Genomic DNA, 135,286 nt, shown 5'->3' with positions numbered 1-135,286 from the left:
CAGGTTCCGGTGACCCTGTCTCTGCATTAAAAGGTGCTGGGAGAGCTTTTGGCCGTTCTCAACAAAATATATCCGGTATTTACTCTGCTGGTGGGTACCTAAGTGGTCAGACACTGCGGCAAATCCTGTTTCCCAAGGACTGATTGGATTAGAGAGCAGAGGTGCTTGAGGGCTTGCAGATACTGCCAGGAAAGAGCAAAGACTGAAGAAGCTTCTCAGAAACATCCCTGCCCTGCTCTTCTCCCCCAGAGCTGTTTGTTCGTGCCAGTTTGAAATGCAGAAGCATCACCTTTGCAAATACAGTCCATTTATTTATATTATTTGGCTCATCAAACATAAGCCAAAACACAGACAGTGACAAATTGTCTCCTGGCTTTTCTGAACCCCCCCAACAGCCCCACCAGGCTGCACGCCTGACAAATACACCAAATACAAGGTGCAGCCCCCCCGGCGCTCTGCCCGTTTCCCGGCTGCAGCACGGCCACGGGCAAGGGCAGGGCCCGTCCCGGCGGGGCAAACGGGGCGAGCAGCAGGCACAGCCCGCCGGCCCCAGAGCCTCCTTCCGAGAAAGAGAGATCCAGCAGCCGAGCGCGTGAGCAGCCCCCGGGGAAGGATAACGCTGTCTGGCCAGGACACCAGTCCCTGGAGCGGGATAGCCCAGACCAGTTCTCTAAGAATTTGTGGTGCTCTAACACCTCTTTGTGCTGTTAAGCTTTTAATTCATCCAGCTTTGTTACCTTGGATATTTCGTTCTCTAAATCAATGCAGCCCCTAGAATGATAAAAACCTCCATTAATACCACAGGGCTATTGCTTAAAACAACAGCACATGATCTGGTGCTTTTTAGTTTGATTTTGCTGTCGCTTGGGACAGGATTAGAGAGAAATATATCTACTAATTCTTCCAATATCCTTCAGCAAGCACCAGCTCGGACCAAAGAGGACATGGGATGCCAGTGCTAGTAATTGGAAAGAAGCTCTTCACTTGCAGATGGTTGGAGACCCTTGATGGCACCCCAGGCTTTGACATAATTATCGCAGGCACAGAGCAGCTGCCAACCAGCACAGTACTTGAGTGAAAAGGAAGAGAGCTGCTTAATCATACAGCCTCTCCTCCTAAAAGGGGCTTTCATCCTTGTTCAAACCCGTTGCAGGGGTGCTGCCTGAAGCACAAATCAAATATCACGGAAGGGGCTTACATACAATTAGTGGCTCTTCCCACTCAGGCAGAAATTAGCATTTTGCCTTTCAAGGGGTGGGGGCAGTGCCACCTCCTGCCGCAGAGGTGGGACGGAGGCTGCCGGGACCCGGGCCCAGTGCTGCCAGGGCCGCCCGCAGCAGGCGGGTGTCCCCCCCCGCCACCATCCCACCGCCACAGCCGTGCCCGGGACAGGTCCCAGCCCTCCGCCCGCAGCGAGCCCCCGGGCGTCAGAGGGCAAACGGGGGCTCGAGCCCCTCTCGAGCCCCGCGAGACCTCTCTGCGTCTGCTGGAGAAAGCCCTTGGGGAGCAGCTCGGGCCACCTTCCGCAGGGCAGGGGATGGGGACACTGAAGGCCAGAGGGAATCATCATGTCACACTGAGAAACTCGGGTCTTTCTCCAGCGCAGCTGTCTCTAGCTGACGACCCCTGCTCACAGCAGAAGGTGTTGCCAGGCCCGAAGCACATCACTGCACTTTATAATAACAAAGTTCATCCCAGTTACCTTCCTCCTGCAATTTTCCCTGAAATATCCCGGTGCCTGCGCCATCGGTGCCCTGTGCCCGCAGCACGTTTCCCAGCGAAACCCCACCGCCCCGCGCCACCGCCCCACGGCTGCCCCCTTCACCCAGTTCTTGCTCTAATCTCAGCTGCCTTTTAGCCAACAGTTTGTCTCACATTTGACTGCCACGCGTGCGGGTGAGGTCTCCTGCACTCCTCTTCCCTGGCAAGTAACCGCTCGGCTGCCTGCCTCGCCGCGGGGCGGCGCTTGCCGAGGAACCCTTGGTACTTCTCACCCCACTTTCCATGTACTGATAGGTTTTTTGAGCTGTTCGCAACCCAGCTAGCTCAAGTGCTGCAGCATCGCAGTGGCCTCTCCCAGACAAGCCAGAATTTTCCAGCCGGACACCTCTGGCTCTGTGTCAAGCTCCCATTCTCCCGCCAGCGAGCCCCCTTGCCTGCCAGTCATTAAGCTCGGATCCAGCCGTTGAGCTCAGATCCAGCGTTGAGCTCAGAGGAGCTGTCGGCCGCTGTCCCAGCGCCAGGACGGCCGCGGCCAGTGCTGACAGCTCTCTGGGGCTGTTTACACCCCTGCGGGAAGGTTTGGCCTCACCAAACATCCCCATGAGGAGGATGTGACAGTTGGGTCTGAGATGACTTCCCACCCATCCTGCCCCGCAGGAAGGCAGGAGGAGCACGGCCTTTGCTTTCACTGGCAGCGAGTGTAACTGACCCGGGGCCACAGAGAGCCCCGGGCAGGGTGAGGGCTCTGCCCCGCGGCACCGCCCGGCCCTGGCACTCGGCACAGGACTGCGGTTTGTGCCTTGTGTTCGCCTCTAACTCTCTGTTCCCGACCTTGTAACTGTTAACTCTCTAAACCTGACCTTAAGCCTTGCTAAATGAATTTTCCCTCTGTTACCGTAAGGGCTGTGCGATGCCGGGAACGACGCTCAGTCGAGGCAAGCCGGAGGAGCAAAGGGTCTCTGCGGGGCAGGCCACGAGCCACCGCGGCACACCGGCCCCGCGGGACGCGTCCCCTCGCCACTGGCCACTGCAGAAGAGCAGCCACAGGTAAATCAGCAGTGACGATGGCTCGGGCGGGGGAGCGCGAGCAGAGCACTCAGATACCGCGTAGACTTCAGAGAGCATTAAAGTAATTAAGTATTGACTGAGAATGTCCTAGGCGAGCCCGGATGCACATTACATTCTGCTTAACTCAATAATTACCATATATATTATCCCTTTCCGCACTCTATCTTTATTAAGCTAAAAGGTCTGTAATTAGCTACTTGGTTTAAGTGTAAGATTTTAATTAATTCATATTATGAAATATAATTGCTTATTAGAGATAATGTTGCATGTTCTATCACACCAGTATCTCTCCGTAATATTTTAACCAAAATACAATAGTTTGTCACAGTGGGTGAGCAGAGGTTTTATCAATCAGCCACTAGGAAGCAAAACTTCCTCCACAAAGCCAAAAGAAACCAACAAATTGGTAAATGATTTGGTACAACCCCCCCTCTCAGGCCCATTCCCCCTTCCAGAAGCACCGCAGCCGCACAGGGGGTCCCCCCCAGGGGAGGCCCCGACCACACACCGCCGGGGCTCGGGCCGTCACCCCCGCGGGACACGAGCCACCACCTCTCCAAAGAGCCCAGAGCTTGGCCCGGTGGCGCCTGCGGGGACGGGCAGGGCTGGCGGCACTGCGGCCCCGGCACAGAGGAGGGTTTCACGGCATCACCTCCGCGGGAGCCCCGTCCCGCCGCGACCGGGCGAGCTGGGAGCTGTTTGCAGGGAACCATGTTCTTCACCTCCGGAGCCCCGTTGGCGAACCCCGGCTGAGCCGGTGCCTGGCGCGTCCCATCCCCTTCGCTCTCGCGGGCGGCCCCGGAGAGCCTGGTCCGGCGCAGAGGCTGCAGCTCCCGCCCCATCGCCCGCCCCAGCGCGATGGCCTGGCACCTGCAAACGTATTTAGCTGATGATTTAAGCTTTGATTCCATTTAATTTAGATGTTAGAAGAGTTTTATTTTAGGACTTAATGTTAGGTATGAAGGTATGTCAACACAGCACATCAATTCAGCAGCTGTTGCTGGTTTACTGTGAGACGCTGTTTAGGACAGGACAATCTGTCTCGCTATATAACGTCAATTCCGTGGCACTTACACAAATGCAAAATCACTACAACATTAGAAACAAACAACAGCCATATCAGAGACTTAGAGAAATACCTTGCAAGCTGCACAATAAATTATTGACTTTATGGCATTTGGTGCTGAATTAAAATGATAAACTAAAGTTTTTATCTGCCGAAAGCCGTTTCCATGGTGTTGAAGCAGCAGATGGTCTTTCCTGGAGATAAAGGACTTCAAAGATTTGCCAGTGCAGAGGAGAACTGGAGATTTAACATATGTATTGTAAAATTTAAGAGGAGAGCACCTGGCAGCGCAGCCTGGCAGGCTGGCACGCTCTGCCGGCGGTGGGCAGCCCGCCGAGCCCCGGCCGTCCCGAGCAGGGCCGGGACCCCCCCAATGCACAGCCCAGCCCGGGGGGGCCCAAGGGGCTGTACAGACCCGGGTGGCTGTTTACTGGGGGTTCTTTCATCCTTATTCAGGAGGGAAACCCCAACAGTCACAGCCTTCCCTTCATTCACACTAACAGCCTGTTCTGGCCCTGTTTTATGAGTCATTAATTCCTAATAAGTAGAAAACTGCATGATGGGCTTTGGATATGAACAGTTTACTGTATCAGAGACAATCCATGATCTAAATTACCAGCTATACATCAATTTTCAAATGTTGACATTTCTTTAATAATGATAAATGAAGAATTTATGGGTGCTGCTAAAGTTCACATCAAGATTTTGATTTATGAGCACGCCGAGCCCAGGTGGAGCCACCAACCCCAGGCCAGCCCCGTGTCCCGGACTTGGACACCGGTGGGTCCCTCACCTGCCCCCCGTGAGTGCCAGCCGCCCCTCTCCCCCCTGCGCTGCAGGCCCGGGGGTCCCCCCAGACCGCGGCCAGGCACTGCGGCTGGGGCTGAGCTCCAACAGCTCCTGCGTCCTCCGCCAGCCCCCGCCGGCCTCGCCTCCACGCTGCAGACAGCCGGAGCGCAGAGGATTTCCTTCTGCTCCGTGAGGGACGCTCCCCCTTGTCCCGAACGTGCCCGTCTCAGGTGGTGCTTCTCCCCACCCCTCTCCTCCTGAGGGCAGCTGCAGACACCCATTCTCACCGCCCCCGAGGGTCCGGCGGGGACAGACCCTGGCATGGGGCGAGCTGCGACCGCCTGAGCCTCCGCAGGACTGAGGACGCTGACCTGGCGCGGGGCTGCGCCCGGAGCTGCCAGCCTGGAGGGAGAAGGGCCGGAGCCAGGAGACGCTGAGACACCGGCCGCAGGACCGAAAAACGGCTCGGCCACCTGCGGGGCTGGAGACAGACTCATCTTGTAGCAGCACCGTGGCAGTGGTAGGAGCCCCACCGTTAACTTCACACAAACAGCACACGTGAGCAAGCACAGACACGGGCGCAGCCCCGCTCTGTCCGTCCGTCCGTCCGTCCGCCCGCCGGCTCTGCTGGTCTGCTTACGCTGCCCGGTGCTTCGGGACACATCTCCCGGGCAGGGGCTGCTGCTCTCGGGTACACGTGCCAGGGCGGCCTTCTGGGCTGGAAAGCTGCTTTTCATTTGATTTCAATTTACTGTTGGAATTAAGCTGGTGTAAAACAGAAGAATTACCATGTCTGTTTAGAGAGCGTAAAATAGGTACTTGACTGTTTGACCACTCAGATGGTGAGGTCCAGAACAATCTCCACCCAGCTCACGTCCTGCCACAATTAATAAACTGAAAATGATGCTTGTTAGAAGCAAACAGTAAACAATAAATAAGCTCAGTGCCTGTCGCTCCTCTCCTTCGGGCTCAGGCTCTGCCTTTCTCCCGTCTCCTCCTGGAAGAGCCGACCCTGACCCATCCTGCTCCAGTGAATACTACCTACAGAGCTGCGAAAAGGGAATTACCTTGGTCCAGATAACGAGGGCGAGAGCACGATGGCCGTTACCAGCACCCCCACCCCACACCCGGGGGGCACTGGCACACCCGGGTGCCCCGGGGCAGCAGCACCCACTGCTCTGCGGTGACACGGAGGGGACCGTCCTGCTCGGCTGCAGTGGGACTGCCAGAGCGGGGCTGGGGCTGCTGGGGGTCCAAGCGGGGGGCTGATCCCCTTCCCCACCAGTCCCACTGTGCAACGAGAAGCACCGAGCTATCCGTCCCAAGCCAAGGCCATGACAGCTCCCCAGCCAGCCAGAGAAACATTAATTGCAAAGCAAGTAATTAGTGGCTACAAAATATGACCAGTACAATTACACTGAGCGTTTTTTCCTCTGTCTGTCCAGAGTCTTGGCACAGAACAGTTTTATAATTAGATGACAAAACTGACAGGCAGCTCCAGTGAAACCACCCATCCTCGCCTTTTGCAGAGGCTCCCCAAGTGTTCTGCACCAATAATTACTAATCAAGTTATTTCTTTCAGTATTAAAAAGGCGTTCTGCAGGTAATTTGCCCATACAAGCACAGGCCTGGCGCTGGCAAACAGCCCCGTCCCTGCAGAGCCCGGCGTGCCTAGGACAGCTCCAGCTCTGGGCTCACAGACGCTCCCTGAGGTGACACCCCCCAGCTCGGGACCCTCCGGTGCCCCCGCGGGTTCCGGGCTCTGCACGGCCGCTCCCTCCCCCCGAAATCACCACACACGGGGTCCTCCAGCACGTCACGGCGGGAGCCCCCAGCACGGCCGGGACATCACCGTGGGCGAGGGACGGGCCGGGACGCAGAAGCAGAGCGATACCCGAGGAGCCCTGGTCCCTCGAGCCGCCATGGGGCAGGACAAACGGGCACGGAGGCGGCGGCGTGCCCCAGCCACCTCTCCCGGAGGTCCAGGCTCCCCGAACGGGGACGTCAGCTCCTCCGCACCGGTTCATCCCAGATGTGCACAGCTGCTGCTGCTGCTGGTGTGTTCTGGCTCGGTGGCACTGTAATGATGTCACCCATCTGCATTTTCTAAGACTATTTGGAAAAAAAACCCCACGAGTGTAATTTGTCATTATAATACAGACCTGGAGAACAGCTGAACAAACCACTAATATTGAACAAACAAACAAACAAAACCCAATAATGGCTTCTATCGAGCAGATATCCAAAGCTGATGGATGACCTGCAGCAGCACAGGAGAATTATTTGTGAATTGTTATTGATTTCCAAAATCAAAATGTAAATTTTGCCTCACAACTGAAGTATCAGGGCAAGTTTTTGCTTTTAGAAAGTCTTTTCTTTCCCTGTGACTCTTTTTGGGGAAATAACGTTCACTCCAGCCAAGCTGCTGTTATTCCTGTGGACACCAAACAGGCTGGTTACACTGAGGGACCCACAGCTGAGGCCTGGCCTGGGTTCGAGCATCGCGGGGCATCCTCAGAGTCCCCTCGACACGGGGGCCGGGCAGCCGAGAGCGAGCGGGGTGCGACTCCGGAGGGGGCCCTGCGGGCCGGCGCAGCACCGGGGCAAACCCCGGGAGCCACCAGGTGCGAGAGCCGCGCCGGCAGGAGGGTCCCAGGCGCTGCCTGCGTGTCCACACGGAGCATCCCCGCTGCTGGGGGGATGGTGCTGCCCAACCTGTAGCTCCAGAACCTGTATTTTAGACCCAAAGAGGTGCCCACCGAGGTTTCTGAAGGACCAAGCACCCGCCACCCCACCATGGCCTCGGTATGCGGCTCCAGCCCACGTCTGTGACCAACGAGCTCTGCAAGTCCTGCCCCGCCGCCTCCAGACTCGGCCCCGCACTTGGGCAGGAGCTGGGCACGTTGCTGCGAACCCAAACCCGGGGCACTGGCCGCCAGCTGTCCCGTCGCTGACAGAGCATCTGCCACGCTGCAACCAACGCCGCGCGCTCAGCGCTTCTCCCAGCACCCACCACTAACGGCATTGCTCTTACCGCTAGGGACAGAGCGTGCGGCAGAAGGCCAGAGCCCACTCACGGCTGGCAACCCCAAAATGTGAGAAACAGCCTCTCTGGCCGGTGCAGAAGAGCCACTGGTGCCTCTGAGCGATCCCGCCTGGCTCTGCAGACCCAGCAGCCCGGGATGGCGCTGCCCACGCCAGCAACGGCCGCCGGCGCTCGCTCTGCTCTGCCTGCACGGCTCCGCACCCGCCACTCCCTGCATCGCCGGCCCTTCATCACTATCGAACCCGTGACAAACCCATTACAGTGCTAAAGATTGGAATTACTGTGATCCCAGGCAGATGACGCCCAGGAACTGGCCCAGAGAAGCAGAAGTGTTTTGCACAAGGCAGTAATAAATTACTGAAGGTCACCTATGATTTATCACTGCTTTGGCTTCCAGACAGTGACACTGCTTCACCCAGGGAAGCAGCCTCGGGGGTGCCAGAGCATTTGCTCTGGTTGAGCCTCTAACAGCGATATTTTTGCTTATTTTATTGGATTGGAAGCACCCCAGTAAGCACGCTGTCGTCTTGTTTGAGTGATGCCTTTGCCATGCAACGCTGTGAATTTACATCCCATCCACTGTGCACAACTGCTCTGACAACTGGAAAAGCACCGTCTGGGGAGAGGACAAATTCCAAGAACCGCCGGTGGCTCCCAGGCAGGAGAGCTCGGCCCCACCAGCCCCCCCGTGCTCCCCCCGTGCTGCCCAGTGGGTGAGCGAAGGATGCGGCCGCTTCGCCCCGGAGGGAAGGAGAGCTTGGGGTGATCCCGGCGGCTCAGGGACCCCCAGGGCTGGCCTGGCAAGGGGCACGGACACAGGCCCTTCCCCTGGGCACCCCCCTCCCGGGGCTCTGCTTTCTGCTGGAGCAGCCCCAGCCCAGCGCCAAGGCTGGGTGCCGCGATGTTTCAGCAACATTTCAGGGGCTCCAAGACCCCCCCAGCAGAGCCTCCTCCTTGCTGGCTGCCCCGGGACGAGTCCAGCCCCGCTGGACCCGCAGGCAGGGCAGCGCCCAGCCACGCCAACCTTGCACCACTGACCAGCCGCGGTGCTCCCGCTGCCGGCCCGCAGGAGCCCTGTGCAGCCTCCCTGCGCCCGGGGCTCTCCGCTCTCCTCTGGGCTCTGGTTCTGCCTCTCCACGCTGGGACAGCCCAGCGCAGCCAGGGAGAACCCGAGGGCATGGACAAGTGCTACTCGCAGCAAGACCTTGCCAGGCCACGCTTGCAACTTCTCACTTTAGAAGTAGGGAAAAAAATTACCCGCAACTTTTGGAAGTAAATAAATAGTTGGTGAGCTGAGTGGCTTGAATTATTAATGGTCGGTTCAACTGTTCAGACACCTTGGTCGTTACCTAACAAGAATATCTGATGCCAACAAAACTCTTTGCCTAATGTGCTGCCAATATAAAAAAAAAAAAAATAATCCAATGTATATACAAACCCAGCTACCCTCAAGCACGGAAAAATTATCTGAAAAATAAGCTCAGAGACTGGCAAATCCCCCAGCTGCTGCCCTGGTGCAGGCCGGGTCATTATCACCAGGAGCAGGGAACAGGCTGGGACATCCCAGCAGCAGCGGGAGACTCGGGGGACCCAGAGATGCCGATGAAAGCTCACACATCTTGGCTTGCAAGTGCAAGGGCAGGACAAGAGCCCATCAGCCCTGCCCAAGCCCGAGGCTGCGCTGTGCCCCAGCCCAGCAGGGCCGCGGGGGACACCAGACCCGTCCCTCGTGTCAGCCCCGTGGCTCCCTGGACGTGGTCCCAGCAGGGACGAGCTCTGCCGCACTCGTGAACGTGCCAGAAGCGGCTGCAGGTGACAGGCTCTGCCAGAGAGATAAGCCTACGCAGCACTGCACCGTGTTTTCATCTTCCAAGAGCTTCTCTAAGAAATTAACAGCAGCTTCTCCTGGGCACAGCTTCTGTCCCTGCGCGAAGGTCTGAGACGTCAGCCTGGCGCTGCGGAGACTCGCGGCCCGAGCCCGGCTGCGGGCTGGAGCCGCTCTGACCACGAACAGTGAGACAAGGGGGCAGAGAAACCCCCAGGAGAGCGGCCGCCTCTGCCCCGGGCTCTGGGCCGGGCCCTGCCCCTGGGGAGCCCGCGGGCGAGGCCGGGGCGCTGCCGGGCAGACCTGCCTCCGCTCGACGGGGCGCGGGACGTCAGCGGGGTCCGGGGCACCCCAGGGTTTCAAACGCGCAGGTTTTCTCTGAAAGAGCCCTCCGGGCCCTGCACGACACCCCCAGTCCCCACAGCCAGGGGCCGCGTCCCCCGTCCCTCCAGGCCCTCCTGCCCCGGCGCGACGGGGACGGGCGCCCCGACGGCACCAGCAGGGCCCAGCCCGGCCCCTCGCCCGGCTGCGCCTCTAGACACCCCCTTGGTCTCATCAGAGGCTGCTAGATTTAATTCCCTGCACTTTGGTATAAAGTCAGGGTCCCATCCAGAAAGCAATTTGCGTTTCTGGGAGCAGGCAGTCGTAACATTTCCCATTAAAATGTAAATTTGGCTAAGTTTTCTGCCATCTCTTCCTTCCTTAAGGTAAGAAGAATATGAACTTGTATTATTTTTTCCATCAATGTTATCTTCCTCTCAGTTTTGTGCTAAGTAAAAAAGCTGCCTGATATACACCTTCTGCAAATTAAATTTGAATTGAGTCTGACAGCACAACAGGGATCCAGATTACAAAGAGATGTGCTGGTCTAATTGGAATCATTTCTAAGAGGTTATTCGCAGCAGCGTTAACCACGGAAGGCACAAGTGGAGCCACACGTGGTCTCTGCACCGAAGGCTCATCTCTGCCGAGCCGCCCGGTGCTGCAGGAGGGGACCAACCTGCTCCCGACACTGGCAGCACCGCGCTGGCCGCGCCGCCTCTCAGCGACGCGCTGGACGCTGGGTTTAGTTTGACCGAGGATCGCAGCCCTCCTCAGGCAGCGCTGCCGAGCCCCAGGCGCTCCCCCCGCAGCCCCCGGGGCCGGGCAGGCGCCCGCAGCCCCCGTCCCGCTCCATCCCCGCTCCACCACCTCCCTCCCCAGCAAGGGCAGCGATGGGCCGTGCCCCCCACCACGGGCAGAGAGGGGAAGGGACGTCTGGTGACAGGCACGGGATTTCAGCCAGACACGCTCAGAATAATTAAACCAATTGCCCAGCTCACACCACACTGCAGCTTCTAAAAGATGCCTTTTCATGAATAAAACCCCAAATCCCTGCAGACTGACCACTTCTTCTGCCGTCAGACACCTGGAGGCAGGAAAGTGCTCTCTCCACGCCTCAGGAAGCTTGTCAGAGTCTGAAGGGTATTTAAAGGATGCAACTATACACCGAGGAGAAAAACCTGAAAATTATCTTTTGATGGTCAGCTATGCAGCAGCCGAGGGGGACCAGGCTGCCCGTCCCAGGGCTCCCTGCCCAGAACCGCCGCTGGACGTGGCTCGTCAAAGTCATGCTGGAGCAGAGCGGCTGCAGAATTAATATGGGAGCACAGTGAATTAATTACTATCTCCAGATGCATTTCTAGTGGGGATAATTTCAGGTGCAACGGTTTGAATGACATTGTTTCAAAGAAGAGTCTCCCATTCTCCTGACTAATTTGAGGTTAACTAAATTTGTTTCTCACCAGGAGACAGCTCATCAGCTCAGCCCACGGTAGCGACAGCTCCACAAGCTCCCGCGCGTCCCCCAGAAGCAGGAGATGCTTTGGGGGTTGTCCCCAGGCAGCAGCAGAGCCAACTTGTGCCCAACTTTTGGTTCTCTCGCAGAGCCCACGCGGGAGCTCCAGCACCCGGGGCCGCAGCCGGCAGCCCTGGCACTGCCGCTCCCGCACAGGGCCGCTGCCCCACGCATGGCTGATGGCCAGCACAGTCTCCTAGACACAGTTTGCCTCCCCCGAGGGGCTCCGAGAGCTGCCCAGTTCCCAGGTGGGGCGGGGAGAGGGCCGGTCCCTGCGGGGCTGCGGGCTCTCCCCACCTCGGTCCCTCTCTGCGGGCCGGGGACCGCTGCTGCGTTTGATTTTCAGTCCTGCCTGCAGACACTGCGGCCTCACCATGGCCCCGCCGGCCCCAGCGGTCGCCACCCCATAAAAGAGCAGCCCGTGGCGGGGCCGGCCCCGATGGCCACCACGGGCCTGGGGGACACGAGCCACAAGACCCGCAACACGCGGGTGGCCACGTCCCACAGGGGTGGCTCACGACAGGCAGCGAGTTCCTGAAGGCCCAGGAGTTCCCATTTCCCCAGAAATCTCACCAGAAAAGGCTGTGGCTAATGACAGTTTGCGTCACGGAGTAATGAAGTAATTGCACTTGAGAGAGCTGCAGACGGCCCACCGCTCGGAGAGCAGAGCTAATGCAGACCCAGGGGAGAGCGGGCTCGTGAACAAAAATTAAATTCATTGCAAGGAAGGGGCTGACTGGCTTTGCACGTCCTGGAGACCCCCAGGGCCGGGCGTGCTGGGGGGGCCCAGCTCCCGGCACGGCACAGGCAGCACCGGTCCTGGGGACCAGCACGTGGGTCAGGCTGCAGCCGAAACCTCCGTCCCTCAGCAGCAGTCAGGGAATCAGCAGAATCAGCCAGCATTAATTATGCAGAGAATCATTTGCTGGTTAAATTGAAAAAAGAAAAAAAAAAAAAAAGAGAGGACCTAATTTAATCAAAATATAATTAAATGAATAGTTAATTTAACAATTCCACGGTGAAGACCCCTTGACCTCTGGAGCTGTCCTCCTGCAAGCAGGGGCTGCTCGTCGCTCCAGCACTGCGGCTCCGGCAGCGGTGACACCCCCTGGCACCCCCGAGCCCCCTCCCCGGGGACCCACCTGCCGCCATCCCCACGGTGACAGGACCAGAAAGGGCAGATTACAGCCTTTTTAAAAAAGGGAGAAAAAAAGAGAAGAGATGGGCGTACAGAGACAGCATTACCTTTAAGCCCCTGAAAAATTCCAGTCCAAATATTATTTTTTTTTAAAGAACTGGAAAACAGGAAGAAGATGAGCAGCAGCCAGGTGGAATCTACTCAGAGAAGGGAGCTGAGAGCAAATCTGACAAATGTGTCTGAAGTGACTCGGGAGAGGGGATGCTGTCTGGGGAAGAGGACTCTCCAGATGGCCTCAAGGTCCCTTCTGTCTCTACTGTCTTTGCTTCTACAGACTAATTCCTTAAATCAGCACCCTGTGGAAATTTGCCAGGCACCCTGCCAGCTCTGGAGCTGGAAGAAGGGCTGGAGGACAGTGTAAGTGGATGTGCATGCGCAGTGTGTAAAAGGGAAGCGGGTTTTTGTGACAGGCCCCTATAATCTCTGGAGATAGAGGAGCGGTTTAGAGCAGCCTCCTCTTGAGAGAGCGAAGCCCCGGCTCAGAGGCGCGAGGGGTGTGCAAGAGGCAGAACAGCCCCGGCCGAGCCCTGGCTGTCTCACGGATGCCCCTTCCCACGCGTTGTTTCACAGCCCTCTCCTGTAACAGGCGGACTCATTCCTGCAGCAAAAACAAGAGCTGCAGCTCAGCATCCCCCTCTACGTACAGAAACGGCCTAGACGGACAGGATCATCCCTCCTGGCTGTAACCACAGCGAGTGAAAAATCCTCACTCGGAGCTTCAAGCATCTGGCAAGGCGGACTGGGCTCCATCTGGAAGCGTTTCCCCATGCGCTGGACTATCTCCGAGTCAAGGCATTATAAGAAAATAAATCAGAAGGAGATTAACATAAATATTGTTTGAAAGATTTAATCAGCTACAAATTGCAACGTTATGTTTCCAGCTTAATTAGCCCAAGCCTGGTTTTCTTTGCTCTCTTATGGCGAAGTGGAGCGAGGGCACTGAGAAGCAGCATTGCAGATCTCGGTTTGGGGTGTTGGAGGGAAATTCCTGCGTGGCCGGGGCCGGCAGGTGCCCGGCGGCCGGGGGAGGCTGCTCGCAGCAGCACCGGTGCTCCGGCGGTTCCCGCCTCGCTCTGCGCCGAGGGGATGCTCCCGCCTGCAGGCACCTCCCTGCCCACCCACCAGCGCAGCACTCGGCTGCTTCGCCTTCAAGGACACGGGTGGGACGAGGGGCACAGAGGGGGCACCGGTGACCCTCCCCAGGGACAGCACCGCACCCTGCACCCGCACGGGGAAGTTTTGCCACAGATTTCCTGGCAGCCCCACCAAGGACGGGGCCGGCGTCGTCTCTGCTCCTGGCGGAGCGCGTCTGCGCTGTGAAGCCGAATGTGTTCACTCGGACCTGCAGGGCTCGAGGAAGGATGAGGAGTAAATCTGGTGTCGATCACAGAGATGGCCAAAATTCTCTAAAAAATATTAAAGCAATTAAATACATTCTCTGAGGCATGTTCCTGTAACCGGAGTCACCCCTGGGCAGCCCCAATTTACGTCCTGTTTGCTAGAGTACTCCAAACAATGACCAAAAGTCCACAACAAAGGGTGCTCTGGCTCTACCAGCTGTGAAAAGTTCTCAGCACGACCAGCGCTGCCAAGTAACAGCTGCACAAAGTGAAAAGGGTATGAAAAGCCACAGGCTTTTAACCACCAACTGCAGACGCGAGAACGACACTGTGGACACGGGGAAGCACTCGGCAAACATCAGTAGATAAGATCACAGTGAGAAGCGGGATGCCCAACATCAGACAGACCCGGCCACTCGGCCAAGGCTTCCAAACAACCCCCGAGGCCTCAGCAGGGACAAAAGGGTCAGACGCTCGGCAGCTTCACCTCTGATACCCGCACAGACTCAGCCTGCCTGGTCTGCTGTTGCTCATTTGAATCATCGCTCCCTGAGTCTGAACTGACTCTGCTAATGAGGTTCTAAAGATGCGTTTTTATTTGGAGGGCAAGCACTAATTAAAATGCAAACCGTGTATTTCCTGCTCTGAGTGCTCATGCGATGTGATTTCAACAAGGGCTGCAAACACAAGAGTCACCCTGATCCGTACTGCTCCTGTGGATTGGCTTATGGAAGTGTTTATAGTTCCACCTACAAGATCTAAAAAGGCATCTCTGCCCCCTCCAGCAGCAGCTGTTTGCCGGGCCCGGCGATGGGTGGATTTTCACAGATCCCAGACACTCACCACGGCCGTCGGCCCCGCGGCCGCCCGCCCCTGCCCGCCCCACTCCTGGCACCGAGTCTTTGCACGACTCGGCGCAGCGGCAGGGTCCCCATTTTCAAAAGCACCAAAACCACCTGAATCAGCCACAGAGCCTGGGTGTGCTCCGCGCTGGCGCATTCCAGAAGTGCTGACAGAGCTGCCACAAAGGCTGGTCACTGCGGCTGGTGCCGAGTACATCACCCTGACAGCTACGGCGGCCTGCGGGCACCCCGAACCAGAGGAAAGAAGAAATTTATGGTGCCTGCAGTCCCTGCGAGGGAACGAGGGCACGAGCCGTTTCACCCCGGCCTGACGTGTGGCTCATCCCTCCATGCTGGTGGCACAAATAAAGCTGTCACTTGCAGGGACACCGAACACCAGCAGCGTGGAATGAGGCAGCAGCAGAGGCTCCGGCTGAGACACCGACACGTTTCCCCCCGTTGCTGGGTGCAACGGCCGCGCCGAGAGACGGGGCCCGGGCACCCCCGCGCAGACAGAGCCAGCCCCTCCCCAGCAAGGCTGCTCTGCCCCAGGGCTTCGCGTCACCTCGAAGACCACGGCCCCTGCCCAGCCATGGGGAAAGAGCCTTCCTGGGCAGGAGGGCATCGCCTCCGCGCTGCCAAGGCCCCGAGGGAGCCACCGCCCCGCTGCAGCAGAGACCCGGCAGGTCCTGTGCTGGCCCCGGCCCCGCAGAGCCCCGGAGCAGAGCTGCACCCCGTTACGGACGGCGCAGGGTCAGCTCCTCTGAGCAGGGAAATACATCCCCCGAAAAATAGGAAACGTTTGGAAAGTGGATGGCAGGCGGGAGAGTGATGAATGAGCGCTGGAGGAGCCCGGCAAAGGCCGATGAATAGCTGATGAGCTGAGGGGGAAGCTCACCACGCAAACACCGAGGGAGCAGAATGGGAAGGGAAACCGCTCGCTCCGGAGACGCTGCAGGGAGCCCCCGACCAGCCCCCGCGCGCAGACGGCCGGCGTGGGGGCAGCGGGTCCGGCTCCGCGCAGCGAACCGGGGGCTGCGGAGCACGGGGCGCCCGCGCAGGGCCGAGGGACCCCCCGCACCCCGCTCGGTCCCCTCCACCACACCCTCTGCCCAGGGCACCGGCGGGGACCGTCGCGGAGGGGCGAGGGTCCTGCTCAGGCGGACGATGCCTCCGCTTTCCCTCGGCCCCTCTGTCCTGCAGGGTACCTGAGCTGGAGAGAGGAGGTGAGAGCAAAGGCCTGGAGAAGCCTCGCGCAGGCGCTCTGCAGGTGCCTGTAACTCACCCAGCCGGGTGCCTCTGGGTTTTTACAGCAGAAGCTCCACGGATAGGCAATTTCTGTGAAGACATCATTATGGGGTCAGCTCTGTGTGTATTACAGTCCATTAGCAGCGACTGAGACAGCTGCTCAGGAGCAATAAAGATACAGAACCACTCCACGGCACTCAGACACCGGGAAAAACCACCCCGGTGCGGGCGCTGCCAGGACCCGGCCCGGGCAGGAGAGCAGCACCATGCCGAGCCCACGGGCACAGCGGTCGCTTATTAATGCCCCTGAGCCCCTCACACCCCACCAGGCTCCCGCTCGGCCATGCTGGACGCCAAGGCTGGAGGCCCAGCTCAGCCCAGGGAGAACAAACCGTGCGGGCGGAGGCGCCGGGGACGCCTGGAGTCGTTCAGGACAAGCGTCACCCCAGCAGTGCGGCCGTGAGGACTGTCCTGGAACAGTAATTTTTGGGAACCCGTGTTTCTGGGCTTTCTGCACTACAGGGCAATCGAGTTGGGCGGGCACAGGGGTGGGGCTCCAGCAAAAACTGATCCTTGTGACCCCGCTGGAGACGGCACACGGGCAGCGTGGAGACCCAGACCGAGCCGCCCCATTCTGCCCCGTTGGATGTGGCTGTTAGACCTGCAGAGACTCGTACACCACTGCTCACTGCTTCCAAATGACTTTTATTTAGACGGTTCTGCCTTGCCCTCAGCTCCCTCACTTGCCAGTTCATAAATTAAATGTCATCGACAGTTTCTAGAGGTATTGAACTCACGGAGGGAGAACAGTGACAGCAAATTCACTGGTCTGCAGATCTCTGTCCAGTGTCCTTGTCACCAGATGCAGACAGAGAGAGCTCTTCCCACCTCCCCGGAGCACACACCCTCTGCAGCCTGACCTCCCCAAGTAGCCTGGAGGCAGCTATTTGAAAGAAAATGACAGCAGCTACTTGTGGGATGATGGGCTGAACAGAGCAATTTAACACTGTCCACCGAGCAGCAGTGGTATTTAGCCCCACTGCCCCCTCCCTGCAGCTGGTTCTTGGTGGCTCTGGTGTGCTCAGGCACAGGGTCTGCCAGCTGGGAGGTCGCAGACCGCAGTGTCCTTCGTGTAAGCCAATGAAATGACTCTGAGAAAGACTCTGAACGCAGCCCTGCTGGTTCCCGAGCTAGCTGGCTCAGCACAACACTCACTGCACCCACGACTGGCACCGCAAAATTAGATTAAAAAGCATCCTCACCTCCAGCGAGTGAGAGGCAAAGGGGTGAAGGAGGGTCACCACATCCCTGGAGGGGCCAAGCAGGTGTGAGCTGAGGGATCAACACAGCAGCGTCACCCCCAGGCAGGGATTGGGCCTCCAACACCGTCACTGTTCTCGAAGAGATTTGAAAAATAAACAGGGGAAGCAGGAGAGGCTTTTGCTTGCCTTACGCTTTCTGCGCCACTGAAGTACGTCTGCTCGTTTCTGACCCGCCGCACCCCTGCGGAAGGCACAGCTGCATCCGAGTTCTGAGCACACACCCCCAGAGACGGGCGCAGAGCTGGGCGCTGCTCTCCACTCCCGGGGGTGCAGCGCTTGCTCAGATGGGCAGGGAGGGCACTGCAGAGTTCGGCTCCAGATGGCACCGAGGACAAAGATGAGGTTCCCTTTTTCACAAAAAGCTGCTCAGCAGCGGGGGATGCTCCCTGCCGCTCTGGCAGCCACAGAGGGCGACGCGCACAGCAGAGCCGGGACTAGGACCTGGAAGAGCGGCTTGGGCAGGACGCTGGTGCCCGCGGGGAGAGGGGCAGCGGCCGCCCGCGGGCAGGGCTGGGCACCAGCAACACGAGGGGGCTGCCGAGTACGTCCGGGAAACTCGGGCAGCACCGGTTACAGGGATCCGAGGCCAAACCAAGGGAACCGAGCGCAGAGGGTCCGGCTGGGGCACACCCGCCGGATCCGGGCCTGTCCCAAGGCCCCACTCTGCTGCTGCACCCCCAGAACCGGCTGCCAACCCGGCACCCAGCCCACATCTAACCCAGCCAAAAAAACCACAGAAAGCTCCAAAAGGCAAACTTGTAGCTCTCTCCACGGCTCGCTAGCGCTTGCCTGTACGCCTCCCGGCTCCGCACGGGTGGCTGTAGGAGGAAATGCTGCCAGAAGGCCGCGGCGCCACGGGGCAGCAGGAGCTGCAGCCAAGCGCGAGAACGAAGCCCCAGCGCTGCCCGGGCGCCGCGGAAGCCTGTCTCAGACCTGCAGGCAATTTGTTCCCTCGACAGGTTCATCTCATTACCGGGTTTCCATTTAGCAGAGTTTTATCGCCTGTAACATTTGTGCCTAACAGATTCGCCCAATTAAAATGATATTTCCTCTAGCAGCTGCGGAGCCGCGCCGGGCGGTGGCCGAGCGCGGGTCAGCCCTTCGCCCGCCGCTCGCTTCAGGGGCTGCAGGCGGGACCCAGCGCGGGGGGCAGCCCCCGACACCCCGCGGGGCCGCGGCCGGTCCCAGCTGCGGGCCGGGATTGTCCCCACGGGGGGAGCAACCCCCAGCGCCGCCCGCGCCCCAGGACACACCATGACGGGGGACAGGCGGGGAGGGGTCTGCCAGGCCGCAGGTAGCCCAAGGCCTGCACAAGCCCCAGCTGCGGCCTCACGGGAGCAGGGAGCTGCAGGCAGCTGTCGGGCCCAACATTCTGCAGTTGAGCCCTTGGGGGCTCCCCTGGAATCCACGGGGGCGCTGGCAGGGGGCAGAGACGTGTTTTTCGGGCCGCGGGCGTTCCCAGGTCCGACTCTGCGGGCTGGGCTCTGGCTCTGGGTCCGGGCGCTGGGCGCAGGGCTCTGCCCCGCGGCCCGGGGCCATCGCACACCCCTCGCTCCGCCCGCAGCTGCCAGAGCGTTTCTCTGCCCGCCCGCTGCAGCGAGTCAAGATTCCTCCAAACCGTCCACGGCAGGTGAAACTGAGCCACGCAGCTACACACCCTTTGCTTTACCCAACCTCTGCTACACCAAGTTCTGCGCTGGGCCTTGACGCTGGAGCCAAATAACAAAAAATAATTACAGCTGGAACACTAGGGACTATTTACTGCTACTCCTGTGACGTGCTGGAAACCAGGCAAAGGCAATGATCTACACTAAAAGCTCTGGCCGATTGTTTAATGTTCCACGTTTTGAAAATTTAGATCTGAAGTTGCTTTATTCCTTTTAGAACCAAGGAGAAAAAAATACTTGCAATAAAAATGCAACTAAAACCACCATTAATCCGTGCTTTGAAAGGTTCAGCTCTCCACAGCTTCCCCCTTCTCTGTGATTTTAGCCATGCTTGGGCCCTTCTAAGTTATCCACAAAATTAATTTATACTTGTCCGCATCAATAAAATGAGAGGCAGCAGCTCTGGATGTGAAACGAGGTTTTATTTATGACAACTCCGCACACTCTTGCTAAGCACCCAAGTTTGCCAAAAGTGATGGACAACAACGTCTAAAAATAAGCATTTACAACAAAAAATCATACAAGTTGCTTACCAGTTTTTAAAATAATAGCAGCTCCATAAACTTTACTTTTCAACGCAGAATAAACACCAGCAGAAACTTCCACCTATTCCCAATTTGCCTCAGCTCAGCACCGTTCCCAGAACAACATCAAGAGACAGACCACAAGAGCAGCGCACCGAGAGCTCGTTCTGTTCTGTGTTGGGAGGCAGCCAGGTCACTCTGAGCAGCTCTTGGCTGGAGCGGGACCGTCTGAATACTGTTAATTTTCAAAAGTACTTACAGTTTCATCTCAGTAGTAGGTTTTGATTACATTTAGAACAGAGGAAACCCGCCAGAGAGCACCACAGCTCTAACATCGTGAAAGCTCAGAAAAACTCTTTTCCATCTTTGCTTTTCTTTCGGTGCAGACAAAATAAACAAAGACGTGGAATAAGCCTTAAGGGAAGGGTAGATCAGACACCATCTTCACCATCCCATCCCCAGAACAGTCCAACGTTCAGATTACTGTGTTTCAAAGGCCTAATCATGTTAACAAAACAGAGGAGGATCTGGGAATGTTCCAACAGCACAGCGAGGTCAGCATTCACATTTGGGTTGGTTTCTCAGACTACAGCAGACGTGATACTAACAGATGTCCATCAACAGTTGCTCCCTTTTTTTACCTTTTCATCTTGTTTATTAACCCTGACGTAACCAGCAGACCTTATTAAACAAGGCCACGGCCGCCCGTCTCCTGAAGGCGCAGGCACACGGCGCCCAGCTCTGCAGCCTCCCGAGTCCAAGCCCTCACGATGACTCTGGGATCAAACCATACTTCTGCCTCAGGATTTCAACTGTCGATGCCAGTGCACTGCGGGGTGAAACAGAACCGTCAGTAAAAAGGTTTTTAAGGATTAAACTGCACTTTCCGGGAAAGAGCCATCAGCTAGGTGCAGTACTGGATTTTGACAGAAACTAGAGTGTTTCACATAGAACCTTCCAGAAAGGCGTCTCCTGGGCAGGAAACATGGAATGGTCTTTCAGGATTTCTGAGCGTGTTGTTAATTAAGCCAGGCAACATTAACGCGGAGGTTCAACTGCTATGGGAAAAGAAGCAAAGGAAGCTTCACTTCATCGAAAGGGAAAGCTCCGGTTACGCTGGGAGAAGAGCACTCACCAGCCAGGACGAATGATGGAGAACTTCCCCGGCACAGATAAATCAACCACAGTTGACCCCAACCGACACTCTGGGCTCTGGACATCTCCTACGGGGCCTCCATCGATGATTAAGGACAACTGAGGCCACAGGTCTTGGAATTCCTGAAAAAAAAGAGAGATGTGGCTGACGGTGCTGACGATCGTGTTGTAACAGACACTGGAGGTGACACGAGGGAGGTGGGCTCTCCCCCTCCTCTGTCAGGACAGCTCACTTTCTGCCACGGACACGTCTCAGTTTGATTTCTGAGAACAGTTTTTGTCCCAGACACTTGGGAAAGCCACAAGGATTCTCTGGCTGAAGATTTCTCAGCTGCACCACTGGTTATTACGGAGCTTATGGAGACATCTGGGCTGAGGACAGGCTCTGCCTGGTGCCGTGCCCAGCTACGCCCTCGCCAGGGTCACAAGCTTTGCCAAAAGCCATCGCTGCGAGCTGCAGCCAGGGCTGCGCGGAGCAGCACAGACAGGCTCAGCCCAGAGCCGCCCCTCCTGCAGCCGTCTCTGCCCGTCAGATCTGGCACCCGCTCCAAAAGATGCGTATAAGCCTTCACTCGTTACTTTCCAGCTCTGCCCTCCCCACTTTTTACAGTGAAGATCACAGCAAGGCAGCTGCCCCACCCCACATCTCTGCGGCCCGCTTTAACTACAGATCATTGTTTAAGAAAAATAGCAGCGACAGAGAAATCCTTCTTTTATTGCTAGCGCTGGCTCCAACTGTGAGAGCCTTGGGCCCTGACAAACACCACAAGAATGCCACTCAGTGGCAAAACCAGCCTTACCGAGACCGTCAGCGTGCTGGCCCGAGAGCTGATGTTTGCACTTGTTAAAGCCAGAGGCCCAGAGCACGCTCGTGCCACCTCCCTGACAAACGGGTGGTTTGGAATGCGAACACCAACCAGCTGCAGGGAAGGAGAGAGCAGGGTGTCACACGCAGCAACCGCTTCTAACCTTGCATTGCCCAAACCCTCCTGACCCAAAGCTGATACTCTGGAGAATCCATCAACACCTGCTGAGCTCGCAGCCGTACCAGACGTGCCCCCCTGGAGCTGGGCCCTAGCGCTGGCTGTGCTGCGCTCAGTGAGGTCGGAGGGAGCACGACAGCACGGGGACCGGCTTCGGGAAACGGCCCGTCGCTGCTCAGAGTGCTAAACGCAGGCCTGAGGATCAAAGCTGCTACAGCAGAAACACAAAAATAACACACTGCCCCCCAAAACCAGCGCCCTGTAGCAAAGACCTACCGATGTGAAAGGGTTCAGGTCTTTATTTAGTTCTTCTGAACGCTTTAGGACCAGGGTCACGGGTCCGGGAAGCAGGTCCCGCAGCAGCTCGTCGGGCACGTTCACGCGGCAGTACCTGCGCGGCCAGAGGCGGTCACGGGCAGCTCCCCCCGCACCGCGGCAGCTCCCGCGCCTCGGCCCCACGCTCCGCAGCCCGGCAACGCCCAGCAGCCGCCCCCGGGCCCCCGAGTCTCTGCTGGTACCGGCTGTTGGTACCGGACAAGGGCTCGGGAGCCCGGGGGGCTCCGCGGACCGGCAGCGCCTACCTGTAGAGGCGGTCGACGTCCCCGAGGCAGATGGCCAGCGGCTTCCCCCCGTTCCGCCCCTTCAGGCTGTAGATGCTCCGCACGGCGTCGGAGTCCTGGGCCAGGCAGGCCACGCCGTACACCGTGTCCGTCGGCACCGCCACCAGCCCGCCCGCCTGCAGAGCGCCGACGGCCGCCGCCACCGCCTCCCTCCAGCCTGCGCGACACCCGCGGGTCAGCCCCGACCGCCCCGGCACCGCCGCGGGGCCCGCGCCCCCCACCCCGGGGCTCCCGCCCCGCCGGCCCGGCCTCCCCCCGGCCCCCCGCCGAGCCCGCCCGCACCTTGCGGCCGTGGCTGGGCCGCGCCGCCCGGCGGCAGGAGCAGGCGGGCGCTGCAGGCGCGGCCCAGGCCCGGGCCCACCGGCGCCCCCTCCCCGGCCCGCGCCAGCCCCGCCAGCGCCGCGCGCCGCGCGCTCAGCATGCGCGTCACTTCCGGCGGCGGCGGCGCGGTGACGCACTTCCGGGGCGGCGGTTCCCATGGCGACGCGGGGCGGCCGGTACCCGCGCGGGGCCGGGATGGAGGCGGCGGCGGAGCCCCGGGGGCGGCCCACGGTGGGTGCGGGCGGGCCGGGCCGCGGGAGGCGGGGGGGGCCGCGGTGCCGCCGCCGGCCGTGACCGCTGTCTCCGCCGCAGGTGCAGGACGACCTGCGGAGCCTGCGGGGCCGGCTGGAGGCCCGGCAGCGGCACCTGCGCGCCCGCATCGCCGCCTGCGAGCAGCTGGTGGCGGAGATGGCCGCGCTCCGCGCCGCCCTGGGCGCTGGCGGCAGCTCCGGCCCGGGCCCGGCCCCCGCCCCGCCCGGTGCTCTGAGCCGCCAGGCGCCGGGCCCGGCCGGGGGCAGCTCCGGGGGGGACGCGAAGCCCTGAGGAGCCCCGGCGGGTCCGCCCGGGAGCGGCTGCGGGAGCTCGTCTGCGCGGGGACGCGGCCCGAGCCGGAGGGACCAAAGGTTTTTGCTCCGTTACAGGCCCTGAGAAAGTCGCGCCAGGGGAAAACCAGAGACTGATAAGCCAGCGCATGTAGCTCCGTTGTGGCCTTGGACTTTGCTTTCTCTTGTTGCACTGAGACCTTATCTTACTAAATTTACACTTTACAATAAAACCGAGATTTGGCTCCATCCGTGTCTCGTCCCGTCTGCCTACACGGGGATCGGCTGCCTCTGGCTGAGGGAGGTGCAGCCTTCCGAAATGGCGCCCATGTGTCTCCAGTGCTGAAGGGGCTCAGGACGAGTTAAGGACTGAGCCAGTGTCAGGGGCTGGAGCCGCGGGAAGGCTGCGCCTGGGCTGGGGGCAGCAGCCCCCTCTGCGGAGAACCACGCTCCCGGGTCCAGTGATGAGAGAGACGGGACCCGGTCAGGGGCTGGGAAAGGCCCTTCAGCTCCCAGCCTGGGGTTCTTTGCCACATGGAAATGTTTTGCCACGCTGAAAACTTGACTCATTCAGCGTGGGGATTCAGTCTGTGCTTATTATAGCTTTCCCCAAAGTTCCCATTCTCTTTATTGGAAAGCATTTAGCACCTAAACTCTCACTCAGGGATGCTGAAGCCTCCATCCCTACCCCAGGAACCCCCTTCCCCTGCAGCCTCTGATGGCTCACAGGGCCTTGCCGCTGCTCCACATCAAACACAGCTGGTGTTTGCAGGACAGGGGCAACACAGGCATTTCCCACTCTCAGAAATGAAGAATAACGTGCTCTGACTCTGTGAAGAACATCTGCTCCAACTCTCATCCCGACCCGCGGGAGCCTGAAGGGAGGAAGAGGGTGAAGGTCCCCGCTGGCGTCTGCCGGGACTGGGAAACACCTTCACGTCCTGATCCTCAGGGGAACTCCTCACACTCACCTCCCCAGTAATTTAAAATACTCTCAGGAAAGAATATTATAACACAATGTTTAAATAAGCATTTAATTAGGATTCCATTAGTATTAATATTGCTTTCAATTCCAAAAAGTTAATTTCCACTTCTTTGCAGATATTTCAAAGTACAATATTAACTTCATACAAAATGAGCAATTAAGCAAACACCATTATTTCACATTTTACATTCTTCAAAAAATACAAGTTCATATTTACTCTTTTTTGGGTTTTGGAGATGCTCTTCCTTTGGAAGTACTGTACCTGTAACTAACATCTTCACATTGCTCAATGTAAGCACATTTGTTCCCCTGTTTCATAGTTAAATAAACTCCTTTAATACCATACACACATTCTTGAAAAACTGGGGTTCTTTTATTCTGCCATCTCCAAGACCGGCGCCCGGCTCCCCGCGTGCCAGACCCCGCACCCGCCACGGGCAGACCTCCACGCTCCTCCCGGGCGGCGCTGCCGGGGCCGTGGGGGGGCCGGGGGCTGCGCAGCCCCCCCGCCGCCGGCCCCCCCGCACCGCGCCCCAAAGCGAGGGTCAGACAGACGCTCCGGCTCCGTAAGCAAGTGGAAGGACACAAAGCTACACAGCGAGGAATACCAGCTACTGTAACTACGGTACTGCAAAAACATACCCTTGATTTTGCTGAAAAAAGATTGTATGAAAAAAATTTCTTTTAAGAAAAAGTAGAAACTGCATTTATTTGAGAAAGTGTACACTGCATAATGAACCAAATTTTGGCCAGCTTGCACACCACTAAAAGCATGGTGTGGGATTTTTAAACTAGTTCCAAGAACACACACACTTAGACTATGTACACTACTACATAAATATCCAGTTTAATTTGCATTTCTCAGTGCAGACACAGAATCCAACTTCTAGAACATATGATATATATCAAGACAAGATGCAAAAAAGTTAAAAGTTCAGCCCTGTCCATGAGTATCAACTACAGGTAACATTTATAAAAACTTGACGTTGTTTCCAAAATACGTTACGGAAAAAATAGTGTACAATTAAAAACTATGTGATCAGAAATTTGTAGGGTTTATTAAAGACATGCCTTTTTTTTTTTTTGCCTTACAGTCCAAATTGACTCTAGCAGTTCTGCCCAGCCAGCTCAGATCACTAACGCCAAGGACTTGTCACCCACAGGTCTCAAAGGATTTTACAAAGACAAGTGTCACTGTCCTCACGTCACAGGCAGCAAACCGAGGCGGAGAGGCCTCGCAGCCAGCCAGCGGCAGGACAAGGGACGTGACACCAAGATCCTGTCTGCTCTACACCACAGACCCGGCTGCCTCTCATCTCGGTGGCCAGCTGGGCTCCCCCTCGAATCAGGAACAGCTTTTCATCTCCAAGGTCAATCCCACCTTAACTGATCTCCCCCAGCAGTTCCCCGACCACAGGCCAGTCGTTAGTTTGCCCCGAGCCTTATCTCTAACTGGTGCGGGAAGAGCACTGTAAACAGTTCAACAACGTTGCTGCAGTTGCAAAAACAATATCCGGGAGGGCTGCAGAAGCGCCATCCTCCACAAAGTAAGGCAGAGAACGTGACATCAAAAACGACCTCGAAGACACATTCTAAAGGTGCAACATGCCCGTTTCAGAACGGCTTGTCACTTCCGTGGGGCGCGGAGGGCCGGGAGAAGGGACACACACCAGGAACATGGCTGTGTCCAACAGAAGCGACGAGCAGCCCACCAGAAAGCGTGAGAGAAAAGGCTGCGAAAGCACAGTGCTCTCAGTGGAGTATTTGCATAGATCGGACGTTGGCTAATGGTGCATAATTCCTGTGGGGTACGGGCGGGGAAGGGCAGCGCGTCGCTGAGCTCGTTACTACATCTACTCCGTTAGACAGACACAGACAGACCGACCACACGGGACAAGGATCTTTAGCTACAAGTATTGCACCAAGTTAAGTGCTCATCTTTGCACACCCCTGTTAACTTTTACTCAGAGCAAAAATAAACTTTGTGAAAGTATATACAAAAGAAATTGCAGCAATTGGGTTAAAGATAAAATAACCTAAAGTGCATTTTAGATACCAGTATGAGGTTCTGCGAACTAGTCTTTCTGGACACAGTCAGCATTAGAGAAGTGCCCAATTCGTACTTTGTCCTATATAATTCAGTACCAGCATTTCAACAGTGCTGATTTTCCACCTCTCTACCATCTACAAGCATGAAAAGCAACTGCTACAGCCTTCACCTCACGCCAAGTCTGCTTGCGCGGGTCCCTGCATGGCGGCGAGAGCTACCGACGCTGGCCATCGGACCCTTTCTACGTCTTTAAGCTTCTGCACCCATCTAGAAACTGTACGCAACCAAGAAAATCCCCACAAGCCAGAAAACAGCAAACCCTTTAACACAGAACAACCCAGAGCAGCGCAGTTTTGCTCTCTGACTGATGATTAAAGGGGCTCACGAAAGGCAGATTGCGTGTCAGGAGGAGACGCTGTTCTCGGAGGCGCCAGCATGTTAACAGAACGTGCCCCCCCTCTGGGAATCCAGCCTCCAATAGGAACTCTCCCCTTCATTAATCATGTAATCGTCAATATGCTAAATGCTGGGGCAACGAGGGGAAAGGGGCAGAAGATTCTGTGGCATCGAGGTATCTCAGGGCTTTGCTGCACCCGCCGTCTCCTGCCGGCTGCTCGCGGATCCCCTCCCCCCCATGTCATTAACGACCCCCCCAGCAGCACAAGGTTTGATCACACAGCACTGGGGATGATGCAAATGTCCACTGTGAAACGTATCAGATACATGCAGCACGGAACACTCCGGAAAGCAGACCAGCGACTAAACAAAAGCACACACCTGTACGACGCAGCCGGGCGGGACGCAGAGGCCTGATGCACGTACAAGAGGGTAACGGCAAACCCAATGCACCTAAAAGCCAGCGTACACTTGGGACACATTGCTTTTGCTAGAAAACACCAAGAGAAAACAGCAGCTGTGAAGAGAAACAGCAGAGAGGTCAACCTCTGCCCCACCCCAACAGGGCGGGTGCAGCACTGCCCTGCTGCCAGTCACCACACTTCCCACTCAGCTTCCGATTTCAAAGCCTTTGGTAGAGTCTTCTACTCGTTTCTGTCACAAAAGAGTCTCGGAAGATTGCCATCTGGTCCAACCAGAAGCGTGTTTTAGGCGGACTAAGTCATGAGTAGCAAAAGTAGCGCGGAACAACACCTCCCTGAAGGAGGGAAAGGCTCCCACGAGGTTGTAAATCCCCAACTGTCACATCTCAGGCCACATCTGGTACCCTCGTCCCCATCGGGGAAAACCCCACAGCTCCAGGGGAACCTACGTGCTCCGGCTCACACACACACACACATCCACTCACCCTCAAACACCTCGACCGCACGATGCCAGGGGAGAGGCGCGAGGGCCCGGCAGCGGCCCCTGCCCGGGACCCCCCGCAGCCGAGCCCTGCGCCGGGCGCCGAGGGGACTCGGCCCTCAGGACGTTCCCAGCCACCCAGGCCTGGGACTGTTCCTCCCGCGCTCAGAGCAGCTCCTGCTGCCGTGCAGCCAAACCGCGTCACAACGTGAAGCTGTAGGAGAAAAACAAAGGTGGCCCCCACCTCGCTGCCCTCCGGGGATCGCCGTTACGAGAACAAAACCTAAACCGCTTTGCTACCCGCGCTCCGTGGACGCAAACCTTACTGCTGCAGGACCCGCATCACCAGCGCCGCACGGCACCGCGCCAACACACTCCGAGAGGAAACGCAGTCGGCACGTTCCCGGCGTCCCCGAGCTCCTCACCGCAATGCCCGACCCCGTGCTCTGCCCTGCCGGGGCCACACGACGCTCCCCAGGCACCAAGCCCCCCGGCACAGCCTCTCCTCCCCGCGCTCGCCCCGGCGGGACACGGCCCCAACAGCCGCCGCCCTCCAGCCCGTCCCCGCGGCAGCGGCAGCGCGCGAGACCACTCAAGCCAGTGCCTGGGCCATGGCCGCGACTGCAGGGTCGGTAAGGCCACACAGAGCGTCACAGGGGGGCCACAACACCCGCTCAGCCTCCGGCATGCCGGGAGGTCTGGCTGCAGCCTCCATCCCCCCCCGCAGGGGCAGGGAGCAGCTGGGACCGAATGCAAAGAGCAAAAGGTCTCTGTCCGCGAGGAGCTTGCATTCCTAAGTCAGTGCAGAGACACTCCACGTTAATTGGCTTGCAGTCATCATCTTTGCATCTCACTAATGACAACACTGTAAACTGAATAAAGACTATTTAATATTCTTTTCTTTAACACAAAGAGACTGACAGCCAAAGCCAGAAAGATGGATAAAACACTATAAAATTACATCTTTTAAAATAATGCAGCATAAATAAACCATTTAGAATGAGACTGCATTTATTGCAACATTACAGGCTTTTTGGTGGAAGGGGGGGTTTGTGTTTTATTTACCCTGAGTAGGTTAGAATATAGACTTTCAGTTTGATATGAAAAACTACTATGTTGCGTAACATCTTTTAGTCAAGAAATAGCCCCGTGCACAAAAAGCTGGCATTGCAGTAGGTTGGAGGCAGATTCAGGCAGAAATTATATCGCTTAACAGAAAAAAAGGAAGCATTTATGGACATCTGAAGGATTGACTCACTGAATTCAAACTGAATTTATGTTGAATCATTCTGAAAATTGTCCTAGCGTTGTTCTTGACAAAAGATGAGAGGAACCAGCAAAGGCACCATGCTCCTGATTAAACAGTCACGGGGGTTAAGAGGATGACTTGCTTCTGAACAGAGCCGAGTAAATCAAGAGAGCAGCAGGCACCGACCTGACTACACCTGGGACTCACTGCGTCCTTCAAAGAGGCAAAGCAAACACTCCTGAGCCCGCGCGGGCTCTGATTGCGTTTCCGTGTTGTGAAAGAGCGTCTGCCACCACCACGCTTACGTCCTCAGGAAATTAAGTGATCAGATCCATCAGGAGCACAAGGTACTTGTGCTCCACAGAAATAAACTCCCCAAAAGTTTCTGTAGGCTTTAGTAACAGCGTTAGTACAAAGCAAACCCAGGCATCATCTCCCAACTCAGCGATGTGACAATCGCATTCCAGTAAAATCGCAGATAAATCATCTTCTACTATAATGCCATTTTCTACTACAGCAAATTCCTTTCCTGGGCTCCCCTTATAGTGCATGGTTAGTATCAGACATAGAGACAGAAGAAAATTACAGACCCAAGGAGTTGTAACAAAGACCCACTTGCTGCCAGTACCTTAATCCCAAACATAAGTGATGTGCAATTGGAGACAAACTAACCCCCCTTTTTCTTTTTAAAATCTTTTTGCACACGAGTAACCTTAACTTCTGTGTTCACATATGACAAGCAAAAGTGACAGACAGTGCAGCCAAAACAGTTCATATATAACTTAGCTTTTTTTTTTTTTTACCTTTTCTTTTTTTAGATAGATTCTCAAAGGTGGATGTACCTGGGACGTGACTAAGATGACATCTGTGAAGCAGAAATAAGCCACAAAACTTCCAAGGAGGAAGGAAAAATAATTGATCCTTCAGTTTCTGCTTCTAAGGAGAAGGGTTTTACCCTCTAGGTGCAAAGGAAAATCTGGAACATCTTCACTTAGAGAAGCTGCTATTCAAACCAATTTCTTCCTCACCCTGCAGTAGTGCTTCGATTGGAATTATATTGGATGGGGTTTCAGGGCTTTGGAGGGACAAGAAGTCCGATACATCCATGGCACTTAACGTTTCAGTCTGTGAGTCTGAAGGGTTAACTATCTGACTGCTCTGCCCACACGAAGGAGAAGGGGAAGAGGAAGGAAAGGTCTGAGGCTGCAGCTGGGGAGCTGGCTGCTCCAAAGCTTTTGATTCAGGTGAGGAACATTCCTTCTTAACTGTGGCTTTGTCCTTGGCAGAGTCTCGGCAGGCACACTGACACTGGCAGGCCTCCTCCTGCTTTATAATAATGACAGGAACACTGAGACCAATCTGCTGAACAGGGTTTCCTGAAGGTGAAACAAAGACAAAACACAACAGAACTACATAATTTCACAGCAGGGAGACACAAATCATCTTTGTTAAACTAGATCGTAGGGCCCTTGCAGCAGCGATTACATGTTATTTTGTTCAGGCACAATGAGTATCTCTAGCAGATGATAAATAAGGAAAAAGTGGCAGGTACTCTCTGCTGATGAGCAACGTGTTCAGGCTGACCCCAGGCATTAGAAGTCTGATCTAAGTTTTTGACAGAGGACAGTATGTCTCCTCTGTGACCACCACTGTAGCTCTCTCAGCAGCGATCCCGCACAGTGGCGTTCCAACGCCGCCGTCCCTCCACACCGATCTCTGGCAATGCTGACGCAACGTCACGCTGGCAGTTCTACCCCTTGACACCAACACAGGTGTTTTCCTGCTCATTTTCTCCAGCCTGCTTCCCTCTCCCTTCTTGCTTCTCATGCTTCCTCCTTACTCCTCCTATGCAGCTCTACGTGCCTGGCTTCCTTTCTCTTTTAAAATTTAAGTTTTAAACTCACCTGATCTCTCTTGACTCTGATTGATTCATCTTTGCAATGTAACAGTCCTGTGCAAGACACATGTTATGGAACAGAACTTCTACAGTTGCGTATCAGTTTGATGAATCTCTGATTGTGCTTACCAAACACAACTGCTAAAGAACTGATTAAGTTTACTAGTTTACTACCTGTTTCATGTCTTCATTTAAAAGAAGAAAAACCACATTATGTCTCTGCATTTCTTTTATTCTTCTACGTACGTTCCACTGAAATACGATTTTCATGAATACGGGATCTGACTGCGAACCTGATTATCTTACAAGCTGTTAGAGAAACAACTAGAGGACAGATCTCACCACAAACCTACAAGTCTACAGCAGACTGCACTTAAAACTTCAGGAAGGTAAAAAAAAAAAAGAAAGGACTTTCTTCAACAAAACTAGCACTGTAGTAAATAAATCACAAGCAATAAAATCACCACAAATGCTGGTCAGGCTAACAGTACTACAAACAAACAGAGAAAGAGAAAAGCACGTTCAGCATCAGGCTTACCTGTGTTGCCAGCTACTGGTAACGCAGTGGTAAAAAAAACCTTTTCTACTACTTTTGGAACTTGTGGCTTTAAAGAAAAAAAAAAAAAAGAAAAATTGTGAGTGGATTCCAATTAAATTGCTACTGTTCAAATTCTAAACAGCCGCAATCAAAAGCGACAGCTATACACGTACTCCAAAGAGAACACACAGGAAAACTAAAACTAATAAGAAACCTGAAATGTTTAGCTTGGTTCTGGGCCAGGTTCTGGCTGTCCCAAAACTCAGAGTATTATTTCAATAGTCCCAAGGATGGGGAGTAACCGCCCTCGGCACTACGTGCTATTAACACGGCTTGTGGTTTCTGACAACAGAAGGACTGAATTCTCAAAAACCTGCTGTTCTTGCTCGTGCTGCCTGTACCCGCAGCCGTTTACTCGGACCATCTGCAGCCGGGCAAGCCCAAAGGTGGCAACAGGATTCTTAAAGATAAACCCCCCGAAGGCTCAGCTCTCCAGATTTAATGGAGAACCAGAAACATTCTGTTCTCCCAGAAAACCTTTTGTTATCTTCAGGCTAAATTTACAAAACATCTAAACACAAACTTTACAGAGTCTTTTGCGCTTCTGCTTGTCAAAAATAAGAGACTAGAACCCCCGTGTATTCTCAGGCTATGTCCTGGATAAACCAAGCAAATACCTGCTGTGAGAAGTCTGTCACGAGGGAAACAAAGAAAGCAAAAATCTTCTGTGCCCTGGATTTCTTGATCTATTTTCTACTTAGTTCTCTGTTTTAGGGGCTGCGCTGGTGACACGTTTATACACATTAACATGACAAGCATCCTACAATACCGCATCCTGGCTTGTATCTTACAATTACAGGTTTGATCCTCTTCCTGTTCAAAAGCAAGGGCTCTAGGAGGAAGAGATGGCTCGAGCTGTTTCAAAGCTGTGCTGGTGGTACTAACCATTTGTTCGTGGCTTTGCGGAGAACCAGTGGCACCATTTAAGATCCATTGTAGGTTCTGCTCTCCCATGACAATGCTGGACTGCAGAATAGCGGTGCTCTGAGAAGGAGTAATTGTTATGGTTGGGTTACTGGTCAGAACAGGGTTGGCGCCCACAGGCACAGTCTGGACTACAGCTGGCAGGGGCTCAGCGGCACTGGGCGCCGCCGGGGCAGGCGCCCCAGCCACCACGGACAGTCCTTGCACGATGGGCTGCGGCGGTGTCTGAGTGTGCTGCAGGAAGTCGGGGTGACTGGCTGCAAACTGTGTGCTGTGAGGAACAGGCACTTCTGGGGATTGTAAAACAGTTGCAGGATTTCCAAACGCAGCTGGCTGTGAGCTGGCCCCTGCGGAGGAGGGAACAGCAGGCGCTGCTGAGGCTTGTAGTGCTGAGTGCGAGGGCTCGGAGATGCCAAGCTGCAGAACAAGCGGGAGGGACAAGGATGCCGAGTCCCCTGCAGAAGGCGGAGCAGCCGTCACCGAGTCTGCGTCGCCGTTGAAACCTTCAATCAAGGCAGCTGCCAAAGGAAACAAGGAAAAAATATAAATGCATCAGTTCTCACAAGACCCGAACAAACGTTTTCAATGAACTTATCAGCCAGCTGATACATTTTTGCGGTAAAGCGTCACCACTTTCACATCTTCAGACTAGTGCTCAAAAACATTTAACACCAGACAGCGAAATCTGAAAGTAGGTCCCAGTTCAGGACACTGGTAACACCAAAGGCTACACACAGGCTGATCAGCCTCATTAGCCCTCTCTAAGAAGCCTTTTTATCAGGCGGGTTGTGCAGCCACATCAAGAGAGGAAGCGTGACAACAACACTAATGCGGAAAGTCCAAGAGCATCAATGTCAGCGTTGTAGGACAGCGCTGGAGACCCTCGGGCAGCTCCTCGGCACCGGCCAAGGGCTACGCCGCCTCCGAGCACAATGCATCGTGAGACAAAATAATTTTGAGTTAGGTGGGGCAGTAATCTTCAGTCTGAAACGCTGGATTAGGTATGTGGATGCAGAGCAGGAAAACTGTCAGAAAGCTCCTTCTCAAAACAGTGCCGATACGGTCTGTACCTGTCTGCTGAGAGTCGTCCTGACTCACAGTGTGATCTGGGCTCTGAAACATAGACTCGAAGATGCTTGCTGGTGAGATTGTGCTAAGGTCTTGTCCGTGTGTCTGGCAAACAGAAAATAAAGACATCGGATAACGTTACATCTCAGGTCCCCATGAACTTTGCACAAAACTCTGTCAAGCAGCGCGTGAATGTCAGAAATACCTCTCCAATTAACCAGCCGCCCTCGGGAAAGGCAACATATTCCACTTACCTAGTGTAAAATGACATTTAGGTTTAATTACCCACAATCAAATTTACTAACATAATGAGCAAATCCCTACAAAAACAAGTCAGTCCTTCAGAAGTGAAATCTATCCTTCTGCATCCACGTTTTTTCTTGTAATACTCTGTTCGAAACAGACATTAATTTGTTCTTGGCTGTTTGTGAGACTTTTTCTGGAGCAGAAACAAAACGGCTCCACACAGATGATATCCTGGACTATGCACTACTCTCACCCACGCTGCTCTAGGAACAGATTAAAAAGCTCTGTGCTGCTTTCACACGGAGGCACGAAAGAATGACACAGTCCCATCAATTTTCCTCTATGTAAAATTTAAGCTCAGTCAACAGTTATCAATAAGCAGGAACATTATCAGGGTAAAGTCAGATGCAGAGCCTTTAAAACCAGGTTGGATTAAGCACTGCATGCTTTATGAGGAAAATCCGTCTCTTTCACTTGTTTATTCTGCTTTTAGACAGAAATATTTATTTTTTGTTCTAATATTCAAAAAAAGACAGCAATAACATGTCACATTGACAGACTCAGTGGGGTGTGGAAGAAACATACACGTTTTTACCAAGAGAGCCTCCTGCAAACCGCCACCAGACACACAAAAAAGCCGCACCGGGCACATGGACACCAATTCCATCCCAGTCTCCGTTCTGTGGAAGAGTGCATCTCCTCCCCCGCGAAACGGAGCCCTAGGCAGAGCGTGCTGCAGGCCTGAGCAAGCCAAGCAGAAGCCCCCAGCCGCGCACAGCTCATCTGCTGTGTTCTAGTTGGCAGGACAAGCACACTGCCGGAAAAAAAGCAAAACTCGGGTTAGGGGTGAGGCAATTCCAGCACAGTAACTCACTGGGTTAGAGCTCTCCCGCAATTCTGAATCTGTTGATATGAGGCTTAAGTCACTCAGACAAAGGGAGTGGCTTGTATCCTGTAAAGAAGAAAAAGAAATTGAGTCACACGTTAAAAAAAATAGCGTCAGAAATGTTTTAAATGACTTTTTAGTGTCCACACAATCCTGCCCTCACAGAATTTTTTCACCTGTGACTCGAGTCTCAGTTCTCAAATCAATATGACTAAGCAGGGGAGATTCAGTAGCTATCAAGGACTCTTAACATCTTTCCCATTACTTCCAAAAACTTAATAAGCTGGAAATTTAAATTAGCACAGGAACAAATCAGCCTGTAGAAAACAAAAACCTTAAACCTTAACCATTAGTATTTATTTTACTTCACGTGCTTATTACACAGTATTGATTAAAACATAAGAATCTACAAGGAAAGCACGATAATATATTTAACTGCCTATAAACGTGTGTCGATATGACGCATACTTGTTGAAGCAGCATTAGTCCAAGCATTAATTTTAATGTGATTAAACCGAATAGACAAATTTAGATGAGCTTTTCTAAATAAAACTTGGTAACCTGCTAGAAGTTTCAGAAATACTGATCCCACTGTTATTATCAGCATACTGTAACACAGCCTATAAGAGTAAACCCTATGCTGCCCCGCCAAACGCCAGAATTTAAACTGAATTCTCTGCTCAAAAAAAGAGGCACCCGTGGGTTTCTACATGGGAGACAGGGCACCAAGCAGTTACAGATCCCTCTGAAAATCCCAGCCTTAAGTTATGCCTTTAGAACAAGCTACCCACCACATCATTTCTTCCCCAAAGCCTGGTTTTGTCTCCATCTAAGACAGAGGTATCAGGAAGAAGTGCTACCGACCTCAGATACGTTGTTGTTGGGAAGTGCATTATAGGAATGTCCTTTCTCATGACCCTTCATGTGACTCTTGAGACTGTACTGGGTACTAAAAGTCTTCTCACAGCCATTACTGGGACAGAAGAAGGGTTTCTCCCCTACAGGCACCACAAAACACATAGAACAAACTTACAAACATTATATCAGACACGTACTTCTTGAGCGCCTAGGAGAGTAACAGTATTTTATAGAAACAAGACTGTTTAATGCCACTTCACGTGTTCGGCATTCTTGGGAGCCCTGCAGATAAAAGCTTCCATTTTACCCCATGAACCAACGCAACACACAACATTTAATTTTTATGCATCCTTATTGATATATTTGTGAAACATGTTGGGGAAATTCAAGACCTGCCAAGCATAAATGGAATATTGGGGATTGCCCTGATCGCGGTGCAGGACGGATCCCCTCCTCCAGCGCGCCGACCGCACCACAGCTCGGTGCCACCCGCGCATTGTACGTGAGTATTAAAACATATTGGGATTCTGAGAGTTAGTATAAGCTGAGTAAGCTCAGCTGAAGAAAAAACCAAACCTCTGGGACTTACCAGTATGTGTCCTAACGTGGGTTTTAAGGTGGTGGCTTGCAGCAAAAGCCTTTCCACAGCCGTCATGCTCACACCTGAATGAGGCACCACAGAAGAGTCAGCACCAGGCTTCTTCAAGGCGTTAGCTAAAACCCTAGATCATGCTTTGCAATAGTCCCAAGACTGAAGAACAGGCCCAACGCTGATCTGCGTTAGTAACCAGGTATCCCCCGGCAGCTGCTGTGCACACTACACAGACTGTAGCAGGGCTCTGGACAGGACTTGGAAATTCAAGTCTGAAGTCAGCACCTGGGGGGCCTCCTTCATGGAACGAGCACTGCATCACAGCAGAGAAGCAGCAATAGGTTTTAAAAACATGCTGATGGGGGCACACGTGTTTGTGTTTAAAAAAACAGCTTGACTACCGTCTTTGATGAGAGTAGTTTGACCCACTGTTACAGGCAGCTGTAGAACAAACATGCTCAAAGGCTAGCCGCCTTCACTTTGTTTCCCTTGAGAACAGTTTTTCATCCAGGACAGTAACAGCTGCCTTTTGGCACAGGTGGCCCATCACCCAAGTCCCACAGAAATCAAAGCTGCCATCCAGCCCCTTACCGAAATGGCTTTTCTCCTGTGTGTGTTCGAATGTGCTTCCTCAGGTCACTGTGCGTTGTGAAGTATTTACTGCAGCCTTCTGATTCACAGTTAAACGTTTTCCCTGTGTGAAGCCTCTGATGTGCTTTCAACCTAAAAAGCACGCCAAAAAGTCCTTCTTATGACTTGTAGGACAAGACAGCCCCTACCTGAGGCGAGTCATTCATTCCCACGTGCAGGACAGGATCAAAGGCTGAACATATTCTGAATTGAAGATAACTAGCTTATGAAAGTAACTGATATCACTTCCGAAGCCCCCAAGAAATCTGAGAATTCCCTGAGTTTGCGAAGCGTCTTCAATACTACTGTAATACAAATAAGCCAAGTACGTCATCACAGGCTCTGTCATCCTACTCTACACACTTTGGGGGGTTTACACTCATACCTGCACCTGGAAGAAGCACAACAACTGTATTCAGACACAAAGAAAAATTAGATACAGCTTGCAAGACAGCAACAGCCACACCTGCAAGGGCAATAGCTGATCTCCTACCTGTACAGTGTATTGAATGCCTTTTCACAGCCCTGCACGTCACATTCAAACGGCTTTTCCTTAGTGTGCACTCGAACGTGGATTTTGAGGCTGTAGGAGGTAAGGAAGGCCTTGCCACAGCCTTCCTGATTGCAGACAAAAGTGTATTCCCCACGATGTGTCTTTTGGTGAGTGCGCAGGTTTCCGGCAGTGCTGTAAGTGCGCGGACAGCCCTCAAAGGTGCACTGGTATCTCTTAACCTAAGAGACAAAATGCTGCATACTTAGTTTTTAAGCATTTCTGGAATCCCGACAGGGTGGAATGGCAGTTAAACATCAAAGACAATGGAACAGATTTTGCCCAAGGAAAAAAAAAAAGTGCCGTTTAATTATCAGACAGCTTAATATTTCTGCTGCCCTACATGAGGAAGGAGTGGCACACACTGGAAAGCAGGCTGACTTTATAGAAAAATAGTAATCTAATAGTAGAGGGAAAAAAGGAAGAACATAATTTGAAATGTTTCTAGCTAAAAATCTGATAAAGTAGTTGGAAAGTGCACTAAGATGCCACCAAAGCCACCTGCTATTCCCATACGCAGCACCTGCATTTCACTCGGGTGTTTCTAGCAGAGCTACCTCTTTGTGGAGGAGGAAGACAAGGGAAAACATACTTTCACAACCTGACCCTCAGCAGCACTGCCCTGAATTCCCATTAACACCTTGAATGAGAACTACAGCTTTCACCATCTCCTGTGGTCTAACCATTTACTACTTCATTTTACCTCAAAGCAGCCTTCACTGTGCTTTGCTGTTCTCTTCTGTGTTTACTGAAACGGTCAATGCCTGAAGCTGACAATCAAACAAGGTGCTTTACACCGAAAGGCAGGCGTCAGAGGTCGCTCAGCCAGCTACCCAGATCACCAGGAGCCATTTCACATTGAACTGGGTTCGGTAACCTTCCCGCAACAGGCAGAAAGAGACCACGTAGAAGCTTCCAGTGTGCAAGCTGTAACGCTTAATTAAATCTCATTCTCTCTTGTGAAGTAGAAGGAATAAGCCATCTGATATGCTTGAATAAATTTATCTTCAACATTAATTATCAGACTGATGGCTTCCGTTTGACTGTTGCAGCTGAGAAACCTTAACATCTAAAAGTGGTTACAGAGCCCAAGAGAGGACCTGACAGCTGACCAGCATGAAGCAAGAGATGTTGATCTGGAAATGTTTAGAAAGGCAAAGCAAACTCACAACAGAGGAGCAGGAACTTGCAGATCTAGTCTCCTAACAACTAGTCAGGAAGATAATATAACAGGACATAAGCCAGTAATTTTCCTCTTTTCCAAGGCACAAAGCACCTATCCCTCAGTACATACTATTATGGCTTAGAAAAGGCTGCAGACTGTCTTCAAAAAAACCAGATACTGATTGTGGGTTGATACCAGGAGAACCTGATCAGCCTATACATAACTGATGTGTAACACTTATGGGCTTCTACCCAACTCATGACCCAACAACTGTTCTTTTTTTCTTTATATACAGCCATCAAAAAAGAGCGATTGATAATCACGGGCCTTCACTACCACAGCTTGGAAGCTGAGAACAGAACAACATGGGATGCCTTTGCCTATTGTCAGGCAAGTACAAAATCACTTTATTTGAAGTCATGCTCCTCTCAGAACCACGGGAATCAAGGCAGATGTGTTAAGTAGGAGTAACAGCAAAACCACATTGTTCTTGGTATGCCTAAATAAGAACTGAGTATTTTTTTTAATCCTTCCATAAAATCAGTAATTTGATTAATGGTTTATGTAGTATCCCAGAAATGAAAGAAACAGGCTCTCAGCAAAACCACTAGGAGAGCTGTAGATGGCTTTCTGAAACACAGTTTTGTCCAAAAACTTGTCCCCCGTTCACGTACTACAACAGCACAAGTATAAGGACAGTCGCAGGGATCTGGAACACTTTATTTATTATGCTGGCAGCTGTTGGCACTGTTGAAGGCCGTATCAGCGCTACGCGGTCCAAAGGATGACACACACCTTCAGGTTCTCCTTCTCAGAGCCCAAGTAACTGCCCTTAGCGGTGCCACCTCGAGCCCCGCGTGCTCGGCGCCTCCCCAAAGAAGAGGCCCGCAGACCTTGCGGCGTGTGCCACACAACAGAGGCACCCCGAGGGTACCTCGCCACGGGCTTTCGCTCCTCTCTCTACACAGGCTTAAGGCCTCTGGAACAGGCACTAAGAACGAGGGCCTAGAGCATGAAGGCAGGCACCCCAGGGGACCCGACCCAGCGCCAGGCTCCACCCGCCCAGAAGGGTGGCCTGGGGAGTGGATCTCCCTTAACCCAACCCAGCAGCCGCTCATACAGTGCCCTGGCATGAACTCCTGCCCCTGTAATTCGAGTTCTAGATGGCTCTCCAGAAGAAATAGTCTCAGTTACTCCCAGCCTAATTTTAGGGGACAATTGCCAGCAGGACCCCTTTCAGGGAGCTTCATCAAATCTGAGTCGAAGGAGCTGAGCACAGACCCAATCTCTAGTCTCTTGATGCCACAACAGGCTGGCACTGACCCTCACCTTCCTGTGACAAAACCCTGGAGAATATTAAAGCAGGTTCCACATACAAGAGATCCTTACACAGAGCACAGAACTATCACAACAATAAAGCCAGACTATAAAATAACTAGCAGTAGTTTTCTTTTTGGCTAGTGCTGAATTCAGTCTCTGCCTCTCACATATCATTGATGTTAACAGCACATTGCTAAATGGAGGTGAGTTTTCCAAGCTATTTATTATTAACACTCATCTTACTACTCCATTAATTCGGGGAGAAACTTTACTCTCAAATGCAGACTTCAACAGACAGTTACACACCCAGGAACCAGTTCTCCATGCTTTTCCAATTTCACACGACATGCGAGAAGCAACATTATCCCATAGAATTGTAACTACCATGAAAAACATTTAGCTATTGCCAAGCACAGTAGGGGAAGAAAGAATAGCAGAAAGAAGTGGCAGAGGGTGGAGAAAGAGCAAGTATAAAAAAGCATTTTATCCCAGTAAGACTGAGAGAAAATACCCTTACTAAGGGGGCTTATTAAAAGTTCAGTAGCCTTACTGCCAAAACCCAAAATATTTTCCTTTTTTCAAAATATCTTGCCCTGTTGAAGGGCCACTTCTTCCAACCCTCACACCTTCTCATCTAACAAGGAGGACTGTGGATTTGTTTGTGGCTTTTTTTGTTGTTTTTATAAAAAGGATGGGGAAGAGGACCTACTCTACAGTTCACTGTAACATGTTTAAATAATGTTTTTTAAAAAGCTGGTTAAAAGATATTAATTCAATTTCTTTTGATACTATATTTTATTTAAAATACACTTTCTCTTTATTTCTATAGACACTAGCTACCTAGGCTGCCTTAACACAATGAATTCATATGAAAACATGTAGGAAAATGTCATGTTTGGACTCATGACTTGACAGCCTACCATGAAATTCACAATACGAGCAAATTCTAAATCCTTCTCCTCCTGTGATCCCAGGTTTACTGTCAGGCATTTAACTTACTACACATTTGCTGGTCAGGAAATACACATGTGCTAAAGCAACGCAAGCAGTACCCTACACCAAAACCAGCTGTTAACCTTTGTGTCGGATTCTCCCCTGATTTTGGACAAGGCAGCAAGAAGAGGAGAGATGAAAAACATCAAGAGTTTACATTGAACAAAGTATCTGGAGGATACGACCGACAGCAACAGGAGGAGTGGAGGAGCTCAGCGGAAGGTTGGCGAGGAGGCACCCGGGTGCCAGAGCACGCGTCATCCCCTCACTGCGGCTCGGTGGAACGTCTGCGCTTGGGTAACACCGGCCTGCCAGGGACTCGCAGAACATCCTGGAGAGTCACGCCCTGCTGGGGGAAGGGTCAAAGCGCGGTGCAAAACCACGCCTGCGAAAATCCCCACAGATACAGGTGAAAGCAGCAGGTTCGTGATGGTCCCTCGCTCCTCGCTAGCAAGGACTGAGCTCCGTGGCGCCTGTGCAGGTCCCTGCTCCGCGTGCCTCTGCCCAGGTGCTGCTGCCAAGATCCCCCGGGTCACAGGGTAACGAGAACAAATTTACTATTTGCATTTCATTCGTGGTTTTGTGGTTGGTCCTGCCCGTGTCAGTTCACACAGAGAAAGAGATTTTGGAGGGCTTCGCATTTTTACCTAGTCACCTTGCATTATTAGAAGCACCGTACAGAGAAGGAAACAGTAATTTCACTGTAAAGCAACTTGCCCTTAATTTATAGCTCAAATCAGGTCAAAGTTGTCAATAAATACCCCAGCATTACAATGTAGTTACAACACAATTACCAAGTTTGGTTGTGCTGAGTCAGCCAAAACGCAGCAGCACAACCGGTAACGCAGACACAAGGTCAGAGAGCTCGCTGCGTTAGAGAAGAGGGGGGGCACTGTCCTCCTCGGGGATCATCCGGTTCAGTACAGGTTATGTATTAGCAAATGTTCCCGTTAAAGAGTTTTAAGGTAGCTGGAAATGATCATTTTACTGCATTACAGGACATTCTCCCCAGCACCTCCCCTAACACACAGACAACTTGACACAGGCATGAACTACCTGAAAACCACGTGAGGAGCCTCTTAAGCTTTCTAGGTGCTTACATTTAGGTCTAGAAAGTAAAAGGAAAGGAGAATATTAAATGCAGAAAAGGATTTGGTTCCTAGCTGCCAATGCACGTGTTCAAAGGAAGATGGCAGTAACACTTTCGGTTTAACGCCTGAACTACCACAAAGGCCTTGCAGCGCTCCCCCTTCTCCCAAAGGCCAAATCTTTATTCCACTAATTATTCTGAGAAGGATACTGCAGACAGAAGCAATGCTACCACCGTGTTCTAAGCAAAATAAAACATTCTGTAAAGCAGCAAAGCATTTAATTCTCTTTTCACGTTAGGAACATTAGCACATCAAATAAGCACTGATTATACACACAAAATTATGTAGATATTGACCGTGAAAGACTTGCAGTTACAGCAGCAAGCACTCAAGACTATCGCCATACGCAAGCAGCAACAAAAAACAGACATGGCAGCAACAGGGAAAGCCACAGAAGGCCAGGACACGAGCAGAAACAAGTTGCCTTGAAGACAAAGGCTGTGGCTGCATCGCACACGCGTTCTGCGAAGGACAGCGTGCGCTCTCTCCCAAGACGCAGAGGGAAGCTACAAGAGTCTTAATTAAGCATCTGCCTCAGAAGCAGGAACTAATTGTCCAATAACCAACAAGACTGGCAAAAGCAGAGCCCGACATACTGTTCCAAAGTCTGCTTAAACTCCTCAGTCTGCCTTTAACTCATCTTGAGTTTATGATGCCCCTTAAAGTGCTCTTTTTATTGCGTCATCACTGCGTAAAAAAAATTAATGAATTTGAAATACAAGACTATAATCACACTTACTCCTGCATACAGAATTAGTGAGACAAATACAATGTAACCAGAGAAAGTTAAAAGATAATTAATGAAGTTTAAAACCCTCTTTTGCTTCATATATGTCAAAGACTGACCTGAAAATTTAAGACTTTAAGAGTTATCTCAGTGTTAGAACTGCTACAGATGTTTTGGAAGCAGCAAAGAATCCAACTGATGACTTTTAGAGATGAGTTAAATATTGAGGGGTTTTAGAGCTTCCCCCTTCATCTCCAGACAACTTCCCCAGCATTTGGAACTGCAGGAGCAGCAGGACAGGAAGGGCTTTGACAAGAGGGAAGCGTGTTACGTGTCTTAGGGCTTATTTCCACTGCACGCAATTACAGCGTAACTCCCCCGGCCCAGAAAATTAACTCAAGAGATGGTAAACAAATTCAGATAAAAGGGTTTCGTTAGGAAATTCCTGATCTTATAAGCAAGCCTTTTGAAAAAGGGAGGGTGAAGAAATAAAGACAGTTTAATTGCATATGCAGTTATCAACACCTGTTTAGCGAGTACATACTGTTCTCAGACACTACAGATTGCAAGCTTACTATCCTATAAAGAGGAAATTTTTTTTACATTCAAAAATTAAATATTTTAGCAGTTAAGGAGGTAGGATACAGCAGCTGGTAATATGAATAATAACTGAGCAAAAGGAGTTCCTTCAACCACGTGCTGGGCTTGGGGGGTGGTGGGCTCTGCAGCGGTGGCCCCTGTGAGAAGCGTCTCGAAAGCTCCCCTGGCTCCGAGTCCGACCCGGGAACAGAAGCTGGGCCAGGGATGAAGTGAGGAGGGGGGGGAAGGTGTTTTAAGATGCCATAAGGCTTCTCATTGACCCATTCTGTCTGGTTTTGTTAGTGTTTGAATTAAAGTGATGTTATTGTTTCTCTTCCCCCAAGAGTCTGCCTTTCAGCCGGTGACTGTTTAAATGGGCAAGAGACCCCTCACTGTCCTCATCTCCATTCCTGAGCCTTCTTGTTCGATTTTCTCCTTCCCAGCACTGGGTGGGAAGAGCGAGTGAACGGCTGCGTGGTGCTCAGTTGCCCTCTGGTCCTAAACCAGGACAGACCTGAATGGGCTTATTGAACAAACCTCAGTCCAGGAGTTCCATAATTGCAGAGCTGACCTCCCACAGCACCATTTCCTCACCGCCGAGCAAGCGATAATGAAGGTTGCCTGCTAATCTAAATTATTCAGAGCATTCAAACCCAGCTTCCTTTCTCAGCAAGGGCTCATTTCTGCAATTCTCTCTCACACCGAATATCAGTTACACAAGCAGTTGATACTACCACCACTGACAGGAGCAGACACTTGTTCAGGTCGTCCCTTATTTAACCCAGAAAGGCCAAAAAGAGCACAAAGCTGACTGAAATACCAACAGAGTGACAACTCTGTGTTGCTTTTGCCGCTAAAAAGCAAGAATCCCAAGTCAGCCTGTACAAGCCCTCACCACTTGGCACGCAGGTAGAATTCATGAGGGGAACAGAATTTAAAGTAATTGCTATTTTGAATATGTGAGCTGACTTAAGCTTTCAAAACACAACACAACAGATTCCCTTATATTCTTCTCATAGTGTCCATGTGACTGACACAATAAAACTACAAGTAATTAAAGTCTGGCATCTTAAGTTTCACACTTTAGCTGCCGCCAACAGTCTGGAATTTAACGTGTAGCTTGGACATGCTTTTCTCAAGAACGTGGTTAACCACGGAATAACAGAGTTCATGTTCTTTTTAGTTATCTCTGAACTCAGGAAATAACTGCCCAACCAAAAGAAAAATAAAAGCCCACTGAAATCACACATGCTACTAATATAAACACATTTACAGTGCCATATTTTCCTGCTACCTAGTGTGTTACCACACGTCAAAAAGTGCTTCCTGGCTGCAGGATATCAGAGTGAAAACTGAGGACGCACACGGCGTTGCTGCTGACCCACTAAGTGACGGTGGGAACAGTTATGCCTGTCATCACAAAACACTACTACCCCTAAAAGTAACAGCTGATTTAATGGATTGCAATTCACTCCGCTATACAGTAACCTGTAAAAACAAGGGAAACTTCTGTCTGCCACCCAGCAAACAGCTTTAGAAAAACATGTTTTCAAAGCATTTAAGGTTATCTTGCAAGAAGTACTCACAATAAGCACAAAATTCAGAATCATATTTAGCTACTTACTTCTTTAAGCTTAGTTTCTGGGCATTCAGACTGCAACGTGAGCGTTGCTCCTTCGATATTTCTTGGCATAGGAGTTGAACCAGGATTTATAGTTAAATGAATCTGATCTGGAGAAATAATATGTTGCACGTAACCCTGGGACATTCCTTCATGATCTGCTATTAAATGAAATCCTTCTTCATGACCTTCTGGTAAAAAAGGCAAGTGATCACCACACTGTCCTTCATCCTCATCATCTTCCAGCACACTGTGGTCCTGCTCTATTAGAACAGTTGTCCTGTCATAGACCATCCCAGATGATGAAGACACCAGCCCGTTTTTATCAGCAAACCTCATCATATTGTCATCTTGGGCTAAATCATATTCCTCGACTTCATAGTAGATAACGTTGCCTTCAGGACTGTTCTCCCCCATGGCACACCGCCTCTCAGTGCGATATCGTGAAGTTACACCGTAACGACTCATCTGCAACAGAAGGACGGGCGGCGGGGGGGGTGTCAGGCGGCTCTGCCCCGCCGGGCCGGGCCGGGCCGGGCCCCGCTCCGCTCGCGGGCTCAGCGCCCTGCGGCCAGGCAGGGACACCGCGGCCCCGGCCGCCGCCCGGCCCGAGCGGTGCTAGAGGCGCCGGGCCGCGGCCTCCGCCCCGGGGACGGCGTCCCCTCCCCGAGCGCGGCGCTACCCCCGCCCGGCCCGGCCCGGCCCCGCACTGCCGCGCCGCCCCGCGGGGAGCCGCTACCGGGGCCTGCGCCGGCCCGCGCCGCCCCCCGGCCCGGGCACCGAGACGCCGGCCCGCCTCCCCCCAGCCGGCCCCGCCGCGCTCACCGAGCTCCCGGCAGCGGCGGCACCTCCTTCCCCGCCCCGGCGGCACCATGATTACCAGCACACTCACTTCCGCTTCCGGCCGCGCGCGGCCCGACGGGAGCGCCGCGCCCGCCGCGGGGGCTGACGGGAAGGGGCGGGAGGCGGCCGCGGGGCCGCGCCTGGTGCCGCGGCCTGTCCCGGTGAGGAGCCTCTCCGCCGCCCCCTGCGCCCCTCCGCCGCCGCCGGCCGGGCCCCTCCGCCGCCCCGGGCCGCCCCCAAGTGAAACCGGCCCCCCGCGCGCGGAAAGGCGCGTTACCAGCGCCAGGAGGGGAAGGGAGCGGTGGTGCCAGAGCAAGGCCCCGGGTCGGGAACCGGCCGCGAAGGCCGCGGCCCAGCCTGGCAGGCAGCGCGCGCGCCACAGCCAGCGTTAAAATAGATTTACAGCGTCAGAACGCAGTTACACGGCAGAAGAAACAGCCGCTTCTTCCATGACTGGCCTAAGTTCAGAGTAGAGCATGCAAAGCTATGATGGGTTTCCCTCGGTGCTCCCCGTTTACCTCAGCATTTTCAAAGATAAGCCATAGGATCCCCGTCGGACGGATCACGGCAGCTGCTGTCGGGCACGGGCACACAGTGACGGCCAGCAAACGCCCTCGCAGCTTAACCAGTATTTTCAAAGTCGGGGCTCCCCTGGGGCGGAGGCCTCTGTTCCTCACAGCAGCACCCGCCTCTCCCCCACACCCTCCCCACCATCTGCCAGGCACCACTCTACGCACCAGCCAGCGCCTGGTTTTAAAATAACCCATTTCTGCAGACCAGGCCCTCACCTCCATTGGATCACCAGTCCCTGTTGCTACGCTGCCTCAAAAAGAGCTACAGGGGTGGGGAGTGGAAGAGCCCAGACCGATTCCTGTAACACCCCGTGAACCGGGCAGGGGGCTGCTCCAGGCCCCTCACAATGTGACTTGGCCTAAACCAGCCAACACTGAAAGTGGCAGATAGATAGGCTGGAAAAATGCACTGAGATCTTTTTATTTAAATAACAAGGACTTAAAAATTCTGAGTTTAAATACAAGTTAAATAAAATACAGTGTAAATACCAGCTTTTATATTTTTGCTTGTCTACATACAGCTTATTTAGAAATCTGATATACTTTACAGCTTAAAACAGTGACACCTGATTCAAACTGTCTGCTGTGCCTTCAGAAGCAATAGATTGTATAAAATACTGTGATATTTTTTAAAAGCCACTATACAAAAAAATATTTTTACAGTAATTTGATATCTAAAAATAAGATTAGCTGCATCTGAAATTCATTGCAAGTTGTCTTCTCTCAAGAGGAACTGGTGGATAAATTGCTGAGCTTTCCTCTTTTCAGCTATATCAGGTGTAGGATGTCCAGGAGGAGGTCGAAGTAACAAGCCACCAAAGGTACTAGCTGCATTTAAATGTAAAAAGAGCCACAGACACACAATAAGAGCCCGTTAGCAGCGGGTTATCAAGGGCGATTCCACCAACCCCAATCCGTCCACCAGAGTGTCTGGGGGTTAAGATCTCTGAGCTGCTTGAGGACTTTTTTCTGGCTACTGCAATGACATTGTCTCGGGACCGTTTGCTCATTACCAGCGGCTCCAGACCAGCAGAGCTGTGACTGCACTCACTTCGGAGCAATGTGTTTTGTTACACAAACTGCAAAGCCCCTCTGACCAGAATGGTTATTTTGCTCGCCTTACCGAGAATATTCACATCCAAATGGTTTTTCCCTGAATTTTTCAGTAGTTCTCGCAGAAATGCCATTAGATATTCAAACACATTTTTATGGCACGCTGGCAGGTTAGAGATAATCTGAGAAAAAAAAAACAAAAAACAAAAAAACACCACAACATTTATATTGAAGACGTGGCAATGTCTTAGCAGCTTTGTCTACTACCAACATCACCGTGTCTGCACATACTAACAGCTCTTAATAACCAAGAAGCACCAGTTCTAGGTCCTTTTGATGATTAAGTTTCTGAGAGCAGAACCCTGTCCCTGCATAACCCATCTGGCCTCCCCTCCCTCCGGAATCTGAGGGGCAGTCTCAGCGAAGCCGGCAGTACCTGGCTGCTCAGCGGGTAGTTGCTGGCACTCTCCAAACAGCTGCTGTAGACCCTGTAGCAGACGACGGGCTCGGGCAGGCTCTCCAGGAAGAGCAGCAGCGCTTCTGCGACCGAGTGGTTGCTGCCAACTGGTCCAAAGGTTAAGGGCAAGCACAGCCTGATCTATTTTGGGCGTTTTTCTGCTGAAACATTAATCTTTGCTCAGGTCTCCGTGAGCTCTTCCTATTGTTCACAGCTCTGAGTTGGATCACTTGACCCTGCACAGCAAGCTGGCTGTTGGACACTTGGGTAACTCATCAACATTGTGAGGACTCAGCGGAGGATTCATGCTGATTACAAGGAGTAGTGAGATCTCTGCAGATCTCAGTTACCCCGAGATGACAGACAGTCACTTAAAAACCATGGCGGAGCATAAAAGACTGGTAAAATCTTTTCCAGCTTTGATCCCTAAGGCACAGCGAGCCTTACCAGACACCAGTCTAGAAGGATACGGAGGGTATCGTGCATTCCTTTGTCCAAACAATCTCGGATTTGCTCAAATTCGGATCTGAGGCCTGGCTGCTGAAACAGGTCCTCCTGCAAAGCAGACCGTTCGTTAGTCTCAAGGAAGATAAAAGTTATTTGGGTTAAATAGAGCAATGTCGTCATCATCTGGCTGTAAAAATCTCTCCAAATGGGTATTTATCAGCAGAAATCCCACCCTGAGCAGCTCTCGCTGGCACGTGCGCACGGACAAGGTCACCGTCACGGAACAGTGCACCCGCGGCACCAGGGTCACTCATCGCAGCTGTCCTTTATCTCTCTTTACCGTTGGCCAATCATCCACAGGTAGCCATGACTGCCATTACCAGTATTTTCTTCAAAACTAAACCTAACACAGACCAATAATTTTGTGTTCCCAGTAGAAACTCTGCCAACCTGCTGGGAAGCGTTGCGGTACAGGTGATCCACCATCATCCACAGCTCTTTCGGAATGTCCATGGGCTTTTCAGCTCCAACATCGTCATCACTCATTTCTAGTGGCATCAGGGTCTGAGAGAGGGAGGTGTAGGGAGGGGGGAGAAGAGAAGAGGTAGCTAGCCAAGTTCTCGTTCATCTCCGCAAAAATGCTTCACAGAACTTATACCTGAGGGTTAAGACTTGTTAAGAAACTCTGCGGCTTCACTCACCAGTCTTCACACCAGACTAGTACAACGGGCACATTTATATCAAAAGTCCAGACAGAAGAAACAAGCTGCTCTGACAAACAGGCTGCACCTACGCTCAGCTCTAGGGAAACATTCCATCAGGCCTCACGTACACAGTGCGGAGAAAGGCAAAGGCTCTGGGGAAAAGCTCTACACGTGGAAGCTGCACACCTCTTTTAAATGTGCGGGCAGAGCACACGTGGGGTCTTACTTGCAGCGCTCTCTGCACGGAACGGGTTGGTTCATCCATGTGAAGAGGAGGGGGGGCGGTGCCCAGGAGAGCACGAGCTCTATCCGCACTCAACTGTGGATCGGGGAAGTGGGGGAAGGCTCTCTAGCAATAAACAGGACTGAACATCTAGTTTCAATGGTTCTCGTGGGTTCGGAAGGGAATCTTGCCTTTAACTCACAAGTTTCCGAATGGATTCTGCTGACATGTCCTGGATCGGTTCCCTCATGTAACACAGCGTATGAATGGGAGACCCAAAGCAACTTGGCAAGTAGTTGCCTGTTACAGACAGAAAATAATCCTTCCCCCTGTTCAGATGCAAGACCAAGATGTCTTCAAGTTTTTCCTCTCCAGAGTTTAAGTGTGTAGCTGTTGATTTATTAACAAACACCTCCAACTCAATTGTGATTTCAGCATCTGCCAAAAGATGACAAAACCCCCCGTACCCAGTTATAAAAAGGTAGTAAACCAGTAAGCCTGCAAACAGGCCTCAAAACAGCAGAGAGAGCTAAGTCAGAAGGTGACAATTTTCGCTCACTAACAGGGGATGAACAGTGAGGAGCTCACCTGGGAGCAGAAAGCCCTTACTGGGGTTAGCGATCAGCCACTCCTTGCAGTAGGTTTCCTCATCTGGTTTGCTGATAAACTCGAACTGGCAGGGCACCGGTCCATTGCGGATTGTAAACTTCTCTGCCTGCAGCTGCATGTACTTAACATCCTCAAAATGGAACTAGGAACAAATGTCAGTCAACATCATCAGCCAGTTCCACCTTGCCAAGCACCAGCAGCAATTCCTGTCCCGGGGTTTAATCATTAAGCAGCAAGATACCCGGATTAACCCTCGTGCTCCCGCACCCCATCCCTTCCCGATTACAAAGGACTACGTTTGCTTACTCTGTAGGGTAAAGTCATTTGCATCAGCAGGCCCTTTAATGCTCCCCTCAAATAACCTCAAAGAAACCTGAGAACAAGATAGCCGTAGCCTCAAATGTCTCATTTGCTTATCTTTTTTAGTCCCCAACACACAAAGCAAATGCTGGTTTTGTGACCTTCTCCAAATCCTTCAGATTTTACATTTTATGTTTCAAACAAGTCAGAGCAAGGGCCACAAACTACCCTTTTACTCTCTCTCCCCACCCCAGGGAGTAACGCGCCCTGTCTTTCAGCTTGGTACTGTGAATGGAATTTACCTGCATCTAAACAGCAACAAGTATTTCTAGGGCTTGTAAACAGAGAACAGCTGGAGTCAAAACATTCTACTTGGGAACCAGACCCCGGGGTTTGGAATCCACCTGAGGTACTTCACGCTTTGGGGGTCTGGGGTTGCTCGGTTTCTCCAGCACACGAACACACCCTACCTCTCTCTGGGAGAGGGTCACCGAGGGAATGTTGGCGTTCTCCAGCTTATCCAGGGAGCGGACTATTTCCTCAAAGGCTTTTCGATAGAGCTCCTCGTTCACAACCTTCACCTGGAAAGGACACACGCTGCACCAAGCGGCAAGTACTGTGCCTCCGCAGGCAAGCCGTAACGCGGCTGGGAACAGGCATTTTTGATTGGATTTGAGCAGCACACGAGTGTGTACGGCATGTGGCAAACAGAGCCATCTCCTCAGCACCCAACAGCAAAGGACCTTGCCATAACGAGCAAGAGTCACCCAGTCAGGACTCGATCAGCTTCTTTTTCCTAAAAATGCCTGACAACACACTACTGTGTTGTCAATGATGTAGCATTCCTGCACTGCAAGTCTCTGTGAAATTAGGAAAATAAGAAAAAAGGCAAAAGAACACCTCTGAAGAAACATCTACAGGTATTCATGCATTATTCTGTTTAACTGAAGCATTATCAACACAGCCCGGGCTTACTATGAGCAACAATCCTATCTCAGTCTTATCTAGCCCAACTTTTAAGCCACTGTCCTCTGGGGATGCCATAAAAGCAGGAGGAGAGGGAAATCGGCAGAAGGTCCCTCCTCCTCCCCCTCTCCCCACACGGAGAGAGGCCAGCAGCTCCTCCTGCCGCACTCACCCCAACATCAAACACGGAGCTGACTGGCTTATGGTCACTGATCTTCAGAGCCATGTGGCTGCGGTAGCTCAGCTGAGCAACGTTGTGCCCTTTCCAGAGTATCCGATCGCACCACGCTGGAACACGACACTTCTCACTGGAACAGGTAAAAATCACAGTTCCCAGGCACGGGTCAGGGGGAGTAACGGCACGAGGCAGTATACTGCTCTCCCCTGACACGCCCTGGAGCTAGTTCTCTGTCAAAGCTGTATTTTCCAGTTTCTTTGAGGAGTTATAAACTCTACTGCTATCAGGTATCTCTAGATCACACTTTACTTTCTACTTCCTCAAAGATGCAATTATTTGTTTTGTTCTTTTGATATAATTAACATACAAAGCAATACTCAAGAACCATGAAAACTAAGCACTCAGGCACTACACTCAATGTTCGCTTTTTTTTTTCCACCGACTGCTGCACAGATTTAATTCCCGCACTTGGAGCCCACATTCCCACTTTACTAAGACCAGGCCGGCCGCTCTGTGCGGGTGTTAGAGGGATGGTGGTTCTGGAGAACCCTGGACAGATGCTGCGTTTCCACCCCCAGTGGCTCTGACCCGAGCAGGCACAGCAGGTGTCAGCAAATAAAAGATCCTAAAAATTTCGCTTGGGAAAAAAACCCCAACCAAACAAAAAGAATTAAACTAACTAAAATGATTTCTTAATGTTGTACACCTCTAACTAAGAGGAAACCCAACGGATTATTCCTGGAAAAAAGATTAGGAATATCTGACAAACAGCAGTGGAAGAAAAGCAACATAAATAGATGCAAACTGGAGATGGATTTGGAGCCAAGGGAGAGGAACAGCAATAATGTCAGAGCTGTTCCTATTTATAGACATTAGATCTGTAGGGTTTTTTAGCTTTGTTTTTACTTCCTTCAGCAATAACATGAGCCATTGGCAGCATCACGTACGAGGCGATCACCGTACCTTGTGTCCCAGTCATCACAGCCAGCATCATATTTGTACGTTGGCTGGAAAGAAATCTCTCCCTCTGTAAAGCCTTCGAAGGCTGCATTTGCATTCATTTGCCTCTTCAGCTATGAAAGAAAAAAAGACAAAACATTAAATATTAAATAAGCTCAAGCACAGTTCCCGTATGAGCTAGCGGGGGGATGTTCAGCACTGAGCGTGAGTGCAGTTTCTCAGTGGCAGGCTCAGCACCCCGCGGGCAGGCAGACGTCAGCACCTGGTCATACTGGCAGAGCTCTACGAACGCTTTCTCATCGACAAGCTGCTTCACTTTCGCCACGTCCAGTTCCTCCAGCCGATAGTTGAGGTCACCCAGCCATAAGATCACACTGAAAGAGAACGTACACCGGAGGTCTGCAGAGGCCTGAAGGTGTCCCACGGGCGAGCGGGTGGCGAGCTGGAGGCGCAGCAGTGCCCTACGCCAGCCAGCGCCAGCACGGGCTCTCCTCACCTCGACAGCTGGACGCGGGGCCTGCTCCCCATCAGAGAGAACAGGAGCAAAAACTTGAAAGAGAAGCTGCGTTTTCTACCTTTGCTGGTTTCAATTCCTGTTCTGCGTGTCTGTCACTAGCTCTTAGTAACTAGAGCTTTTAATATCCCACACGGGCTAAAGCCCACCCCGGACTGGGGGAATCGGTGCATGTTACTGCCCCAGTCCCACTTCATGCTTGAAAATAAAACAAGGCCTGGAAGAGCACAAGAAGGCGAGTGACAGAACTGGGCAGGTGACCACTCGTAAAACCAAGGTTGGGGTGAGGCGTGTCTGGCCGCACCAAGCCGACGGTCAGATCACGGGGCACCCTTCCCACGTCCCTGCCGAGAGAACCCCCCGGGACCCGCAGGGCGCGTCCTCGCCCGCGCAGCAATGGCGCGGGCAGGCGGGAAGCGTACTCATGTTTGCTGATAGTGAGAGGGGGCAAATTTGGATCCGGCTGGCAGAACTGCATCCGAGAGCAGATGTCTTTGAAGTCCTGGTTCCTCCGCTCATATTCCTCCATGTGAGCTGCAAGGTGAGAATTCACAACGCAGACGCTCGTGTTATGGAATTTAAACCTTATGGCCACACCTCCTTTGTTACCCTAAAAGATAAAGACAAAGATGTTGGTCAGAAGCTTCTACACAAGAGATGAATCCACAGTCCATGAGTTACTAGCAGTGGACAAGCCAGAAGACGCTGAGGCAGACCACTTAATTCCAGAGGAAGGAAAAGGCTGAAAGCACCAATTAGTGAGAATCACTTCGTGAAATCAAGTCAGTAACTCATGTGAAGGTTGCACACAGCAACAGAACACAGCAAGCACATGGAACTCTGCAGTTCAGGAATTAGCTAATACAAAAGGATATTAAAATCAGTAACACTGCTGGTCAGTTACTTCAGCAAGTCCCAAAACCTATTTAGCAACAAACTGGATCTTTCAACACAAACCATGAAAAAATTTTAAATGGAGGAAAAAGCACATGGCTTAGCTGGTCAGAAATACCTTTGACAAGTTATAGCTGCAGTGTTCACAGCAACTACATTCAAAGGGCACAGACTTCATTCCAGCAGCGTGGAATGGCAGGAGGCCAGGAAGTCCCCCTCAGGAAAACTGATGTGAATAGGCATGTTTCCTCTACTCACGTTTCCTTGTGTTATTTGGGCAAAATAACAGCCATCATCAAAAATCACACGAGAGCAAGGCACCATGTGGCCCAGCACATGCTATCAGAAAAAAACCCCTTGAGAGCAGCTCCTCCCTCGAGGCTTTGCGAGCACACGGCAGCTCCCTCGAGCACGGCCCTGCGCTGGCACAGGGGCAGGACCGTGTGCCCCCACCTGCAGCCCTCAGCTGGAGGAATAACCACTAGGCCTGCGGCGAGGGGCTCTCCAGGGCTCCTCTGAGCTCACCCTTCTCACGCACAGTTGCCGTTCTTACCATCCTGCCCATGATTCCAGTTCCCACAGTCTCAATTTCCACCTCGGAGATGTTCAAAGCAAGCTCTGCTCTCACATACAACAGAAGCATGATTCCCACGAGCCGCACAAGTTTCACCTGGAAAAGAGATCCTGTTCCATTAAATACTAGAATGGGAGAGGTCTGGTGAGAGAAGGCACATCGCCCCCCAGTCCAGAACACGGGTCACCAAAACACAGATGAAGACAGTCCTGGGTTCCAGGCTCATCCGCCGGCCCAGCGGGGCTCAGAGCACACAGGCACCCCAGCAGCACAGCACAGGGAGGAGCCAGGGACCAGCACCCAGAGAAGGGCGCTGAATCCCAAAGCAAAACCTACAGCACAGGCCCAGCCCACAGAAGGAGCTTCCCTTCAACTGCAGCGACAGGAGACAAAGCAGACCTAAGGAGCAGGAGCCAAAACACAGGCAGCATTCCTGCCAAGACACCTTCACCACTCCCTCCACCACACGCCGTGCAGACAGACACGGAGGAAGCTCAGACACTCCTGTTCTCTTCCCCCAAGGCAGCGGGAGCTTCCTTTGTGTGTGGATGCCCAGCTCTGGTCTGCGGTCCTGCCCCTGCCTCGGCACCTGCACGGCAACGCTGCCTGCTGCAGAGCACTTCGGGCTGGGCCAAACCCTGCAGTGAGCCCCTGGGAGACACACAACTGAGAGCAAGAGGAAACAAAGGGCAGAGAGGCCCAGGTGGAAAACGACTCCACACACAAACCTCCCCAAGAGCCACCTGTACCTTTGCATATTTGGCATCTGGGTGCAGACTATCAGTTACAGCTTTAAACCATTCCTCTTCCTTCGGCGTGTCGTTGAAAAAGAAGGCTTCTTTACTCAGATCAAGCTCCTGGAAACTGCGTTAGAGGAAGGAACCCATGGATTCATGCACTTTTGTTTATAACTCTCCAGCCCTTTCCTCTGGGAAAGAACCAGATCAATTCATGCTCACTAAATTTACAACTGGAAGCTCAAATTCAGTTATGCTGATTTTAGAGCTATGCTAAAGCTAAATTACTGTTAGTATGAAAGTGAATGGCATTAAAGGTTTTGTAACACTGCAGTGCCAGAGTCCAACCATACCAGAAGAGCCCTCCCAGGCTATGCAAACACAGAGTCCAAGGCTGCGCAATGGGGTGAGGCAAAGCAAACACTCCTCAGCTGGGGGGTCCTGCCCAAGCACCCCCGGGCTACGGAGTCACAACCACCCCACCCACGGTGGAGGTTTGGGAGGACAGAGAACAGAAAGGGACACTCACCCCACACAGTAAATGTCCGGAGGCTCAGCGTCACATCTGAGCCAGGGCTGGAGGCTTTCCCTGGGCGACTGACCGTTCACATTGTACGTCCCAACGAAAAATCTGCGAAGGAACGAGCTAAATCCCAGAGCTGCAAACTGTGGAGCTGGTGGGAATACTGCTATTGCTGAACCTGTACTTAACGCTACACGTATCTCTTTAGGAGTAACGTGTTCCGGGGGGGAATCAGGAAAATGTGACAAAGTTTAAACCCCTAAAATTATCTAATTACAGCAGCGCCTCCACAGACGTGTTTTACAGAAGGATACACATTTTTACGTATAGTATTAAAAAAAGAAGGCCTGAGCTGTGCAGTAGAAGTTTGAAATGATAAATTCATAGAATGACATGCATAAAAGCATGTCAACCACGGTAAAGTTTTGGTCCTAATCATGTATTTCAGTCAAGCTTTTATGAGCTTATTGGAACAACTACATGGTGAAGTAGTGAGCAGAGGCAGTGAGGGAGAAGGCAGAGGTGCACAGAATCGATGCACTTCCAGACACAGTCTGAAATAAGCACAGGAAAACGTCATTTCAGAAAGGCCATTTTCTCAACAAGAACCACAAGGCAAGCCTTGACAGAGACGTGAATGAAATTCTTCTCTGCTGATGCCTAAATGAGGAAAGCAAGCTGTTCTGGAAAGTATGGATCATGCTTTTCTGCAGGGACGCTAGATGAAATAACGAACATGGGTTATTTTGACAGCTTATGCTAACTTACTCCTCGCAAAAATAAGTTCTTCTCAGGAATGATCATTACCTGAAGCTCTGAATGTGTGTGTAGGAATCCTCCATTTGTACAAGCTGAGATTTAACAATAGTATCTCTTAGTCCAAACTTTGGTTCTGATAAGATTGAAGCCTTGTTTGAAACCATGACGCTGGAGGACCGCACCATTTCAGTTGTCACTTCAGGTTTGAGTTTGGTTTGCCTGCAAACGAAAGCAAAACTGCAGGATGGAGCTCAGGCTATACACACCCCCGACACAGCTTATTTGTGCCACCGAGGACTGGATTGGTGCTTATCAGTCTGTTTCACTAAATAATCAGTGTTTGGGGTAAGCAAACAGGACTGAAATGAGCATTCCTTAGAACGGTTCAGATCTCTAGATAAAAACAGTTTAACTAACTGAAATAGCAAACGTCTGTCACTAACCTGGTGCAGCCTGTCGATTCCGAGCAGGCCTTACGCACACCTGGATGTCGATACAAAACCTGTCCACCCCTCCTGCTTACTGGAGCAAGGAGATGCAAAATCTCACCTCCCGCTGCCTCCACTCAGCCCTTCTGACCTCAGCAGAAGAATGAAAAACCGTGTTTGTTTAAAAAGCTCTCTGGTGGAAAACTCCCAGCTCTGCCTAGAGAGGAGGCAGCACGGAGTGGGTGGAGGTAGAGATGGTTTTATTTAGTATCATCTCACGGCTCTGCAGACTCCTTTGGCAACAGTAATAATGCCACAGCTTGGGAGTTCCCACAAGCAAGCGGACGGTATAAATCTAAGGTCAACAACCTGCACAGCAGTGCCAAGGACAGCACGCAGACAGGCTTTGAAGGACGTGCAGCAGGGTCCACAAAGTCCTGGGAACTGGAAAATTAAACTGCAACATTTTAAGAGTGTATCTCTGAGACAGGGTGGCCCTTAGCCAAAGCTCTCTGAATTCAAAATAAACAACGCTAGCGGGTCCGCCCCACTGAACAGCAGAAATATGCCCAAATAGGGGACTAGCAGGACTATCTCCCAGAGACTGTGCTGAAACTCCCACTGAAGTTCTGACAGCGTGCTTACGCTGAACTTTCTCCTCTCCTGACTAGAATCTGCAGATTCTCTTCTCAGAAAGTTGCCAACCTCTGCTGCAGATCCCTCCGCCCCTGGGAACTGCAGCCGGCACCGTCGCCAGCAGATGGAACCAGATAATGCGGCCGCAGGCTCCGGAGCCCTGGTTTGGGCACAGGCGCCAGAGACCAACCTCCCCGCTCGGCTTCCAGCCGAAGATCAGGAAGCCCAGACTAGAAAGCTCTCTGCACTCCCTTCTTCTTCCTCCAGACATCGAAGCATCGACAATTTGCCCACCACAGTTCACTCCATCCACACACAGTCACCCAGGAGCCCCCAGAACTGGGAGCTCTATGTATTCACTGTCCCTGTACAGAGATCCTCCGTGGAGGGCGGCACAGCTAAACCGGCAAGGAAACGCTGCCGCCACTTTGACTCCTCACTAGTTGATACACACATCCCCCTTCCACTGCTTCACCAAACCTGCGGGAGAAGCGACACAGATACCACACCTGGGAGCACTTTTATCGGTGCTGTCGTGGCCCCGGTGCTGACTGCCTGGGAGCTTTTTTCCATTCTGTCTGACGCCTTCAGAGCCAACCGCTTCTGGAAAAAAGCAGAGAGTTTCACACTAAACGCAAAGAGTACTGCAATTTATCAACACACTTATGCAAAGGCTGGCAAGAATCTGTGAGCAAAATATAATTTAGATTTGTGTGGAGAAACAGAGCACCCAACAGTCTCTCCTTCCGTTATCTGATGGATTTGGCTTATTTTGACAGGACTGCTGTGTGACGATGCCGAGCGGGACGGACAGCAGCCCACCGTGCAGCCACGGGGAGCAGCAGAACCGCGGGGTGCTGCCTGCCCGCTGCTGGAGCACGTTGCTGTTGGTTCTCCCTTACAGCTAAGCCAAACCAGGATTTAGCAGCACAAAGTCCAGGGCTTTATCCTGGGAATCCAGAAAATGAACGTTAATAACAGGTTTTTCCTTTCTGAAGCAAGACAGGAAGTACAAAGGAAGGAAGTAAATGGGGGAAAAAAATCCAAAAAAACCCCACCACACAACCATTGAAAGAGTTTCTACCTATCTGCAAATACACAGCAAAGCACAAGTGTCTCCCCTCTCGAGGCAGCACAGAACGGAGCCACCACGAGCCCACTACCTCCGCAGAAACAAGTGCCTCGGTGCAAACTGCACATTCCTGGAAAAGTAGCAGGGCTGCCACCACGCAAATACAACTAAATACAGGTGTGACACTCAACACGTCACACTACATTAGCAAAATCTGACCAGTCTTTCAGCATTTTGTTTCAGTTACAACATTCTACAAGTGGAAAAATAACAGTTGAAAAAGAGGATTCTGGGGGGGGGGGTGTCTCCGTGTTTAAGATGCACAAACAGCAAGCTCAAGATGGTGCTACTTAGCACATAAAGCTGACGACGATATAGAAATTGTTCTTAAAATTCTAAGGTTCTAGTCATTCAGCTGGACTTCTTCAGCGAGCACAATCCAGAAAAATTAAAATGTTGTCGCTGTCACAGTACATTGTCCAGGACGAGAGCGCAAACCAGAAACAGAACTTGAAGTACTTTACCTAAGCACTCAGAACATAAACAAGCCGACAAGAAGTGGCCCTATTCTCAGCTTGGAAAACCTCTCCTGCCCAAGAGCCCTCTGAGAATAAAGACTGCGTAAGAGGCTTTATCGCGGGTGGCTGCCGGCACACGTGACTCGGACTCACTGGGGAGGCCAGAGGCAGCCGGGGAGGGCTGACGGGGCGGGCGAGGGCCAGCGGCACGGGCGGGCGGGCACCTTTCCTCCACGGACATTGAGCACGTCAGCAGCGCTGCCCGCGCCTCTGCCGGCTCTCCCGGTAAAGGCCACGCAATGTACCTCGACAGCAACAAGAACCAGTGGAACTTTCTCTTCACCAGACAAGTGTTGCACCTGGAAGGGGAGGGGAGAAGCTCCCACACGGGACGACGGCACCTGCCAGCAGGCAGAAGGTGCCAGAACGGCCAGAGCTCCGTGCTGCTGGCGCGGCTGCTACGTGATCCAAAGGTCCCAGTCACACGCCACACTTGTGCACTCCAGCTCACTAGTGGAAATCAGTTTTAGGCAGGATGCTCCCAAGAAAGAGATCAGCCCTGGAAAAGGGCTGTTTCCTTTAGATAAATTTACATCTAGATACAGATGGCTCTAGCCAGAGGGATCTATATGTCACCAACCTGCAGCGGAGTATTTTAGCAAGATAATGACCTGGTTCGATAACTGCACTGGGCACAGAACTAAAGAGCTGTGCGCAGAGATTACAGAAGAGCAGAATATGCATGGCCTGAATCCGACAGGATTTGCAGTTAAAAGAGATTTAAGCAGTAATAAAGACGTTCTTGTTAGAAACGTGCAGTGACTGTTCTACAGCAGGAAAACGTATCATGTCTCCTGGATAAAGTAGGATCCATGCTTAGTGTTCAAAAGGGAGAATTAATTAGCCTTGGCATTTTTAGTTACATGGCTCTTAGCCAGTCTGCTCCTCACATAATGGAGGTGTAAGGAACAGTCCAGCAGGACTGTGCTGCCCCGGCCTGGGGGGAGCCTGCTTGTTCTTCTGGGGGTCCCAAGTGAAGCAACACCACCACTGAGGCTGTGCCTGCACACACAGGCACACAGGCTGGACTTCAGGTCGGGGTTTTCACCACAATCGTGACCATAAACTACAAGGTGAAGCACATTTAAAGCACGTTTAAATCCCTTTGTAGATGCTCCCATTCACTGGACAGCCTTAATTCACAGAAGATATCATGAACTAGTATCATTCTACCACTGCATCACACTGTATTTAAATGTCCTTTGATTTGTGTGTGAAAGTTGCTGACTCAAGTGTGCGTGTTCATTTAAGGACAGAAGGAGTTATAGCTGTTCCTGGAAAATGGCAGACAAAACCTCATTCTGATCAATTCATGTTCCAAAAGACCCCAAAGATGGCAGAGAGCATTTTCTTCTGCTAATACAAGACCAAAGGAAAAAAAAAAAAAGATCCCTAGACTCCCTTTGACTCAAGAAAAACACAATGAAGCCTGGAAAAGGCAACTCTGTCAAAGCACAAAGGCATGATCTGATAGGAGACCTACTTCCCAAGGAGCCAAAGCGCGTTGCTGTGCTCCAGATACAACAAAACCACGCCAGCAAAGGAGCCAGGGCTGGGTCTCATCCCGCCTGCTTTCCCTCCTAAGCATGAAGACATGCCCCAGTCGCTCCCAGTCAGTTCTAAGCTACCAGTTAAAACACCACATCTGAGGGGATGTTCCCTGATCCCGACCTTGGCTCAAACCCTGCCACGCAGCCGACAGAGCTCCAGAGTTCATCCCTTCTCTTTTTTAACACCCTACAGACAACACAGAACCCAGAAGAAGGAACGCCAGCAACACCAAACTGTGCCTGCGTGAATCAAGGGGAGCACAGCCTCCGTGAAGGTGGGCAAACGAGAAACGGTGTCATTCAGATTTTGAATCCCACACTGACCTCCAGGAATTGCTGTAGCTCTCTTGAATCTTCTCACACGTGTGCTCTGCAGAGAGGGAGACCGCGGGCTGTGCAGCAAAGCACCCACCCGGCAAGAGGGGAGGAGGACACAGCGCCGAGCAGGGTCAGGGCAGCACAGGGTGGGCAGCACCAGCCACCCCCTGTGATAATTGTGCCAGGCTGGGCCCGGCTGGGAGGTGGCAACAACGGTGGGAGGACAGGGCAAGCGGGGACGAAGCGAGCTGCCACCTTCAGAACTCTGCCTGGTCTTTCACAGCCCCGGCCCAAAGGAGCTTCCATTTGGCCTCTGGACGGCGCAAGCAGCAGGTTCCTTGTCGCAGCACCTGCGTCTGCTCAGCCAACGGCCGCCGGCCCCGCTGCGATGGCTGGCAACGGGGACCCTCACCAGGACGGTCCCATGCCAGTCTCGGCCACAGAGAGGCCGATGCTGCTCTTCCACACGGAGCAGAAACGTGCCAAGGCGACTGGCCAGCCCTCTCCCCCCAACCCGCGGGCCACCCCCAGCACCCGCCAGGGCTCGTACCTGCCCTGCATCTGCTGACCTCCTGCAGGAACGTGCGCGTGTGGGAGCCAAAAGGCAGCCGCACCGTGAGCCGATCGCCCGGGGAAGTTATCTGGATAGTCACGTCAGAGCCTAAAGACGAGAGAGATCTCGTGGTCAGGGCGGGCGAGCCCTCAGGAACCCAGCACCCTCCCCAGTTGGCAGCGGCGGGTGCATGTGTGCAGAATTCAGCAACAAACCCCCCCGCGCCTTCTCCACCCTGCACACAAGAAAGCCGTTCAAAAACATAAGAGTCGGCGGCTATAATAATTTTTATCCTGCTCATTCAGTGACAGTAATTAATCTCCCAGTAACCATTTTAAAGTGTTTGGAAAAAATCATTCTTTTGGTTGAACCGGGTGACAACGCTCGTTGGCATCACGGCCAGCAGCACGCCGGGCTCCCCAGCAGCCTGTCACAGGCCGGGTCAGGGGAGCCCCCGCTCCCGCCTCCCTGAGTGCGGCTGGTGCAGGCCCGGGATGCCCATGCACAGCACTAACGGCACTCACCGATGACACGAAGGTCACTGTCAAGTACAACTGTAAAAGCAAAACAAAGCTCAGTTAGGAAGCTCAGCGACAGGTTTGCAGACCGCGCAGATACTCTGAGCTGGCTGAGTTCCTCCAGCCCCAAATACTCCTGGTGCAAACAGAGACGGCAGAAACCTGTCCGGAGGCCACGGCTGGTGCTCGGGGGGCACAGGGTGCTCTGGGCGGCAGAGCAGCTAATCAAATCTAGCAGGGCCCTTCCAGCTCTGCCATGTGACACACAAGCGTCACCAGGGGTTACAAATTGAAGGAAAAATGTGAAGGCTGAACAGATCCCAAATCTCAGCAAGTAGAACAACAAAATGCGGACTCTAGCCCCCTTCACCCCCTTCTCTGGAGGGGATTAGTACCTTCTTCCACGGCGAAGCCTTCTGTGATGGGGATAACCCTCTCCAGGCAGACGTCCTCGGCCGCGATGGCCATGCGCCGGTGAGTGTACACGTGGATCCTGCAGCAGGGAGCGGGGCTGGAGGCAGCGCTTCGGACCCCCGCGGGGACGGGCAGAGCCCAGCTCAGCACAGCCCCACGCGACCCCCGGAGCCCACCCGCCTGCTCGGCCCTCACTTACACCGGGACGCGTTTATGTCACGGGCAAAACGCGCCAGCCCAAAACCTCGAGGGCCAGGGCTTTTCTCGGGAACCACCCAGGACGGCGAGGGGACACACCGCCCTCGCACCGCTGCCACCCCTCCTGGACCCCCGGCACCAAGCCTCTGCCATAAGGAGTTTTCAGGCGGTTTCCGAGGCCTGTCAGAGACCCGCAGAGCTCTGGCCTTTGCTGCGGAGGTTCCTCCCCCCCGGCCCCGGTGCCCACACGCTCCCCCCGGTGCCCAGCTCCCCCCGGTGCCCACACGCTCCCCCCGGTGCCCAGCTCCCCCCGGTGCCCAGCTCCCCCCGGTGCCCACACGCTCCCCCCGGTGCCCAGCTCCCCCCGGTGCCCAGCTCCCCCCGGTGCCCACACGCTCCCCCCGGTGCCCAGCTCCCGCCGGTACCCACGCGTGCTCCCCGCCGCTCTCCACCAGGCCCAGCAGCCGGCTCTCCAGGCTCTCCCCGCCGGCCAGGACACCCTGCACCGCCTTCGGCCCGGGTCAAGGAACTGCGGCGGGAGGCGGGAGCCCGGCGGGGGGAATGGGGAAGGGACGGGGAGGGCAGGGCAGGGGATGGGGGGCCCGTCGGGGCCGAAGCAAAGGATACGATCCGGCAGGTCGCGCCGGCCGCCAGACTCTCCTGGATGGCGACCGACTGGTCCATGCTCCGCACCGGCACCGGGCCCGGCGGCGGCTGCCCCGGCCCGGCCGCTCGGCGCGGATGTCGCGACGCGTCGCGCCCGCCCCGCGGGTCCCCCCGGGCTCCCCCCCGCCCCGCTCCGGCACCGCCCCGCGCGGCCCGTTCCCCCCCCCGCCGCTCCCGGGCTCCGGTAACCCCCCGCCGCGGGCGGGGCCCGGCGCTGCCGCCCGCCGGGTCGGCGCCGGACGCGGAATGACGCGGCGGGGCCGGGCCGGGCCGGGGGGAGCCGCGGGCACCCCCGGAAATAACGGGGCACGGCCCGGCACCGGGACTCGCCCCCGGCAGCGGCTCTCGACCGGCCCGGGGCTGCGAACGGCGGGGCCGGGGCCCGCCCGCAGCCGCCTCCGGCCGGGCAGGGCAGAGGAGGGGCCCGGCGGGGGTGAGTCCCCGCCGGGAGCGGGGGGGGACCCTCCGTCCCGCAGCACCGTGAGCCGCTTCGCCGCTGAATCTCCCGGGGCCCCGCCGGTCGGTGGCGCGAAGGAGACGCCGCGGGTGCGGGAGCGCGGCGGGGCCGCGGCCGCGGGCCGGGTTTGGGCCGGCGAGAGAGGGGAGTTGGGCCCGAAGCAGCTCCTGCACGGGTGCGGCGGCCGCGGCCGAGCCCCGGGGAGCAGGAGCAGGACACGGGCCCGTTAGAGAAGGCTGGGGCTGCGCCGGCAGCTGCCAGCACGGCCCCGGCCCCGAACGTCTGCGTCCAGCGCGAAACCCGGCTTTTTCCAGGGAAGGTGCCACGGCATGGTGTTTCTGAGATAGCAAGGCCCTGGCTTTCTTCCCGTTTTCACTCGCCAGGGCTATGCTGACATCATGGCCTGGAAAAAAAAAAACCGGAGCCCCGCGCCGGCTTGGATGCACCAGAAAGGGGCTGGCCGAGGCCCCGACACGTGGAGGGGCCGCCTGGGGCCCAGCCAGGCTCCGTCTGTGACATCCCGGCTTGGGGGTTCATCCAGCCCCTCATCACCGGCACCGCGGCCCCTGGCCCGGGCTGGCGAGCGAAGCCGCGGGGCAGGCGGCCACGCAAGGGGCCCGAGGGCCGGCAGCGCCTCATCCCCGCAGCACGGGGCTCTCCCTCCCCGCGAGCTGCGCCCCGAACACCCCATCACCGGCCAGGGGCCTGACACACACGGGTTTATATTTTTGCAATCTTTTCTTTCAAGAGACAGCAGCGGCAGGGGACAGCGGCGCAGGGTCGGCGGGGCACTGGCACCGTTGAATTCCGCCCGAGAAGCGACACGGCGGCTCGGGGTGACGCAGCAGGGCTGGGGGGAGCGCTGGGAGTGGTCCCTGCTCGGCCTGGAGCAGCAGAGAATCACAGATGGGAAACAGGATCATCTAAAGTGTGCAACACGTTTACATTAATCCCATTTTCCTGCCTAAAAATTGGAGATGAAACACAGTTACTGATTCTATGTACCCAGACAAGAGATATTTCAATACCGGAGCAGTTTTAAGCTAACAAGTCGGAGGGTTCCCAGAAGGGCTGCACTGCAAGCAGATTATTAACTAGAGCAGGCCCTGTGCCTTCAGTCAAGGCAGAATTTTCTAGTTTTTAAGCAGGCTTAACACCCTCTTGTTCCAGCCCCTGAGGTCACTCGTTCCAGCATCTGCAGTCCCTGCAGCACAGAGGCGCACGCTGCCGCAGCTCTCAGTAATTACCTGCAAGTCCCCCAGGACTACAGGTTTTGGGCAGGGCGGGGAAGAAGAATAAATACCTCCTTGTAGCTTCCTCAGCTCAGAGATAATGTGCTTTTCCTCTGGATGCACTGGGGGAGGCTCGGTTACAAGTATTTAAAATTCACTGAAACGTGAGACACCAAACAGGAGCCAGGACTCGCCCGTCCAAGGGAGGTGCAGGAATTAGAGTGGGCCTGGGGGGTGGGAGGGGGGTTTGGGATCAGCAGCAGGGAGTGCAGCTGCCCCTGAGCAGACCCCGGGGGAGCCGCGGTGGCGGCCTTCGGCCAGTTGGGCAAGAGCGGTGGTCCTGGTCCTGTGCTACCGTGGCGCCTGAGCAGCCCCCGGGGGAACGTTTTACCTTTCGTGGGCTCGGGGAGGGCCCCAACGGGAACGTGGTGCTGCAGGACAATGGGAACGGAGCCCAGAGCCCGGCAGCAACCTGCAGCCGCGGCCACAGCAGCCAGAGGCCCGGAGTCGCCCGGGCAGGGGGAGCAGCAGCCACCCGCAGCTGGGCCACCTCCTTCCTGGGACGGGGACTAACAGAGGGGGTTTGAGAGCGGCCTTGGCTGAAGTCACAGAGCAAGAGGGGTCCTAAGGAGCGCTGCAGAGCTCCGCTGCTGGAGGGCAGACCTGGACAGCTGCTCACCCCCCGAGGGGAGCAGAGACCCCGTAATTCAGGAGAAGGACGACCCCACACCCCACGAGCTTCAAGAACGGGGCCAGAGTCACCCGCCCGGCGCTGTTGATGTGGACTTTGCCGTCCAGTTTCAGGCAGCTGGCTCTCGGGGTTGCTGGGCAGCACTCCTGGTAACAGGCAGCCTTCATTCCCCCCACACAGGCTGGTTTGGCAGCCTTGCAGGCTTTGCTGCATCCCGCCACATAATTCAAGCCCGTCTTCTTCATCTGGAAGGAGGAGAGAGACGTTAGCCTGGGGCTCCTTGCAAACCTTTCTATTGGCATTGCAGGAACCACCAGGCCCCTGGGCACTCCCCAGCTCCTGGGCTGTCCTGCTCTTTAGCCCAAGGCCGTACCTCACAGAAGTCCTGCCCAACAAGGCATCTACCAACAGTCTTCTTGCCTCTGAAACATCCGTCCCCGTGACAGGAGAACGCTGCACACACTTTCCCCTAAAGAGAGGGCCAGAGGAGACACCGTCTGTTCATGGGTCGGAGAGCAGGACTCCCAGGACAAGAACTGAAATTCAGAGAGCCCGAGGGCTCCTTCCCCCCGCTCTGTCCTGCGGTGCTTGACTGGTGCTGTCTCGGGCGTTTTAGATACAAAGACCAACAGCACCCCATCCGAAACTGCAAGAAATTTCAGAGAAACACCCGCAGCGCAAACAAGTTTCAAGCCTCCTTTTCCTTCCTCTTAACAGGGCTCTGCGCAGATCAGCACCTTCCCCGCCAGGCAGGCCGGGGAGGCTGCAGGGCCAACCCATCTGAGCGCCGGGCGTGGGCACAGGCGCGTTTCACAGGGCTCGTTACAGACTCTCCTTTCGAAGGTCGTTAAGGATTTTGTTCCCTTTCCAGGGGCAGCTTTTGACCCTGTAACGCAGGTGCAGGAGGGACCCTTCCCGCTCCCCCCGCTCAGGTGGGCCTGCAGCCCCGGGAGAGCCCGTGGCCGCAGCAGCGTCTGCCCGGCCGGTACCTACGTTTCGGGGGGGAGCCCGGGGGGGGGTGGTGGTGGTCGCAGGCGGCGCAGTGGCGGGCGGCAGGTCACCTGCAGACACACAAGGAGTGCCGTGAGGCTGCGCCCAGCACTCGGCCCGCGGGGAGCCCCCACAGCCGGACAGACTCACCAGCGTGGCTCCCGCTGCGGCCCCTCGCCCCCCTCCCAGGGAGAGACAGAGCCCCCGGGCAGAGGGGGTGCAGCGACGCAGCCCTCTGCAGCGGGTTTTGTCCGCCCGTCCCCTCCTGTGCGGCAGGATCCACCCCAGACCTGGCACCGCCGCCGGGGACCCCGCGGGCAGTTACCGTAGGAGCTGGCATTGAGCTGCAGGCAGAGCGGGGAGTCGCAGCAGTCCAGGGCGCAGGGCTGCGTGCTGACGCTGCTGTTGGGCCTGCACGGCTCCGTGCCGCAGGCGCTGCTGCACCCGGCCGTGTAGTTTGTGCTGGAGAAACGATAAAGCTGCAACAGCAGAGCCAAAGGAAAAAACGCTAGGAGTGCGAAGAGATGCTGTTACGAAGGAGCAGAAATAACTGACAGCCTGCCACAGAGAGAGAAGCAGGAGACTGACACAGACTTAATACTGTGGGTTCCCGGTATAAAGAAAGGGAACACAGACTGTCCCTGACACAGCCCCCTGCACCTCCGTACCTGGCAGTGAGTCTCGTTATGGCAGGTCACCGTTTCGTTGGCACGGGCGCCGTCCTGGTAGCACCTCTCCCCAGAGCACTGAAAGCTCTGGCAGGTGAGCTGGAGGGAGAACACACTGGGTGTCACCCTGCGGCGGAGCCTCCTCACACGGCACCGGGCACTGTCCCCAGCCACGGCCTCGCTGTCCAGAGGGGCTGCCCCCTGCCCCCACCATCCCCGTCCGCCCCAGGAGATGCTGTCACGGGCTCCTGGCTCTCACGAGAGACCAGCTGGGCTAGTAACACCTGTAACACCCAGCCAAAGGCCCTCCTTCCACCCTCTTCCTTACCGGTGCTGCTTCTGTATGGTTCACCGAGGCATTGGTGGCCAGCGAGGCGTTGGTGTTGGCGGCCACCGAGGCATTGCTGGCGGCCACCGAGGCATTGCTGGCGGCCACCGAGGCAGTGCTGGCGGCCACCGAGGCAGTGCTGGCGGCCACCGAGGCAGTGCTGGCGGCCACCGAGGCAGTGCTGGCGGCCACCGAGGCAGTGCTGGCGGCTCTGCTGTGCTCTGGAAGACACAAAGTTCCCCTTTGGTGAAGGAAATGGCAACCTGGTGCTCAGCAAAGCCCGGCACCCCTCCCACGCCGCAGCAGGCCCCAAAGGGATCTGCGGAAAGCATCAGTCACGGTGGGACGTGGATGTCGGGCAGTGCCAGGATGTCCCAAACAAGGTCTGTTTGCAGCCCAGCAAGCAGTCAGACAGGCCACAGCAACAGCACTACGGACAGATGTTGCAACAGCTTCTCCCTCCCCCTTCCAGCTACGCTGCCTGTGAGGAACAGGCTTTTCTGGGGTCAAAACCTTCAGAAAAGGTTCCTCAGCGCAGCTCCACCCTACAGAATGCAGCCTGGAGGGGACAGGGACAAAGTCCCCGTTGCCCCACTCCCCACAGGACCCCCAGGTTTCCCTTGGGGTGCAGAGCTCACCTGCTGCGGCAAAAGGGTCCTGGACGCAGAGGTGCAGAGCCAGGGTGCAGAGCAGCAGGCCTGGAACAGAGCAGGGACGACTGAGACTGCTGCAGCCCGAAGAGCCCCCCCGGCAGCAGGAGCAGTTTGCCCTCAAACACCAAATCCAGCCCCCACCGGCCTCCTTGGAGCAGGGCGATGGCCCATTCGCTCAGGGAGGGTGTGAGGAGCCCCACAGACACCCCCGAGGTCAGGGACCCATGCTGGCCGCGGGGGACCAGCCCCGCTGCGGAAAGGCCCCCCCACCTGCCCCAAGCCCCCCCGAGCCCCAGGGAGCCTCTGGCACAGCAGGGGCAGGGACGGGTGTCCTGGGCTCGGCGGCACAGACACCGCTCCCCACGCTGCAGCGGAGCCCCCGCTACCTTGAACGGGGCGGACGAGCCATCGGGCACCTCCCATCTTCATCCCCCAGCCGCTTCGCCGGGACCTGTCAGGGAGAGGCACCGTCAGCGCCGGGCACAGGCGGGGGCAGCCCAGGGGCGCGGCAGCACCTGCTCCCCGCATCCGCCCGGCCCCCGGCCCGGGGGGCGGCAGAGACAACATCAGGACAAGTTACATAGAAGAGACTTTTCCCATTGAAGGTTTTGGGGGTTTTTTTGAGAAACCTTTCTCCTAGAAAATTCTGCAGCCTTTGTTCTGGATGCCAGAGAAATCCAGCTTGGTCAGTGCCACGCTTTTGGTCCCTGCGGTGGCAGGACACGCTTTCCATGCAGGAAAAACAAAACCCACCCACAGCACCTCTGAGAACTGCGGGCCAGGTCGCCCCAACGGGCCCTGAGCCACGGGCTCAGCCCTGGGACACCCGCGGCCGCTCCCTCCCGAGGTTCCCAGAGGCGCCGAGGCTGCCGCAGCCCCCCGGGAAGCCACGTGCTCTCGTTGGTGTGGTAACCCTGCGCCGGCGCCCGCAGGTGCTTACAGGTGACACCTGGCACCAGGCAGCCGTCTGCTGATGCCGTTTGCAAATGAAGATGCGACCCGCCGGCAGCAGCGCCCGCCACGGGAGGGACCAAGCCCAGCAGCCCCCCAAGCTCAGGCCACCCTCCGCAGGAGCTCTTGCTGGGGATGGACAAAGTCTGGTGTGAAAAACGCCCGTTCCCAGACACGCCGACGCAACAGGCCCCGGGGAGCTGGCGGGGAGCGACACGCAGGCCTGTTAGCTCTGGCACACACCCCGTGGAGCACACACAGGAACATTTACAGCTACAGCAGCCTGCCCTGGCAAGGGCTGGAAATGCTCTGGAAGATGAAGAGCCGCTGCACTGCCAAGGCTCAAATATTTCTGGTTAACTCACAATGAACAGTCGCCCCCCCTCCATGCCGCTCCCCTCCTGCAGCCCCCAGCCCAGCACACACGTCCCGTTCACCCGGGGTCTCCCACCTGCCCGGCCTGGGCACCGCGGCCCCCCCGAGCGCGGGCAGAGGCCACGGCCGTCACGGCGGGCAGGACGGGCTCTGCGGCGGCCACGGGGCTTCGCGATGGAGCGGGTTCAGCGGACGGAGGTTTTCCGCCGAGAAGCTGCCGGTTACGCCCTTGCACGTGCCCCCACGCTGCTGCCGCGCTCTGACTACGAGGGGGGGTGTGTGCAGCCTCTCACCGCCCCGTCCCCCACCCCCCGTTTGGGAGGTTCTACCCCTTTGGCGCTTCCCTCACACACAGCTCTCTGCCGCGGGACTCTGCTCCCCGTCCACCACCTTTACCGGCTCAGCCCGGGAAGGGACGCGACTCCACGCGGGCTCCAAGGCCGAGTTCCCCGAGGAGAACGGTAACACCCCCCATCTCGCGATCCAGCCGTTGGTGTTCCCCAAGCACCCGGAGTGGCCGAAGCTCCACCACAGCAGCTCGTCAGGGTGACAGACGGCGCAGGGCGGCACCTCTCGCCTCCAGACCCAAGCAGCCCCCACCCAGAGCGGGCCCGGGCCGGGCGCTGCCCCAGGGCTGAGCGCCCACCACACGCAGCCTCACCCCGAGGACAAGGACCTTCCCCCGGCGCAGGAAGGGAAGAGCCCGGGGCACGGCCTCACCCCGTCGAAGGCTGCAGCCGCCGCAGCCGGGAGCCGCCGCCGTCCAGCGCAGAGGCTGGCAGCCAGCGCCAGCCCCTCCCCTGCCAACCCCCGGCTGCGCACCCCGGGGAAGCGGCTGTTACCTGCTGCTGCTCCTCCGCAGCTGGGGACGCCCGCGGCCCCACAGAGCGACCAGGGGAAAGGGCCTTTCCGAGGCCAGAGGCGTCGCACGGGCCTACTGGATGCCGAATCAGAACCCCCCGAGGGGCTGGCGGGGCCACACGGGCCTCCTCACGGGGCCTCTCCCCCTCCCCGGACTCGTGCGGCCGCAGAACGTCGTGGGGTGCGTTCAGGCAGCTCTGAGCACAGCCCCGAGGAGCTCCGAGGGCGCTCCTGGGGCCACCGCGGCCACATCTAAACACATGGAGTGTCCCTGTCACAACCGTCCCGCGCCGCAGCTCACGAGTCACCGCAGGGATCTGCACCAGAATCCACTGCAGCTCTCGTGTCAACAACACCGGAGGGACGACCACACGCCGCCCACACAGCCCAACCTAAACCGAGCTCCACTGATGCCCTGAAAAAATCCCAGTGGCCAAAGCTCCACAGGGAGACAGGCCTGAGGTAAAAGCGGCAAAGCAAGCCAAGTGAATCTGTTTTGTCAAGGAGCCCAAAGAAAACTGACTGCTGACAGCAAGATACAGGACAGCTGTCAGCACACAACAGTCATGTGAGCTCTACAGAAAGTCAATCCTCATCCTCGGAATTTCCACCAGAATGAGACTAAGGGAGAGACGATTGTCTCTGACAATTCAAACTGCATAAAAGTGTTCTAAAAACACCATAAATCAAATCTCTTCCTTCCAGCGTATGAAAGGAGACAAGTTTCTCAGCACTTCCTAAATTAAAATCCGTTTATTTTTCAAAGGTTTTTTTTTGATATAAAACAACATCACAAGTCTGCTTTTCACAAGGGGCTTACTAGAAAGTGAATCTGTAAAGTATCCTTGAAATCTATACTCATGCACATAGAAAAATCCAGAAACTGAGGAAACCAGAGCTGCTGATGCTTCTCCACTTGCTTTTCAGATGTGAAATCCTTCACTTGGGAAAAGCTACAGCAGGCCTTGACGTTTCAAGTCTTCATAGGTCTTTTTATTCACCACGTTCCCGCTGGAATCCTCGTACTCCTCCTAGAACGGAACAAACAGTTTAGAGACACCCGGACGCAGCCCGACGGGCTGTACCAGGAGCTCCAGCCCAGCAGCACCCACTGAACAGGAGCGTCCCCCCACCAGCGGGCTCCGGGAGCAGAGCTCCCTCAGAGTCAGGGTCGTTACAAGCTCTGCCACAGGCCGGATTTCCCACAGTCGCCCTGCACGCTGCTGAAAAATGGTTTGAGGCAGACATTCACGAAAAGGCACCAGTACAGTGAGCCCCCTGCTCACAACCGTCCCTTCTTCCTCCCACGGAACAAGGACGACGTGGGCACTGCAAAGCAGTGTCAGAGGATCTGTACACAAAGGGCCGAGCCTGTCCCAGCAGAAGGACTTTCCAGCAGAGCAGGGCAAGTGCTCTTCACACCCGGCCACTAACAGGAGCTGTGTGACCAGCAGCGCAGGCTCCTGCCCATCTCTCCTGCAAGCAGGGACTCGGAATTCTGACAGAGCCAGACAGTTCGTGCGAGGTCAGTGGGGAACTCCCGACGGCTCCCCAAGGCCTCCACAACATCTCACCTCTGTATCGGGCTGCCATCGCTCTGAGGCCTTCTGTTGTTTCAGCTTTGCCCACACTGTAAGTACAAAGTCATACAGGATGTGATGTCATTTCCCTGGAGATACCAGTTTCTAATCTAATAAAATATAAGCATGGACTTTTTTTTTTTTTTTTAAAACACTGTCACTTCAGCAGTCCAGGAACGTATCCAATATCCATTACAAATTTATCATTCCTCTGCATGGTTTACCAAAAGGCACAGAACTAAAGCAAACGGAGCTTTAAAGTGATTGTTCAGGATGGGACACAGAAGACAAAAGGTCTAAAACCACTTCACTGAAAACTACTTCAGCTCCGAAGGTAATAAATAATCCCTTGTTTGGGAGATTAAGGCTTTACCTCTTTGGTTTCTTCTAGGCAAGAATTAATTTAGCTCCAGGAACCATAACCTGTATCTGTTAACCGAAGCAGGGCAGGTCAAAGAAACCACCCCTGCATGAGGCAGCCTCCTCAAAACACCAGCACACATCAGCTGCATTAATCTATAATCCCTCTGAATCCCAAGTACCGTAGGCTTTCAACATCTGCCTACAGGCTCCACCATTTCTGAAGGTTTTTCTGGCTTCCCCGTGAAGATGCTGACGAACACCAATTAAGCAGGAGTTACGTGGGATGATGTAGCCACGCTCTGCCTGAGGAAGTGGTGGCCCACTGCCCTCAGCTGAGATTTCACACACAGAGCATCGCCGAGAGAACGGCCGGCAACGAACGCACGCTGCGCCGGAGACCCCAGCACCCATCTGCGCCTGCAGGCGGCCGAAGGAAAAAGCCATTCTCCTTCTAGGAGCTGGGAGGGATGGCCCGAGGAAGGATCGTCCCGCAGGCACCGTGTTTCTTACCCTCCTTCCCAAATCTCGCCGTAGGGCGAGACATATTTTTGGCGAGAGCCAACGGGGGTGTTCTCACGCCACCCGCTCCCCGTTCCGCTGCCACCACTTACACGAGACTGCGTCCTCAATCTGCGTGACGTTGGCAAAATGGGCCGTGTTGGGAATGCCCAGGCACCTCATCCCGTGAGCGTGTCGCCACTCCTGGGGAGGGAGGAGAGGTCAGGTCAGCCGGGAACGCCCCCCCCGCGCCAAAAAAACGTACCAACACCCGGACACGATGGCACAAATGTCAACATGCAAATCTACCAGTCCTAAACACCTCTGCACAAATATTTTTTCTGTATTTTAGACAGTAACAAACCACTGGCAGCCAACGAGCACTCTGCTCCAATCAGGCCTGGATACTGGAATTTGTGCCCAAACCAGAGGCCGTACAGGAGCCGGCAGAAGAGCCCTCAGCACACCCGACATCCAACGGCCCGGCCCCGCAGCACCAGCCCAGACCCACACGTCACAAGTGGAAGAAGTGCCACTTGGGAACGCCAGTGATTTACTAGTTAGTTATCATAAAGATTATCTGAACACGGTATTGACGTTTTTGTAGAAAAATGTAACTTACTGCAAAGTGACGCTGAAAAGCTTTGGGCCCTCGGTAGGTGTAGTTGCCACAAATCTCACAGTTGTAGTTGATGTTTAAACCATGTAATTTATATAACCAGTATGGGATTGGCTGCCAGGCGAAGAGAGACAAGGATTAGGCCAAATGGCAAAGCAGGTTCAAGCAGAATAGTGTGGAGCCAGCGACATCCCCCACTTCTCCAGACCGGGCAATCTCGGTTACCTTGCCATCCCAACCAAGGGGCAGATTTTTAGGATTATAAATTATTTCATTCTCTTCATCTTCACTCTCACTCTCACTGATCTGCTCTTCCTCCTCCTCCTCCCTCTCCTCTCCTGTCCGTGCCTGCTTACGCTGCACATTCTCATGAGTGAGGTGTCTCTGCTCCTAGAGTGTGAGAAGAGAAGGAATTGTTCACAAAACACGACAGCAACAAAAAAAGGGCAAACTCTTGCAGCATGAAACACTCCCTCAGTGAACGGAGGGAGGGGAATGGAAAACCAGTACGAAACAGAGAACGCTCATTTTACTTAGCCCAACAACTTAACCTTTTAGTATAACATTTCCTACTCTCAAAGAATTGAAAAAATAATTGTACTGCCATGAGCCCTTCCAAGGTGACAAGCTAACAGCAACAGCCACCCTGCTAAAAGCAATCACCCCAAAGTGAAGCAAGGACTTAAGGCAAGCATCAAGGCAGAACAAGTAAAGGTCTGCAATACCCTGTGATTTAGGCATAAAATAGAAATTATCTACACTGATGTAGTGCCTAGAAGAAAAAAAAACAGGCTTCCACAAGGGAACATGTAGCCTCTGTATCTGGGACTGAGGCAGACACAAGGTCTCCCTGTTCACAGAAGCCTGCCAAATAATGAGCTAACGGAAATACAAATGTAATCCATCATATTCTACTTGCTGACAGAAAAAGCTGTCTGCTAACACGCACTTTAAAAGGTTATGACTCAGGACATGACAGGAACTCTTCTCGCCACACTGACTATGAAAGCACTGGGTAAAGTTGTGGACAACCTCCCAGTCACTATCTGACAGCTCTGAAATAAAAAGCTCATCCTTACCCCAAGAACTTCTACATACTCATAAATCTGAGCTTCCAGGAACGCAAGATCTTTATTTCTTTCAGTGTCTCTGGAAATAGATAAAGAAACTTCATGAAGTCTGTTCCAGAACTGCAAACATCATGTGTACACTGAACTCCTAAAGAGAAACGTGACTTGTATACAGCAAGAAAACAGAGAAAAACACCAAACAGCTCCTGTAAACTAGATGGTGCACACAGACACATTCAGCTCTGATCTCCTCCATCTGGTTCAGGACTATTTGGTCCAGGGTGAAAAGCTTCTAATGCTCTAAGAATCCGTCCTGACTGTATAGAGCCATGCCTACAGAATACTTCTCATCCAAGTGAGAACACTTGAGAACACTCCAACCTCAGAATGACCTTCAGGAACTCACCTTTTGCTTCCTTTTGTCTTCGGATTCTTAGCAAACAAGGAAGGATCAAGTGCTTCTAGGGATTTGCCTTTAGTGCTAAAAAGTCTCTGGGCACGCTCTTCCAGCGTCCTATGGAGAAGCAGAGAGATGAGTCCAAACCGTAGTTCTAAATTTCCCAAGAACTATCTGAATTCATGCAACAAAATTCTAAACTTAGCTTTTCATTTCCTATTAGCTTTATATATTTTGATTTCCTATTATCTTTGCCTTCGTTGCTTAAGCCAAATTCTTCTATACAAGAGACTCCAGTCCAGGGCATCAGAGCATCCCCTGACTGCTTCTCGAGGTTTGTCTTCCAAACATCATTAAAGTAGTTCTTGTACAATAGAGACGACAAAATGTATCCCATAAAGGAATACAAGACAGAAAGACCTCAAAAAATGAAAAGAGGATATAAAAAGTCTGCACCTTACCCGCCACATTTTAGTCCCAGGGCCAGTAAAGCTGATTTTAACCTGTCCAGTCCCAGGGAGGCCAATTCCTGTTCAATTAAAGTAAATCACAATAAGAGAGTAGCTATTAAACAAACACAATATAGATGCATGTCCCTTTTATCTCAAGGAAAAAAAAACCACCAAAGCATAAACAACAAACAGCATTCCAGAAAGCACTATCAAAGGCGTCACTGAAAAGTGAAGAACGTGACAAATCCACACAGATCTTTAACCTCTCCCATTACAGGGAAGTAAGTCATCAGCACAAAGTTTTATTCAGAGAGCAGAGAGCCAGAGGTGGACGCACAGCAAGTAAAATTGTGAAAAGAAACAAAATGACTAAACTTCCACCTGCTAAAATTGAGCAGTAAGCGAGAGCTGCAAACGTACCTCCCAGGAGGAAAAGGCTGAGAGGTCCAGGTGGGCTCCAGCGTGAGTGAGCGCACTGCTGGTCTCTTTCTGTCGAGGAAAACCACATGCAAGATCTTTGTGACATCCTACAACACTTCATGCCATGCCCTAGCCTCAAGCAGTTCATTTCACAGAGAAAAAGCCTCACTAAACTGAGCTATGGAACAACAGAAGAGATATAAACCAAGCAAACCTTAGAAAGGGCCGGTTTCCAACCGGCTGCGTTGGTTTTCGGAATCGGGTGAGTATGAAACTGCATCTCTGGACACGCAGCTGCACACCTTGCTATTAACTTAACCCCAGCGATGGCTTTACACAGATGACTCCCAGAAAATCTACCTCAAGTACAGAAGCATTCACAGGGGCTTAACGCCTGCTCACCGGCCAGCCAGGGAACGTTCCATTTTCCCACTTCTTCTCAAACTCGGTCTGAATCTTCCCAAAAAGTTCATTCTGGTCCAGCAACGGTTTCACTCGATCCGTGTAATCCTGCAGGTACTCAAGAAGCATTTCAAGGTACCTGGCAGAGTAATCACGAGCACAGGTAATTCAGTATCAACCTCTAACAGATTTCTCTAACCACACCTTTGCAAAGTAATTACCCTCTAGTACTCCACAGGGAAGTCATCAAGATGATGACAGTTTCCAACACACAGTTTCTAGCTGCAGCAACTTACAAGGACGAAGTAAGGTCCTTCCAGAGAGCAGAGTGTGGCTTTCCACACCTCTGCTGCACTGCGTGTTTCCTCGGGGCTCAGACACGCCAACTGAGTTACCACAGCTGTGACCCAACTTGCGTGAGTTAGGTTTGACTGTTAGCTATATTTCTAGCAGCTGTACACTTACAAAGCAAATGCCTTCTTGTCAACTGTCATAAAAGAAGCAGGTAGGCAAGAAGGCTCACCTCTTGTATTCAGCATTTTTTCTCTCCTTGGGAATATCGAAGAGTTGGTCAAACGTGGATAAGTACGTGATATAATCCAATTTCTAGTAACAAAAAAGTTAGAGTCAGACTTTATGCACACGCAGCCAAATTAACATCCAGTTTCCAGACCAGAAGGAGAGCACTAGCTCAAGCCATGATTCTGGAGTGCAGCAGCCCAGGGTCCCTGAGACACCCGGCAGCAGAAATCAGGCTTTTTCCAAGGCCACTGTTACGTTAACAGAGAGGGACATCAGCTGAAGAGGACAGAAGAGGAGCCACGAAGCAGCATTCAGAATACAGGTGCTGCAGAGCTGTATGTGCAGTAAAGCGACTCTGAAACAGCTACTTGGAAATAAACTTATTTACATGAAGAAAACACCCAAATAACCATGAATCGGCCAAAGAAAAACCCCTCAGACTTAAGCACTGAAGCTGCCCAGACACGTGCAGCCACTTACCTCTGATGATTTTAGATTAATGTACTTGAGATAACAATCATGCAGATCTAAGTATCGCCCATACCCCTCCTCATCCGTGAACTCCACCAGATCTGTAGGAAAGATCGTGAAGAGCTTTATTATGTGCTTGATCTTCCCTACTTATTACACATACACTTTAGAACTCGAGAAGTATTAACTGTGGACTAGTTTATGCTTAAGGAAGATGTTTACAGTGGAAGTGGGATACTCGCTGATCAGCCCGAGTGCTGCTCTGCGTAAGCACCACCAGAACATTCCTCAAGAGAAGCACCAATAGTGTGGGATACGCCAGTGGGCTGCAGCTCAGAGGAATTTAAATGACAAAAGAACAATTTTCAGAAGTCATTTAGTAAAAGGGAGGAGGAATTCTGAAACATGCAAATCAGACCAAACAGCTCATTAGATAACGCCTCTCAATAAGCACCATATTGTCATTTAAACTGGCCTCAGAGTAAAACTACAAACTTACTTTGAGCTTCTTCACTCGGGTTGTCTCTGGCCTTCAACAGTTCCTCAAACTCCACCGACATTGGAACACAGATCTTTAAGAACAGGCAGAAGTTACATAAAAAATATTCAGCTAATGGCCCAGAATAATACAAAACCACAACATGTTGCAAACAATAAAATTGGTAACTGAAAAGACATCCAAAGCATTTCTTCACCATTACTTTTGCACAAAGGAAAAGTCTGGCTTTAGCCAGCAGGAGAAAGGTGAGAGCAAAGGCCAGCTCAGCAGCAGAACGTTCCCGAGGCGGACGGGAGCTTGCACGCTGCCCCGGCACCTCCCAGCCTCGGGCATCTCTCAACCGATGCTTTTGGGTACTTAATACTTGTATATTAAAGCAATTAAACTGGAAAATAAAGTCTACTTGCTGTAGGGATAAGGTCCGGCAGACCACGAATCACCAGTTCTCATGGAGTAGGTAACTACTTACCTCATTCGGGTGCTTACGGTGAAACTCCTTAATTTGTTTCAGTCTGTTGTAGAATTCTGCAAATTCATTTGGCCCTGAAATGGCGCTGAGTTCTTCCTTCCGTAAGCTACAAGTTTGCGAAAAAGGACAGATTACAGGTGGAAACGAAAACACGTGGACACGGGTGCAACCTTCTTCCCGGCAGCGCTGCGTTTCGGCACACAAAGCTCCGGCAGGACGGACTCGGGAACTCACACCCGATCTCACAACCGGCCAGGTTTGAGGCTCCGGGCGCGTCTCCCGCCGGCCGGGCTGTTGTCTCCAGCTACAAACCTCCGCGGCAACCCAGGGCCTCCCCCGTGGCTCAAACCAAGAGACCAGCCAAGGGCGCGCATCCAGCGCGCTCCGGGCCCTGCCCCAGCAGCCTCAGCCCCCAGAACCGGGCTCCTGGCCTCAGACCCCGGCGTCGCTTCTCGCGTGTTTACAACTGACTTAACCCCCCCCCGAGCTCCTCGTCTGCAAAACCCACCCGGGGCGCGCCGGGCGGGGGCCCCTGCGAGCACTCACCCGTCCTTGTCGTCATACAAGTCTCGCAGGTTGCCGCTCACTTCCATGTACCGCTAAAAAACCAAAACAAACGCCCGAGTGCCACGGGGGGGGCGGCAGGGACCGGGGGGGGGGGGCAGCAGGGACCGGGGGGGGGGGGCAGCAGGGACCGGGGGGGGGGGGCAGCAGGGACCGGGGGGGGGGGCAGCAGGGACCGGGCCCGCCCGTCCCGGCGCTCGGTGCGGCCTGGCCCGGCCCGCGCTGCGCCCGGGGCCGCGGGAGGGGCCCAGCCCGCCCGGTCCCGGCCCGTCCCGGCCGCACTCACGTCCTGCATGGCCCGCGTCCGGTGGTCCGAGTTGATCTGGTCGCGGAGCTGCGGGGAGAGGAGCGGGGCCGGGGCCGGGGCCGGGGTCAGGCGCGGGGCCGGGGGCGGCGCGGTCCCGGCCCGCCGCCCCCCGCCGCGGCCCCGGGCGCACCGTGGATTTCTTGGTGAGCATCTCCTTCACCATCACGTCCATGAGCCGCTCCCGCTCCTCGTGGTACCGCCGCTGCTGCTCCAGGATCGTCTCCATCGTCCCGCGCCCGCCCGGAAGCCGCGCTCCCCCCTTCCGCTCCCGCCCGCCCGCACGACGGGCCCGGCCCGGCCCCGCGGCCCCGCGCCAAGGTTCCGGCGCGGCGCGAAGGTTCCGGCGCGGGGCCGGGCGGAGGGAGCGGGCCCGGGGCGCCGCGAGGCCGCCGGTGCCCCCGGCGGAGCCGCCCGCTCGGGACGCGGCGGCAGGGCCGGGGCTGCCAGCGCCGGGAGCGGCGAGGAGCCCTGCCCGCCCCCTCCCGGCACCGGGGACCCGCAGCAGGAGCCCTGCCCGCGGCGCCCCGGCCCCGGACGCACTTGGTGGCCGCAGGAGCGGCCCCACCTGGGGGCACAGTGACCCTCCGGGGCGGCAGGAGAGCGCGCAAGTAAACGTGTGTGCGTGTGCGTGTGTGTGTGTGTGCGTGTGTCTGTCTGTCTGTGTGTGTGTGTGCGTGTGTATCTCTGTGTGTGCGTGTGTATCTCTGTGTGTGTCTCTGTGTGTATCTCTGTGTGTGTCTGTGCGTGTCTCTGTGCGTGTCTCTGTGCGTGTCTCTGTGTGTGTCTCTGTGCGTGTCTCTGTGCGTGTCTCTGTGCGTGTCTCTGTGAGTATCTCTGTGTGTGTCTCTGTGTGTGTCTCTGTGTGTGTCTCTGTGTGTGTCTCTGTGTGTGTCTCTGTGTGTGTGTGTATCTCTGTGTGTGTATCTCTGTGTGTGTCTCTGTGCGTGTCTCTGTGTGTGTCTCTGTGTGTGTGTGCGCGCCCTGCCCTTGCCCGGTGGGTCCGAGCGAGTGTCGGGGCCGTTCCCCGCGGCTGGGGGCTCCAGGCCCAAGAGCGGCCGGGCCTGGCTCCGCGCTGGTGCCGGGCCGGGGTTCCAGAGTAGGAATATTGTCTTTAATTACTCTCCTGCACTACAGGCGGCCCCAGAGCATGTCGTTTCTTCCTCATGAATGCCTGTCTAAAAATAAAAATGGAGATAAGATTCTGAGCTTGGTGTTCTTCCATTTCCCTTTGCATGAAAGAAGCTTCCTCCCTGGAAAGGGCAGGGGCTGAAATCCAGCGGTGTCCCACCAGCCGCGTGGCGGTTGCTGCGGGAGGTCCCGTCCCCTCCCGGGCACCCTGCACCCCCTCGGTGCCCTGTGCCGCAGCAGCAGCCTTCGGGCCCGCGGCGGCAGGACAGACCGGGGAGGGACGTGGCACGTTTTTCCGCGAGGGAAGGTGGGATAATGGGGGCAAACCCCCTTGTGCTGAGCTCCGGCTCCTTCCCCACCTCCCCAGGACCTTCACTAGGGCTGCGCTGGCAGGGTGGGGACAGAGGGACAACCGGGGGGGGATTCACGGGATGCCTGCGGGGTCCAGCCTGGCTGTAACCACATTCCTACCCTAACGCCAGAGACAAAGGGGAGGTAACACTGGCTCTCCCGCCAGCCCTGGGCCCTGCCTGTTCCCGCTGTGGGGCCAAGCCCGAGCCTGCAGCCCCCCCAGCCCCGGCGCAGCCCCCCGAGCGGTCACCTGGGGGGACGCAGGGGCAGCCCAGGCGGGTCCGTGCTCGGTTCGGGGAGCTCAGACAAGGCACAGGAATCTGACACGCTGTGTGACCCTGTGCAGCCACAGCCAGAAAAGGGGCAGCTGGGGGCTGAGACCGGCCCTTCCCTCCTGCCCAGCCGCAGGCAGGAGCGGGCAGCGCTCGCTCCCGGCCGTGCATCTCCCGTCAGCCCCGGACACCGGCGCAGGCTGTACCCAGCACACCGGCAGCTCGGCTCTCCTCCGGAAAACTCCGCCTGGAAAGAGAACAAACCCCTGGGAGTTGTTCTCCCGCTGCTGGCAGCGGAGCCCGAGCCGGGAGCAGCCGCCGTGTCTGTGTCCAGGGGAGGAGGCACCCGGCCGGCGCACACCCTGCTCGGGCACCGCTGCCCGGCCAGCAGCCAGCAGCCGTCACCGCTGAGCGCCCCGGGGCTGCTTCCAGGCACCGGGGAGCACCGTGTCCCCGTCCCTGGCCCCATCCCTGCCCGGGCCTGCGGCTGCACCAGCGAGCCCATGGCAGGGCCCTGCTCTGGCCCCGGCCCGGGGCCCGCGGCCCTTTCGGACACCTGGGGCCGGTGCAGGCAGCGGCTTGGACCCGGCTCTGCTGCGAGCGCAGCCCCCAACCCCGTGCTGGGGGTGCAGGCGAGCGCAGCTCGGGCACGTTCGGGTAGTGCTGGGGCCTCCTTCTACCCCCCCAGTGCTGCCCTGGACTCCCAGCGAGTGTCCCCGCTCCCGCCTCACCCCACGCAGCAGCCCTGGCCCTGCCCTCCCCCCCGCACCGTTCGCCTGTGCTTAATAATATTTTCTTGACTGTTTTAGACCCACACTCCGGGAGTCTCGGGGGATGTTTGTGCATGACATCACCCTCCCCCTCCCGTAAATCAGGCACGGGGCCGTGCATAGCCATGACCCATTCATGACAGGGATAAAATCCAGATGTTCCAGTGCTACGTGCAGCTGGGTCATTTCCTTTTTTGGCTAAAAACGTGAGGCTCTTGAGGCTGGCTGAAAGAGGAGCCCGGGGGCCCTTTGTACAGAAACCTTTTGTGGTTAATCCCTGGAAACAGCGCTGCAGAAACAAGGGTTTGTGGTGCTGCTGCTGGAGGAGAGGCTCAGCTGGAAACCTCCCGGCCTGGAGCCGCCCGCTCACCCTCCGGGGCCGAGCAGCAGCAAAAGCAGAGCCCGGCCCAGGTCACAGGGCAGCAACAGCAACGAAAAGCTCACGCGGAAAAGCCGGTTGGCCGCCAGGGCAGGAGCCGTTGAAGGAAGCGGGAAGGTGCACGCACGGAGCCGGCGCCGCGGCCCCCCGGCCCCGCGGGCTGTGCCCGTCGTGCCGCCGGAGCCGAGCCAGGGCGCGGGGGGCACGGGGAGGGGTGCTGGGGGCCGGGGCAGGCAGGCCCAGAGGAAGTCGTGGCAGCTGTTAGTAAATGTAAAGGAATCTGCGGAAAATAGTTTCAGATGTGAGGGGAATAAATGGCTCCCTGGCTGATAAAAGTGAGTAATGAGCACGCAGCGCTCCGGGAAGGCTGCCAGGAGGAGACCACTGCCACCCCGGCTGGAGACGGCGGCAGCCTCCCCGCCACCCCCAGAGCTGCCTGCGCGGGCCGGGGCGCGTCCCGCGGCGGGAGGGAGCGTGTCCGCAGGCGGGGCGCGACTCGGGGCCGCAGCGATCCCGAGCAGCTCCCGCGGCCGCCGCCGAGCCCGTCCCGCGGGGGAGCCTGCCCGGACAGACGCAGGCCCGGACAGACGGGCAGCGGGCACCCGCCGCAGCTCCGCGGCAGGGAGAGGGAGCGGCTGTTCCTCTGCCAGGGCCCGGGGACTGGCACGGCTGGTGCTGGGCCAGTGGTTCGGGGAGGGGGAGGCGTGAGCCCTGCGGGGATCGGCCCTCCCGAGCGCGGGGTCAGGGGCGAGGCCGAGCCTGAGCACGGAGCCACGGCACCGGCGGCGCTCTGCCCCTGCCTGCTGTCCCAGAAACACAGGAGAGCGAGCGGCACTAAAACGGTTTATTATATAAAGCCGTAGGAAATACACAGGAGGCTGAGGTTTAGGACACTTCCTTCTAGAGACTGCTCCAAGCTCCTCAGAATAACAATCACACGCACTCTGATTTGCCTGCATCAAAGCTTTCAAATGAGCGTTCAACAAGGATCTGCATACAGAGTTAATAACACTTCAACATGCATAACATTTTCTGTTCCTAAGTGAAGCCGGGGGGGGGGGGGAGCTAGCCCCTTCAGCCTGCAGTTTGGTTACAAAATGACAGATATTCATAACAAAAGAGTACAAAAGGAAAAAAAAAAACCCCCAAGATGCTTCCAGAAAAGCACGTGGGTGTCTAAGCAAGAAAGCAGGGTCAGCGTGAGTGCCCCAGCGAGACAGAAGCAAAAGGGAGGTGGGGACAAGGCAGGCACGAGCACCTCACCGCAGAGGGGCCGTGGGGGGCCCAGAGCCAGCTCAGCCGCCAGGCGAGGACGGCTCAAGCCCCCGTGTGAGCCTGGATGGCTCCAGGTGTCCTACCCTGCACAGTCAGGGCCAACGCAGGCACGTGGAGATGCCAAGCCCCTCCCTAGGGCAGCCCAGGTGCCACCTTGGCTTTGCCTCTCGTGTGGGACAGAGCGAGGGACGAGCTGGGGGCAGGCGCCGCTCTCGGCCCGGCAGGGTGGGGGACGCTCAGCCCTGGCAGGATCAGGCCACGGACACCCCGAGTGCCCCGCGGCCGATCTCCGAGCTCCTGCAGACCTCCCGGCAGCCACAGCCTGTGGGCGACGCCCCCCTCCCCGAATTAACGGGAGCCCTTCGGTGTTACCTGTGCCCCCGTCCCAGGGCTACCCGTGAGAGGGACGGAGCAGGAATAAGCCCCTTGGTGCTCTCAGCCGGGCGCAGCCCAGGGCGGCACCACCAGCGCGGCAGGACCCCCCGGCTCCAGCCCAGAGAGCGCTGAGGCAGCGGGAGATGGCGGCACAGGCGGCCGGGGACGGGGCGGGGAGGTGGCGGGGGCAGAACGCCCCGAACCTGCGAGCGATCCGACCTGCTCCCCCCCACGGAGCGAGAGCACCTCCGCGGAGTAAGGGCCCGGCCTGCGCACGGCGAGGTGGCCGCAGAGACCCGGGGGTGGGTCCGCTCTGGCAGGGCACCTGCTCGTCCCCCGGCCGCGCTCCAGCCCGGCGTCCCCAGACCTCCCGCACGCGCAGAGCGTGCCCGGGTGGCCGCGGGCCAGCGGCGCCGGCCAGGCTGCGCTGCGAAGGCGCCCGCCACGCGCCCGGGAGCTGCTGCCCTGTGTCACACGGAGCGGGGGAAGCACTCGGGGAAGAGAAGAGCCAGCGCTGTGCCAGGGGGAGCAAATGCTGCCAGCGGGCAGATCCAGCAGCCCAACACTGAAGCTGCTGCTGCTGCCCTCTGCTCAGCCGGGGCCCTGTGCTCAGCTCGTGCCTGGTCAGACAGGAAGCAAAAGGGAAGAGTAAATAATGGGGGGTCTTGAAGCTCCTTTTTCAAATTTATTTAGCTTTGACTCTGCACAGAGCCATAGCGTAGCGTACTCTAGCCTTCAGGGAGGGGCACAGGAACCCCCTGACCACACCGCGGTTCGGGGTCAGCCCCCAGCTCCTGTGCCTTGTGCCCTGCCCCTGGAGTGTTGTCGGGGCGTCTGGCACAAAGGCCCTGAAGGGTAGAGAAAGCCCCTGCCCCGCGGCGCCCTCGGAGCCTCATAGGTCGCTGCTGCAGTCGCGGCACAGGATCTCATCGTTGTCAGGGATGAAGCCTTTCCCGACCAGCGAGGTGCTGCAGCGGGCGCAGTTAAAGCAATTGTGGTGCCAGTGACGGTCCTCAAAGGAGACGTATTTACCCCCGCCAAAGCCTGTGGGAGGGACAGAGAGTTGGAACCCTGGGGAAACTGGGATGAGCTCCACGCAGACCAAGTCTTGGCCTGTTCATCTCCCAGTCAGGTCTTCACACGCAGCGCTGCGCTGCGGCACCCAAACACCCCCCTGTATCGAACACGTCTGAAATACGAATCTCCGCTCGTTGCGGGGAGAGGACCAAACCGATTTCACACCAGATTTTGCAGTGTTGAGACCCTCGGACCAGAATCACCATTTTCTCCCCGGGGAGGAGCACGGAGTGGAGCTGCACCGTGGCAGCGCTATATCACAGCAGGCAGCTCGTTTCCTCTGCTGGCAGCGGCCGGACTCGTGGGCTGTGACCCCCTTCTCCCCGGGACTGCGACAAACTGATAAGGCCCAGACAGGAAGGGGGGTGCCCGGGAGCTGCCCTGTCCTCAGCCAGAGTCATCCCCTGAGTCACCAGCTGAGTCAGGGCTTTTTCTGCCTTCCCAGCAGCGAGAGACAGAGTGGCAAAGGGAAAGGTCCAGAGGGGGAGGACAGGAAGGAGGCCAGAACCTCTCAGGGGTTTCTGCAGAGGACCCCCGGTTTCCCCCGCCCTAGTCTGGACCCCTCTGCAGCCGCTGCTGCTCCGGCTGCGGCTGGAAGCCTCTGGCCTTCCCTGTCTGTCAGCAACCCCTCCTCAGGACATGGCAGCCTGTCCCAGACAAGGCAAGCTGGAGACAGGAGATCATGAGGGGTCATTTCGGGAGCCTTCTCCCCCAGGCAGAGGGAGTTCCTCCCAGGGGCACAGGTTGCCGCTCTGAAAGGTGCAGAGGAAGGGGCACGAGTGGCCCCCGGAGCACTGGCACAGAGAGCTCCTCTCTCAGGGGGTGCCTCGGGAGGCGGCTGCAGTTGTTTCTGCGGGGGACGTGCCTGAGGGCACCTTGTACCACCCAGCGACTCTCCTGGGGAGGCCTGAAGTGCCTGGAGACACCCGAGCACTGCGGGGGGGTGGTGGGCAGGAGCACCCCGGGCCCCACCCCGCAAAGCCCTCCACAACCCACCTGTGATGGGCTTCGTGCAGGCACTGCACTTCTTGGCATAGAGGTTCCCAAAGCACTTGATGCAGTAGGGGTTGTCGTCCTGGGAGGTGAACTGCTGCCCGGCCAGGGGGGTCTTGCAGCCCGTGCAGACGAAACACTCCTTGTGCCACGGCTCGTCGCGGTAGGTCACTCCTCCCTTGGTCAGGGTCTGCGGGGAGAGCACAGGCTGTGACAGCGGGCACGGGGAAACGGGACGCGGCAGCGAGCCGGGGCGCCGGCGCCTGGACCCTTCTCTGCTGGAGGAGCGAGGAGCAAACACGTCCTGGGGCAGAGGCCGCGGGGGCTCCGGGCCGTCCAGACGTACCTTTTTGCAACGAGTGCAGCGAGGAGCGAACTTGCTCTCGTAACAGGGGACACAGTAATAATCCTTCTTGTCTGGGATGAAGGATCGTGACCCGATGGGCTGCTGGCAGCTGCTGCAGATGAAGCAGTGCTCGTGCCAGGTCTGTCCGTTGTACTCCAGCTTACGGGATCCTGCGGAGAGAGCCGGTGGCTGTGACCGGAGGGCGCAGGACACGCGGGGACACGGGAGGCCGCGCAGCACAAGCTGCACCCCCGGCTCTGTGCCTGCCCTCCCCTCCCCACCCTGCCCCAGGGTCCCCCCACCGCTGCCAGGGAAGGGCTGCGGGAACACGCGCCCAGCACCGACGCCTGTCGTAACCTACATCTGAAGCCAGTGCCAGAATGGCCAAGCAGAGACACTCCTTTGCCTCGGGCCATCTCCAGAGACGCTCACACGCCTTCAATCATTCCTTCCCTTCTTGTCAGCACACACCAGAAAATGCCCAGGAAACCTTTTGTTATCTCCTCCCCAGCTCCTTCCCCATGAAAAAGGGGAACAGACAGGGCTGCTGTGGTGACTGCAGCTCTGGATCCTGCTGTTCTGCCAGACAAGCAACGCGCCCGACCCGCTCTAGGCAGTGCCGGTGAGGCAGGAGAGCAGAAATTCAGCTCTTCCTTGCTGCCCTAGTGCTGGACCCTGCAGCCCCGCCGCCGGGACCAGGAACAACCCGCCGTGCTCGAGCCTGCCCGCTCCTACCTGGCATGACTGTCTTCTCACAGGCAATGCATTTGGAGGAGAACTCGCTGCAGTAGCAGTCGTTGCAGAGCAGCTCCTCGCCTTGGCAGGTGAAGGGCTCGTCGGCCAGGGAGCGGTCACAGCGGAAGCAGCGGAAGCAGTGCTCGTGGTAATGGCGATCCTCGTAGTACAGCTCCTGGGGAGGACAGCAGAGGTGAGGGGGGGCCCGGCCGCCCCGGGAGCCGCCCTGCCCGGCCGCGGGGTGCCGTACTCACTCTGCAGTCGTGGCCGATCAGCTCTTTGCACTCGTCGCAGGTGTTGGCAAAGTGGGCGTCGTAGCAGGGGATGCAGTACGGGCCGTTGTCCATCTGGATGTACTTGCGCCCGTACAGGGACTCCTTGCAGTTGTCGCAGTCGAAGCACTCGGTCATGGTGCCGGTCTGGGGGCCTCCCTCACCTGCTGAGAGACACCGGCTCAGCAGCCGCTTAAGGGACGCCCCGGCAGGGCCCCGCCACCCCCTGGGCCATGCTCCCCCCGCCCAGGAACCCCCCGGGCAGGGCACAGACCCGAGCTGCCGCACCCGCTGGGGCCGCACGCGCTGCCGAAACAGCCCGTGGGCCTGCGACGAGTCTTGCTTCAGGTTTGTGCTCCAGTTCAAAGAGGGGGGGCGCCGGGGCACCCCTCAGAGTAACCCAGACACGCCAGCAGGCAGCTGAGCTTCTCGCCGTCTGCATCCTTGGCGGGCAGCAAAGTGTTAAAGGTTGACCAAAAGAGAGAATTATTTTGCATGAAAAGTTTTGATTTGGCACCGAGAACGGGACCACGCACACACGGCGCGGGTGCACAGCCCCTGTCACCTTGCGGCAGCGCCGCAGAGACCCCGGCAGCCCCCGCCAGCGAGATTCCTCCCCACGGCCTGAGCCCGCCGGGGCTGCCAGCGCTCCAGCCTCTGGAGCTTCTCCAGAACTTTAAAGCAGCTGCTCCCCAGGGAAGCAGAAATCGGGCACCCCACACCGTGCCCGGCTGTGAAGCCACGTCCCAGCAAACTGTTTTGCACATGTTGTTCCAGCCACAAGCACTCCTCGGGGAAGAGGTGCTGGGGGGGGGGGGCTTTACCAGCAGTAGCGGCCTTGGGGTTTCACATGCAGGTTGGACACCCCTGGCTGCCCCCCGTCTCCTCTCAGACAAGAGGTGTGTGGAATGATTTTGCTTTCTTTGGAGCACTGACCAGGAGAAGAGTATCTTCCTTCTGTTTGGTTTAACCTGGTTATTCCTAAATATGGAGTTTTCCACTTGCAGAATCACACCCTTCTCTAACGCAGGTTGCTATCAAGTGCAGACAAGCCCATGGAATTACATCTGAGCCGTCAGCGGCAAAGCGCCGCACGCTGCAGCTTTCCTCGGGATCCCACCCACTTCAGAAGAGCTGTGAGGGCTCGATCTCCAGTTCGGCGTTTAATGGGGCAGGAGCTCACCGCCAGCCTCCCTCCGGGGCAGGAGCCGACCCAGACAGCTCCGGCTCAGGGCAGCGAGCTCCCCGGGGCTATTCTTGGTCAAGCCACACAGCTCCCAGCTGTTGTCAAGCCTGGTATGCGCGATAGGGCTGCCGGTGAATAAATCTAGTGTTCCCACATGGCTACGTGACCAAGAGAGGGGGAACAAAGTCCCTTTTCAGATGCTCTCGCTACCCAGCTGCCGCCCCGGCCACTGCCTGCCCCGCTGACCGCCCCGTGCCCCCAGCCCCGGCTCCACGGCGCGTCCCTGTGACTGCGCGGGGCTGGGGCCACCCGCCCGCCGAGCCCCGGAGCCCAGCGGCTGCCCCAGACTCGCTGCCTGCGCCAGGCTGGGCAGTTCCCAGTCTGTTACTGGAGACGGGACAGGCGCTCGGCGAGCTCTGTGCAGGGGAGCCAGGCGGGTGCCAGGGCACCAGACGGAACCCGCTGCCCCAGCCCTGCCCCGGCCGGGGCCGGCCCCCAGCACCCCCCGCTCTGGGCACCCCGGCGGCGCTCGCCCGGCCGGGCAGCAGCTCCTGTGCCCCCCAGCACCCCGCGCAGCTCCTGGCTGCTCCTCAGCCACCGCCTCCTCCTTTGCCACCCCACTTGCCTTCGCTCCCTGAAGCCACGCGGGACCTTTCTCTCCGGCGAAGAGCGAAAATCAGCTTCTAACCCTCCTCCTCCTCGCAGCCCTGCTGAAGGGAACTTTCCAAGGTGTGTCTGTAATAAACGAGCGCTCCTACCCTGGGAGCCAGGGCACCGCCAGAGCTGCCATGTTTGCTCAGCGGGCTGCGCTTTATCTCTGTGGTCCTGTAACACGGGGTCAGAGGACGCTGGGAAACACGAGGGAAGGAAAAACAACTCGAATGGAGAAGCCTCGGGATTCACCGGTGACAGCGACTCGGCCTCCCGGCGCCGCTGGCCCTGCCCGCCGTGCGCCTGGTCCCCGAACGAGGGGCAGCACGTCCCGACGCCGCGGGGGCAGGATGAGCCCCGCCAAGGACAGTTGGGGCGCTCCCACCCCTGGACCCCGCGGGGCAGGAGTTGCCGCCCGGGGCCCGTGCCGTGCCCACCCCCACAGGCACCCCGGGGCCCCCCGAGCAGCAGCTCTGCAGCAAGAGCTCGGGCCATGGCATGGGCAGAGCCAGCCCCACTCCCCTGGGGCGGCTGAGGGGTCGCTGTGAGCACAACGGGGAGCGAAAAAAATAGCGACGGGACAGGAACATTTCAATCCCGAATGCTGTTTGTCCCCCGGGCTCCTGGCAGCGCACTGGGACCCGCAGGTCGCCCTGTGCCGGCCGGGGCAGGAGCCCGCAGCGCTGAGCAACGCCGCAGAGGGGGGAAGCGAAAACCACACAAACCCTCTGAAAACCATCTGCTGAGGAAACCCCTAAAGCGCGCGCCACGCCTGCCTCTGCTCTGAGGAGCTTCTCCCCAGAGCCTGGCCGTGGCCCGCTGGGCCAGCCCAGCTCCTGCTCCCCGGGCCGCGGGGGCTGGCAGAGGCACGGGCCGACAGCGGAGCAAGGCCCGGGAACATCGCGTGGCCGAGACCGCTCCGAGAACAGCCTCCACGCTGCCTTTTCCCCAGAAGAAAGAACAGGCCCAGGAAGTTTGCTCAGGGTTATTTGTATTAGATAAGCTGTTTGCTCTCTTTGTTCTGGTCTCACACGCAGCGCTGGGCAGGGGTGTCAAAGCCCTGTGCAACGCCAAAGCAAACTCTGCATCTTCACCCCCGAGGACACGGCGCTGCCGGAGACCGAGTGCGCAGGGAAGAGGAAGGTGGGACAAAAGAAACAGTACAAAAGCCCGCAGTTCTTACTGTGATTGTAATGAGAAACCTGGAAATTGTCCCCGCTCATGAAGAAAAAAGGCGGAGTCTCAACGCATTCTAAAATGCATTAAAAAAACCTTTAACTGAGGCTCGGATTTAGAAGGCGCAACACAGGCAGCCACTATGTGTGCTAATCAGCAAGTGCTCACACTGCGCCACCCCGTAAACATCAGCCGTGTGCGAGGCTGCGGGCACCACCAGCCTTCGAGTACCAACCACGGTGTCACCCTGAAACCCCGGGAGCCTTTCCGCGCCCGTTACCACCTGGCGGCGGCCCCCGGGGCGCCGGGTCTCCTGAGGCGGGTCCCGCGTACGCGGGGGCACTGGGGTGGGATGGGGGGGTTTCTCTCAGCTGCCTCGCTGGCTGCCTGAGGGCAAAAATAAACAACAGATATATGCCTGCCAGGTGCCTACCCTTTCCCTTTGACAGATATAGCCGTGCTCACGGAGGAAAGGAAGTTCAGTTCCTCTCCTGTGCCCATGACAAACAGCTTTGGGAACAAGAGCTCCTCTCACAAACAACATTTAGAGTGCTCGGGGATGCAAATCTGATCAGTCTGGAACAGAGCTCGGAATAGCTTCACGTATGAGAAAGGTCAGCAATTTGTCAAGGACGCCCAGCAGAGCCCACTTTCTAATTAGAGAGTAACATGCACCCACCACCACCCCGTGTCATTGTCCGCAGCAACACAGCAGATGGCTTAGCAACAGCCCCAGGAGATCATTACATTAATTTTAGTGCCTATAAACCAGGGAGCTCTTATGCAAAGGAGCCGGTGCAGACTGTCCAGGGCCAGGCTTCCTGCTGCACACAGCCACTGAGGGGTTTAACCGGCCTTTGGAGACAATTCCTGCCACAACAAACTCCTCCAGCGTGAGGTCTCACGTACGGGGCGAACCTACAACCCCGTGTAACTTCACACCAGTTTGTTGTTCGTTGTCAGGTCACGACCAGCTGCTCCACGAAGCGATCCTAGAGCAACCCGTAAGGCTATTCCTAGGGAAACACTTAATCTTCCCAGGACACAGGAACAGACCTGCCTCTGAGCGCCCGCAGGTCCCTGCCCGTTCCCATCTCCCCGGGCTGCCCTGGGCACAGCTCGCGTGGCGGCTGCTCCCCCCTGGAGACGTGCCCAGGCGGCAGCTCGGCCGCGCTGGGACGGGCCGGCGTTCCCCATGTAAGGACGAAACCGTCCGGGGACGAGGCTTTGGAAGACGGTTCTCCACGCGCTCCAAGGTCAGAGGAGGAGAAGAACGCTTTTTGTTCCCGTTGGCTTTCCAGAACCGTTACGGGTCCTGGAATCTGCGTGAAATTGTTTCTGCCTGCCATCGACCCTAAAAGGGGAACCAGCTGCTTGCTGAGGAGCAGCTCCAACCCCCCGCCAGGCCGGGAACATTTTCGGTCCGCGCTTCCCGACCCCGCTCCCGCGGCTCCACTCCAGGTCACAGCGCGGGGCCCAGGCTCTCGGGGGCCCAGGCTCTCGGGGGTCCGGCCCCACAGGGCACCACACGGGTTTCCCACAGCTCCGCACGCTGCTGCCTCTCTCTGTACCCAAACCCACGAGCGCAGCTTTAGACCTGGCACAGGGGGAACAGCGTCCCCACCCCCCGTTAAAGGGGACCCTGCTTTCGGGGAGAAGCCGGGGGCAGCTTGCCAGAAAGGGGCTGAGTGTTTCATCGGGGTGACCCAGCCCGCACCAGCACCCTCAGGGGCTGCAGCACACCTCACCCGCCTGCTCGCAGCACCCCCGAGGCACCCCCTGCCCCCAGACCTCCCCTCCGCGCTGCCTCCGGCCCCCGCCTCCCCCGACACCTCGGAGATCTCCAGCACCAAGGGCTGCTCGGGGGGCTCTGGCGCAGCGCGGAGCAGAGTCCCTGCAGGGACCATCAGCACACGGGCCTCTCCTGGCAGCTCCCCCCCGGCACAACAGGAGGACGCTCGAGGCCATTTCTCCAGCATGGAGGGAAAATTTGGGTCTCAGAGTCCGCGGGGTGTAAGGCCACACATCAAGCTCCACTGAGCGAGTCGCAGCGCAGGGAAATCCCCAAGCACAGGCAGACCAACTCCAAACGCAACAGATTTAGCCAAATGGCTGTCTCAGTTCTAAGGAAACACCCTCCATTTCGGATGAGGTAAGTGCTGTCAGTCACCCTTGCTCAGCCAGGGGCAGCTTCCTGAAAATGCCCGACTCCGGTAAGTGCAGTCAGCGGTTGCTCTTCCCCAAAGAGCAGGCTGACACCCAGCTGAGACAGGAAGCACCTTTATCACTTTACACATTAGTGACATGGCACAACAGGCATGCTAGCATTTATCTCCTGTACCAGCATAATTCTACAGAGGAGGAGGTGCCAGGACGCATCTCCAGGAGGCCAGGCTCACGTTCATGCTTCCTTGTAACACCATTAACGCTGATTCTGGGAGGAAAACGACCACTGACGCCTGGTCCAAGTACCTGCTGAGTCTGGAAAGCAGCAATGATTTTTTTAAGTTTAAATTAAATTTCTGAATTACCACAAATGATTGGCCAGGTCCCTCAGGAAGGCCAATAAACCTCAGCGAGACCATGCGCAGAGTCGGCTGCCTGCACACGGAAACAGTTCTGCCCCGACGTGCTCGCAGACGCTCCCGGGGACAGCGCTGGGGCTGCAAGAACCCTCGGCAGCCCCGGCCGAGGGCAGCTGTGCCTGCGGACGGGGGGCGCAGGGCTGTCGGGAAGTGCAGGGTCCTACGGAACTCCCAAACTTTGCTCTGGTTTCATAACACCAGCAAGTTCATGGACCTTTTTCCTCTAGTACTAAATTCCTTATTCTTTCTCCTAAGATAAGGAAACATAAAGCAAAACTTTTCCGATGTGAAAGGAAAACCTGCTGCTAATAAGTCAGGCTCTCAGAAGGCAGCATCCCCATACAAGGTAAAGGGACAAAGCTCCACGCCAGTGTTTGTGCACACTGGGACTTTTGTCCCTTCTCTACCCTTTAAAGAAAGAATCTCTTTTTAATGAGGCCACAGTTGCAGGGAAATCCAATTTTCCATGCTGCAGTGGAAAACCAGGCGGGTTTGCCCATCTGAGATTCAAACTGTAATTTCTTGTGGCAGAGACCTTGCTTTGCATTTGGTTTTCAGCTACTTCTGTCCCTTGCCTCTCCACATCCTTCCTATCCGAGCAGGTGCCCTGAATCCACCTGTGAGCTGAAGCATCTGGGCGGTGAGCATGAAGATATGTGGTTTGGAAGAAGAGAAGCAGAAGATGTGCTCAAACGCCACCGGTGAGAAATGCCAATCCCGTGTCTACTCACCTTCCAAAACCCCAGCGGAGGCACAGCAGCGTGCAGGCTGGGACGGAGAAAGGCAACAGACATTTCAGCCCTTGCTCTAGATTTATTTTCTTTGGGGAAAGTTAATTCTACCAGGGCCAGAGAAAGAAGCTTAAGAGTCCCTATTATGCAACCATAAAAAGAAAAACTGCCCAGGAAGAAAGGAGGGAATGACTTCAGAGTTTAAAATTTATTACTGAACTCCTGTAGGGGTTAATTAACTATTTCAGGTTCTGAACGAAATCCTCCCTCTGCAGAGGGCAGCTGGGACCAAGGGTGCAGCTGCCAGCAGCGGAGCTGCTCGGACACATTCAGCACAAGCAGCCTGTGCCGTTCCGCTGACATTAAAACCGAATGTTTGCTCAAGAACCAAATGTTTGCTCAAGAGATCAGCTGCTAATCTTACTCAAAACGTATACAAAGTAAGGAAATTCTGCACACTCAACAGGAAGTCAGGAATTGAAACCATTTGGGCGGTTTGGACCTGCCATGATTCAAACAGAGAACTGAGGGAGGAGGTCCAAGAGCAGAGGAGGAAGATACGAACACCTCAGGAACCTCTCCTCAGCCAAATGAAGTCCCTTTTACCAGATGATTAAGAAAGCTGAGGCTCAAAAATGTGCTGGAAGAGATTCTGGCCAGTCTCTGAAGAGGCTTGGGAGAAGAGGCAGCCTTGCCCAAGCCCCACGTTGCAGGAACCTTCCCCTGCCCTGGGCAGGAGCCAACAGCCTGCACCAAGCAGCTCGGAACCGGCTGCCGGGCAGCAGCTGCCACATGGCCACGGTGACCATAATAGGCAGAAAGACGGTGGCGCCAAGCTTCAGGGCGTGTGACCGATCACAGGAGCTTCGGGGCGATCGGAGGAGCAGGAGGTACAGGACACCTGCATGAAGCCAGTATTCTCCAGAAGCAAACGTATCACCACAAAGAGCAACGGGGAAAACGCATCCGTGCCCCGAAATCAAGAGACAGAACCGTTGCACAGAGCCTAGGATGTCCTAAACCTTCCAGAAACCCAGCGAGATCTTTAGAATGCCCTGGCTATCACAGGAAAAAAAAGGGATTCCCAAAGAATAAGCATGTTGTGAGTATTATAATCTAGCAATGAAAGTTTAATTTTGGACAGAATTGATTTATGCCCACGTACCCCAGAAAGCTGGCCCACGGCCGTATGGAAATGCCTAACTGCTTACCCAGCGGCACAGACCCAGGGCTCTGCAGTAGCGTTTCAAAATCTCTTTGCCCCGTGAAAGCAAGGTCACAGCCAGTACACTAGAACTCAAACATGCACCGTGACAGGAAACGCAAACTGCACACTGAGGCCAACTTACCTTCATCTTCGATCTGCCCTGCACGCACGAATCTTGCAATTCAAGCAGACATCACAGCCTACATGCAGAAAAAATAATCCGACTGCTCTAGCTGCTAATTCTTGGGGTCTGTACATCTCAGTATAGATGTCACAGCAAAATAATGGAATTCCGCTCTATTTCCCTGAAGTGCTCTTACAAGTCCAGCCTTAATGCTGCAGTTTTCGCTTTTCTTTCCCTTGGAGGCAGCTGTTTTTTTTTTAAATTGAGGACGAAGCCATTCTTATTTCTGAGGTGACACCTAATTTAAGTTGGTGCTTACAAAGCTTTTTGTAGTCCCTGAATATAAGGTACTTATGAGATTATACCTCTATTTTGCACACAAAGGCAACCGAGGGGCTGCTTCAAGCTTGCTTCCGAACAAGGACACACGTGCGCCCGCGGACGGGCTGCAGGGCGGGCGCATCGTCTGTGCTCACGGACTCAAAGCAAACCTGCACAGCCCGAGCCCAAACCCTCCTCAGCTCTCCTCTCCAGAAAGCCTGGCAGCTCTGGTGCTGATTCTGCTCAACTGCAATATTATTTTTTTTTTTTAATAAACAAAGCAATTTTGACTTACAGTAGCAGGAAAAGACATATAAACCAGGCATGTTTTATTTAATGCAAGCCTATTACTTAAAGGGCAAAGTGAATTTTTTCTCCAAATTTGGTCAAAATATTCCCTTTTCTGATAGGATTCTTTGTCTCCCAAACACGAGCATTTGCCGTTGGTTTCTTGCACACAAGCAGATCAGCTGACTGAGGAAGGTAACCCTCTTTGTAACCCCGGCAGTTTTGTGCCTTTTGGGGCCCTCCACCCCCAAATCAGCAACATCAACAGAGTCAAGAGAAAGCCAGGAAGGTGACGGGGGAGACACTGCAATGACACTCGTGTCTCCCGCTGCCCCGATCACTGACCACGGGCCTCTCCACCTGTGCTGGCTCTTGCACCAGAGGTCTGGACAGTCTCAGTCTAAAGTACTTTCTACAGCTGCTGGTGTCCCTTGCAAGCGAAGGCAATGACAGCTCTGGAGCCCCAGCATGTGAGCAGCTTCTAAATCTGGGGAAGGGCTGAATTCTGGCAAAGACAAATTGTCTCGGGTTACTGTGTCGAGAACTGCTTGCCTGTGGTCCGAAACAAAACTAAGATAATTGGTTACTGGGGAGATGCTGTGTGTGCCAGCTGCAGCCCTCCTGAAACAAGGCAGGGCTCTGCAAGGACAGCCCAGCCCAGCCCGGGAGAGACAGAGCGGGGACAGACGGGGCATCGAGAGAGGAAGACAACCTCTTCTTGTAGCCACTGCCCGGCCAACGTGGAAATGTTAAAGCATTTCTCCTTTAAAAATTACTCTTAAGAGTCACTTTTAGAAGTGAAGTACTGCACATTTTAAATAACAGAAGCCATCAGTTGTAGCTGTCACATACTTCACGTAAAATCTCTGAGAACTCCTTGCAAGCACTGAAAAGAAATCCAGAAGATGCAACACGCTTTCCAACTTCTGTCATGCCACGCTGGAGAGAGCCTTTGGTGGTACCCATGAAAGGGAAAACCCGTGCCACATCCAAAAGACTAAGTGGAAACAGCTATTTTGAGGGGCACAAATGCTCACAAAATTCATGAACGCCTTTATGTCACGCAGCTACACACCGAGTTTCCAAGAGCTACGCCCCTGCCCAGGGCCGTGCCTGTCTCTGACCATCTCACCAGCAGCACGGCACCCCACGTGTGCCCACTGTGCTAAAAACTCACAAGGAGAGGAAAACTGCTCCTTTACAGAAAAAAACCCCATGTGAACAGAAAAGCAACAACAGTATTAGAGAGCCCCTGATCCAGGTCTGTGGCTCATTTACAGAACCTCATTCTCTCATTCAGATCTGAGATTTACAAGGGAACCCACGTGAAGCAGATTTGTCACAGACTAAGAAGGAACCAGAAGGCCAGAATTTTAACTAACAGAGGTACTCTCACGATGACTTTCAGGTAAAGACTAAGAAGAGCTGATGCTCCAGCCCCTGAGGCAGCAGATGTGAAGCAGTGCCCCGCTTCTCTGCGGCAGAGAAGATGCTCCACAGTCGTTCACTGAAGGAGGCCACAGCAACCCGCTCTCTGACGGACTGCGAGATTTTTCCAAAGCTGTTTGCGTGCTCAGGCAGCTCGAGGACGACGGGCTTCACTGCAACGAGACACCACCAATGCCCCAGTGACCCTCCCTCTCTTCTAACCGGCCAGAACAGAAATGCTCTCTTTACAAGCTATTTGTCCCAAACTGGCAACCCCCCGAACCAAACCCTCCAGCCCAGTTCTCTGTTACCTTGCATTGCTGAACGTGGCGGAGCAGCAAAGCCCCAGCCCCAGCGGCCGTGGCTCTCCCGGTGACTCACACCGCAGACGGTTCGAGCAGGTGCGACTGGCAAGAGGCTCCCGCTAGTAAATCATCACTTCACTAGCAAAACACCCGAGTGCTTGCCCAGAAACAAAGGCAGTCCCATCATAAACCAGAGGGTGACATCAGCACAGGGATTGCATTTCCTACAGAGGTTTAAATGTCATTACTTGTGACTGGGAATCCGACACTTACAATTCAAGTTACTCTAAATTTTCGTAAGGCACGTAAAAATTCCAATTTTGTGTAGATATATTTCACTTCCAAACCCTTTCTATTTCTCAATATCACAATGACAGAAAAAAACCCCAAAATGTAACAAGCAAAACTCCTAAAAGAAAGTGAGAAGCTAATGAACATCGGAATTAGCCTGACTTACCAAGTCAGGTGCTAATGAGGCGAGCAGCAGAGCTCACCGATTTCCACCGTGAAGGGTCAGCGTTACTCCAACAGCAGGATCTACCCGGGGCCCGGCCATTCCAAGACTCTGGACTGCCCTCTCCCACTCTTATTCAAAGTTCTGCTCTGTGTCTTCTAAAATTAAAACTCAAAGCTATCAAGGATCCCAGAGCACTTACTTCACCACTCCTTGGCTGAGTCACTGTTCGACAGCGCACGCAGCACGATACGGTCTGCGCATACGGCCCAACGCCTCCACCAGCCTCAAGTGCATTTGTGATTTTCCTCACACGGCTCTTTGGGCTCTCCAAGAGCAACACATCCAAAACTTCTAAACAAGCCCAATGGGCCAGATTTAATCTTCCTGTGAGTTACACGATGTTTGCATAGGGTTGAGAAATACTAGAATTAAAACTTCTCTTGGCTGAGTTACACGCAACACACTGTGTACTTTTCGCTATTAATGACTCTTTAGTAAGTTCCACTTTTACTCTACATACTCCAGAACCCTCTGAGTTAGGCACCGCAGCAATTTTCTTCATACAAAGCGTTCGCTGAGTTAAAAGTAGCCACTGAAATGTCTTAAAATTTAAATGCTGACTTTCCTATTCGAAAATTTCCACGTGCTGAGAAAAGAAGCAGATGAGAATAACTGATCCACATTTAAGGACACAAACTAAAGATTAGTTTCTTCACTTGAAAAGCAGTTTAGCTCCCTGACTCCCTCCTGCAAATAATGCAAATACACATGACGGTCCTGTGCAAGACCATAAATGCAAGAGCGCTCAGTTTCCACAGGGCTGACATCCCACACCTCTCATAGGATTGTTGCTTCCTCAGTTCCCTAACAGCTGTCACCAGCAAAAACATTATTTACCCGTATAATACCTGTAGGGCAGGGAGTTATTTTATCTCCCTCCTGGGATTAGCACCTCGGAGGGTTTTGGCACAAGGCAAGCCTGGCAGAACTAAAAATGGAACCAAGGTTCGAGTCCCCGTCCATCTTCTCCTTCTGAGATGCAGCACATACCCCTGTCAGCCTGGAAACTCTGACACCCACGAACGCAGGTTACAGACCTACGTCCAAACAGGTTCCACAAACTGAACTCTGCAAGAAGCCGGGGAAAAAGGACAGAAGGGGACGTGATCTTTAAGGTCTGTGACGGACAGACACAGCACCGCGCCGTTGCAAGGGACAGTTAATCCAGACTGCAGATCTTTCGACCAAGTAACACCATGCCTTTGCTAGTCACTCCTACTATTTAAACTCTGGGCTTACAAGCGAGCGTGCCGAGCTGGAAGGAGGTACTGGAGTAGCGCAGCACCAGGAGCTACGCACCAGTTCGAACCGTGTTAGTTCTTAAGAACAGACAAAGCCACGTTTTCCCTACATGAGGGCAGTGGAATTCCAAGGTGAGGTCAAAAGCCTGGCCACAGTCAGCAGTTTAGGCTAGTACGTGGGATCACGATGCTGACAAAAGTAGTCCTTGCACTCTAAGTTCAGCAAGAAAAAAAGTGGATCCTGTTCTTTCCTCACATTCTTCACATCCTAAGCAATATCCAGGAGTACTGCCATCAGATGTGGACCTCAGGAGAGGAATTCTTGTCTTCAACCATGCAGAAGTTAGGCCTTTCAGATCGACATTTTATTATTCAATTGCTTCTGTTTCCTTAGAAGAGCCTTAAAAACCAGACAGTTTTCAGCAGCAGTACTGAGCTAGCGTACACGCTGTTTTAGTGGAAAACGGCGTGAACCGCAGCCACACAGAACTACAACAGAAATTACCCAACCTCTGATACCCTGACATGGGGGAAATCCTGTGGGCTCGGATCATTCAAGAAATAAGGTTGCTTTACAGTTACAGGAACAACACATGTCCAGAATGGGCTCTCAACTGGTAAAACACAGTCTGAAAATCAACTGCTAATTGTTTTTACAATTTGCATTTTATATTAAAAAACCTCCCAAAGACCTCAGGAGGCAGAGCTCAGCCTGGAAAGGGCTTTTATGGTTACACTGCAAACCCACAGAAAGCAGGGATCTAGAACGGAAACAGTTCATTGCAACTAAAATACTAACCCTGGGTTCTGCCTGGAACAGCTGGAATTATTTCTCCAGTTAAGCAAATTCCTGTTACTGAAACCCACTCTGATATTTAAAGAAATTTGGAGAAGGTGTCAAGGAGTCACGCTTTTTCCCAGATAACAAGATCAGAACCGTATTAAATGATGAATTTCTAAGTGAACACTGGAAATTTGGGGAAGCAAATTCAAAATATCAAGGTCATATTTACATCCCAGGGTCACAGTTAAATATTTAATACCTGTGGTTCCAATATTCTAGGTTTTTCTAGGCACCAAAATATTTAGTCATGTAAAAACCATCTGTAGCAGCTGGAAGACATTCATTTGGCCTGTTAAGATTCATTAGTTTAAAAATACATAAATGAAGTGTTCATTTTATTTCCAAAAAGCTAACACTGCTGCTCCCAGCTCCAGTAGGGTGCTTGGTGAATAATGCTTATGCAATGTTCTTAGCAGGAGGTATCAGATGCCTCAGTTTCACAAATGCATACAAATATCTGTGAACTAAAACAAGTATTTAGGTTAATGCTCTTCTGCACTAACCCAAGTCATTATTCACAGCAATACAAAAAACAGCCTGCAAAGACTAAAAATAGGGATTGAACTACTTCTCCTATGCTCCTAAATCCCCAGTGCTGAAATCTACTTTTAAAAATCACGGATGAAAAGAAATTTCTCTTCAGAACTGGGATTCAGATACCTGTGTTAAAGAATTACGAAACATAAGCTTCCGTGCACGCCTTTTCTCTCCAAGAGGTTCCTGCACAATCATAATACAGTTTCTAAAAAATCAAGTAAACAGGAGGCATAGCTGAGACTGTAAATAAAGAGTCAAATTTGGCTTAGTATCCACAGGGATCACTCTTCTGGCCAATAGTTTGCAAAGGGTTATTTACTGGCTAGCCTTTTTTAGTTTGCTGGAAGACACTGAGGTTTTAACAAGGTTTCTGCAGAGTAGGCAACAGTATTCGGCATTTGCTCAGCTAATGAGTTAAATCACTGCAGCTCTCCGATGACTCGAAGATTATGGGTGTAGGGAAAGGGAATGCTCAGCGAGGGGAACTTTCAGCAGTCACCACCAAACTGCGGTTAAAACAGACACCAATGACTCTATTCAGCTCCCAAACCTCAGACAGTTTCCATTTTCTCAATAACAAAGCATTTTTGTGGAATGAGGTAACAGCCTCCATCTGCCAGGTCTAACCCTCCACTAAGATTTCTCAAGAGTGGCTGAGCTAGGGCCGGCCAGCTGAGCCGGAGGCGGCTGCAGGAGTCCCCGAGCCTGGGAGACAGAGGGACAAAGCTGCAAGGGGACAGCGTGGAGCGGGGCCTCTGCGGGACCGTCGCACAGATTCTCCTGGGAGTCGGTATCGAAAGTAGCCTCAAGCGAGCTCCAAATGGTGCACGGCTGGGGAGTGCAAAAGGCCAAGGAAAGAGCGAGACTCAACGAATGACGGACGGGGACGGGCAGGAGGGAGCAGGGGACGAAGGGGTGCCACAGGTTCGGCGCTCAGCAACCCCTCACGAGTGTCAGGCGCACAGCGGTGTGGTTCGGAGGGGAGCAGGGGCCTGTGAGCGCCGGGGAACACCCTCCCCCAGGGACCGCCACGGGACCGGCCGCGCACCCCGGGGACCCCGCGAGCGAGCCGGAGCGGCGGCAGCCTCCGAACAGAGGTTGGCAGGTGGTCGGTCTGTTCTGCCCTGGTTGTGTATTTGGCAGCCTGTATCTTGGCCTCACTTCCAGGGACGCTGGGCACCCACCCGTCTCATCATTTCAGGCAAAGCCAGCGCCGAGCAGCAGGTTCGGGGGAAGGTTCTGCCTTGTGTTGGGACCCGACGCCCGCCTCTCGCCTCCCTCTGCAAACGGCCACTTGTCAGCCAGGTCCCTTCAATTCCGACTCTCAGCCCCAGGCTCAACACACCTCAGGTGCCCGTCCTACCACAGACGAGCAGCAGAGACCACCACGACCCCAGGCTCACTCATGCAAATAAAGGTAAAACCTCGCAATGGCACGGAGAGACGAGGCCAGCTGGAAGGAGCTTGGAGGAAAAGGTGGCTATGCAGCACATAACAGCAGGAAAGGATCTTCACGGTGTACACAAGTCTTCTGATCTATTTTTTGTCCCTGCATACATAAATCTTTAAAAAGCAACGCAGGAAATTCTCTGGGACACAGCAGCTGGTACAAATGGACGACCTGTGACTCAGGCAGGTCAGAACATACAGGATGCAACTGAGCTACTACTTTGGTAAATATTGCTGCCAAGAGCAGTTATTCATACCACTCAGAGCCCTCGTTCTGCCTGTGTGGCAGAAGACATTGGAATACAAATTTCAAGAATCACAATTCAGAGGGATTAGGAAACGTTTCTAAAAAATGCATTCTGATGGCATTATTTTAGTCTGGTGCATCAGGTTTTATATTCACAAGGACAAAAACAAAGATTCCCAAGCAGAAGTTGCCCCAAAGCCATTTTGCATAAATTTAATTGCAATTTGCAACCTCCAAATCGGTGATACTGCTGCAGTAGGAAGGAAGAATCAATGAGGCTAGAAATGTGAAGTGTAAGATAGTTTGTTTAGCGTTCATCAGAGCACCAGCTTTACACTTCTACACAATAGCTTCTGCTATTCTGCCCCCAAACTCTGTAGCTAAAGACTCGACAAAAGCAAATACATTTAATCCTGGGGCTATTTTGTGCACTCGTATATTATGCACTAGCAAGCAACAAACTCATAAAAATGCTCAGAGCAACTGGAACTCAGCTCACCTGCAACCCAAATTGAGCAATGTGCTAATTAGGAGAGAAATGTCACTTCTGAAGGTGCCAATTCTGTAACCACCGGTCTTTATTTCTGCGGATCAGACACAGCCTCCCAGACACGCGCTGAACCAAGGAGGAGCTTTTGAACCTCAGAAGATCCGGGGCGTGCTCCCGGCACGGCTGCCAAGTCCCGAGCGGCCCTGCACAACTTCCTTCCCACCTCTACCCCTAGTTCTCGCATCTAAAGCAAAAGCAATTTTTCAGCCGGGTTCTGAAGGCCTCTGCAACCCTGTAGCACCTTCTCCTGACATTTTTAAAATGTTAATGTTGACTCACTCCCTAGTTTAATACCATGTACCTAGCTGGACACCTGGGGAACGCAGCTGGCAAGTGGCAGACCTTCTTTCCCAGCCAGGATAAAACATTTCCCAAGACAGTTTTCTTCCTACGAAGAATGCTGCTGTCACATCTCAAAAATCCACCCTGCTAATACTAGCCCCCGTGCAAGGTCAGCCAAAGAGGACTTCCATCAGAGATGAGCTCTGCTAGAGAAGGCTCCCTGGAGATCGTAAGAATAGTCCAGTCAAGCCCAGATGGCAACAATGTGCAGCGCAAACACGGAGACTGGGCAGAGGACTGTGCACACTAAAGTCCACCCTGATTTCTGCCATCCGTGAGATAAACGCTGAAGTCTAGGCTGAGGCCTTCGGGAAAGGTCAGGACAGTCTTACAGGATCTCAAGACCCTGCTTTTGTTCTCACTATTTGCCTCTCAATTCCTTTGTTAAAGGATACTAATCTCTCTGTAAGGCAGTTATTTGGAGCCAAGAGTTTAGATATTATTGCAAAACATATGCTTAAAAGAGACTGGAAATGATGTTGGCAGTGTTACAGAGGGGAGCGAAGCGCAGCTTTGGGTCAAAACAAAAAAAAATAAATCTAAGCTAGTAAGCAATTCCCATGTGATAGTTTAGGAGAGCCAGCAAAAGCTTCTTCTAGAAAGAAAACAATACTGTGAGAACGAAGCTAGCAAGAGCTGGCTCTTGGAAAAATAAAATGGCCAGTAATGAGCCAGAGCATTGCCAACAGCACATATCCAAGGGAATCTTTCTGGGAAACCAACCCAAGTCATTACGCTGGAAAGCCCTGAGGGACTAGGGACCTTGAGGCTAAAAGCTGGCAAATTGCTTCATCAGTTAAGGTTGGTCTCAATGTTTTCTACTGCGTAAGAATAATTTGTTTTAGCCTACAGGTCTCTACGGGTAAATTCAGGCTGCTTCCTCTGGGAAGGGAAGCAGAGTGCTCGGCAAAGCCCTGCCCAAGGGGACGTTCTTCGGAGGTTTCCCACCATCGCTGAGATCCCTTCGGCCCAAGAGCCGGCGCAGCGCACCCCGGCTGTTGGCTCTGCTTCACCCCGAGCACCCCTCAGCTCCCGGGTGCTGCCGCCGGGCCCCAGGCACCGCCTGCCCGTTACCTGGTGGGAAAATCATCCCAGCGACTTCAGCCAGTGCTCCGCCAGCGAGCCGTCGCCACAAAAATGTGATGACTCTGCCTCCACAAAAGCATCTTCTGGAGACTCATTCACCCCAAATAGACGCACTTAGAGCAATTATTCTGATGTATCTTGTTTTCCAGAGGGATAAGGAGGAGACCTTGCCCTGTCTCTCTGTTTCAGACAGATTAGTTCATACACCAGGAAATAGGTACACTGATGCAGAGTGATAAAGGCAAGGCTTTTGTCTGCAGCCTTCTCTATCATTTCCAGTCCAGCTACTCAGTTACAGGAGCGTACAGAGAGCACGGAAAGCAAAGAATGTGATCTCCAGCTGCTTCTGTGCTGGCAGAGAAAAATCCTGCACTGGCAGGGGATATCAAGGTGCTGTCAAATGACTTTCCTCCTCTTCCAACTCCCTTTCTGATTCATGTTGCCATCTTCCTTGCAACTGACCTAAATAACATGTTCAGGCAGCGCTGGAAGTATTTCCGCCTCACGCTCCAACAGCAGCAAGATCTCCGCATCTGGAAAGGGCATTTCTGAGGAAAGTCACACCACGGGTGGCTTAGGAGCGTCCTTCCCGAGAAAGGAAGAGAAGCGCCCTGTCTTGTCTCTTTTCATCAGCGAGACTTCTGGGCCGCAGGAGAACAAAGGTTGCCCAGGAGCAGAGAAAACAGATGCTGTGCCTGTGCCCAAGCCCCAGCAAATCTGAACAGTGTGGGCAGAGTATTCAGTTACCTCATTTCCAGGTGTGCTGTCAGCATGAGCCATGACTGGCTTGGGATGAAAGAGGAAAAACTGTTCCTAGATCTGGACTTGTCTGCATCATTTATGTAATTATTGCCCAGCAGCCTTTAAACTTTTAATGTCATATCACGCTCTCAGCCCTCAGTTTCTCAAGAACCTTTTATCACCACTTGCCATCCTGCCACAGACAAGGCTGGAGGACAGAGTGCGGGAGCACCCCATCCCACCAGAGCCATGGGCCTGCCAGCCCTGCAAGGGGAAAGCAGAGAGCCACTGCAAAGGTCAGCCATCCTCAGCCACACAGCGATGCTGTATGCGAGCAGCACACAAGCACTTAAACCAGTTGTAAATCCAAACAACTCCAGTACCTCTCCTGCTATTCGCTTCGGCAGCTTTTATACCCTAACACAGCACCCCACGGCACCGCCTCACAGGAATACAGGGACAACCCAACCCCTACCGCTCCACCGTGGCTTCACACACAGAAAGATTTTTTTGATCCCCTCCCGATCTCATTCTTTCCTTTACCATAAGTTTAGGCACTCCTGACAGCCACATAGATGCCTCACCTCTTTACAACCCCCTGCAGACTACAGATCTCACTGTTATCTCACCACAACAGCCTTCACTCACAGGCTGTGTACTGAGTAAATGAAAAAGTAAAAAGTCAACTGAAAACGCATTTATTGCCAACAAGGAACTGGACCGTGGGGAAATAGAGGAAGGCATTCCGAGGCTGCATGGACTGCCACGGCACTTCCAGCTCTCAAGCGAGGAAGGGCCAAGCCTGGGGTTTGTGCACTCTACCCTGCAAGGCAGGCGCGAGACCCCCGCAGCCTGGCAGACCCCTCCCTTATTCAAAGGACACACATAAATCCAGCTCCCCCATCACGGCAGGAAGGACGTTATACCGTATCACCTCTTTTCCAGGTTATTAAGGTTCAAAACTAAAGCAGAAAAGATGCAAGCAAACCTCACACATCCTTGTGCTACAGCATGCCTGTTGGATCCACAACAGCTAGTCCTTATGTTATCTCTGCATTTTTTATTAGCTCATGTTTACTTTGGCTGCACATCCAAGCAGTCATTTAAACAGGGTGAGAGAGGAAAATCTTGGACTCTCAACAATGGCCAAGCAGTTTAATCTGCCACTGGGGACAATGACTTGACTCCTATTGGCGTTTAGTACTGGCAGGGTCAAGTGTAACATGTGCTGAAGGAAGCACTAGGGAAGCAGATCCGCAGCCGTTCCAACACCACCGAGCATTTCCTTGAGCTATTCAGAGGTCCCTCTGCCCCTCCTGCCTAGGGAAAACAGCTCCAGCTGTCCAGTCACCTGCACCGGCTTCTCCGCTCCCTGGATTTATGACATCGGAGGCTGCTAACAGCTCCAGGTTAGGCACAGCACATTCCTCTGGCTTACAGCTCAGATGTTCAAAACTAAGTTAGGAAGCGGTTAAGATTATGTCCTTGGCATCAGCCACCAGGTTGGTGCTGAAAGATAATTGATATTCCTGAACAGAACTGGCACTGGGCACGTTGGCATAAACATAAACTTTCATCCAGCGATGACACCGATCAGAAACGTCTGGAGTTAATATTTATCCATGGTGCTGATTTAAGAATTTTTTTTTTTTGTATTTGAAAAGTTTGAAATACTTTACATAAAAAGACCTCTGCAACTTGCAAGCCTAGGACAACCTACGGTAATATATTCAGAGGCAAATAAAAAACGACATGAGTTAACAGTCAGATGACCACAGGCCAAATAAAGCCAAAGTGAACAAGACACTACGAGCAAGAACATAAATTTCAGGATTTTTATTCCATTGCTATTTGGATTCTGTGTGAAAACATTTCTAAATAACTCTTGATTTTAGCCCTAATGGACATGTCTTTCTGATTCCTCGCAGAGTAATATTATCCTCTCAGTGGGCTCCTGTTCAGTAAGGGCAGAACCATTTGTTAAAACTGTTCTCCCATTTAGCAAATACCAACAGACACACAGTGAGTCACTCAGCAGAGGCAATTCTGCTAGGATGAAATACAGGAAGGTGGAAGCCATGTGGCATTCATCAATTTCCCCTTTCCTTTCACAATCAGACCCTTGATATTTTCTTCAACAGGAAAACCGACGCTCCCCCTCCCTGTAAACTGCTGACAATTGTATTTTACACCTGGCAAAACCAGTGCAAAACGGAAGGAAGAGAAGGAACAAAGACCAAGGACTTTTCTCAGCAACTACATCTCCGCAGAATGGAGCATTTTTCCTTCCAGTTGTAGCTAAAGACCCACCGCTTCTGAACGGACAAGGCCTAGCAACGGGACAGCAGCTTCGCGGGCAGCGCCAGCTCCTCCCCGCCGAGCGGCCGCAGAGCTCCCCGGGGAGCAGAGCCGCCGTCTGCCGCGGGCCCGAGCCCACCGAGCCCAGCAAAGCACGTGCAGCTGAACCCCTTCTCCTGCAGACTCAGCCCTCACACCCGAATGCCCTGTCCTTTGAAAGTGATCCTAAACGCCTGGGAGTCACGTGAAGATTAAATAATACTGGTAAAGTTCCTCTGCCCCCTAACAACCAGCCTTTTCCCTTTCCTAGATGCAGCTGTTATCTATTGTCATAGCTGTCCTTTTTTTCTTTTTTTTAACCAGAGCGAAATGCTTACATTTGTTTTCATGACATCACCAGGCAAAACATTGTCAAGTTCTCTCTGAATTTTTCCAGTTTGACCATCGAAACTGCACCTATTTCAGCAGAAATAGTCAAAGCCCCCTAAGGAATGAGGTGTAGCAGCTCGCACTCTGGAGTCAAACACCGAGCAGAACCGCAAAGGTCACTCACACCCCCCCTTGCCAGAGCAAGCTGGGTGCTCCACGGTGGGCACGAGCAATCCAAGAACAGCGGGTGCTGACCAGGGATACTGAGCACTGAAGGAGAAACGGTTTCCTTACTGAGCGATTACAAGAAATAATGAAGCTGTTTGTCCAATTAAGAAGTTCGGCTTTTCTTCAGGCCAGCCAGCCAGTCCCCAGTTTTCCATAAACACTTTCTTTGTGGAAACTTTCTCACACGAAAGGTGAGGCAGGGGTGAAGAGGTTCACGCTCCTGCCTCGCTCCTGAGGCTGCGGATGGACTGAGGGCTCTTCCAGCACAACCTCATGCAAGCCAAGGACAGAGAAAATCCCACAGACATGAAGGAGGGCCCCAGCGGGCCACCAGGAAGATCCTGTGTATCACTGCTGTGATTACCATAAAAGTCCTCTTCCAGGGAGAGGGGGTGGGGATCACTTGAGCGCTAAGAGTCATCAATTTGTTCAATTTTCCTGCTGGCATTTCAAAACACAGCAGGCCATGCAACAGCATCCCCTCAGCTGCAATGAGGAGCTCAGTGGAAAGCATCCTACCTGCTAGAGCAAGCAACAGAGCGAGCGGGCCCTGGCTGTCAGCAGAACCAAGCGCTGCCAGAGTTGGTGCGCTGGGAGTTTCAGTAACCTGCCCGCAGAGAAGCTTTTCCTGGGACTGTCAGTTAAGGGTTCACCTCCATCTTACAGCTGCTAGGTCCAAAACCCGAACGAGCATCACTGAGCTCACACCCCGCAGAAATCTGTTGCCCATGAAGGCTGCCTACAGCCACACAAGGCTGGTACTCCACAGAAAAAAACACACGTGTCATCAGGGCACCACAGTGACACGGGCCAGGAAAGGGGCTCCTGCCTTTCTTCCCCACGATGACCCCGGAAAGCTGAGCCCCCAGGTGCCGCCGTGCCCCCGGACAGCAGGGCTGTGTGAGAGCCCGCTCCAAACCGAAGTGCAGTGTAAACAGGAAGCAGAGCTGACAGCAGACGTGCTGCAGATGGCTGCAGAGCCTGCAGAGGCAACGGCAGCGGCCCGCCGTCCTCCCCAGAGCCCAAGGAGCCCGCCCGGTCTCCAGCACGCCAGCGCCCGCTCCACTCCGCGGGTGCTGCTCCGCAGCCCGGCCAGACACACTGATCTTCCCCAGGAGGCACCTCAAAGACACCCAACAGGGAGAGCCAGTGAGACCCCCGAGCTGAGACCCCGGAGCCGTTCACAGGGCTTCCTGCTCGGGAATTCTGGATACTCCCAACCACCACCCTGCCTTTGGCGTGTCCCCACCACTCCCTATGTGCAGGTTTAAGGAGTTCTCATTCCAAAACATACTTTTTGCTGTAGAGCATCCACTGTAATCAGTGCCCACAACTAACTATATTGCCGATATTTTTGTCTCATGTGCTATGCCACCAGTCTTAAAACTATAAAATTACAGACCCAGCTGGGTAAGAATTAAACTAACGCTCACAACTCTGTGCCTCTAAGGAAGTGGCCAGCAAGAGAACCATATGGTCTCCATCCTAGGAAAAGGAAAGAAAATGGCACAAAAATAAGACTGGAGAGATGTCGGGCTTCCCCTTTCCTGCTGATGGCCTGCCTGTCAGGAAGTTAAACCACACTTTGACAAAGCAAATTAGGGAAATGAGGCAGCTTCAACACCTTTGTGAACACCAGAGAAATATTACTCACACCAAAGGCAAACATTTAAACATGAAAGACTCCTAAGGAAATGTCCAAGAAAACACTTCTCAAAAATTAACAGTAAAGGAACATTTGACAATCACACATTCGTAGCCACTAGGAGAGCCACAGATTTCTAACGCTCAGTAGGAGTCACAAAAGTAAAATAAATCTCCCTGCACCCTTCCCTCACTGTTCACTAGTGGCCTGGGCTGCTGCCAGGACACCGCGTCCGTCAGACCACGGGCCTGGTCCAGGGCAGCCTCTCCTGCGCTCCCGTGACACTTTGGAAAGGTTTCCTTTATGATTTTCAGAACTGGAAAACACTGAACATACTAAATTCAAATCTAAGTAGAGAGAGCTCAGTACCAAAGCCTGCACTGAAGGTGAGCTACCACCACCACATGCCATCCGAAGAGCTTTGAGTCAGTGGAAAGTCATTCCTGCTAACACGCCTCGCCCAGGCTAACTACAAACCATACCCAGCGTTCCCATCAATTCTCATGAAAGAGTCAAAGCGATGAATGTAACCACAAAATACCAACAAGACGGGAAACCAAAAAAGAAAACGTTACCTGTAAGAAAGCATAGCAATTTGAAACAAAACTGTGTTCAGTGAAAAAAAAAAAAAATTCTTAAAAGATGCTGAGCTATTTTTTCAATGGCAAGATTCAAAGTGTGACTTGTGAGCCTTTGTTTAACACAGAGGAAGCAAGGCTTTGAGGAGCCTCTCCCCGCACCTACCCTGGGACTCCGTGCAAACGGCAACCATTCAGGATGTGTTAAAAATTTTCTCTACACTACGTTTGAGCATTTGGTTTAAGTTTACTTCCCAGTTTATTGGCTGGATGAAGTTTCGGCGCTTTCTTAATAAAATACAGCTTAAGCGCTGCAACTTTACAGTCTGGGAAAGAGACACGGCCGAAAGACTTTTTTTTTTTTTTTTTCGCCGCCTTCTTTAACAAAACGGTGCGGGCTGTGCTTCCTAGAACGAACCGGAGCGAAGCTCTCCGAGCGAGCCACATCCCCGGTAACGACACAGTAAACCCCGCCGGGGTGCCGCGGGGATGCCCCGTCCCCGGGACCCCGGCCGCGGAGGCACCGTGCAGCGCCCCCCGCTCCCCCCCGCTCCCCGGGGGAGCCCCGCCGGCCCGCCCCGACCCGCCCGGGGCTGCGGGGGCCGAAGCGAGCGGCAGCGGCGGCTCCCGCCGCCCGTCCCGGCCCGTCCCGACCCACCTGATCGCCGTCCCGGGGCCCGGCCGCGCTCGCTGCTCGCCCGGCGGTGGGCAGGCTCGGCGCGGCTCTGCTCCCCAGCCCCGCGGCGCGGAGCCCGGCCCGGGGCGGGGCCGGCGGGCTGGGCCGCCCGGTGCCCGCCCCGCACAAACACTCGCTCCGAGAGCTCGGAGCGGGTCACGCCGCCGGCGGCGGGTGCGAGCGGGACGCGCCCGCCAGCCCGGGCGCCCCCGACCCCCGCGGGATGCTCCCCGCGCAGCACCGGTGCGCGGCGGGATCGCCCTCCCGCGGCCGCCTCCCCCTTCGCTTCCGAGCGGCCACCCCGGAGCCCGGCGACCGCCGAGCCCGCCCGCCCCGGGCCGCGCCTCCCCGCGGCTCAGCCCAGGCGGGCCCCGGGGGAACGGGCCGGCTGCGGGCTCCTCTCCGCCAGCGGGCGGCGGGTGAACACGAGGCGGCCCCGCGGCTCCCCCTCCTGGGGGCGCCGGCTCTTCCCCCGCGCAGCCGCGACGACCCCGCGGCCGAAACCCTCGTGGAGCCGGGGCGGGGGCTCGGCCGCGTCCCCGCTCCCGGCACCGAGGCCGCGGCTGAGCCCGGCCTACGCGCCCCGGGCGGCCCCGGCGGGGCCCCGGCAGGGCTCGGGGCGCCGGCAGCCTGGGCCCGGGTCCCCCGAGCGGGTTCGGGCAGGGCCCTCAGGGCCGCCCCGGGGGAGGCCGGGCCGGGCCGGGCCGCTCCAACCCCCGGCCCGGGCGAGAGGAGCGGTTCGGGACGCCCGGGGCCACCGTCGCCATGGAGACGGCGCCACCTCCCGGCGAGCCTCGCGCGCGACCTCTGACCCCGCGACCCGCCGCTTCCGGCCGGCGCGCGCCGCGTGGCCCGTCACAGCGCGGCGGCGGGTCGGGCCGGGCCGGGTCGGGCCGCCGCCATGTCGTCCGCCTTCAGGAAAGCCGCCAAGTCGGGGCAGCGCCCGCACCGCGAGCGGGCCCAGGTCAGTGCGCCGGGCCGGGCCGGGCCCGGCCCCGCCGCCGGTGGCCGGAGGCGGCGGCCGCCCCCCATAATGTTGTCTGCCTTCCCTCCTAGCCCGCCCGCCGGCAGAAGCTGGGCCTGCTGGAGAAGAAGAAGGACTACAAGCTCCGCGCCAAGTGAGCCGGGGGCCCGGGCTGGGGCGGGGGTGGCGGTGGAGGAGCCGGCGTCCGCCTCGCACCGGAACGGGGGCGCCTCGGCCCGCCGGGAACGGGCGGGTCAGGATCGGGGCGGGGGGGGACGCGAGGGCGAAGGCGCCACAAAATCGTTCTCGTTGCGGTTAACGCGAATCTCGCAAGGGTGCGTTTGCGCTTCTAACGGCCGGTGCCGTAGATCCGTGAGGGCCGAGCAGGCCGGTGAGCTCTGCCGAGCGGGTGGGGGCCTTTCCCTCCTCTCTAACCCTCCCCGCGGAACGCTGACCATTTCCAGCTTTGTGAGGGACCGACCCGTGCGCCGAGGTCATTTGGTGATGTCCAGCTCCATGTGCGGAGCCTTCTCGGCTGCCTCAAAGCTCTGAGCATCACTTTGGAGGACTCAGCATCTCATCGGGGAGTGTGAACATGGAGAAACTGCTCAACAACCCTCTGGTTTGGTTTTTTATTTTTTTCCCAGTGACTATCACAAGAAACAGAATGCCCTCAGAGCACTCCAGAAGAAAGCTCTGGAGAAGAATCCTGATGAGTTCTACTTTAAAATGATACGTGCAGAGCTCCAGGTGAGAATCTAAATTGCCTTCAAGCAGGGTTACACTCTGTTGCTCTAAGTAACATATTTTCTTTTTTCCTACCTTGCTTTTAATTTATTAATTAGTAAATAAACTAGCAGATTTGGTTTGGTGCCTGTGGAAGGCTTTGAAGAAGATGAGGGGCGAAGGACAAGAAGGTTCTTTTGCTTTTATTATTGGGACCCATGGAACGCTACAGCTGGAATGGCATCTGTCTAAGTGCTGTGTTTGGTTTCAGGATGGAGTTCATAAAATAAAGCAGCCAAAGGATGAAGTGACCCCAGAGCAGGTGAAATTGATGAGGACACAGGATATTAAATATGTGGAAATGAAAAGAGTGGCAGAAGCCAAGGTAATAATTCACTTTTTTAGTGTTTCCAGTTTGCTCAGAATGGTTCTTTTTATTGTGGGGTTTTTGTTGTTGGCGATTGTGTTTTTGTTTAGTAACTGTTTAGTTACACAAATCTGGAAATGATAGATGGAAGTGCCAGTGAGGCTCTCTTTGTAGAACCTAAAGGTGTGCTGACTAATGCTATTATACTATGCATTATTATAAACTATGGCAATTTCTTATGTAAATTTCAGACATTAAACCTGTGCTCTTGCATCTCGCGTTTATAAAAAATTGAGAGTTGTTGTTACTGAAGTGGGTTGTTTGAATACGGCTGGCAGGCAATCAACAGAAATATGACCCACTTCTGAAAGTGTTTTATGCTCTGGTGTTGATCCACACGGCGTCACTGCAGGTAAAAAAAAAATAAAGTGAGCTTTGAATTTTCCTTCATACTTTTGCTCAGTGGTTTCATGGTAATCATTCCTGCTTTGTCTGCCGTACAGGTAGCTTAGTGGTTTGAATATTGATTCGTACATACTTGGCTGGGTAATGCTGGAAATGGCTATTAACCTCTACTCGAAAAGGTTATGGAGACATGACATAAACATAGACTAGATATATTTGCAAAGATTAAAAAGGAAAGAAGAGTTCGGATGCTTGAGAAACAGGAATTCGCCTCGGGGAGACATTATTTATCTTGTTCCCGGATGTTTGGCACAACAGAGTCGCTTTTCTACCTGCAGAAAATCGAGAGGCTGAAGTCGGAGCTCCATCTGCTGGACGCTGCGGGGAAGAAGCCCAGCAAGCACGTGTTCTTTTTTGATAGCAAAAAAGAAGGTAAGATTTAAATAGGTTGTATCAGAAAACTTGTTCTGGGATGGTTTATTGTTGGCCGTTTAATATAGTGTCGTGCTTTCTTTATGCTGTTATTAAAAAACAGGAATAGTAGCTGAGGTGCTCTAGAAATCTCTTGATTGCTAGGTGGGACCCCGCTCTGCAGGAGCCGTGTTGCTGGGGCTCCCATCGCTGACTCTGATCAGCTTCACGTTTGGAAGGTTTGCTGAGCGTTAGTCCAGGAAGTCCCGGTGAGTTTATTCCTAAATTTATCTTTATTTACAGTTCAGGAGTTTGATATTGTGACTCACCTGGATACTGTTCCAGAGCTTGTAGACAGAGTGTACAACCGTCCCACCGTCGCAACGCTGCAGAACGAGGCGCTGAAGGGAGCTACTGACCCCGCCCACTTAAAGGTAGTTTGTAGTGCCACTGTTTCTGTGATAGTTTTCTTAATTTTTTACATCTTGTGTATAATAAGCACTCAAGAGGATTCGTTGGACTGTCGTGGAGGAGAACAGAGTTGTTCTGTTGTCTTAACTTTTCTGATGGTGACTCAAGGCTGTAGTGGATGTCGCTTGATCACCTGGTGCCCCGAGCCTACAGGCAGATCTCTGGACAGATGCAGGGAACTTGTTCACTTGTGTCCTGGTCCACGGTGGAGAATAAACCAGGAGTTGTGACCTGTGGGCCTGAAAGGAAGGGTATGGATCTGATTAGGCAGTTTGCTTGGCAAATCTGATACATTTTCCTCTGGTACACAACATACACCTATGGGACTATCTTTTCATCAGATTGCTGCAGTTTTAAGTGTGATTTTTCTGCAGCATGTACTGTTAAGTGTCCCCTTTCACCTCCCCAAGAACCCTTGCACCCCCTGAATAGAGATATGAAGAAGTTTATTCCAACATAGATGTGTCTGTTGTTGGGTTTCTGATCTCACGGTATTTTTCAGTTAGGTTCTGAGCCTGAAGTGGCTTGTGATTCAGGATCTGTCTCCCCAGTTTTCTTAGACGTTTAAGCTATAGACTCGCTTCCTGATTTCAAGTGTTTCATGATCCTTCAGGATGAATTGCTTACGCAATCAACTTCAATTCTGATATCACAGCACTTCTGTCCTAGAAGTAGCTACGCTCAGTTTTAACACTGTAAATACAGCTTAATTAGTTTAGATATATTAGACAGTCCCATAAGCTTGAGTTGGTATGTATAAGGTAAAAATAAAGTTGTCTAAAATTGCCAATCGGTAAATTTTTAACCTGTTTTTTTCTGAATCAGATGTCAGATAACAACCACCCTGTGGTCCCTTTCTTCTCGCCAGCTTTCTCAGTTTGGCTTGTCAGTAAAGCAGTTGGACAAACCATAGACTGACAAGTTTTCTCCTCTAAATGTCTTGAGTCATATTTTAAGCATGTTGGGATCTGTTCTCCTTAATTTAATTACTGAGATCACACCTGCAGTAATACCGTGTTTGTGCTGGGAAAGCCATCCGCTCTTAGTAGATAAACGTGATGAAACAAGTTGCATTTTGGGAGGCTTCTGTGCAATTTCTAAGCACTTCAGGAACTGGTCTGTTGGTCTTTGTTTTTTTTTTTCCCCCTCCTCTGGATAAACTGGGTTTTTGTTAGGGAATTAAATGTTCTCTTGCACTCAACTCTGAAATCCGGAGGACTTAGAAAAATAAAATTCCACCCACCAAACTAGAAGTAGTTTGGTTTTTTTATGTTTGGATTTAGGAAATTAAAACAAGAACAAAGGATTAAGTCCTAACTAGAAAACATCTAGTATGAGAATCAAGACGTTAAAATGGTTCTCTGGAATCCCGGCACAGAATAGAAGCGGCATTCTTTAATATGATTATGATTTAAAAATGTAAAAAAAATGTTTGTGATGTCCAAGTGCCTCAGAATATGTTAGTTACAGACCATAGTGTCTTGTTCCTCTCTGTCTTAAAACAGCTTCTTTTTTTTTTTTTTTCCTCCAGAAATTAGCCCAGCAAAGGAAGAATCAGTATGACCTCCTGAAGCAGCGCATTGAAAGAGAAAAGGCCATGTTTGTTGTTGCACAGAAAATCCAGACACGTAAAGATCTGCTGGTGAGGGGTTTAGTTCTGGTTCTTTCAGTTCGTTTTGCTAAGGTCATTAGGTCTGGTCTGGTATGTGTGTGTTTCTTCACTCTCCTCTTATACTGACACCGCCAGGTAAGTCCTGCACATAAGTAATCCTCTTTTAGTATGGAAAAACCGAGGAGGTGAAGCATTCCAGTTGTGCCATGGCTAGTAAATTTTATCTGCTAGTCCAAGTCTTAACATGTCAGCAAGGACAAAGACTCAGCTTTGAAATGGTGCCCACAAGTCTTTTCTAAAATAGTGTTGCCATCTCTCAAGTACTAAATTAATACTTTCAAGTAGTAGAGGCAAGGACCCATTTCTGTAGGTTACAAGGAGACCTTAAAAATCCCAGTGACCAAAAAATTGTCTGAGTGGGACTCGCCCTTCACTGGTGCTTGTGAACAAACCAGCTTGTGCCCGACAGCCTAAAGGTGGAAATAGCGTATGGAAATGCCATTCCCCCCTAAACAGTGGAAGTGACCGTTGCTCACTAATGCCTTGTCAGTCCCACACAGGGACTTTCTTATTTATGTGAGGATGTTTTGGGGTTTTTTCTTACGTGCCAGCAAATATTTTTTTCTTGTTCTTTCTTCCAGGACAAAACTCATAAGGTAAAGGTGAAGAAGGAGACGACAAATGGTCCAGCTATTTACAAATTCAAATTTCAGCGGAAGCGTTAGCTGTGCCACGTGTTAAATAGTTGTTACAGTCTCTGATTAGAAAGAAAGAGGATTCTCCTCGTGAAGAACGACTGATCCACCATGTCTGTTTTTCACTGCAGCCTAGCACTTTGTTAAAACAAATTACTGTGGGCCTGTGGTAGCCATGAATATATTGTCTCTAATGAATTGATTAATAAATCAGACTTTGTTCTCCTGGTATTTACACTGGGAAGCCACAAGAGGTGCCTGAACATCCTAGTACTACACACCATAAACAATCCCTGGAAAGTCAAGGTCAGAACTTCAGAGGCTGGGGGCTGGGTCGCACACAGCACGTGGATGGACAGGGCGCTGTGGGACTGTTACTCTCTGCGTGGCCGGCGGCCGTGACGCCTCCAAAACCGCAGGAGATTGCAGGTCAGCTTTTTTAGCTATCTTGTCAAGCAAGTTAAAGTGGAAATATTGTCTTAATATATCACTCCCCACCACCACCCCCTCATCCCTCTTTAATTTTCCCATTGTGCTTTACCTGCACGAAGTATTTCGCTTTAGAACGTAAGAGATGGATTGCGAAGGGCGCGTTGCTCAGCTCAGGCTCCACGTTAGCCCAGGCCTATTCTGGAACGGCGCTGGGAGCGGGGAATTGTTTCTTCCACTGTACAGAAAGAAGACTTTACCTTTGTGAATAATTTCCGTAGCTGAGGAGCTGTTTGGGCTCATTCTCTGTTCACCATGGGGTAGTGCCCGTGCCATGCTGAATTCCCAGCGTCGCCTACCACGTCCCAGCAGAGGCGACGCTGGGGATCACGTCTGGGGAGAGCCGCTGCAGGAGCCAGCGGCGGGACACAAGCTTGGCCTCTCTGTTTGGGTTGTGCTTGTGGCAGCGTTGGTAGCTGGAAGGGGGAGAACAACGAAGCCGCATCCTTGAGTGTCCCGGAGCAGTTGGGGCACGTCGGGGAGCCTGGGTGTAAACATTCCTCCTCTTATCTCCCTGGGGCCGTGCCAAGAGCAGCACCTGCCCCTGCGGGATGGGGAAATAAAACCGCTCTTCCCGCTTTGGGAGGTTCCTGGCTTCGCGGAGAGACCGCGGCTTCAAACGCGGCCTCCGCCGGTGCTGCCCTCACGGGCGGGGGGGAGGCGCCGGGCGGTGGAAGGGTCTCCCCCTTCCCTTCCTCGGGGAAGCGCGCGCCACTGAAACCGGCGATTTTCGGTGAAAATCCCGTCCCGGCAGCACGGCGCGGGGCGGCGGGGCCCGCCCGGCCGGCAGGGGGCAGCAGAGCGCCGCGCCGGGGCCGGGGTCGCGCCGCGCGGCCGGTTCCGCCGTCCCGGCCCCGGCGGGGCGGTCGCTGCTCGCCCGCCCGGGTCTCCCCGGGAAGGGGATCCGGCCGGCTCCGGCGGCGGGCGCGTTCCCGCTGCCCGGTGCCGCCCCGGTGCTGCCCCCCGGAGCCCGGGCCCGGCGGCTGAGCGGACCCGGGCGCGTCCCCGCCGCTCCCGCGGAGCCTCGCGTCGCCGGGACCGCGGGGACAGGACCTGGCGGCTTTCCAGGCCCCGTCCGCGGCTTCGAGAGGCGGCGCTGGCGGGAGTCCGGGAGACAGGGAGCGACCCCGGCCCGCAGACAGCCGCCCCGTTCACCCCGGGCTCTGGGGACGCTTTCACGGTTTTGCAGATGCGCATCCAGGTCCCCGCTGCGCTTTTTGACCGAGACGTGGCTGGGCGAACAGCTGATCCCTACCCTGCCCGGTGTCGCCTGCGTGGAGGGACTTGCTGGAAGGGACGGGGAGGGAGAACTGGCGGCGGCTCCGCGCAAGGCCCCGGCGGGGCGACGGCCGCCGGGCGCTGGGAAGCGGCACCCGGAGGAGAAGAGCTCCCGAGCCCGATGCTGCGGGCGCCCGGCGGGGCCCCGAGCCCATCGGTAATGCTGCAGTGGGCACAAATGACCTAACCCCTGGAAGAGAGCCATCTCTCCCAGTGAAGGAGCAAGATATTATGGGATGCAGTCGGTAGCTGCGAGGCTTTGAGCTCTCGCCGTGGAGGGTCGTCGGTCGGGTGCCGTAGCGCTGGCTCTCCTGGTGGCAGTTCCCCCCAGCCCGCCGGCGCGTGGCGGCTGCAGGCTCTCGGTGAAGACTCCACCGTTCTGTGTTGCTGTACGGGGTATGAGGAGCAAAAGCGGTGCCTGGTCTGAGTTACTTTTCCCTGGGAAACCACAAAGGTCTTAAAGGCAAGCCAGAGCACCGTGGTGTTACATCGAGCAGAATTCTTGCTGGACCCCGACCACAAAAGCCCAGGTACCAGCCCAGTCAGCTGCGGAGCGGTTTATCAGCTTGTGGCCACAACAGACTGAAAGGAGTTGCCAGCTCTCGTGCACAAACACGTTTCACCTACTCCTGCCTGCAGCGTTCAAGGGTTTGGTGGGTGTTGATCACTGAACTTCCACCTTAGCAGATAGGGCTGGCGCACGCCTGCTGCCCTGCCGAGCTCCCAGAGAGAAAATCACACCGTCTCAAAGAGCAAAACCAAACAAAGTTCTTTTATCTGACCAACATCCATTGTTGTGTTTCACAGTATTACTGTGGCTTTGTGTCCAGAGAAACATTCAGGCAGTTAGTGCTGAAAATGCCACCATAGGTCAAACGCTACCTTTAGGCGCCAAGAGCCGGCTCGGTGCAGTGCAGGGGAACGGGAAACAGGCTCCCCGCTGGAAGGGAGAGTCTGCGTTGATTTTCCTTGGCAGACAAGCCAGTGCGTTTTTGAAAGTGTGGGGAGCAAAACTGGTGCCCAGGTTCTGTTTGGCCATTTCCCAGGAAGATCCCCGGTCCCATTTCACACCTTGAAAGAAATTGGACAGGAGCTATCTGGAAACAGCTTCCCACATCCAACATCACACTGCAAAACAATTAAAGATTTGAGGCAATAAACAGGGACAAGGAGGGTTTTGTGGAGAGCATTGGACTCTCCCCTCAGCTTCACAATTAACCTTTAATAGGGAAGCTGGGTGCTTATTCATACAGCAGCTATCCGTGTGCACTTGCACAAATCCTTGTCAATGCTAACTCCACATTTTAAAAAGAAGCAAAATTTGTGGATGCAATCACAGAGTGACTTCAGGCTGACAGGAAAAAAGCCAATATATCAGGGAGACAATAATGGAAATATCTTACGGGACTGTTATGACACCTCATCTGGAACACGATATGCAGGTCACCAAGATTCAACAAAGATTATTTCCTGATGGGACAGATGAAAGAGCCTCTAAGATGCAGAAGGGAATCGAGTGTCTTACAAACAGGACTAGGTCTCGGCTCCTTCAGCCTAGCAAGGCAAAGGCTGTGCAGGTGCCTTAAAAAGCTCACAGACAGCAAACAGCATGAAAACCCTCATGGCAGGGAAAAGTGCTGGCACTGTTCATACTGGGGAGTATGAACGCCCCAGGAACAAATTTGGGCTGGAGATCCTGTTTTCCAGGAGGTTCTGGAAAAGCCTCTATCTCTAAGCGATGTTTAAGAACGAGCGGCGTTTGTGTCTAGGGGTGTAGGACACGGGTGCCACCCTACGGCAGCAGACGGCCCCGGTGCAGGGCCGTGTCCCTGTGGGTCACCACCAGACCCAGCGGCTCCCCCGCGCACATCGCGGAGGCCCAAACCCTTCCCTCCCGCTCATCTGTCAGACCCCACTCTTGGGTTCACTCCCTAGCTTAGTTCCCTCATCCTAAAACACTGAAGTGTCCCTGCAGGGGTCTGGGAAGAGTCAATACCTTGTAACTGAGAAACCCCCCAGCCCACGCGGCTGCAGTGCAGGGTTTGAAACGAGACGTTGGTGGGATCTGCCATTCTCCAGCTGGGCCCTCATGGGGAAGGACAGAGAGAAACAGCTCACAGCTATTTTCTGCTTGTGATAATTATAGTATCAAAGGCTGAACCAACAGGTTCTTTAGCAAGGAGATTCCCTGCAGCTTGCAAGATACAGATATCAAAATACCCCACAGATTCACAGCTCAGGTTTCAGGTGACTCAGAATAATATTGTGCCGTATAATAATTTAATGTAATTCCTTGTTCAAGCTGAAAAACTCAATTGATAATGACTGTCTATAAAAGTTAATAGCAGGCTACATTAAAACGCTTGCAGGATTATCTCCAGGCAACGGCAACAATATACTACGAGCAGGAGAACCATCTCCAGCCCCTAGGCTTCGCGAGTGGTTTCCTGTAGGCCCCATTTTCCGAGCCCGAACCAGTGGAGCCAGCACAGTGGGACCTCTCGCCCCGTCCCTGGGGCCCGGGGCACCACAAGCCTGTCGCTGGGGGAGGCTGCGGACCCCGCCCCGGGCTGCTGGGTCTGCGGCAGCGGAGGGACACGTGGAGCCGCGGAGCCCTCCTCGGCGCTTCGTCCCAGCGGGGCCGGGGGCCTGGTCCCCATCCCGCCAGCCGAGTCCTCTCACCGTGAGCCGTCGCCGGGCAGCCCAGCCCTGCGCCCCGCAGCTCCCGCTCGCCTCGGGGACCCCGCGTCCTCACAGCCAGGGTCAGCCGGGGTGACTCGCCAAGGGCACCAGGGAGAAAAGGGTGGTGGAGCTCCTGCTCGAGCCAGAGCAGCTTCACAGCAGGGAGTCGAAAGAGCAGGATGTAAATCAGGAATGACTAATTGCTACTCAACACGGCTGCCCTAAACCCCTTCTCACGGGCTCCTCGGACCTTTCCCCGCCTGGCTGGGAGCAGCCTGGGGGCTGGGAACAGCCGGGAACAGCCTGGGCACAGGGTATTGCCCCCTCCCGCCACCGCACGCTTGGACACAGCCCCCCATTCCCCCCCAGACAGGCTGTTCCTGCCCAAATTCCATGCCAGAGGGCTTCAAATAAATAAACACCTGCTGCTGCCTCTGCTGGGCGCAGCCAGGCATCAGAGCGGGCCAGGTGCTGCGCAAGGTGAAAGCGGCAAATATTTGCTTTGCCCTCTCTCCAGTTACGTACCCAAAACTTTTAGTGCCTTGAGAGACCCGGGGCGAGCAGCGTGGCTTCGAGCGGGTAGGAGCCCATTATTTAGTGAGAACATATTCCCGAGATGTCCCTGGCTTGGCAGACCTGAAGACTGAAATAGTAAGTTAGTGCATATAGATCATCATTTACTGAAGCACAAGCCCTGATGCACCTTTCTAGGGAAGCTCTAATTTATTATGCATTGTCATTAGCTGTAGCAGGCAGCAGGGCCTTCATTAGAGCTAGAGTTAAGGTCTGTTTTGGCTGCCTCATCAGCATCAGTGAACTGCGTCCCTGCGAGGTTTGATACAATTTAATTAACCTAATTAAAAGCTCTGATTGCAGAGATGATTGGGGTAGAGCCAGCAGCAACTGCATATTTATAACGAGCTGGAAGGTGTGGGACTGGAGCCAAATGATATGCATCTCTAATGAGCTGGTGCTATTGAAGTGTGGATTTGGAACACTAACATTTATTTTTGGCAACAATGGCCAGTTTATCTTCATGATAGAAATGATCACGGCTTGATCGTATGTCGCAGGGAGCTCAGCACTGTGCAGCCCCGTGGCAGCCCCACACGAGCACCCCACAGCCCCGCTGCTCCCCGCCGATACCCCAGCGCACGGCCGGCAGCTCCACGCGCGGGCAGACGCAGCACACACCGGCCCACGGCCCTGCGTGTCCCCACACCCCTGTGTGTCCCCACGGCCCTGTGTGTCCCCGTGCCCCTGTGTCCCCCCATGTCTGCCCACACGGCGCAGCACAGGCAGCGTGCCAAACCCTGACCCGATGAGCCCAGTGGACGATGCCCGTGGGCTTCCCTGCCCCAGCCACCACCCTTCCAGCCCCCCACCCCACCTCTGCCCTCTCCGGACCCTCCCGCTCCACGGCCAGGCTCCTGGGACAAGGAACTGGCCTCTATCACCCCTCTGGGCGTCACACACTCTGTGCCCCGCTGCTCTGGAGCACCCCGACAGCGAAAGGCAGCCTGGAGCGGAGAGCTGCCGGCGGCACCCCCGGCTGATCGGGGGGGTCAGTCCTGGGTGAGCACCAGCACCTGCCCCGCGTCCACCCACTGCAGCGAGAACCTTTTCTCCTCCTGTTCGGGAGAGAGAGGCGTCAGCCCCTGGCAGTTCTGTGCTCTGCAGGGGGGCTGTGTCAGGACGTGGGGGCTCCTGGCAGCCCAGGTCAGGGAACCCTTGTTTCTGGGCTGCAGCAGCTCTACTTGACGGAGGCGATGAAGTGACCTGTCTGTCTCCATGTTTACACCCAGTTCAGGCCCAAGGCAAGATGTGCCACCAGCTCTCACCCCCCAGGGCCCTCAAGGATGTCCTGGCCCTGGGCCCAGAGCTGTGCCCGCACCAGCCCTGCTGTGGCCGGAGTTGGCAGCTCTGCCTGTGCTGGGTCGGGGGCTCATGGGGGCTGGGGGGCTGCAGGCTGCGGGCAGGGTGCGGGCAGGGTGCTCGGCTTTGCTGGGCCGGGCAGAGGGGACCGCTCGCCGTTCACCGCCCTGCCTGCTGCCCCTCCGGCGGCGATGTCAGACCCGGAGCGGTGAGGAGGGAGGCGGCAGCAGGGGCAGGGGGATGGCTCCCCGTACCCGGGGGTTGCCCCCGCCCTGACTTTCCTCTGGGCGCTGTGGGGAGTCGGGGTCCGGGTGCCCAGCAGCAGCAGCGGGATGTCCCAGGCGTCCTGGGCAGCCAAGGTACAGCAGCAAGTCTGCCGAGCCTCTTGGAAAATGTGATCCATGCTAATTATGCTGAAAAAAGCCCTTCTGATAACGAGTATGAAATGGAAGTGTAGATAATACTCATCTCTGAGTGCCATTAATCTTTAAAACTGGAACAATAAGTGAAAACACTGCAGGGCATATGAAGCAAGGTGTGATTCACATCTGCTCCTCCGTGGCCGCCGCCTGATTTATTGGCACAAGGCAACTTTCCTGCGCTGTTTCAACAGAGCCGCATTACATAACACCCCGGACTGTTTTGCTTGCCTTTATCAATCCAAGTATCTCCTCGGTGTTTTAGTGGCCTGCTGTCCGTCGCCCCGGTACAGCTGGGGAGCAGAGGAGACAAGCCCCCCAAGCCCCCACTGTCCTTCAGCCCGGCTGTGGCTCCGGCCCGTGGCAGCAGGGACGGGGTTCCGCAGGGCGGGAGGGTCTCCCCGAGCCCGGGACCCTGCGCCCCGTGGGCAGGGGCACGGAGGCACCTTCCCCAGCGCTGGGGGGCAGGCGCTCGTGGTGCACCCCGCGGACGCCCCGGGGTACCTGTCCTCTCCCGGACCGCACAGACACGCACTCCCCAAGCTGGGGCTCTCCAGGCCCTCTGCCACCCTGACGTGCCGCATCTATCTTCACATTTGATGCCTTTCATTTTCAAAAGGCTCTCTCTGGGATTTGCTTTCTTTTATTTAAATAGTGGATTTGCTGAAGTGACCTTTTAGCTGACTCCGAGGAGAGGTGGGCAGCTGCCTCCCATTGCAGTCCCAGAAAGACTGCTGACCTGTGGCTTTGAACAAGTTCAAAGCATTGCTTGCCTTTTGGCCATACCCCTCAATAGAGCCTTTGGATGGATTTTTCTCCCACAGTCCTGAAAAGACATCATCAGAGGCACTTCCCCTCACAGGCTCTTTAATATTTACACTGACTTTGTGAAGAGATAATATATTCCACCTTTTTTTTAGCCTTTTAAAAGCACATGCTCCTTCTCGTAGCGCGGTTGGAGGAAGCAGTGGCTGCTGCGTGCAGGCTGCCTCGGAAGGCGAGGAGGACAAACAGACCTGGGGGGGACACAGATTGCTCTGAACTGCCCTCACTGCCTGCAGCTCACGGCACCGCCTGGCAGCATCCCGGAGCAGCCGCAGACCTGGAGTGGCCCTGCTGAGTCCCATGTCTCCTGCTGCAAAAGAGAGACAGTCCGTAAAACCTTCCTCCCAGCACTGACTAAGCCCAGAGCTGATCATATTGTTAGCTGGAAGCAATCCAAATGCAAAACAAAATGCTTCTAAAAACTGTCCCATAGATTGCCAAGCATCTTATAAAGCCTGGCCGTGGGCTTAGCTATATCAAAATCAGACGGAGGCTTTTTGTCAGAATTGTTCTAAACCAGGAAGGCAGCAAGCAGCTTACAGCCCAGAAGTGTCATGGATGTACTTGCAAATGTTTGTCCATAACTTTGCTGTTTCCAGACTGCAAGTCCAGGAGGGACTGTCAGATCCTGTGTTCTGATTGCCTGCGCGCTGCCATCCACTGCATTCCGCCCAGAGAGCCAAAACGGATCCAGCAGCTCCAGCTGGGTTTCGGAGTCTCAGTCCTGAGGAGGCTGAGCCTCAGCACCTCAAGCAGGAGGCTCACCCCTTCCCAGGGCTGCGGTGAGAGCAGAGAAGTGCTGAAGGTAAAGCTGCCTGGGTGTTCCCAAGAGCAAAATCCTGACCCCTGGGGCAGAGGAGGGCAAGACCTCTATAGTCCTTGGCATTTTCACTTGGACCTAAACTTCTTCCTTGCCTCGAACCTGGTATAAACCACAGACACAGGTGAGCAGAGCACGGCCAGAAATGTGGACAGAGGCTCCAGGGTACCCCTCCATAGCGCACGTCCCGTGCCTCGCCCCCCGTCCTGTGAAAGGCCTGGCTAAGGCCCAACCGCCTGCCCCAACAAAACGCATCGGGCTGCCCTGGTGAGATGCGCCCGTGGGTCCTGGGGGAACTGCCGGGGGAAGCGGCTCAGCCACTGTCCACCGTGTTGGAGAAGTTGTGGCGGTCTGGTGAAGTTCCCACTGACTGGAAAAGGGGAAGCATAGTGCCCGTTTTTAAAAAGGGGGGAAAAAGAAGACCCGGGGAACTACAGGCCAGTCAGTCTCACCTCTGTGTCCAGCAAGATCACGGAGCAGATCCTCCCGGGAACCGTGCAAGGCCGGGTTGGACGGGGCTTTGGGCAACCTGGGCTAGTGGAAGGCGTCCCTGCCCGGGGCAGGGGATGGCACTGGATGGGCTTTGAGGTCCCTTCCCACCCAAACCAGTCTGTGATTCTGTGAACTGTTCTTTGGGGCAAAAATCCTCCACCTCAGGAGATGACAGGACACAGCCTCAAAGCGGGACATTTGAGGCTGTACAAGCTGCAGGCGTTCCCGCCTGCTGCGGGCGGTGCAAAGCTCCCTGTTCCCTTCCAGCAGCGCCGAGGTGGGGGAGGACCCAGGGTCCCTGGGCAGGCGGCACTGCTCCGATTCCGTCCTTCCCGCTGCGGCTGCCCAGGAGCAGGTGTCAGACCCGCCTCAGGAGGACCCAAGGACGGATGAGCTCGGCCCCCCGCGAGCTGCTCCGGCGGTTGGTGTCCCTCTGGTCCAGGGAGCGGCTCCTCGCCGACAGCCACGCTGGGTCCCCACGGCGCAGAGCACCAGGCGCTCAGCACCAGTGGGACTGCGCGGCCCCTCGGGGCTCTCCCTGGAGCTGAGCTGGAGCCGACCCGGGACAGAGAAGCGTTGGCGAAGAGGAGCCCGAGGGAGGAAGCCCAGGAGCGGCATGCCCAGCGGGGAGGGTCCCTGAGGGCTGGGGCAGAGCGGGGGGACAGGGGCTGTCGGCGGGGCGAAGCTGGGCTGGGGGAGCTGGCCTGAGGTAGCCCCTTAGGTGGGCCAGCGATGACAAGAGCGGTGGGGCACACAGCTGCGCTGAGGGTCACATTTTTGCAGTCCGTGTTGCCCTAACAAACAAATGTCCCAGGATGCAGACAATAATGTTTTTATGAGACTCTAAATTCTAAGCTCAAACGCCCTTTGTAGTGGACTAATAGCCAACACGTGGCCCTTCGTCTCATGCTGAACTTTTGTGGTCCTACAGAGGAAAAAAAGGCCCTGGTGAGCATTTACACTGAGCACTTTGTTCTCACAGATTTGTAGAGCAAAGAGAATAATGTATTGAGACTCTCAGCCCGTGCCAGTTTGGCTTCATTTGTCCTTCTGAACTTGCCCTGAGAGATAATGTTTCCTTCTAATCTGCTGCTGTCCACCTACAGCAGGGACCCAGTGAATAATTCTTCCAAACAAGCCTTTATTCTTAAGACTCTATCTGGCCCTAACCCTTTCTCCCCCCTTGCAGGGTAATTGTTGTGTTCATTACATGATAATAGCCCGAGCTGTATTCCAGCCCACACTTGCCATGGCCACACAAACAAGGTTCAGGCTGCACTGCTTTCAGGATAATGCTGCTCATTTGGCATTATTTGAAAGAATGTGCCAGGCATCTGAGCACCCGGCACGCTCGCTTCGCCAGCCTGCCTGCATCAGATCACAAGTCAGATACAGCGGCTTCGCTCTCCGCAAGAGCCCAGCGCATCCTCCGAAGAGCGAAGGGTTTTACCACGCATCATCACAAGCGGCTGTTGCACTCCTGCGGGAGGACGGCACGAGGAAGAGGAAACAAGACTTATCAGCCTCTGGTTAATGTGACAAAGCTTTTCTCTTTTCTTCTGTTCGGATACCTGTGTCACCCTTTCACAATGATGTTTTAATAAGTCTGTGTAAGCTTCACAAATTGCCCTTTATGTCTGTAGGAGGCGGGAAGCGCCAGGGGGTGAGCAACCTGCGCGCTGAACGCACAAGGAGCCCGTTGTCTGGTCTGCCCCTGGAAGTCCCTCTCCAGGGGCATCTGAAGTGGGTGCCCCTCTGGAAACACCCGGGGGAGCTCCCTCTGCTGCAGAGAGGTATCAGTGGTGCCAGCACCGGCATCTCGAGGGGATAAAGCTAAGCCGAGGTCAGATGCTGTGGTCAGGCACTGACAGGGGGCTTTGTTCCTAACTCTGTCCTGAGCTTAAGGGTCACTCCGATACCTCCCAGAAGGCTGGAGAAACTCCAGCCTGTACCGGCCTAAACCTTGGCGTTGGCTGGCAAAGTGCTCCTCTGCCACGGGGAGGCTGAGTCCCGCCATGACTGTTATTTGCTGCTTTAGCTCCGGCTGACGTGTGCCTTGTCCGAAGAGCCGCAGAGCGCGGCAGCCGCTCCGCCTGCAGGGACACGGCGCACGGGGCTGACACCCCTGTGCGTGTGAGCACACCCGTGTGTGCGTGTGAGCGCACCTGTGTGCGTGTGTGAACACATGTGTGCGTGTGTGAGCACATCTGTGTGTGCGCGTGTGAGCACACCCGTGTGTGTGAGCACACCCACATGCATGTGAGCACACCCGCGTGCGTGTGAGCGGTGGCAGGAACGCTGAACACAATCTGCACCGGCTGTTCCCAAACCAGCCTGTGCATGGCAGGGGGGTTCCTCTCCAGGAAATGTGAGGAAAAACCCCCTCTCACGTGTAGGTTCTCACACGAGCACGTCTATGCAAAACCACGCGAGTATCCGCCGTGCAGACCCACGCTCGCATCGCAACGCGGCTGTGATCAACACCGGCACGGAGCGAGGCTCAGCCTCCCCAGGCTGTGCTCAGCGCTGCGCACTGCGCCAAAGCCCTGCCTGCCCCAAACACCCGCGCGGGTCCCCCGCACCATCCCCACGGCTTCGGCTTGGCCCTGCTCCCGCTCAGAGGTACCCCGGCAGCGCGAGACATCCCCGCACTTGTTCCGAGAGAGCGGGAGCTCAGGAAACCTGAGCAGGAGAGGCAGCGTCCTTTGTGTGTGGTGGGCTGGACTCCTGCCAAATTCCTGTGCACCCACTGCCGCTATTAAATGCGTCAATCATTTCTTGGCAATCCAAGCCCCAGAGAAGAGTTGAGAGGCAACTTCAGACAGTTCAGTTGCTTTCATTAAAAGGTGAAAAATACATGCTGAGCAGGAGCAGAGAGCAGGGCTGAGCTCCGCCTGCGCGGGGAGCCGGGCTGCTGAACCCTTCCCGCCGGGGAGGGGAAAGTGGCAGCAAAGAGAGACCTTCACCGGGTCACGGGCTCTGCCAGCCTGGGAAGGACCCGCTGACAGCTGCTGCTCAAGGACAGCCACAGCCCCTCGCGTGTGGGTCTCAGCCTTGTGGGGTGGCTGGGAAAGCTGAGGGGGAGTCTCAAGGTGAAGAGGATGCAGGAGAGCCGGTGCACGGCGATGCCAGCACGGGTGGGCAGGGGCTGGGGCAGGCAGCGGGACGGCCGAGACCTGCCCGGGCCCAGAGCGGTGCTGCCAGCGTGCGCCCGCCAGCGGCACGCGGGCTGGAAGGGAACCTGCTCCATTTCTGGGCTGAACCCAGGGGAGAACCGAGCCCGGCCTGGCGGCAGCCGCCAGGCACTGGGGGGAAGGTGCCCCCGGAGTGGGGCGGCACCTGGGCTGTCGCTGGCACCCGGCGCAGCGGGGCTCTTGGGAACAGAACAGGAAAGTCTGGGTGACTCAAAGATTCCTGGCACAGGGCACAGCACGAGAGAGGAGGACAAGTGGGCAGGGACCTGCTGGAGGAGTTTGGGCAGAAAACAGTGGGGCTGAGGAGCGGGGACAAGGGGCCTGGAACGCCCGTCAAAAGCGGACTGAGAGGGTCACCGGGGGAGGCCGGGAGGCGCCCAGGCCGCCGAGAAACAACAGCTCCAGGGGCGGCGGGATCAGGACCTGCAGTTGTCTCTGTTTCGCAAGGCAGGACGAGAAGGACTTTGCATGAACAGAGAGACTAACTCCTCAGATTCGCCCACAGCCCCCCGCAGCCCAGCGTGGCCAGCGGCCCGGGCTCAGCAAGTGAACGGCTCCCGGGACGCCGCGCTCCGCCCTGGGGCCAGGGACCTTCCTGCTGGCACATGCCCCCAACTGCCCCGGCACGTGCTGGGGCCCGGGTGGGTGCCGATGGCTCCCTCCAGCCCCGATTCCTCCCGGAGCCCGGCCAGCGTGTCCTGCACCGAGGGGGATGTTGCTGCAACTACTGCACTGAGTGGAGCCCTGAACTCGACCTCCCTGCGCGTGGGCACCGGTGTCCCGGGACGTTCACCCCTGCCAGGAGCTGCTCCACGCCCGTCCCCGCTCAGCCACGCTCCAGGGGCTGCTGCACACCCGCACCGCTCCCACCCAGGCAGCTCTCGCCTGCCGCTCCGCTTCTTCCCTTTGCCTTTGCCTCCTCACGTAATTGCTTTGATCTTCACTCCAGGGGCTCACTGTTAAAAATTAATGTTTCATGGATGTTGCTGCCCATGGCTTGAAAAATGGCTTTTCTCCCCCAGGTAGTGGCTCGCACCAGCTCCTGAAGGACTGCTCAGCTCCGAGATGAACAGATGGGGACGAAACCTCCGGGGCTCCTCGTGCCTCCGTGCGGGGCAGGATGGGACCCGTGCTGAAGGGGGGAAGCGGTGGCTGTGCCGCAGTGCCCAGGCTGTCCTGGCAGGCTCTGCCAGTCCCGGGGCAGCCCTGCCCAGGCTGCAGCGCCGTGCCCGCGCCCCCGGGGCTTGCCGCCGCTGCCTCCCCTGCGTCGGCGAGAAAGGGGCCGTGGATGGGCCACTGGGGCTCATTCCCCTGTAATTAGCCGAAGGGCCAGTGCAGGGCGGGCCACGCCGTGCCCTCCGTGCCCTCTCGACAGGGCTTTCTCCCCAGGTCCCTCAGCACCCGGGTGCCAGCAGCCGGTGCCCAGCGCTGATTCTCTGAGCTTGTAACAGAGACGTGAACCTCAGCGCTTGCCCCAGCACCCTCGTCTGCCCTCACGGCCCCCCCCCCAGTGCCAGGGACCCGCGGGGGTCCTGCCCGGTCTCTCAAGCTTCTCTGTGCTGGGGGAGGCTGCTCAGCTCAGCCGGGAGTCGCGTCGGGGCCAGGCCCGCAGCCCGGGGCGAGCAGCCTGGGAACGGTCCCCTCTCCTGTCCTGCCGGGTGCTTGGGGAGGGAAGGGAAGGGATGCAGCGCCTGGGGCAGCGGGTGGGTGCAGCAGGAAGTCGGGCTTGCCGAGCTGGGTGTGTAGCATGTGGGGATGCTTGTCTGGGCTCCCAAAGCATTTTCCAAACACTTTAATTATAGTGATTTATATGGCAAAAGTGTGGGGGCGAGAGCTTGGGAAAGGCATTAGCAGGTTTGTTCTGAGGGCTCTAATCAGAGGTAGGTGATAGGGGGGAGGGAGGGCACAGCACTGGGGCTGTCCCTTGAACTGCAGCATCAGGACAGGTTTGAAGGATGCAGAAACCTCCCAGCCGTGCCAGGGATGTGCTGACGCATCCCCGAGGCCTCGGCGCGTTACGTGCTCCCGCGGGAACAGTCCCGGCACCAGGAGCACCACCAGACGTCCTGCGCCCGTCCCTGCGCTGCCCCTGAGCCAGGGTCCTCAGCACCGGGCCCCCGGGGGTCTGTCCCCACGGGGCTTATCCAGCAGGAGTCAGCGGGGCCCTGTCAGCCCCACGCGCAGCACCGGCACAGCCCGCACATCCCCGGCCCCAGCACCGGAGAAACAGGAGGCCACGCACGTGGCACACAAGGGTCACCAGAAAACAATCAACGATTCAACAGCAACTCAGTACTCTCCTCCTGTTGCAAAATTAATAACCTCTTCTATTCTTGTTTTGTACAACAACGTTCTCCTAAATCTCCACCACGTTACATCACGCACCCACAAACAGTTTTCTGCAGCAGAGAGCCCCTGGTCTCTGCACAGAAGCAGCAGCTCCCCAAGCCCGGGGAGCCCGGGGAGCACCGCGGGGCAGCAGAGCTCATGCCGAAACCTCAACCCCCTCCGAGCCTGACTTGCTCCAGGGAGACTGTCACTCCAACAGAGCCCTAATTACACTGGGGGAAGCGAGAGAAATATCAGGCTGCTGTCATGGCTGGTGGCAACAGCCGTGCCCCAGGCACAGCACGGGAGCAGCCACGGTTATCAGCTGGTGGGGGGGTGCGAGCAGCACTGGGGTGGTGGCTCTGACCCCTCTGAGCTGCCACAGGATGAGGCCCCGGCAGCGTGGCCGGAGCACATGTCACCCCTGCTGCAATCCTGCTTCTTGGCCTGTTTTCTGATAAATAACCTTTTCCTGTCCTTTTTGACACTGATGTTTATTGATGTCTGAAATCCCTTACAGCCAGGTCTGGCCTCAGATAGCCGAGGTGCCCCGCGTGTCCCCTGGCCATGGGGCAGGAGCGGGGAGAGGCGCAGAGCCAGCGCCGCTTCTCCAAGATGCCTGCAGCCTCCCTCACGCTCTTGCTCCCAGACGTGTCAGGGTGGGTGCTGGCAGCTCTCCCAGTGCAAACGTGGCACTGGGGACAGTGAAAAAAGAGAGCGCTTTAAATAAATGTACCTCTGCTTCCCGAGGCAGCCGCTCCTGTCTGCGCGGGCAGTGCTGAGCATCCCCCGCCTCGGCTCCACGCTCCTCATCCTCTCTCGCAGGGGGTGTGGGTCAGCAACCCCAGACAGCGAAGGATTCACCCTCAGCCTCGGGCCCAGCACTTCGCCCGCAGAGGGCAAAGCCAGGCGAGCCCACGGCAGCCTGGTACCCCCGTTCCCACCTCCAGCTGGAGCCAGGAACTCTCCTCCCGTGCAGAGGACATCTGCCCTAAAACCACACAGACCCTGGGTGGCAAACCACTCTGCCCTACCTGGGGAGAATTTGCTGATTAAGGGATAAGCAATCACTTTTCCACCCACAGGATCACGTTATCACTTAATTGAATCCAATTGATTGAGAAGCTAAAAGCAGCCCTGGCTTAGAGCATTGCAGATGGTGCCTGGGAGCAGGGCAGCGTGCTGAACCCTTAAAAGCATTGGCATCAAGGGCAGACACAGCCTTGCGCTCCTGAAGTGTCTCACACATCGTTATTACGCGCAGGAACCAGCAGAGCGGTTCCAGGGGAACATTATTTATCATATTTCAAGTCTGCACAAACAACCTCTTATTCTTGCCCCCTCTGCCCTCGGTGGGCAGGCTCTGCTCCCACGGGGATTTCAAGGGAAGGAAGTGTGCATCTGCGGGGCGGGGTGGGGGCAGCCTGGCTCTTAAGTGGTCTAACCACTAGCCCACACTGCTGGGCACGGAGCCCAGAGAACCCGCGGCCCCAGCACAAGCCTGCATGAGCGAGCGAGCGAGCGGCTGCATCCAGGGTTGCTTGTGAACCTGCACCCTGAGCGGTGCGGGCGAGGGGGGCTCTGGGGGCAGCCCCACCACGGCTGCCCCCGGCCAGGGAAGGGGACAAGCACCGAGGTCCCCACGGCGTGAGGAGAGGGCGGGGGGCAGGCGATGGGCACGCGCTCGGCCTCCGCAGCAGCCGCTGCTCCGCGCCGTGGTGCGGGGCCCCGGCGCTTTCTTGGCAGCCAGGAGAGAGGTCCCTGGGCAGAGCTGGCACACGACGCTCCGGGGCTGCAGAGCTGGGGCATCCCTACACCCAGTAGCAGTGTGTGCTCCACGGACTGCTCCTCTGCCGTGAGCCCGGCGGTGGGACACCACAGCGGCCGGGATTCTCCCCGGCGCTCTGTTAACATCCCACTGCCCAGGTGTGGTCAGCCCCCGCTCATCTTGCTCTTGTCTTTCTGATTTGGTTGCGTTTTTCAGGCATTCAGCACTGACGTGCCTGCAAAAGACAGTGCATACTTTATTAACTCTGCTACTTTCTTCTCCACTAATTAAAATCAAATTATATCTGAGGCACACTGCATGCTTTGCAGTGAAAGCAACCTGCTTTCCCATTCTGCTCTCTGGAGCCTTTGTCGCCGAAGCAATTTATTTAGCCCGCTGATCTGAAAAGAGTGCAGCCCTGCAGAGAGCACAGGGGTGCCCGAGGACCCAGCTGGCTGGAGCCCCTCCTGGGCTCACCTCTTGGGTTCACGCCAGGCTGGGGCCGGGGCCCCCCAGGGCCGAGAGGAAGCGCATCAGTGCAGCACCCAAACAGCCCCGCTCCGAGCCAGGGAGGGGAGGCTCCCAGCAGCGGGGGAAGGTGATGACTGGTGTTAGCGGAGGCTGTGAACTGCCATGAGAGCCCAGGCAGCTCTCCAGCCACGCCTGGCCACCCCTGCAGTGCCAGCGCTGACTACCAGCTGCCCCACAGCCCCAGGAGGATTCTGCCCAGCGGGACCTGGGGGCACAGCAGCCAGGAGAGTGGACACTCAGAAGCCCCAATCTGCTGTGTCAGGGCCTCCCTGCACCACCCCCTGGCTCTGAACAGGTCGTCGGTTGCGAAGGGGATGTGGCCCTGTGAGCGCCAAGTGCTGCTTGCTGGGCACGGACGTGCACATTGCTGCTGCCGGTGTCGCAGCCCTCACACCTTTGCCGCCAGCTCCTTCCTCCAGTGGGTGACAAACCTGTGCCCGGAGAGACCTGCAGACGGCAGGATGGCTGCAGCTCGCGCCCCTCTTGCCTTGGGCCAGCAAATGGCAGCATCTGCCCGCACTCTCCACCCAGGGACAGACCCGGCCCAGCAAGGTGCAGTTCACCCGGCAGCGTGCCCCGGGAAGAGGGAGCCCGAGGGACCCGAGCCCAGGTGACAGCAAGCAGCGCGGCTCATGGGAAGGAGAGCAGCAGCACTCACCCGTGCCCTGGGCTCTGTTTTGGGTCCATCTGTCTCCTCTGCCACAGGCTGGGGCACCAGCACATGCCACCAGCATGTCTGGGTACCAGGAGAGGATGAACTTCTCCAGAGCGGGCTCCAGCCCCGAGCAGATGCGGGCCCTGCGAGAGCGCAGTGTGACGGACACGGGGAGCACAGGACCCGGAGCAGCCCCCTCTGTAGGGTCTCGGTGGGTGTTTTGGGGAGGCACCCACTAATGCCTCGGCTCCTGGAGCTCAGCGCAGGGCCTGGGCAGAGCTTGTCCCTCTCCCCGTCAGACCCCGGCGGGTCCTCTGCCCAGCTGCACTAAAACGCCGGTACTGGGTCCCCAGGCAAGTGGCCCAGCACGGGGCAAGCCTCACCATGAAGGGCCCTGGAGAGAGGAAGGAGTGCCCCAGGCCAGCCCCTGCCCCATATCCCCTTAATGAAGCCATTACACTTGCAGGTTTTTTCCTTAAGGAAGGGGTAGAGTTTCTGCAAAAAAGACAAGACTTCCCCCGTGGCCCTTGAGCTGGTGCTGGCAGGAGCCATGTTTGGAGTAATGCATCATCAATGGAAGGTATCTAATGATATATTGCCCTAATACATCACCATAGCAACAGTGCTCTAATAATGTATTATTCTAATGTGTTACCCAAGCGCACGTTCTTCCCGATGATGTATGGCAGGGCTCGCTGTGCTCTGCCAAGCCCAGATGCACAAAGCTGCCCGGCCTGCCAGGCGCCCTCCTCGGAGCGGGGCCGGCGCGGGACGGCGGGCTCGCCCCTCCTCCGGCCGCACCGGGCACGTCTCCTCACCAGCGGTCACCTCCCGCAGGGAAGGCTCTGCCTGGGAGCGTGCAGTCTGTTTGGAAATAATGATCGTGGTCAAGACGCTATTTCCAAGGGGAAATGGGCTCCACCGCGGCCGCTGTGGAGTCTCAGCTGCCCACACAGAGCTGCCAGCACACGCTGTGCTCCCTCCCCGCTGCCCTGAGCCTCAACTCCAGAACGGTCACTGGGGGACACGCAGGGAGGGGGGCGACGCTGGGCAAAGGGTGACGGTGCTGCCGAGCTCGCTCCCACCTTCCTGAGCACCCTCCGTCCGAGGCGCAGCCTCGGCGCCCAGGGCAGAGGAGCTCGTGGCCTCGGTGCCATCGTGGCCCCGCGCAGAGCTCAGGCAGCGCTCACCTGGGCCCAGTCCTGCCCTCCCCTTCTCGCAGCCGAGGTGTGGGGTCTCACTTGAGGAGCTCTAAAACACAATTTGAAAAGCATTCCTTCCCTGGCATTTGAAAAGTTCAGCAGGGGAAGTGACGGGCCGGTTTGTGCATTTCTCCAGCCCCTTCCAAGGTAGCGAGGCCGCACAGTGCCCTGGGATTGCTCATTAACAATGAAAATACCAGCTGGAATTCTGCTGCCGCCCGTTACAGGGGCAGCATTGTTTCCAATTCACACTATCTTTTTGACCATTCAAATGCCATTAATTCAGTCACCCCAATGCGTAGGACAGTTATCTGAAATGTTTTCCCAAACAGCTTAGTGACTATAGAGCAACAATTCATGGAATTGCTCGGGGACATCTGTGCAAAGCAACGCAGAGCAAAGAGCTCGCGGCCAGCTGAATGCTCCCTGTGTGGACCCCAGATTCCACAGAGGAGCAGGGAAGCCGGCAGACAGAAAGACTGAATGAATGGCAGGAGAAATCATTTCATCTATGCAAATCCATGCCAAGCTCTCCACGCAGCTGTTGTCAGTGGGGAGCTCTGCCCCTCTGGACTGACATGTAAGAAGATTTTATTGTGCGCTGAGACGCTCCCTCTGCCAGAGCCGCAGCCGCTCACGGTGCAGGGACGCAGCCACCCGCATCCCCGGGCTGGCATCTGCCTCTGCAGGCGTCTGGGGCGAATCCTCCCGGCAGCGAGCGGGGCTGGGGGGGTCTGCAGGATGGCACCCACTGAAACCCACGGGCACCCACGGCTCGTTCCTTCACCGACTGTACGAGTAGCAGCAGCGCTGCCTGTACCAGTAGCTGTCTGCAGTGATCAGGGCAGCAGCCAACAGGAACCTGGGGCCCTGAAGCAAACCCCCAGGGTGACCCACCTGAAGGGAGCCCTGGGCCCCAGAGCAGGAGCAGAGTGGGACAGTGGCTCCGCCACCGTCAGCGTCAGACGGATGGGAGCCAGAAAGCAAAGTACTATCTGGGAAAAGTAGGAAAGTACTACCTGCCCCCTCCCTGGAAGGGTTCTAGGCCAGGTTGGACGGGGCTTTGGGCAACCTGGGCTAGTGGAAGATGTCCCTGCCCGGGGCAGGGGGGTGGGACTGGATGATCTTTAAGGTCCCTTCCAACCCCAACCGCTCTATCACGCGATGC

At 55.0% G+C, this 135,286-nt stretch overlaps 6 protein-coding genes across 13 annotated transcripts; 1 reads left to right on the top strand and 5 right to left on the bottom strand.

Annotated features, from left to right (window-relative positions):
- Window positions 1-19,371: 19,371 nt before the first annotated feature.
- YRDC (yrdC N6-threonylcarbamoyltransferase domain containing) lies at window positions 19,372-22,673 on the bottom strand. The gene is made up of 6 exons (XM_074926059.1): window positions 22,535-22,673; window positions 22,214-22,409; window positions 21,909-22,023; window positions 21,450-21,569; window positions 20,630-20,772; window positions 19,372-20,323 (listed from the first exon to the last, which is right to left on the bottom strand). The coding sequence occupies exons 1-6, from the start codon at window positions 22,671-22,673 to the stop codon at window positions 20,260-20,262; spliced, it is 777 nt and encodes a 258-aa protein (XP_074782160.1). The 3' UTR covers window positions 19,372-20,259.
- Window positions 22,674-24,130: 1,457 nt separating this feature from the next.
- On the bottom strand, window positions 24,131-45,398 carry MTF1 (metal regulatory transcription factor 1). Its single transcript, XM_074926133.1, has 11 exons — window positions 45,329-45,398; window positions 44,507-44,971; window positions 36,891-37,129; window positions 36,359-36,490; window positions 35,765-35,838; window positions 35,182-35,315; window positions 34,306-34,383; window positions 33,188-33,290; window positions 32,079-32,635; window positions 31,134-31,200; window positions 24,131-30,074 (listed from the first exon to the last, which is right to left on the bottom strand). Exons 2-11 carry the CDS (start codon window positions 44,969-44,971, stop codon window positions 29,686-29,688), a joined length of 2,238 nt encoding a protein of 745 aa, XP_074782234.1. The 5' UTR covers window positions 45,329-45,398; the 3' UTR covers window positions 24,131-29,685.
- Window positions 45,399-46,323: 925 nt separating this feature from the next.
- Window positions 46,324-62,867, bottom strand: INPP5B (inositol polyphosphate-5-phosphatase B). Of its 3 annotated transcripts, none has more exons than XM_074926083.1 (22): window positions 62,709-62,867; window positions 62,511-62,590; window positions 61,865-61,962; window positions 61,476-61,505; window positions 60,949-61,059; window positions 57,390-57,483; window positions 55,865-56,053; window positions 55,064-55,165; window positions 54,547-54,661; window positions 53,777-53,893; window positions 52,752-52,939; window positions 52,078-52,189; window positions 51,819-51,928; window positions 50,850-50,985; window positions 50,182-50,292; window positions 49,391-49,553; window positions 49,005-49,240; window positions 48,326-48,439; window positions 47,899-47,983; window positions 47,408-47,535; window positions 47,042-47,153; window positions 46,324-46,746 (listed from the first exon to the last, which is right to left on the bottom strand). In XM_074926083.1, the coding sequence occupies exons 1-22, from the start codon at window positions 62,763-62,765 to the stop codon at window positions 46,622-46,624; spliced, it is 2,613 nt and encodes an 870-aa protein (XP_074782184.1). In that variant the 5' UTR covers window positions 62,766-62,867; the 3' UTR covers window positions 46,324-46,621. The 3 variants fall into 3 exon arrangements, with proteins under 3 accessions (XP_074782184.1, XP_074782183.1, XP_074782186.1); XM_074926082.1 differs by having other exon boundaries at window positions 55,865-56,035; XM_074926085.1 differs by having other exon boundaries at window positions 55,865-56,035; window positions 57,390-57,480.
- A 7,824-nt stretch (window positions 62,868-70,691) lies between these two features.
- On the bottom strand, window positions 70,692-78,864 carry SF3A3 (splicing factor 3a subunit 3). Of its 2 annotated transcripts, XM_074926257.1 has the most exons (17): window positions 78,717-78,864; window positions 78,566-78,613; window positions 78,262-78,314; window positions 77,716-77,821; window positions 77,247-77,319; window positions 76,757-76,848; window positions 76,278-76,360; window positions 75,755-75,893; window positions 75,353-75,421; window positions 74,942-75,009; window positions 74,490-74,597; window positions 74,093-74,162; window positions 73,239-73,403; window positions 73,017-73,127; window positions 72,508-72,598; window positions 71,528-71,583; window positions 70,692-70,984 (listed from the first exon to the last, which is right to left on the bottom strand). In XM_074926257.1, the coding sequence occupies exons 1-17, from the start codon at window positions 78,810-78,812 to the stop codon at window positions 70,907-70,909; spliced, it is 1,506 nt and encodes a 501-aa protein (XP_074782358.1). In that variant the 5' UTR covers window positions 78,813-78,864; the 3' UTR covers window positions 70,692-70,906. The 2 variants fall into 2 exon arrangements, with proteins under 2 accessions (XP_074782358.1, XP_074782359.1); XM_074926258.1 differs by lacking the exons at window positions 77,716-77,821; window positions 78,262-78,314.
- Window positions 78,865-82,316: 3,452 nt separating this feature from the next.
- FHL3 (four and a half LIM domains 3) lies at window positions 82,317-110,022 on the bottom strand. 5 transcript variants are annotated; one of them, XM_074925997.1, is made up of 6 exons: window positions 109,892-110,022; window positions 86,542-86,723; window positions 86,288-86,462; window positions 85,553-85,722; window positions 85,210-85,396; window positions 82,317-84,180 (listed from the first exon to the last, which is right to left on the bottom strand). In XM_074925997.1, exons 2-6 carry the CDS (start codon window positions 86,695-86,697, stop codon window positions 84,029-84,031), a joined length of 840 nt encoding a protein of 279 aa, XP_074782098.1. In that variant the 5' UTR covers window positions 86,698-86,723; window positions 109,892-110,022; the 3' UTR covers window positions 82,317-84,028. The 5 variants fall into 5 exon arrangements, with proteins under 5 accessions (XP_074782098.1, XP_074782097.1, XP_074782100.1 ...); XM_074925996.1 differs by lacking the exon at window positions 109,892-110,022 and adding an exon at window positions 96,568-96,755; XM_074925999.1 differs by lacking the exon at window positions 109,892-110,022 and adding an exon at window positions 94,238-94,748.
- Window positions 110,023-110,721: 699 nt separating this feature from the next.
- Window positions 110,722-115,797, top strand: UTP11 (UTP11 small subunit processome component). Its single transcript, XM_074926001.1, has 8 exons — window positions 110,722-110,873; window positions 110,966-111,027; window positions 111,521-111,623; window positions 111,871-111,984; window positions 112,710-112,803; window positions 113,086-113,216; window positions 114,785-114,895; window positions 115,507-115,797. The coding sequence occupies exons 1-8, from the start codon at window positions 110,811-110,813 to the stop codon at window positions 115,588-115,590; spliced, it is 762 nt and encodes a 253-aa protein (XP_074782102.1). The 5' UTR covers window positions 110,722-110,810; the 3' UTR covers window positions 115,591-115,797.
- Window positions 115,798-135,286: the final 19,489 nt, after the last annotated feature.

This window comes from Athene noctua, chromosome 24 (genome assembly GCF_965140245.1).
Source record: "Athene noctua chromosome 24, bAthNoc1.hap1.1, whole genome shotgun sequence".
Taxonomy (NCBI): domain Eukaryota; kingdom Metazoa; phylum Chordata; class Aves; order Strigiformes; family Strigidae; genus Athene; species Athene noctua.
Note: the sequence above shows the minus strand (reverse complement) of the source record. Positions and strands in the feature narration are given on the sequence as shown.

Excerpts from the sequence above, each read along its gene's own strand:
- YRDC (XM_074926059.1), bottom strand. The coding sequence starts at position 22,673 with ATGCTGAGCGCGCGGCGCGCGGCGCTGGCGGGGCTGGCGCGGGCCGGG. Across the intron at positions 22,410-22,534 it reads GGCCCAGCCACGGCCGCAAG|GCTGGAGGGAGGCGGTGGCG; the intron begins GTGCGGGCGGGC and ends GGTGTCGCGCAG. Across the intron at positions 20,324-20,629 it reads TCCATCATTCGTCCTGGCTG|TGCACTGGCATCGACAGTTG; the intron begins GTGAGTGCTCTT and ends TTCACCCCGCAG.
- MTF1 (XM_074926133.1), bottom strand. The coding sequence starts at position 44,971 with ATGAGTCGTTACGGTGTAACTTCACGATATCGCACTGAGAGGCGGTGT. Across the intron at positions 35,316-35,764 it reads CCACGTTAGGACACATACTG|GGGAGAAACCCTTCTTCTGT; the intron begins GTAAGTCCCAGA and ends TGGTGCCTGTAG. Across the intron at positions 32,636-33,187 it reads GGACGACTCTCAGCAGACAG|CTGCCTTGATTGAAGGTTTC; the intron begins GTACAGACCGTA and ends TTCCTTTGGCAG.
- INPP5B (XM_074926083.1), bottom strand. The coding sequence starts at position 62,765 with ATGGACCAGTCGGTCGCCATCCAGGAGAGTCTGGCGGCCGGCGCGACC. Across the intron at positions 61,506-61,864 it reads AGGCTTCGCCGTGGAAGAAG|TTGTACTTGACAGTGACCTT; the intron begins GTACTAATCCCC and ends TTGCTTTTACAG. Across the intron at positions 53,894-54,546 it reads CAGATGCCAAATATGCAAAG|GTGAAACTTGTGCGGCTCGT; the intron begins GTACAGGTGGCT and ends TCTCTTTTCCAG.
- SF3A3 (XM_074926257.1), bottom strand. The coding sequence starts at position 78,812 with ATGGAGACGATCCTGGAGCAGCAGCGGCGGTACCACGAGGAGCGGGAG. Across the intron at positions 74,163-74,489 it reads AAGACAAAAGGAAGCAAAAG|AGACACTGAAAGAAATAAAG; the intron begins GTGAGTTCCTGA and ends ATCTATTTCCAG. Across the intron at positions 73,128-73,238 it reads CCCTTGGTTGGGATGGCAAG|CCAATCCCATACTGGTTATA; the intron begins GTAACCGAGATT and ends TTCGCCTGGCAG.
- FHL3 (XM_074925996.1), bottom strand. Across the intron at positions 86,463-86,541 it reads TGATCGGCCACGACTGCAGA|GAGCTGTACTACGAGGATCG; the intron begins GTGAGTACGGCA and ends TGTCCTCCCCAG. Across the intron at positions 85,723-86,287 it reads TGAGAAGACAGTCATGCCAG|GATCCCGTAAGCTGGAGTAC; the intron begins GTAGGAGCGGGC and ends CTCTCTCCGCAG.
- UTP11 (XM_074926001.1), top strand. The coding sequence starts at position 110,811 with ATGTCGTCCGCCTTCAGGAAAGCCGCCAAGTCGGGGCAGCGCCCGCAC. Across the intron at positions 111,985-112,709 it reads AAAGAGTGGCAGAAGCCAAG|AAAATCGAGAGGCTGAAGTC; the intron begins GTAATAATTCAC and ends TTCTACCTGCAG. Across the intron at positions 113,217-114,784 it reads CTGACCCCGCCCACTTAAAG|AAATTAGCCCAGCAAAGGAA; the intron begins GTAGTTTGTAGT and ends TTTTTCCTCCAG.